The sequence below is a fragment of the Corvus kubaryi genome, unplaced genomic scaffold, assembly GCF_017639235.1.
Source record: "Corvus kubaryi isolate FWS band 111438036 unplaced genomic scaffold, C.kubaryi_AGA036_p1.0 78, whole genome shotgun sequence".
NCBI classification, from domain to species: domain Eukaryota; kingdom Metazoa; phylum Chordata; class Aves; order Passeriformes; family Corvidae; genus Corvus; species Corvus kubaryi.
Genome location: NW_024582065.1, coordinates 2,614,951 through 2,759,129, shown reverse-complemented (window position 1 = coordinate 2,759,129; position 144,179 = coordinate 2,614,951).

Here is a 144,179-nt window from a genome sequence, read left to right as displayed (position 1 = left end):
ATTAATGAGATATTCCCTTTACCTCTCAACAAGCTCCTTGCTGCCCTCCCCCAAACCAATGCTAAAAATCCTCCTGTGAAAAGGAGCATTTTGTTTTCAAGGCCCTGTAAACGCCCAACTCCTCCTTTTCTTCCACTCCCCAGCACAACATTTTCCAAGAGCTGAATTCAAACCCACCAAAGCTCCTCCAGGGAGGAGCAGAGCTGGAGCCAACCTTGGCACAAGCAAAGGGATTGCCACACATGCACCTTCCATGCCCAAATTCTGGCTTTCTAGAAAAAAAACCCCACGAAATAATTAAGAGCTGGAACCGTGGTGGAAGTCTGGGGAACGCCTGACACCAGCCCGGATCCTAAATCCACACAAGGAATTTGCCAGCGTGGCCATCAACGTCAACTCCATTGAGGAACAGGGGCAGCTTTTGTGGTGTTTGTTAGTAAAAGCTCTTCCAATGCAGCCCTAGAAGAGCAAATTTATCAGCACTTCTCACGCACTGGATGGTTATCAAGTAACATCAGCAAAAGCAGTTTGTGTCAGTATAAATTATGGTTATTCCATGAGGACCCTGGAAGCACAGGTGTTTTAGAGGAACAGGTGTAAAACAGGTCTGGAGCTCCTGCACTGAGAGGTAATTCCAGTGTTTTCAAAGGAGCAGTTGCAAAAGGGTTCTGTGCAACACAAGTGCTGCAGGAGATGGAGACTTGACTGAAATACTTGAAAAGAGATGGGCTCCCAACAGATATTCAGCTCCAAGAAAGGCTTCCACCCCATTTACCAAGATTTGGGGTCTCTGTTAGATCCAAACCTCACAATATTGCACTTGGCTTTTAGAAAAAAAAAAGTTTAGAGAAATAACTTGTCTTGTGGCTTCTAGTTTTCTTTACTTTTGATTAAATAAAAGCATCTCCCATATGTACTTCATGGCATGTTAAAACTTATTCCTGTGCTTGCCATGGAGTATCTGCAATCATTTACAGTGTTTTGGTGTGGTCATTCCTTCAAAATTATCAATAATCTCACACTACTTGACTGTATCCCTGAAGTCTGAGCTGCTGACACCTTCTGATTGAAACCAGAATTCCCTGATAAAGAAAAAAGGCTGTCCCTGGTTTGAGAGAGGGAAGTCAGAAAGTATTAGGTTGCTGAAAGATTAGAAGGAAAGGCAAAGAACTCCAAGTATGTTCTATATTTCAATATCACAGGGAATATGGTGCTTGGCTGTAAAGTTTTAACATATCACTGATAATAACGGGACACGTAAGAGCTAAGCCCAAGTCAGAAAGCATCAGGGCCTAGAAGATGATTAGAAATTCAGAGTTCAACTTAGCTTTGTGTTTTAAACATAAATCCAAACCAACTCTATTCCACGTAGATTTGCCTGAAGAATTTTAACGGAGATACTGTCAACACCGGAAAATTTCACTCAGGACATGGCCTCCCATGACATGACCCCTCTCCAGCTCTTCCAGAGGTTCTCCTGTGCCTGTGAGTTGGGGAGAACATGCTCAGATCTCACCTGGGACAGAGTTAATTTTTGTGTGGGGCAGAACTGCAGCTTTGGTTATTCAGGGTAGAGAGACCAACACTGTCACAGCACTGCAGAGGCCAAGTGCCACATGAACGAGGGGCTTGCATTCATTAAATCCCTTTTTAAATCAGTGTGAGATGAGTGTTGTCCTACAATGTCTCAGGAAGAAGGGTCTGGTGCTGGTAAAGAACGGTGCTGAACTGGGACCACTTCTCAATGCCATCATAGCACCTTTCTCCAGCTGCTCTCGTACCCCTTCTGCTCCTTTTTCAGTCCAACCTGGGCCCCAGGGCAGAACGTTTGCCCTTTTCTGTAATATCAGGTTGTCAGTTTCACAGGAACAAAGAGCTGGAGTTCAGCCCCAGAAAGGCAAGGTCTCGTGCATCCTGGTAAAGTGTCCTGCACCCATGCTACAGACTTCTCAACGTGTAATCAGAGACTAAATCCTACAGACTCCCACCTTAATAAATGAACACAGCAGCTGCAAGTCAGCAGAGGCAGAAAAAATGTTTGTGATGCTTCGCTTTGGGAACATTAAGACAGCAGCTGGCAGCCTTTTCGTTTTAACATACTACTGAGATGCCCCAGTTATTCAATGGAAAACTACACAGAAAAGCAAAATATTTCTTTACTTGCCAAAGTGCAAAGAGGGAAACCAGACATGATTGAAATGAGCAATTTTACCCTGACAGTGTTATCAAATCTTTCCTAATGGAACCACATGCAAGATAAAAGTGATCTATTGTCAGGACAAGTGTTCTGCTTGATTTCAAATCAAGCTAATTCCAAAACCAAAGCGCAACTGGTGGAGCCCTTGTTTATGTGTGGCAAGAATTAAATCCAGAACAACTCTCCATTGAAAACTCCATACTTACTCTTGCCATCAACATTTTTTTGGGCTTTCCCTGCTTTAATCTTTCTGGGTTTTAATAGGGACTGGGTTCTCTGGTAAAGGGGGACTTAAACACTGCTGTGCCAGAAGAGCTGACACGAGGGTGGACTCAACACCCACAGTCCCGGTGAGACAAAAATGAGCTTTTTTGGGTAAGTTCAAAGGTCCAAGCCCATCATCCCTGGTGCCCATGTGCCCAAGAATCCAGCACACAACCCCACTGCCTGTCCCATTTCCCTGTGCCCCTCCACCATCCCCCTTTGGGGCAGAGAATTGTCACCCCATCCACTGCTCTGTGTCCCTCATCCTTACAGGGACACCACCTCTGTGTAGGGACGTGGTTTAGTGCTGGGCTGGCAGTGTCAGGTTTAGGGTTGGGTTGATGATCTTAGAGGCCTTTCCCAACCTAAATGATTCTGTGACAGAGATGAGGAGACAGCAAGGGGGACAAGCTGCAGGAAGGCCAGGGTGGATGGAGCTCTGAGCAACCTGGTCCAGTGGAAAATGTTCCTGTCCATGGGAGAGGAGAGGGAACGAGATGGTTTTTAAGGTCCCTTCCAACCCAAACCATTCTGTGATAGTAGAAACAAAGAGGTACATGAGGAATAAAGAGTTTTGAATTAGGCCGTGTTTATGCAAACCAAATGAAGCAAGAACAGCTACAACTATTTAACAGCCAAGAAAAACCTGCCCATTAAGAGATATTTGCATTTTGAAAGGGCCCAAAGAGACCTATTTTTCTATTTTATTTTTTCAAACATCTTTTTTGAGGGAAAGGGTAATTTAGCTCAAATTTTCCTTAGGTTTGTCTTTACTGAACACAGTCTGGCTTTTATTGGGAAGAGAATCATCTTTTCAGGGAAGTTATTAAAGAAAGCAAGCCATATATGCTCTATTAAAATTTTAAATAAGATATGAATTCATTTGCAAAATGTGAAGCGCTAATAACCTCGGCATATTTTAGTCAGATGCACTTTAAGAACAATTCTTTCTCTCCACAAAAGGATTTTCTATGAACAACTTAAATCAGCTCTATTAGCAGTTTTAGAAACAGCAATGTGGCTAGGAAGACAATTCCAGACAGAAAAGAGCAGACATTTGTTGGGGGAAAATTAAGGGAATGTAAATCATTTTCCAATAAATATTCCATACAGAATATTCTGCTCTGTGATATACAATACTGTCTTTTTCCAGAGATATTGCATTCCCTCCCCGTGGATGCTGAAAGGGATTGCAGTATTAGGTTTCAATTGATTGTTAACAAAACCCTGAGCCTGTTCCTACTTTTGATTCAATCCACTTAGAATGGCAGGCTGAGCTCTTCTAATCTCATTTTAATTTTCCATGGGGGACTAAGTGTCCAAAATCCTGGTGAGGGGGCTGGAAATTTCATCTGTAGGATGCAACAACCTGATTCAAAGTCAACGGAGAAAGGCACTTGTTTGGATTAGGTCCCTGATGGCCTTGGAATGCTCTGGAAAATGCCCTGAATTACCATTTTCTCCTAAAGCAGGATATCATTTCGCCCATATCAGGCCTCCAAATACAGTTAACGCTCAGCCTTTGGAAGGAAAAGGACGCCAGTGGAATAGTCCCAGTTACAGCTCCCTGGACTGGTTTTCCTCAGTTTGCCATTCCTGATGCCAGTTTGGATCCCCCAGTGCCACGTCACCTTTCCAGACTTTGGATATCTAATAAGCACCTGAACCCTACCCCGTGCTTCCTGTGCATGCAAAGACTGCAGGGAAAACACAACAATCACTCCCCAAAATTGTATTCTTGGCCTGCCCTGCTCTACCTGTGTCTTCCCATTCTTCTTCCCCTTTCAATCCCCCTCCATAACTCCCGGGCAAGGTTACAGGGAGTTTCCTGTCTGGGCAGATTCTCTCTCCTTTCACTGACTTTCACCTTCAACAAAAGCAAACAAAACCAAAAACAACCACGAAAGCAAAGCAAATAAGAAAACAAGTCATCCCAAACACTTTAGTTTCTCAAGTCCATCTACTCAGGCCTATCCCTGTAAATCTCATCCTGGCTATTTCACACAATCTCTCCCACCAATCTCAAAAGTGCCAGGCTGGTGCTGGAGGAGAGGTTTCACACTTAGCAGACATCTGGGGACAGCCTCGAAAGTCTTGTTTCAATAACCCACATCCTCCATTAAAAATCAACCCCTTAACCTGAAATTTCACGCTCCTGCCCTACCTTATCTCCCTCCCTCTCTGCATTTTCAATATTAATGCCATAAATCCAGGAAGTTCCTGCTGTGTGTTCAGATGAAGAGGTTTCACAGTAATGGTTCTGACCATCCTATCAAACTAAAGATAAATATATTTTACAGGTCAGTGCTTGACCCTGTACCCACCAAGACACACAACAACCCCAAAGTCAGTCAACAACTCCAGAACTAGTTCCAGAAGCCCAGTCCCAAACCCACCCCCAAGCCCTGCTCAGTCCCTCTCCTCAGCAGCTTTATTCTTCAGACTTAATGAGACAGATGCAAACAGCAGGCACTTATTCTCTAATTAACCAATTTGGCTGCCACTTTATGATCATTAACCCAATGTTGCTGGGTCAAGATTGCACACAAAGCATTCCTTCCTTCTCTCCCTTTCATTCCTCATCTATGCCAGGCTTGGAAATCAGCCCCTTCCCTCCATTCCCCAATTGAAGTACAAACCATCTTTGCTCACTCACTGCAGCACCTTACAAGATGCATTCCTGAGATCTAAAAATAAGCTTGTTAGATTATTTGACAGTCAAAAATTAAATAAAATTGGAAGTAGTAATTATTTTCTTGATTATTTAATGTGGGCCAGACTTTTATCAAAATATTTTGACATGAGAAGATTTGTGAAAATAAATAGGCAATCAGCAAGTCATTGCTAACGGAAAAGGCGCTTTTTTTTTCCAGGGAAAGAAGTATATATTACCTGTCAGTGCCATGGGAGAGTCTCATGCTTTAAAAGATGATGTGTTAACAGCACTTTTTCTAGAAGACAGCCTAACAGACAGCTCAACATCACCAGGTGACAGATTCATGCAGTGCCACACTGAACATGGCAGAAACACTGCACTGCTCAAATATCAGGGAAATATAAGTGTTTAGGAGCTCCTGGGAGGCAGAGACTGCAATATGGGTCTCAGTTCAGCTTGGTGAGAACCCGAATCATCAGTGTAAAAACACTGAAAAAAAGTAATAAAATCACCATCATCCGTCCACCTCCTTTCTTATCCTAAAAGCTCTCCACCGAGGAGCCACAGAAGTGTTTGTGTCAAACACGAAGGAGGGAGCTTTGCCAGCCTTGTGCCATCCACCAGGTCAGTCCTTTGCCTAAATTTGTGGAGTTTCATCTCCTGGCCTGATGCCTTAGGTTTTAACTTTTATATTTTTCAAATCCTGCACTGCCTGGTGTGTCACTCTGGAGTTTCTTGGAGCCTGTTCACTTCTGCTCTCTCGTGCTGGGCAGACATAACAAAGCCTCTCTGGCCCTGCTCTCCAAGGACACCCAGACCATCCCAGGCCCAAAAGTATAAACCAAAGAGCCTCTAAGGGGGGCAAGCTGAGGGGAATTACATCATTAACTGAAGCTTTAATTGGAGAATTAACCCTGCTATGCCAATGAACCAAACCTATAAAAGTGTGAAGAACTCGTGACCTGTTGTCCATCTTGGGCTCCATCTTGGCAGTGGCCTCTGGCTCCCCAGGGGTACCTTTGAAGGCCTTTCAAATAAATACCTCCCTTTATTCCCTTACTCCTGTCTAGTCTCTGTTTCTAGGCCACTTCAGGCATCAGGCCCTCTCCAAGATGGGACATCTCCTGCCCAAGCCAGGTCTGTGTCATAGCTGGTTATGCTCATCTTGACTTGCCCTTTGTACTCCAAGTTAGTGAGTGCCAATGTTAGTGGAGCATTTCTTGTTTCCTATCCAGGCAAACCTGACTTTGGAGATGATCTGGGAGTCCTGGGATCTGCAACAGCTCTGCTGTTCAGTGTTAATCAGGAATACACAGCGCCAGTTTTTATAGCACAAACAGCTGCTAGAATTATTCGCTTCTCCTTTCTTAAAAAGAAGAGTAATAACATATGAAATGGATTTTATCTGCTTTAGGGATAGAATTAATATCATTTTCCTATGCCTGTCTCTTTTTTGGAACTGCTTTATGCAACATTTCCTAGAAACACTCTCCATGTGCACACCCAGCTCTCCACACCAGCGAGACGTTTCAACTGGAGCGACTGGGATGCAGGGGGAGGAGGGACCCATCGCCACGCATTTGTTAACTCCAACACACACCAGGACAGGCTGTGGCTGGGCCAGGTGAATTGTTCCAAAACAGCAGGACAGCTCCCATCAGACCTCCACAAAGCGGGTCTGGAGAGATTACGTTCAGCACACAAAACACACACACCTCAGTTTGGAAAGGCCTCATTTAGCATCTGGTGTGGTGTGTCAGATTCCATTTGAGATACTGGGCTCCAGAGAGCAGTGGGAGAAAACAACACACTCCAGAGTCCATGTGTAACATGAGGAGTTAATCCCACACAGGCATTCATCTTTTCAAAGCATATATTCCTGACAGTTTTGGAAAGCACGCTTACAATTTCCATAATGTTTGAAAACATACAGACACTTTCTCTCAGTGTCACAACGTCTTGAACTTCTGAGACCCTTTTCGTGACACCATAAACTTCTCCTTGGAAGCACAGTATGATGTCAGAGGATGTAACAGTACAAGAGGTGAAGAGGAAAGCTGTGGGAGCATTCAAATAACTTTTTCTGGCCTAAAAAAGAAATAAAATAAAAACTGGAGTTTGATCCAAGAACATTTTGTTCATTTGCTATACAGGGGTGCCTTTTGTATGAGCACAGACTGTTTTGTGGACTCTGGTCCTCTGTAGTCACCATGAAACAGAAAATACACAATGAAGCTAGTGATGTGTTATCATCTGAGATTTCTATGAATGCTATTTCTGTCTTATGTTCACAGAGAACTGCTGGTCAAATGTTCATCCACTACAACTTGATAAAAACAGGGGTTTAAAGAATTATCACAGATATTTATAGCTTATTTTCTTTTCTCTCTTTTATCTAATCTGCACTGTTGGCACAATAACGCTCATTAGTGTTCAGGTTTAAGTGAATCATCCAAAATAGCTGTTGTTTTTTTTTTTGTTTTTAAGCTGCTTGTTTCTCACACATTCATCAGGGTTAAAAATATCCATATTTTTAATAAATATGTACCCTTTGATATCATCCAGGTGAGCCAAACAAGTTTTACGCAAGCACAACTGAGCTGCTGTATCTGTCACCTTCAGGTTTGACTTGTGCCATGGTTCCATCAGAGATTTAATGAACAAGTCAAATTTGATGCAAACTTTCAGAAGTTTCACAGCCCTAATCAGCAAAATAAAAGCGTGCTAGATAATTACTGAGTGTTAAGCTGATATTTCTCTCTGTAATCCCCCAGATGAAAGGAGCAGATTTCACAAGAACACTCTTTATTTTTAATACCACATGCAAAAATAGACATTCTAGCTACTGATGTTAATGAACGCTGGACTGTTCACACCTCCAGCCCTGCTCACCCCTGTGAAATGCTTCTCTCGCATGACCACGGTGGCTGTCACCAGGATCAGGCTCAGGGCTAACAATGTTCACATCTTCCTCTCCCCCCCCTCCTTCAGAACTCCTCTTTCCCCCCCCTTCCATTTATCTATTCCACACCTGTCAGCCTCCATCCTCTGTTTCATCACAGCCTTTCCTGCTGGAAATCGTTCAGTTTAGTGAGCAAAAACTCACAAATTGCACGTTCCTGCACCTCTGGAAAAGGCCTGCTGCCCACTCAGGGCACAAAGATAGAAAATCGTGCCCATCACTGGGAGTAGCCTCCATTGAATTAAATTGGAAGAAGAAATAGTGTAGGGCTGGGGTTGACTTCAGACCTGCTCTGGTGAGGCTGAGGCTGTGAATGTTTGCACGTTGGCAGGATGGAGCCTGTGACCAGGTGTCAGAGCGTTTTTGCTGCAGCCCCCGAAGTTAAAAACATAATTTTAAATAGGAGCAAAACACTTCTCTCTGTCCACACAACAAATAGAATAGCTGCTGCAAGACTGCTGAAAAATATCCTCCAAATGACTGCCACTTCAGTACATTTATTGGCCTCCAAACACAAGTAACAATATTGAACAACTTTAAAAGGAGCTGATGCTATTTTTTTACTCAGTTTAACGTTGCATTTTTTCAAAGACTCACCAAAAACAAAGCCCCAGAGGCAGTGAAAACATTTTGGACACTTCAGCCTGAGGTCTTCAAAAAAGACTGAGCACAGCTGTTGAGCACATCAGCTCCACCAACCATCTTCCATTGTAATCACTACATTGATATTCACACCTACACAGCCACACAAACGCTGGTGATTAAAAAATTAAGTATAACTGAAACAAAAACAAACATCTCAGGGGGAATACGTGGACTTCAGCATTAAAAAAAATGCCTCCATATGCCCAGGGAAGAAAAGGAGAGAACAGATGTCTTTCTTGCTTTGTCTTCATGCTGCTTTCATACAACTTCATGCTTTGGGTTAATATTTTAATCCAAACTCGGTGATTAACAATAGAGACAGACGGAGGATTGTGTTTCACTCTATAATTAGGCAGACACAATGAGGTGACTTCTCAGCAAGGTACAGAGGGATATAAAGTGCCTGTAGCTCCATTAGTGATATTCCCAATGCACAAGGGAATAACTTTTATTCCACTACAGGCAACAGAGATGAGATTTTAAAAACCCTCAGACAGACAGAACCCAGGGTTTGCAGTGTTATTAGTGAAACAAAATACCACAAGGCCTCCTTTCAAGACAAGACTTAACTCTTCCCTAACTTCAAGCATGAGCTGGGCACATGGAACAGAGCCCACCACTTGTGTCAGGAGAGGCAGTGACTGACTCATAGGGAATCCCACATGGAAAACCAGCGAAACAGCTCTGGGAAGGGCACAAGGATCGGCCAACAGGGCACAACACAGGGGCTGATCTGCTGAGATTCCCAGGCTGTGCACAGCTGGTCTGGCTACCAACACAGCAAGAGCATTTTGTTTCTATGGGCTTACTCGTGACTGAGGTGCTGTCAGATGAGTGGGTCAAAAAAGACCAATTTCTGGCAAAACACTTGAGACCAAATACATACCCGGGGGGGAAAAAAAAAGCCCATTTGCCACAGTAATGAAGATATTTGTGGTTTCAGACCTGAAGGTAAAGCCCACGCACTTGCATGATCTAGCTTAAAAGACCTGATAAACACAAAGGATGTGCAGGAGTGACCACCCCAGTCACCTGAACTCAATTTAAAAACTGATGTGTAGCCAGGATATAGAAAAACCACCTTTGAAAGGGTCTACAAGACTCTGGTCCCATCAGAGTGCCCCCACTGATGCTGGGGCAGTGTCTTGGTAAGCCGGGCATGCATCTCATCTGCTTCCCATGACAGCTTTGCTCTTTAACAGCTCGTGTTTATGAATGACAGGAAAATGATGGGAAGTTTATTACTGCTAAGACAAGAAAAACACAAAGGAGGTGCCAAAAATAACACAAGATATGTTGTGTGCAGTGGAAGTAGCAGGAGCCCACAGCCCGGACAGGGCGGATTCAAGGAGCAGGACAAGATCTGATGATTCAACTCTTCCAACAAACTCACTCTGCTCTATTTACAGCAGGAGCATGGCAGAAGTACAATAACCTCTCTCGTCCCTTCCTCTCCCCTCCTGGAAGCTCAGGGATTGCCATGGTGACTGACTGGTGGCCTAACATGTTTAATAAGCTGCTGTCAGCAGGCGCTGGGGCTCAGTGCTACAGAGGCCAAGCACAGCAGCTCTGCAGCAGCTCCAGAACAGACAGTCCAGAAGGAAAGGTTCCCTCCAATCCTCTCCATTCGGGATTGGCTTATGGCTTCAGGAGCAGCAGGCTCAGAGCCTGCCCAAGGAAGTGTTTGAAGACAAACACAGTGTTAAACGTGAGCTTTACAGGCACGTGCTCAAATCTGAGAGACTTCAGAGAACAGAACATTTCCCTGCACAGAGCCACGGTCCTGAACCACAGCTCAGGGGCTCAAGGCATGAAGGCTTGGTCTCTCCCTGCCAGAAACACAACTCTTGTGTGAAGAACACCAGTTCCCAGCCCGTAAAGATAACACAGATGCAAAGACAACTCTTGATCTGACTCAGACACACAAATCTGCTCTGGAGAGATCCACAGACTGCCTAGGAGCTGCCCAGTGCAGGAACTGGACATCCCTGCACATACACTCCTTGCAGGAGGAGGTAACCCACAAAAAGATATTTAAACTGGAGTGGTCTGGGGGTAGAATTTGATGTGGTTATCCCTGGCTTTAGCCAGAGTCGAGGGCTCAGTCTGTGCCCCCCCAACTGAGGCATGTTTTCCATAGGATTCAATACCCATCACCACCAGAAATCTGATCTGGAAACCTGGAATTGCCTCTCCACACCACCAAAGTGACAAACAGCACTGGCCCAGGCAGACACAAGAGGTACCCAACTCTTACAAAACTATTCTGGACCAAGACTCCTTTTCCAGTTGTGATGGAGAGCTCTCTAAGTCAAATAAAGCAGCATATGGAAAACCCCCAGCACTGCATGTTCTCATAATTTTTGGAACACTGTAAATATTTGAGTCAGTAGATCTTAATCCATAAACACAGCTGGACTCAAGAAACAATGATGGTAACTTATTATAATTTAAACAATTGTGTAACAAAACAAACCAATGATAATCACTTTGGTTTCCCAAGGACAATAGGCACAACCTTTGCACAAAGTTAACGCGATGGTACATATAATTACATAAAAAATAAACTTACATATGCTAAGATAAATTATTCTCAGCTTTTAAGGAGCACTGTGGAGGAATGACAGTGGAAGAGCAAAGCTGTGTGGTGCAAAGCCAGCATTTCATATAAAGTACAGAGCTGGGATGGTAACTGCCAAAGGACATCCCCCTTCCCTTCTGTCCTCTTCCAGGACACATTAGTTTAATCGCTTTATGACCAGGAACATCGTTCCCCCAAGTTCACCCTCAATGTAAGCCCTGGTGCACAGAGTTTACACACAAAGCGCTGGTGGCTGATCTCTGCTGTGATTAAGGAGAGGAACATTTATCCAAAATGCATCAGAACAGAGCTGGGCACTCATCTCATGTTTTATATAAGTTAAACGGGGCTTAAGTTCTTTCCTGAAAGTTCAAATAAGTTCACTTCCTTCTTATTTCTGCTTTGCATTTTCACGAGTGTTTGCATTCAGCAATAAAACCTAGAGACAGAAGTAAACACAATATGGTTCAAATCCATTTCAGAATTGTTCTAGGCAGGGTGCTGTTCTCAAGTTTTTACTAGACATGTAAAGTGGATTTGTCTACCACCAAAACACGTAGTCAAGACAAAAAGTACTCAAAAACAAAATAGGATTTAAAAGCACCCACGTTTTATAAGCAAAATCCTGATCATGGCCATAAACTCTTTATTACTTGGCTACATCAACACACACCAAAAAAATCCAGCTTTCATATTTTACACCCCATAATCAAGAGATAAGATTCCTGCCCAAACCTTTAACATCCAGGGTTCAAGTGAAAACTTCAAGTAAGGCTGAAGTTCTTTAGTCAAGCGTGATAAAAACTTGATATTCTACAACAGCAGCAGCCACACCAGAATTTGGCCCTCTCAGAAACTGGCTAAGCCACTACACCAGCAATATAGAAATACTCTGAGCCCCAACTTCCAGCTTTTGAAGTCGCCAGGGCCATGTAAAATGAGAAAGCTGACATCTGAATTAATTCCTTATACCAGGAAAATCCCTACTTCTGAAATTGCCAGTTCCAAAAATGATCACATGAACAACACAGAGCTCCTTCCCTTGCAAAGAGACAGATGAGCCATATTAACTGCAGCTTACCAAAGAAAAGAATCAAGGATGGAAAACGTCAGCTCCACGGAACAAGTCTGGCAAAGTTATAATCAACTAAAGTCAGGTTCTTATAATAGGAACTGACAGGGAAATTCTAGCTACTTGTGCTGCTTAGAAAGCTTAACATTGTCTGGCAAAGGGATGAAGCTGTAAAGCTGAGATCGAGCTCTGGGCTACAACTTCCCCAACTTTTCAGGGAATTTTGACAAAGGAGGTCCATTTAGTCAAGGTGAAAGTGTACATAAGCCTTAGACAAATAAATAATTAAAATATCTAAAACTAGAAATACTGCCTGTGCTCCACTTGATTATAGAAGAACATTCCTTTAAAAAAGGGAATAATAAATCCAGAGCGATGACCACATGCATGCAGAGCCTGTTTGACAAGGGCTGCCAAACAACCACTAACAGGCATTTGTGCAAGTTCCTAAATAGAAAACCCTTCACTGGTGATGCCACCCTTCAAATGATGGAACATTTCTTGCTTTTTGTGGCTTTGCTATCCGATTTCTGCAAGGCTGCCAGGCAGGTAAACAGAATTCCACCTCAACTGTCTGCAGCTTAAAAAGTAAACCAAAAATGACCTACAGCTTGTCCATTGAGGGCAGAGACTTAAAGATGAGGGTTTAACATTAGACAACTAAATCCCAATTTAGGAACTGTAATATGGAACCTGGTTTTTAAAAGTCTTTAAATGAGTATTTTATGCTCCAGAGTGTTCTCCTATTCCATGGTGTTCTTCAGTACGGCACTCGAGGGGAGGGCAGAGAAAGGGGACGTGGGGCTGTGGAAATTTATTGTCTCCCAGGATTCGGCCACTTGCATGGCAGCAGGACGGGCTAGAGAACAACTCTGCTCCCCTAAATCCTCCAGGATTTTGACATTTATCTTCACATCACTGGTGCAGTACCAGGGGAACTGTTCTACAAGGGATGTAGGGGGAGGTGAGAGTGACTGCCATGGTTGAGAACAGAGACTTCAGTCTGCTTTAATCAGACCAGGAATTGTCCCTTACCCCTCTTCCCAGGCCTACAACTGCCACAGAGCTGCCCCAAACCTGAGGAAGCCCCTCCTGGTGAGTATTTCAGGAAAACTTACTACTCCAACTGGCTAAATGCTTTCCAAAAGCAGGAGTCTTCAAGCAGTAAATGATGCTTTAATTAAAGCATTCTTGGCCATCTCTGTTTAAGGACACAAGCAGATTTCCCAGTTGGTAAGTTCACAGATGCAAGGTGGGACCTGTCAGGAAGCCAGCACAGCTCCAGCACTGCCACCACCACCAAGAACTTGGATGCAGCAACATTTTCTCATCATTTTCTTCACAGCAGATCCGTGGTGAGGGCTCCAGGGAAAAGAACGGAAATTGCTTGAATGTTGAGAGTGGGAATGTCAGAAGTGCTCACCCTACGCCCACTGGGGTCAGAGGCAGGAGAGTGGGCCAAAACTTGCAAAAAATGTTTGCCTTATATGTATCAATTTCTGCAGTCAAGAGACTGGGGAATGATCAAAGGATGTCTCCTCCCCAGGCAAATATGGCTCTGATGGAAATCCCTTCCCTGGATGGCTCCAGACCATCCTTCAGCTTCTGACCACCTCAGCACAGGTCTGCATTCTCCCTGCTTAAGCCATGCGCCACCTTATACCCCTTCATTGCTCGGTGTAGGGGCAAAACTTCTTCCCAAAGGATCTTTCCCAGGGTCAGGATGTGCACACCTACCTACGCCTCTTACATCTCCCAGGACACCAAGGCCACTGGCACCCAGCATCAGTGAAATGCCAAAAACTAAACTAATGCAGATATGGAAGTAATTCCTCCCTGTGCCACACCAAAAATAAACATTTTTCTGGGTCTATACAATCAACCCTGGCCCAGTTTTAAGTGTCTGGGTTTAAAGCAATGGGGATGTTGCTACTGTCTTCAGCAAGATCATATTTAGGCCAAGACTAAAATTCAAACAAGAGTTAATCGGGCTACATTAGGTTCAAAGTACTCTCAAGCCAGTTGTTCATCACACTGTGGTTTAAATGTTTAGTTGCCTAAACCCATAGACATTGCAAATTGCAAACACTGCCAGCTGACCCTAACTTTTGGCTTCTTCCTTTTCACGTCTTGTACTTCTCCTTATTTAGTCTTCCCTCATTATTATTTCTGTAAATTATTCACATCAGGAGTAGCGAGCCACAAAAATAATACTTAAATAGCTGCTTATGTTGCAGGCCAGAATCCCTCAGTATTTTCAAATCTGTTAAATGACTGATTGCTGGGCCTCTTATTTGTTATTTCCAGAGAGCACTCACACAGCAGCCCAGGCAAACCAAGTTTGGGAAGTGGGAGGGCATTAGTTTTTATTGAAAATAATGCAAAGCAAAACTTCACAAAAAGAAACATTCAAATTTGAAAATCTGTAATTGTGTATTGTCTCAAGTCAGTCAGATAAGCAGATGCCATTAAGAAATTAAGAGAGAAGGAAACAATGCAGGTAAATCTGAAAATCCCAGGCTGAGTGCCTGAGAAGAAGCACATTTCCAACTCACACTCAGCAGCATGTGTGCAGCAATTTTTCCATATTTCTGTGTTTAAATGAATCAGTACAAAAGAACGAGGAGCCTGGTGATCTGTAACTTTGGAACCCCAAAATCCTGCTTTGGGATTTCACCTCTGCTTAGCTGAGCTTTGATCTCATGTGCAGCTTTTGTTTGCAGCAAATCTTAACAAGCCTCAAGTTGACCATGGATTTAGGAATTCATTTGTATTTTATGCTCTGAATTCCTACAGAGTGTTTTGATGCTGATTTTTACAAGAGCAGATTTGGGAAAGCTGCTGTTCCGACAGGATGGTCCAACATGAGGAGGGTACAACTGAGATCCCAAATGGGAACTTTATCTCCTGCTTCTCTAGGGGCCACATTGACCTGACAAAGTCAGTCTGGCCCCTCTAAGGCTAAAGTGGCATCAGCTGCCAGGATGTGGGCACCATATCAGCCACCCATCCTTCCCATTTAATTCTGAGGATAATTCATGGGGTAGCACTCCTAAGCTAAAGGATGGGATCATCAGAGGGATGCCCAGTCCCCCAGAGGCAATGATGGCATGTGATGGCATCACAGTGCAGTGGAAGCCTCCAATACCCACCAGGATTGTGCTCTGACTTTGAAGGGCTCCCTCTCCCCTTTAATGCTTATTCCAAAATGATTTGCAGATTTTTATGGAAGTGCAGTGGAGAGGAAAACTAAGCATTACCAAAGGAGGGGAAAAAAAAAAAAAAGAGTGAAAATACATTTTCAGTTAAATTTTGAAAAGTCAATGAGACAACAAAATATGGGAAAGTTGTTCCAGATGGCAAGAACATACTTGAGGAATTTCATTTAATCACATTCATGCAAGATGTTTTGATTTGGATGACATATATCAATTGCATACTTAAATTAACAGCCCTTCCTACTGCAACAAATGGAAAGCTCCCAGGAGCAGAAAAGGGTCTCAGTGCTTTCAGCTCAAGTGCAAGCACAGCCTGGATGGGGCTGAGAGGTTTTTTGTTGTTTTCTTGAGGAAAAGTCAGTGGTTCCTCACGACACAGCAAGAAAGTGTCTGCTCAGAGCAGCCTCGGGGTCAGCTGGGTCAGCGGTTCTTGGTCCACCAAGCTGCACCAAGACAATTCCCACCTCCCAGAGAGGTGGGATGGCCAGGTCCCAATGCCTTGGAAAGAACGTGATGGGCTCAGAGCAAGAAGGAATCCTAGGTAAGTATGGAAGTTTCATCTCCTATAATCTGATTCACCTTGAACAAGCCCCCAGTGCTCCATCCCAGAGGAATTCTCCAGAGGTGTCACCAGGGCAGCCCAAGCCACCAGCTCTCCTCAGACAGGCAGGGTGTACAAGGCCTCTTTGAATCTCTTGGAAAGCTCAAACAAAACACCAAGGTTCCACTTGGAAGGGAAATATTCTCCATGTAAGTTTTCCTCATCCTGCTGTTATTTAACCCATTTTCCAGAAAAAAACTGATGGTCCCAAGGTGACCATTTCAATACACACACACACACATATATGAATATATATATGAAACATATATATATATACACACACACTGGTGAGGTTCCAAAGGTCCTACTTGCCTTATTAATTTAATTCATATAAGGCAAGGAAGGAACACAGGTAAGACAACCTAACATATGAACAGAATCAAAACTCATGCACAGGTTTTTTACAGCTATTAAAAAAATAAAATTTAAAGAAACCAATCTGTCTTTGAGGCCACAGTACCCCTCAAACAGAACGTTAAACACAGATTCATTATTTACCGGGGATTTTTCATTAGGAGTTGAAATTCAGTTTACACCTCAAGTGCACATCAAAGTTTTCTGGGATGTGGAGAATTTCAGTCCCATCCCAAACACTGTGAACACAAAACTGTCTTTTTTTTTGCACAGCTTCTTCCTGCAGCTGTGCTCTGGAGGGAGCCATACATACACATACAGGTATGTATATTAGTTATTGCTAAAATAACTGCACTAAGGCCCTTTGTTTGGCGACTGTCTCCTTCTGAGGAGTGAAACATGAGGAGCTGGAGCTTGCCAGCTGCACATTTCACTTTCTCATCTCCCCAAACAGAGATTGAAAATAGCCTGTTTATCAGATGTGTATCTAAGTCCTATTCCACTGTGAGGTCTAAAAAGGAATTTCCATCCTTACAAATGTGCCCCTGGTGGGGCGTTACCGTCTGTTCTGATCACTGCAAAGGGTCCCTCTCCCCCTCCAGTCCCAAACCCACTGAGGCATCTCTTCAATGACTATAAAACAAAAGGCAAGAGGCTTTCTTGCCTTAATTTATACACAAATGCATTACCAATTAAAAGGTAAGTGTGAAAAATAAAGCTGATAATTGAAAGCCCTCTGCAACCTGAACTGTGGCATTGCTAGCATGACATTACAATAATTAGTTAATCTAGCCTTTAATTTGTCTCAATTTGCATTGGCAGGCTGGAAGCTGCTGTCTGCATGATTCCTCATTGAAAACTGTGGTAGAAAAGAAAAGAAGGGGGGGGTTTCTTCCCACGACCCACCCACTCTGTGCATAATTTTTTCCCTCTTCTCTCCAGCACCACTGTAAATCTGGAATCCATCTCCATTAAGACAAGTGGAATTATACTCCAGATCCACTAGGAGAGGAGAATTTGGCTTAATAGCCCCTGAAATACACCAAACTCATGCACTTCAAAATGCCTTGTCATTGCCCCAGCCTGCTGCCCATGGTCCTGTTCCACTGCCAGGTTTGGCACAGGGAAATTGCAGAGAACTCCTTCACTTCTACATCTCCATCCCCACTTGCAAAGGGTTAGATCAGTCCATAAATTCCCTGATTATTCCTCTTGCCACTCAAAGCAGCAGAGGCAGATCCCCCCTTCTCACCTCAGCTGCTCAGCTGGATGGAACATCTGGGAACATCTGTGCATCCCAAACACGGGGGGGGTAAAGAGGAGTTCAAGGCAGGATTCCACACTTTGGGAATTTTCCTCTGACTTCCACGTACATCTCCTTCCACCAGGAGTCAACTGCTCTGCTCCCACACCTGTGCAGCCAGATGTTGGACTCCAGCAATTCAAGCCATTAGAAAGACATTTTAAAAATCTCTTTCCTTAAAAAAGATGCAGGAAGACAAAAATTGGTAAAGATAATCCTTTCCAGCTACATCAAGACTTTGACAAAATACATCTTGCCTTTCCAGGAATTATATTTACTTATCTGCACAAGACTTGCAATACCCCCTATTTTTCAAATCAAGCTCCATTTTGCTCTCTTCCACAAGATGAAACCCACCATTATGTAAAAAAACAAGGACAAATTATACAACTCACAGCAAGCATTTGCCAAAATGCTAGCCCTCAGCACTTCTTTTTAAACAAACATAAGGAAATAAGATGACCTTTAAATTGCTTCTTGACATGTACTAAATCTACAGAAATTAGGGAGATTCTCTGGAAAGAGCTGCATAATTTTAGTACTCAGTGTATTTTTAGCTAAGAATATTTTGTATACAAAAGAATTCTGCATGCAGCAAGACTTGAGGGATTTTAGGGAGCTTTGAAAGGCTGGAGTTTAGGTGAAAGGGCAGTAGAAGTAGTAGGTGGATGGCCTGAAGAAAGCAGAAAACAACCACCATGAGCTGATCCAAACTTGCATCACCTGATCAATACATTTTTATTGCCACCATCCTCTCATCCTTTAAAAGCAGAGCAGAGTAAATAAATTCCTTCTTTCACCCACCCCCTTCTGCTCCTAAGGCACAGAGAGGACAGGGCAGGTGAGCAGAGTCTGAGCTGCAGCTGCACAGGTAGACTGGAGAGGGCAGCTGGATCTGAGCCCTAAACTAGGATGAGCTCAGTCATCCTTTTTTCCAGTGAGATGAATTCTGTCACCAAAGGGAGGTGAGTTGCAGAAGAACAAGAGTCCCAGGAACTGGGCATGCTGAAAGGAAGGAAAACAGGCCATGGATCTGCTGCCTGGTGAGATAACTGAGAGACCCTGGGCAGGGACAGGGTGCTCAGGCTGAGGTACCCACACACACAGCTGGATTTGCTGAGACCTTTGCGGTTTGTCTCTGATTTATTTCCTTGGGAACGGAAGGATTGCAGCTCAGTCTGAGTGCTTGGAGCACTCGTTTTCCATCTGTATCCCTGGTGGAGTGTGATGTTTGCTCCCAGCCAAGCTCCACAGAGCTTCACCCTCCCTGAAGCGGGTCACAGCACCTCTGAGCTCTCTGAGAGAGGTGTAAAGGGGAATCTTTTACCAGAACCCAGCACACGATGGCGTAAAAACATCCTGGAATTCCCCACAAAAGACAGATGGGACCCAGATCCAGCACGTTCTTCGAGTCACCCATATTCACTTCCCATCCCAAAAGTGCCAGCTCAGACTAAACTAGACAGGCCTTAACATCACCCTTAAATCAGAGACAGAGCACTGCAAGCCTGAAGGAAGAGAGGCAAGGACAAAGTAGAGCACAAGGAGAATTTGAAAGCAGTCACATCTCCCAGACCATGACAACAATTCTGGAGAACTAAGGGGCACAACAAGCAACTTTCCAGCTCATTTCACTCAAGCCCAGCACCGTGAAGACTGAGGCAAAGGCAGAAAAAGAGTTAGACACCATTCATTGAATATATAATCCTTAATAGTGAGGAATTAAGGACTGCCAACACATTTCTCCCCATTTCTCGCTCACACGTGCGTGCGTTCCCTGCAAAACTCACACAAAGCTCACAGAGTTTGGAGAGATGGGCTGGGCTGCCATTTGCTCTTTACTAACACCAGGAATTGCTCTGCTCAGTTTACCAAGAGCAGAAGAGATGACACCCAGGTTTAGTAATGCCCAATTCAGCCTGTGGCAGCTACAAGTTCAGCGTCTATTTTCCTGCCTCTCCTCGGTGCAACTCCTATTAAGAAACAGCAGCAGCTCCCAGCTACTCCCTGCAAGGGTTTCTGTGCATCCTCCTATGGAATACCTCTCTCCTGTGCACCACACATGAGAATTTCACTTCATAGCAGATGTTTTAGTAGGGTTACTGCAGTGGGCAAGCGGTACAGGCAAAAACACCAGGAAAAATAAACAGGAAAGCAAGGACTTCAATTCACCTGCCCCAAACTCCCAGCCCTGCAGTGTGCAAAGTCTCATTAAGTAAGTAAATTCTTCAGGAACAATGACAGAAGTGTCATATTGCTGGTTTTGCCCTGCAGCATGACAAATCCCACCCCAAGGACCCACCTCAATCCCCCATTTCAGAGCAGAGCCAGCTCTCAGAGCAAGCAGTGCCCATTCAAGAGGCATCGAGGATGAACACAGGGGTGAAGTTAAGGCAGGGAATGTTTTGCTTGTTAGTTTAGGATGCTCTGAGAGCCCTGTGGTGCCCCAGCTGGTCATTCCTGCTCTTGTTTGTCCGAGCAGCAGAACATGCCCAGCTCCAGTGGTTATGAGTAAGCAAGAACAGAGCACTGCTGGTGACAGGAGCTTCCCAGAAATGATCCCAGAACCCCCCAGTACACACAAGGTCTTTAGAGCTTCCCAAATATGTATACACATCTATAAATCCCCTTTCCAGGCTTTCATCTGAAATGAGATTTGTTTTCCTGGGCCTTTTGATAGCCTCCTGTAGATAGGAGATGCACAGAAGCTGCTGTTGAACACAAGGTGTGCTTACTGCGCGTATTTAAGGGTTGCAAATAAGTGTTCCTCAGCCAAATATTTCCACCCATGAGGTGATGTGTTTACACACCCTGTGGTACAGGACCAGCAGTTGCTTGGGATACACTGTGCCTCTCATGTTTGGAACCTCACAAGCCACATGCTGGGAATCAGGTAGCCTCAAACTGTTTGACTTCACTCACAAACACTGCTCCAGATGGGAAAGAACATCATCATCCCTTTTTAGAGATGAATTCCCCCATGATTCCCTTTTTCCCCTACGAAGAAATCTGAAAACTCAAGTTAGCAGAGGCACACAGTCGGGAAATAGAAGAAATTATACAGCTTGCACAATATGGAACACGTTCAAATAAATCAGGAAAAAAGCCACCAAAATAACTACAAAACTTTCAGTTCTCTGGAAAGAAAAGGGCTCATTTTTCAGCACATAGGGGTGAACCAACACATTCCCGTGCACAGAGATGCCCAGAGAAAGAGGGGTATAAATTTGATTTTGCCATCCCAACCCCTGTATTTCTATGTCTTTGGTGAGACAGAGCAAGAGGCCTTCAGCTGGCAGATACTATGGTATATCCAGAAGGAATTTTGGGAAGAAGACTCTTGTACTATGCAGCCACTTGTTTCCACAGCAAGGTGCTGTTCCTTTCCATCCACTGCACCAAAGCACTTCCTCAGGGAAGGGGTGACCAGCTTTGGATGCAGGAAACTCTGCAGATACTCAGATCCTAGGTAAAGCACTTACCCAGAGCATTTAACCACGCTTCAGTTCCAAGATAAAACTGACACTCACCCCAAATGACTTGTCTGACCCTACAGAGTCCATCTCCACCACGCTTCCACCTGTCCTCTTTTCCTGCCACAGCACACTTTTGGGGAGGCCACCACAGTTCTGCCACATCAGCCATGCTGGTGTGTGAACATGAGTGTAAGAAAAATTCCCTCTCCAACCATCCAGGAGCTGCTCAGTCTTTTAAAGTCAGACAGACACCAGCTTCTGAAACCCCAGAGTTCAGCCACCAGTGGGTCCTTATCAACCTCACTCGGAGTCCCAAAAAAACCCAACATTTCTGACTCTGTTTTCTGACGTTATTCTCATACAGATCTTGACACCCAGTGCTTCTTAAATAGTGCTGCTTTGGAGACTTGCAGAAATGTCCTATGACTTAAAAATCAGTGACTACCTAAAAACTGGAGCATGGTGTCCATCACACACCTTAATTGCTTAGAAAGGCCAGTGTTACCAGCCAAAAGAGCTAGGAATAGGCACAAGAAAGGATCCTGAGAAAGAAACTTGATTCCTCAAGGAAGGCAGGAGCCTGGAGCACCCCTTGTAGTTGTGGCTGAACATTGAGGGCTCCTTCAGAGTGGGCTCAGTGCTTGTGGTGCCGAGGGATGCACAGCTCACACCAGCCAGAGGGGAGTCCCTGCTGCTCCTCTAAAGGACACGAGTGGCAGTAACAGATCAAGCTCAGCTCCTGAACTCCTGTAGCAAACACAGAGCATGCCAGGAGGAGCTGCTGGCAAGCCCAGAAACACGAGAATGAGCTCGTGACCCCATCTGCAGGCATCCCAACATGGCTTGCCCAAACTTCCCGAGCAGGGGGATGGCCCAGGTAATGGATGGGAGCCCAGCTGCCCCCAGATGAGGGAGTTTCCTTTGTGCACGAGGCCCTGAGTTATTCCAGCAGCGTCTGGCAGTGATGCTCTTGTTAAGGCTGCTATTTATAAAGTCTGATTGTTCCTTCAGGGACAGCTCTTGGCACAGGAGGCCTCAGGAGAGCTGCAGTGATCTGGTTAACAAAACATCCAGCAAGCTGGGAAATCAAGTCTGCTTTTGATTTATAACACAGCAAACTAAAATTACGATTTGCCAGGCTCGTTTTGGCACTCTCATAATTCAACTATAGTTCTGATTATTTTTTAAAAATAATAATTAAAAACCCCACGGAGTTTAATTATCATAATTATGGGAATACTCAGAGTGAATAGGACATGAAAATAATGAGGCAAACTTGCACAGCTCCAACTCCACCAATTAACAGAGGATGTTAAGTTTGTGAGACAAGTCTTAGCAGGGAAAAAACTTCATGTCTGGCACTATTGCAGCAGAAGGGACAAACACACCTCATGTCGAGGTTTTATCACAAACCTATTGCACCCTCTTGTGCCACAGCGTCAGAATTACTTTGGCTTGGCTGGAAACGAATTGCTCTGCAGCACTTGACCTTCAAATCTGCTCTCCTGCAGCAGAACGGTGGAAAGACGTGCAGTGGTGGAGCAGCGACACATTAAAGGCTGTTAGTGATGAGCTGATTTTCTGTGCAGGAATGAATATGAATATTCCAGGCTTTTGGGGATTCCCTGGGTGTCTATTTTGCATATGTCACCTCAGGATTGTGTTGGGCATTGGCCAGCTGGAGCTGAGTCAGCAGTGCCCTGGAGCCAGGAGGGACATCCCTGTCCTGGGGGCATCAGGGACAGCAGCACTGGCCAGGCCAGGGAGGGATTGTCCCGCTCTGCTCTGGGCTGGGGTGGCCTCACCCCGAGTGCTGGGGGAGTTTTGGGTGTCTCAATACCAGAAAAAGATCTAAAGCTGTGAGGGAGTGCCCAGAGGAGGGACACGGGGATGGGGAAGGGTCTGGAGGGGCCCGTGAGGAGCAGCTGAGGGCACTGGGATTGTTCAGCTGGAGCAGACTGAGGGCAGAGCTCCCCGGGGGCTGCAGCTCCTCCCGAGGGGCAGCTCCGATCTCTGCTCCTGGGCCAGGGACAGCACCCAGGGAGCGGCTGGAGCTGGGCCAGGGCAGGCTCAGGCTGAGAGCAGGGAAAGGTTCTTCCCCCAGAGGGTGCTGGGCACTGCCCAGGCTCCCCAGGGAATGGGCACGGCCCCGAGGCTGCCAGAGCTCCAGGAGCGTTTGGACAGCGCTGCCAGGGATGCCCAGGGTGGGGCTGTTGGGTGGGCTGTGCAGGGACAGGGGTTGGACTCAATGATCCCTGTGGGTTTCTTCCAACTCAGAGTGTGCTATGGTATCAGAAATGTTGTAGAATCCCTTGCTAGATCCAGCATCCCATAAATCTGCCTGTCCAGAGCTCAACTGGCCCTTTCCTGGGTTTTCTAGGAGAAGAAAGAGCTAAAAACCTACAAATTAATATTTCTTTGCCTCAAGGTGCCATGTTCAGTGTTTGTGCTGCATTTTAAGCAAAGCAAGGAACAGGAGCAAGTCTGAATAAGAATAAGATGTATAGAAAACACTGACAGTCAAGGCAGAACCATCAGGGACTGTCCTGCCAAGGAAAGATCAACGAGTTCCCCTCAGCCCTCAACAAGGCAAGAGGGAACAAAACCCATTTTCTCTCTCTGCTCCTGGTTGATAGGACAAGGAATAACAAGGCTAATTTGATCCATGGGAGATTAGTGTGAAATATTAGGATGAGAAAAAAATTTTCTCAATCAGTCTCTTGAAGTAGTCCCTCACTGCAAATTAAAAGCAGCTTGGGCAGGTATGTCAGGGATAACAGGGCTAGAACAGATCCTCCAAGCAGCAGAGTGAATTACATGACTTCTTGAGGTTCTTTTCCAGGCTTGTTGCTGTTGTGCTCAGCTCTGGAATTGTTCCTCTCTGATTAACACCGAGGTTTGTTTTTCAGGGGATCAGGCACGAGCTTGTCCAACAGCTAAATAACAAAGTTGTTCCCTGGCAATCACATCCCCAGCCCCAGCGCTGCCTCTCTCCTGCTGGGAGCACCGGGTAACGCTGATTTGCAGCTCCTGATCACTGTGAAAACAAAACATTTCTAAACATTTCGCTGCCTTAACTGCAAATTTTAGCCCGAGCTAAAGCTGCTTCTGCTACAGCATGGAAAAATATTTCAGGTACAGGAAAGTGTCTAAATCCACAGATTAAATAGCAAGCAGGATCCTCAGGTGCTGCTGTCAGCACAGAGCCAGAGCTACCCTCAAAGCAGCTTTGGCCCCTTCCTTGCTGAGGATGAAATCTGAAGAAAATATACTAAATAACAAAGCTCAAAAAACAAAACAAAAAAACAAAACAGAAAATGGGAATAGAAAATCACCACAATGCCTTGGTTTAACAGGGATAACCTTCCCCATATCTTTTCCTCCTGAAGGCACATGGCTGCAGCAGGAGTGGGGGATCTGCTTGGATTTGCCAAGTGCTGATAGGGAAGTCTCCAAAGCCTGGCTCAGGGGCTGTAGGACAGGCCTGGAACAATTGGAACTAAATTACATTGTGATCCATGAATCAAAGCACTGGCAATTACCATCTCAAGGCAGGTGAACAATAACAAATAATGAACAAAGAGATGTTTCAAGCCCTTGCTGATGCACTCCCTGTGCTTGCTGCTCACTGGACACATTTTACCCAGAGACAAGGTGAGCCTGTGATAGCTGTTAATCACAGCTGAGAAAATGAGGGTGTAATCTCCTAGACTGGAAAGCAGCATTTCAAACCTCCTCCAGCATGCACCCAATAAAGGCTTTTATAGTCTCTGCTTAGATTTAAAATGGGGGAACAGAAAATAGGTATGAATTGCACCAAATTGCACATTGGCTGAGAGGCAGCACAGCCTCTGAAACTCCTTGGCAGGGGTTAAAAACACTCCTAGGCAGCAGCAAAACATCCACATCTCATTTTATGTGGGTTTTTTGTACACAAGATGAAGCTCTCTGCATTGAAGACGTGACATTTTTGACAAGATTTATATAAAAATTCATATTACAGACCTGAATTATTAAAGTGGGGTTTTGTATTATTATTATTATTATTCGAGTTCCTCAAGCACAGGTTTCTCCCTCACAAGGCAGATCTCTGCACACTGGTGACAGGTTCTTCTAAAAATCTCTTAGCAACTCCTAAGAAGTGGCCACAAACCACAGGTTGAAAACCAGAGGTTTCAGTTATTTCCTGGCCTGCTTTCCTTTGTCTCTCAATCCATCTAACCTCTGGCCACAGCCCATCCCTCACAAATCAGCCACCTTTAACACTCCAACTTCCTCTTCGCAGCTCAAAAGAGACACAGCTGGGAAGAAAAAAAAGTGAAAAAAAAGTGTTACCTACAAACAGCACCATAGGATCATGGAATCATTAAGGCTGGAAAAGACCTCCAAGACCAGAGCCCAACCTTTGACCAAAAACCCCCATGCCCACAAAACCCTATCCCAAAGTGCCACATCCACTCATTTTTTGAGCATTTCCAGGGATGGTGACTCCACCACTTCCCTGGGCAGCCCCTTCCAAAGTTTAACCACTCTTTCAGTGAGTATTTTCCTGATATCTAACCCAAACCTCCTTGGCACAACTTGAGGCCATTTCCCCTCATCCTATCATTAGTTCCCTGGGAAAAGGAGCCTTTCAATATTAACAAACCTTCAAACTAGGATCTGAATTCACCAGCAGGGTGACAGAGGAGAGGCTGCAGTGCCCAGCTCCCTGGCAGCTGGCATTGCTGCCCTCAGACACAGAAAGGAACTGAAGCACAAAAGGATAGAGGAAAAAATGAGCCTTAAACTAAACTGGGAAGAAGGTTCCAAGATATGAGTGGAGCTATTGAGGGCTTTCAGCTGCCAAAATTTATCCCTATTTTTACTTCCAGGTGCATTGCAAGGGTGGCTGCTTGCACCGCTGAGCTACTGATGCTGCCTGACCTCACAGAGCAACTCCTATTAAGCAGTGCAGGGTGTTCTGCAGGGATGGAGATTTGTCCAAGCTCTGTGTTTGTTGTTGGGCTGGACAGAAACAGCCCCCAGAGTGGGCTTTTGGCAGGACAGGTACAGAAACCCAGGGAGTGTTACCCAAGGCAGCTCAGCCTGCTGTTAACACACGTGCTGAATTCCCCATCAACAGCACTGGAAGCCATGCAGGTAAACTGGAAACAAAGCTGGCCCTTGCAGAGGAGCTGATGGAATAGGAGTGCCTGCAGGAGAAAAGGGAAACCAGCCAAGCCTCAGGCTCCAGGGAACCCACGGCTGGACGGTTTCTGGGCACCTATCCTGCTCTTGTTCTCCTGGAGTCCTGGGCCTTAAGTTCACATCCATGGAGAGCTCAGGCTGCTCTGGAGCTGGTGACAGTGACTCCCCTCTGGCAGGGAGGGAGTGGGGGGTCAGGACCTGGTGATGCCCCTCTGCAGCCCTCACTCTGCTCTTTGCTGCAGGCAGCAGCTGAGCTCAGCAAGTTGCATTTCCAGCACCACTGCAGCCCCGGTTCTGCACTGGCAACATCACTCCTGCTCCTAATGCAACTTTCTCCTCCATTCCCTGAGCCCAGGGGGAGGAAAATGGGGGAAAAGGAGGAGCAGAGAGAAAGGGAAGCTGATTCTCACCACAGCTGCAAGCTCCAGCTCTAAACTGCTAACCCCTCTGCTCCTTGGAAAGCTGACTCCCAAATCCCTAGGTGTTTCATTATCTCTTCCACTCCCTCCCTGAGTTTCTCTCAGGTAATTGTTCCCACCATAGCATCTGCTTCAATTTGAGCCTGTTTCCTCCCTCACTCCAAGGTTTTTCAGCACAAGTGAGGTGATGGCTTTGCCTCAGCTCCCTTGTTCCCTGCATAAGCAGTAAAAGGTCTGAGAGGCAAATAAACAAGTTTGTGCAGGGACAGAACTCCTGCCCAGGTGAGAGTGGGAACCACCAGCCCCTGGGGAAGCAATAACAGGAACAGGCTAAGCACAGAATCAGAAATAACCTTCTCCCAACCAGATAACCTGAGCAGACACTCATGGACTTGGCCTTTCGACCCATCCTGCTCTCACACACAGATTCCTCCAGCTCCAGGAGGAACAAAGGAATTGTCATTCCCACATCACTGCTGATAAAGTGCTGGTTTTCAGACAAGTCACTATTCCTGCTATGAGCAGCAGTCAAAAGATGCTGCAAAAACTTGTATCTTCAGTCCTGGTTAGGTCATCATAACCCTCACAAGAGAAGTGAGGAATCATGAGCTCATCCTTTGGCAGGAAGGGATTGACTGTAGTTTGCAATATTCTGACTAATTTGTGTAATTTAATGCAGAGGTGAAGTTCTCAGCCAGGGTAAATCAGAGCAATGTCAATTTTGCACTATTGAAGCAGCTGGGTCAGCCTTTTAACAAAAAAACTTCACTCTTTAAAAAATATTTCTTCTGTTCACCTTGAAGAAGCCTCCTTTAAAGCCATATACTGTTTTGAGGTTGCGGTAACTGTCAGCTAATTGAGACCTGGTCACTGCTGTAACAGCCAAAGAGTTTCCATCATGGCTTTGACTGAACCTGGGTAGATGGAAAAAAAACAGATAAAGTGCAGTGCAAAGGTATTTTAATTAGGAGGCACATGGATAATCACGACTCCCATCAGGTAACTAATTACAAAACTGATTCAATAACTGGCTTTTTAAAGTGTAACAAAGTTCACTGGGACAAATTCAATACTGCTGCAGATTCCTGGAAGCACCTCAGTGGTGGAGGAGAGATGGTCTGGCATCTCCAGCTTTTCCCACAAACAGAGACTTAAGAGCAGGCAGGAATAACTTACCCTTGGTTTCTGTATTAAGGAAGGACTATTGCTGGAGAGCCCAGAACAGACCAGGACACAGACACTGCATTCAAAACTGCAGAGACATGAAGGAGAACCTGCTGCTTTGTGCTGGGACACAGCTGGTGTTCCTCACAGCAGCTGGCACGGGGCTGTTTGGATTTGTGCTGGGAACAGTGTTGGTAACTCAGGGATGTTTTGTTTCTGCTCAGAAGGGCTTACACGGAGTCAGGGACTTTTCTGCCTCTCACCCTAGCAGGGCAGAGGCTGAAGGAACACAAGGAGTTGGGGGACACAGCTGATCCAAGGGATATCCCACACCAGGGGGCTTCATGCACAGCATACAGAGCTGGGGAAGGAGGAAGAGGAGGACATGCAGAGTGATGGGATTTGTCTTCCCAAGCCACCTCTGCTCGTGATGGAGCTCGACTGTCCTGGGATGGCTGAGTTCCTGCCCGTGGGGACTGAGGAAAGAATTCCTTGGTTTTCTTTGCTTGCCTGCATAGCTTTTGCTTTACCTACCAAACAGTCTCTAGCTCAACCCACGAGTTCTCATTTTCGCTCCTCTGACGCTCTCCTCTGTCCCACTGAGGGAGGCTGAGCGACTGTGCAGGGCTGAGCTGCCAGCTGGGGTGAAGCCATGGCAGAGCCTGAGCAATGCAGCATGTGCTGGGCCATGAACAAATCCTCCCTTTTGGCCATTCAGGCAGCATTGCTCCTGCTACAAGGCAACAAATCAAGCTCTGCTCGTGGGTGTGTACAAGCCCATGATGTTCCCCGAGTCTGGGCGCACATCACTGAATTTGGACTTCAGTCCCAATTGTTTCCTTCCCCACCTCCCTGCTCAGACAGGCTCCTGTGGAAGCCAGAAGCGTTGTTTCCTGATTTGCAGACATGAGGAAAGCTCTGTTTCCTCCCGGACTAGATTATGGGAAGACCATATTCTGGGCCAGCTCTCTTGGAGCAGCTTTAGGATCACCTCCCAGTGACATGATTCCTCCCACCCTGCCATCAATCCAACACCAGCAGCACTCCCACCATGGCAAAATCGCCTCCATTTCCACACAAAAGGCTCAGCTCCAAAGGTTTTACACCAAGCCCAGGCCCTACAGCCATGACCTACAGCCACCACCGTGCCTGGGAGCAATTTGCTTTGGTAGAAGCGGGATCTGCTTTTAAACCGAAGTCCAGCAGCCAAGTAGGTGGTCACTTAATATCTCCGGGTACTTTCAGGGAAGATTAGGTGAAAGTCCAAATCCAGGTTGACATTCCCTCTCTCGGAGAAACAGGCCTGCAATAAATAAGGCTGCGTGCAAGTTGTTGTTCCTGCTAAACTGCTCCACTCAGCCACTTACAGCCAATGTGTTCCTCATTAGCACTCAGGGAAGCTGCGAGGGCTCAGGGCTCTCTGTGCAGCCCCGTTCCCATTCTCCTCTCAAACACATGGAAACACTTTAAAAGTAAGAGCCCTGGGACCTGTGCAAGGGCGACAAGTGACGAGATGAGGAGAGGAGACCAGAGCCAGCCCCTGACAAATTTGAACCATCCAGGCTTTAATCCACAGCAACCCCCAAAAAACTGATGCTAAACAAACCTTGCCTTTTCCAGAGAGGAGATTACACGTGTAATGGAAAAATTATGGGTATGGGGAGTCTGGCCTACAAAAATTGGTTAATATTAAGAGCCTTCAGTTTTGTTTTCCATGATTAATGGAACTTCCCCTACATGTAACTCAGTCAACATTTCCATCCCCCTCAGAGCCTATTGAGAGCCCTCAATTTTTTTTCATTTAAGGAAAATGGAATTTTAAGACTTCGTAGCATTTCCATAACTTGCTGGGAGCAGGTGATGGGCCATTTCCCCATTCAAACACCATCCCCCTCACGAGGCAGAGCAGGGCAACAGAGGGGTATTGCCTTCACATCTCCTACCTGGGACAGCATTTAGGGTTTTTCACTAAAGGATTCCACAATTCCCCCCATTGTAGCAAAGGGCAGGAACAATCCACAAAGCCAAGCAGAGCTGAACTGGCTCTCAGAGGAGAAGGGGCCATCCCAGTATCCTGGATCTGGTGGATCATGGGGATGCCCAGTTCTCCTCCAGAAATGAAGAGGCATCACACAAATGTCTAATGAAACCGTTGAGCCCCAGCACTAGACAAAGCAGAAATAGGCCATCAATGCCAAACCCACAGGACTTTAAAAGTTAAAGCTGTTGGAAGAAATGTTTGTGCATGTTGCTTTCATGCCAGTGGAAACATGAGAAAAAGCTGAAACTCTCTGCACTGGCACAGCAGGTTCAGCTTTGATCTCTCAGGAGGTTCATTTCCTTCATTAGGCTTTTCTTAAAATCCACTTTTATGAACCCTTTTAATTTCCCCCCTGCATCTCACCCCCATAAAAGCGTTTTTAGATTCATTTGACAACAGGGCAGGGTGGGGGAGGAGAATCTCATTTAATTGCCACTAAACATTACCTGAAGACGCTGGTTCTGTACAGGGATGCTGGAGCTGTTATTTTGAGAGTCGCAGGTACTGAAGGAGGGGAATAATAGATCATTAGAAGGAACACAGGGAGGAGAAAGAGGGGCAAATCCTCAAAGCACCAACACAAGGAAAGGTACAGGACAGGGAACAGCAGGGAGACGTCCAGCAGAACATGGCCAGTCACTGCTGCAAAACATCCCCCACCATCCCTCTGTTTCACCTCTGCATCCCTGGTCAAGCCAGAACCTGGCCACAGTTCTGGTGTCAACTCTGCAAACACAGCCCAATGGCACAGCCTCCTCCTCACAGTGGGGCTGAAGGCTTAAAAAATCCACATTAAAGGAGTTTCAAGGGGGTTCAACATCCCACTACCCAAATTCCAGCACCAAGCTGATCACTGAACATTTGAGCAGGTGATTTAGGACTGCTCTTCCTATAAGGAGAAGCACGGGATCAGAGGGGCAGCTTTTGAAATGCCTGCAGTGGGGAGAATTTGAACTCTGCATTTATTTCTGATGGAATCTTTGCAAAAAAAACCAAACAAACAAACAAACGTGTTCACATTCCATCCACCCTATCTGCAAGCCACAGGTAACAGTGTTGAGTTCACTTCTCCAAAGGGAAATCTGGAATCTCCAAAGGGAATCTTCTCAGCATCAGGTCACCTTGGTCACCTTACACCACAGAAGCTTTTAATAGCAAGGGCTGGACAGGCGCTGCCCAGGTTGCTGAATGCAGTCCCCCACTTATGCACTGGACTGGGCTGTGTCATTCTGTCCAGGAGGAGCAGCTTCATTTTCACAGTAATTTGTGGTTTTTACTCCCACTACTCCTATTAGGAGTTAACTTAGGAGCAGCCCGTTACTTGGAGTAAATAAAACAATGAATCGACCAGAGCAAATTGTAACCAGCTCGTCTGTGTAGATGAACTTGCTCAAGTCCTTGGAAGCAGATACTGCTCTTAATGAGAAAACTGTGTCCAGATCCCTGCTCAGGCTGCACTGAACCCTCAGGGGTTGTGTCCTCTGACAGGAGAGAACAATCCCCACTTCGCACTCTCAGCCTGCTCCTGCTAGAGAAAGTTGTCATTTCCAGACAATTTCTAAGGGACAGATTCTGACCTCACGTAAAACACGAATCCACGCAAGGAAAGCTGTTCAGTTGTTCTGGTTTTAAGCCTGGCATAGCACAGACGAGGTTCTGGCCTGCCTTTTCCTTTCTGATGTTCACTTAATTCACCGTAACAGGAACACAACTGGATTTAACAGGACTCAACAACTGCAATAGCTCGCAGTATTTCTTTAGTCCTGGAAGCACAGGCCACTGCTTTTCTGCTACATCAACCCCAGGCCTCCCCCAGCCCAAACTCAATTTCAATTACATTTAACAAAGCTAGGTGGATGGACAGCATGAAGTCAGATGAAGTTCAGTGCGGACAAATGCCAGGTAATGCACTTAGGAAAGGATAATTTGAACTACAAGGGGAAAAAAAATAACAATGCTTTTGCAAGATAATCATCTGCTGTGCACAGAGAGGCAGCGAACTGAAAAGACTTAAATGGGAAGGGATGGCAAGTCCTTCCTTGGGAAGCTGCTCATCCCAGCTCACAGCAATCTGAGCTCAACCCCAACTCCTGCAGCAGCAGCAAAGCTCAGAGATCACAGAGACTCTTCCATACAAGTAAAGCTTGAATGGAGTTGGAGTCTGGTGAGTGCAAGAAAGGATCCAGGAATGAGCAGCGCTTTGTGCACCTCTGAGTCAGAACGTGCAGAGGTTCTGGGGACCCAGCTGCAAACAGCAGGGCAGAGGAACTTCTCCCCTAAAACCACCTTGAGCTTTAATCCAGGCATTACAAAGCTCTCTACAGACACATCCACCACTGGTGGACTGGAGCCATGAAGTGCCAACAGTCATTTCACAGGATGAGATCCTGGGCCTAACGGATTCCCCAATGAGAACCTCTGCACCTGCACTGCCTTTGCACTTCAGCTCCCATGGAATCCCAGGCTGGTCTGGGCAGGAAGGGACCTTAAAGCTCATCGCATTCCTCCCCCTGGCATGGGCAGGGACAGCTTCTACCAGGCCAGGATGCTCCAAGCTCCATCCAACCCGGCCTCGGACTTGCAGGGATGGGGCAGCCACAACCCTAACCCTCTCCTTACACAACAGCCCAGCTCTGAGACTCAAACCTCTGTGTGCTCGGTAGATCAGCCAGGGTGGACCAGGGAACCCAGAGCAACTCCCTCCAGCCTGCACTGAGCAAAACAAAACCTAACCTCAACCCCGAGCTCTATAATCCCCATATAGGATCCAGATTTGCTGGAGAGAAGCAACTACAGCACGGCCTCTCCCAGGGAGCTCTGCTGCTCCCCACCGCTGCCTGCCCATGTCCCTGCTCCAGGGGAGAAGCTCCATCACTGGCTGTTGGGGGGTCTGTGCAGGGCCAGGGGTTGGACTCTGAGCCGCGTGGGTCCCTTCCAGCTGAGGATACTCCGTGATTCTATGAGGGAGAGCAAGCCCAACTCCTCACTCCCCATCTGGTGGCTTAAGCACCAGGATCTTCCCTTCTATGCACCTTTGGAGGACAAGAAGAGCCAGCACTCCTGCTCTGGGCTTTGCCAGCCTTTCCTGAGTATCTGCAGGCTGCCAGAGCTCAAACAAGGGATTGCAGACCCCGCGGAGCATCTCCCAGGCCGGACCCGGGGCCGGGAGCACATTCCGTGAAGTGTGGGGCCATCTGATGGCAGGAGCAGGCAGCGCCAGGCGCAGCATCCCAAAGGCTGCTCTGCTTTGCTCCATTCATCTCCGGTAATTGAATGAATGCCCTGGGGGGGAGCGCCGCGCAGGGCGAAGGAGGGGGGAACAGTATTTATATTTGTCTTCCCAGATTTAGTCTGTCTTTATTTCGAGCTATTTTGAATGTCATGGGGAGTTAATGAAGACATGTTGTGCATCTGCAACGCATGGAGCAACTTCTCTCCTGTCTCAGCATATTAAATTCTTCCTTACTTACATTAGGAATTACAGGGAAAGAACAGACACAGACAAAAAGGGAGGAAAGATAAAAGGAAAGTAGAAAGAGATAAGAGTGGAAGAAAAGAAGGAGGAAGGGTTTTGTTTTGTTTTTTTTAAATTCAGCTCTTAAAGTTGCATCACAAGACATTTTTCCAACTCCTTCACCATGACTGTCTCAACTAGAGATGTCAGCCCTGGAAGAATTGTTCTGGTACATTTGGGATGACACAGGAACAGCCTCTTAAACACCCCCTTCAATATCACCCTGCCCCACAGTCCAGTGCCCAGGAAAAATGCAAGGTGAGGGGACACAGCGGCGATGTCCATCCTGAGCTGGAGCAGCCTCCCCAGGGGCCAGTGGCACATCCCCAAGCCCTGCAGTAACCTACCTGCAGCCCCCAGAAAGGGCATCCCACACAGCAAGGCCTCAGGGCCCCCACCACAGGCACAGACACTGCTCTGCTGCTGGGTATTTTTAGTTGCTTTTCCTTCACTACAGACAGGAAACTGAGGCAGACATAAAATACAGGCTCAGATCTACAAAGGCTTTTGGCCTCCAACCTCTGTCTTGAGACAATCCCTGGCTTAGATCTCACCAGTCCTTTCCAAGAGGAGAAACAAGGCAGTGGCAGAGAAAAGCCCTTTCCCCAGGATATCCCTTCCTCAGCTCTCCTCTCTCTCTCCTGGGAGAGGCAAGAATACAGAATTCCCTCAATCATAGGGCTGTTCTCTTAGAAATTAAGATCTTCACTTTCCTGGCACTTCCATCCTCTCTCTTTCCCTGAGGCAAGATCTGGCACACCTTAGATGTTCTGGTTTGGCCTGGAGTTTTATTTAGACTGCTCCTTGCTTAGGGGATTCTCTGTTTATATCATTGGAGGGTGTTAATAAGGGCAGAATGGTTTCCAGACCCACACCAGCTGACTGGATTTCCTGAACCCACACCATCTGTAAAAACAGAAATGTTCCCTTCTCCTTGTACACACAGATAAATGCATTAATGCTAAACCTCCCGGGGCAGGAGTGCAGGAGAGGCTGGGACTTCTGGCCAACTGGAAACCCAGCAAGTTCTGGATCAAGGCACACAACTACCATTTTTATGATGAGGGCTCAGCTGAAGACATGAAAGATCTCATCAAGACAGAAGAGTCTGACATTTTAAAAGAGCACACTGAGGAGTTTCTGGCACCTCTCTCAGACACATCTGGCACTGGCCACCCTCAGAGACACCAGAATGTGCAAACTGAGGCCTGGCTGGTATTACAGCACTTGCATGTGCCTATCAGTCAGCTCTTCCATCTCAGGGCAAGCCTCTCTGGAGCTCACAGAGCACCGATCCAGATCCTTCCCAATGCAGAGGGGCAGCACAGGGAGAGGGGCTTGGCAGATGGGACACATGGGGACCAACGCCTGGGGTCTGTCAGCCAGAAGGGTTTGGTGTCCTGTCAGCCTGACACCAGTTTGACAACAAATTCCCAGTTTGGACTGAGCTGCGCACACCAAACTGAACTGGAAATTCCATGGCTCAGCCGAGCCTCTCTCACCAGGTTCACACAGGGACTGTGGCATTATCTAAGCACTGCTGTGCAGAGCTGAGCACATGGCTGAGTCAGCTCCACGTTCCCACTGTCTGTTCTCCCCACCTAGCATTGCTAAATAAATGCTGCACTCTTTAGAAAGAAGTGGCAGCTGCCAGTACAGCCAAAAAATTCATCATTCTACAGCATGAAAATCATCCTCACGTGAAAACAGGCTCAGGCATCAAAGGGTTGGTCTGGCTGAAGCAGCAGCAACAAGCAGCCGTGAAATACCCACCAAGAGAAAAACCAAGGGGTCAAGGAATGAAATCCCTCGTCCAGGGACACCCAGGACCAGTATGTCTATCCCAAGAGGGATAATTTTGTTTGTTCAACAAATGGAAAACCCCAAAAAGTTACAATTCACATCCCTACACACCTGATGAGCTTTCAAGGAAGGGGAGGGGGAGATTTTACAACCAGGAGCAAGAGCAGAGCTACACACCTACTCTCTGCCTGCAGCAATGCGTCCTTCAGGCTCAGCCACTCCATGTCCCTTCCTCACCCCAAGCTGCTCCTGTGATAAAACTCTCCCTGTCTCAAGAAGGGATGAGGATGCAACAGCTAAACTAGGATAGGAGTGAGCAGCCAAGGAATTTTGGGAGTGCTGCAGGCCACAGGGACTCCTCACTGACAGGAGCACAGATCCACCTCCTCTGCACCTGCCCACAGGACCAGGACACTTCCCTTTCCTCTTCCTGTGCCAGCTGTGCTCATGTCTGAAATACGATTTGGGGATGGGACTGGCCTTCACTGCCCATCCCAAGGTCACCTCGCAGGTCAGGAAGCACCACACACCTGGGAGGGGTCGTTTCGTCCCCTGGTGCCATCTGCTCCATGAACAAGCAGAAGGTCTGACCACACCACATCTGCCTAAACCTTTTAGCTCCCTGACAGGTTTGACAGCTCAGACCATTTAATGTCAAGCCTCTTATCTAATGGCAGTGGAAATGAGGCTGTTCCCCTTTGGAAGCTCCCTCCCTGCCCCAGCCCACTGGAACCCAAACACCTGGTTATTGTTTTCTCTCCTGTGACTAAAAATGCTTCCTACAACACCCACCTCACACAGCTACAAGACTGCAAAGGGCACAAGGCGTTAACAGCCCGATTCAGTCAGGTTTTCACTGTCATAACATTGAACTCAGGGCATGAGAGCTGGCTCTTGGCTTGGCTTCTGAACACAAGAACCTGTGTGTGTTCACAGCAAATCCAGCCACCAACATGGTGCTTCTGAGCAATTCTGCTTTGTGCTGTCAGAAATGCTGCAAAACTGAGGTTTTCCAAGGTTTTTAATGCTTGCTTGATGTGTTCAGAACTGCAATTTGACCCCCAAAATAGAACGATACAGCTCACATTATGCCAATGTGACAACTATTTACCTCAATTAAAAGAGCAATTTTCTACACATTATTATTAAAGTCACCAAGCTCCAGGAGAGCAGCCCTGCAAATACTGGCCAGAATCCAAAAGCATTCTGCTATAAACCTTCTTATAACAGACCCACACTAATGCATATACATGAGGATTCAAGACATAAATCCATATTTTTTTTTTGCCTCCATCCCATCAAATTAGGCAGAGTTGACAAACGTAATTATTTCAGGTTCAAATGCAATACATGATCTTCATTATATCTGTTACCTTCAGTTACAGAACCCCTGACCTCCCAGTTTGATCTTAAGAACTCTGAGATTCATGACATTCCAAAAGCCACTCATTTTTTGATAACTCAGTTTGCAGCTCCCCATTGTGCGTTCATCATAAAGGGCCTGGAAGATTGTACTTATCAAAGCACATTCAACAGTAATGGACCATCTAATCCTAAAATCCTCTCTCGAACAAAAGCCAAGAACAAGCATTCCCATTTTCAACTTCTTTGTACTTCAATCAGCCTCCCAAAAGTCACTTTATATGGTTCATGGTTTAATAGGAGTTTAAGCAGCATTCCCTTCTGGGGGTTTTGTTTAAAAAATTACCAAGTTTATTGCCTGTGTCAGAAGCTTTCCTTACCCTGTTTTTATTATCTACAGCAGTGTTATGATTTCATCTCTGCCTCAGTTCTCCTGATGCACAACACACTCAGGTGATGCCTGAGTAACTGCTGTGGTGGCAGAACCAGCAATCTCCGTTCTGGCCATTAAAGCACCTCATTGTTTCACACCGCGGGTTTGTTCTCCGGAGTAATTAGGAGCATGAAAGACAGGAATGAGCCTCATTAGCTCCCACAAGCTCAGGCATCCTCCAGCTCCTCCATGAACCTTTCCAAGGTGCAACAACTCGCTGTAGGTACCCACGGGCGCGTCGGGCTGAGCAGGGAATGCAGCTTTCAGCTTTTCTCAAGCTCTCTGACGGATGCCTCACAGGCAGCACCAAGCACAACAGCCCTGACCGCTGAACTAAGCTCACTTGATGATATCCTAACAAAATTCCCACGTTCCAGCCTGTACAGATCGGAGAGATTGTGAGGGAAATGAGCTGAGAGCTACGCAGAGCCATCAGCTGCAGCTTCTCTCCCTTTCCCCTAAAGCCCATTGACAGTCTCTCAGAACAAAGCAAGCCATTCGCTGGATCTCCCTTATCTTATTGTACATCAATTTGCTGAAACATTCATGGGATCACTACTCATTTCGTTTACCCTTAAGGCCAACCCCTCTGCTTATTAAATTAAGAAGATGAATGAGAGATTTGCTCTCTTGCTAGCAGCCCAGGGGATTCATTAGTCAAGTAAATGATTGCACTTGCCTCAAGTTATGCTACTGCAATGTTTGTAATGTGTCTTCTGATCTCGGTTCCCCATGCACTATTTGGAAACAAGGCTGGCTTTCAGACAGGTCACATTTAATTCCAGTCATTCGGCTTCAGCAAATGGAATAAAATAAGGCCTCAAATTCACTATCCTACATTCCCTCCCTTCGCTCAGCCCTCCGAACATTTCACAGAGCAGACACACGAGGGGAATCAGGAGCTCCATGTAAGCCACCAATATTTGTCCCATTTATGTCGGTATCAGGCACAGTCACCACTTTAACACTGGCCAAAAGCACAGATTTGGGGACAGTGACAGAGCTGCTCTGGGCAGGAGGGAGCAGTTCCCCCACCACGCTGGATCATTAATTAAGCACAAAGGTAGCTGTTAACAAGCTCCTTTTTGCCTTCCAGAAAGGAGCTGGCTCTCTGTAACTGCAGCCAGAGGACAGCAGCATTTCTGAGAGCAATAGCAGGAAAGCAGGAAGGAAATGGCATTTCAGAAAAAGGTTAAAATCCACATCCCAATTAAACTGCACCACGGCGCGGATGGAATGGAGACTGAACACAAATGAACTCCGGGGAACAGCTGTCCCCAATTCCACAGGGCTGCTCCATGAAAAGCAGAACCTGGATGAACAAGCCCCACCAGCACGGCTGGGTGAGCACTTCAGAAGTGGAATGAGCAGCACAGAAGAGATTCCCTCTGGCGAGCTGCGGATTGCACACCTTGGAAGTGACTTCCAAGTGGTGTTGTCATATCTGTGGACTCAGCAGGACACAAGCTGCCACCTTTAACATCAGGAAAACATCACAGCAAAAGCAGTTGCCATGTAATGGAGCCGCGGTGAAGCACATGCCATCCTTTAGGAATGGCAACAGCAGGAACCATGGTACCTGTGTCACCCACTACAACCCCTGGAGATGCCCAGCTGACTTCACACTCTGCTACAAAGCTACACAGATGAGTCTGAAACATCAGGCATGAGGAATCTGCCTAGTTCCTGAAGGCTTCCCAGCAAACCTGGAACCAATCAGAAATGAAGGATGCTGCTCTCTTTCCCAGCATTGCACCTGAGCGGAGCAGCACAGCAGGCAAGCGCTCAGGAATGCTTCCTCCCCTGAAATGTATCACAGCTGCAGCAGCAAACGAGAGCACCTGAGCTGCAAACCAGCAAGGAAAACGGAGAGCCAACTCTAAAGGCAACAGCTGTGAGAAGAGAATTAAGATGTCTGAGCCAACACAACTGTCCTCCCTCTGCTTGCCCGCGAACCAAGTGCTGATTTTCCTCCCAGCTTTGCCACAACTTTCTCACCTGACCTTCATCGTGTCGTTTATACCTGTCTATAAATAGCATAACACGACAATTCTGCTGCCTCCACAGAAGAAAGGGTTTAGCCAGCACTGATTTCACACAGTGAACGGGGCCAGGGTTCACACAGCACAAGGCACACGTGGAGCTGCTCTGCCCTGGAGCAGTACCAGGACACACGCCAGGACAAAGAGCCCCTCCAGCGAAGGGTGGGAGGCAAGGCTGACAAATTTGCATGTATAAGTGCTCCCATTTACCAAGCAGCCGTAATCAGGACAAAGTTAACCTTGGAGCAGCCTGTTACACAGCAAAGGATTTTAAGATAGCCACAGACAGCTGCAAAATTCCCTCTCCTACTCCTGAATGCTTGCTTCAAAAGAATTCATCAATCCTAGAATGGTTTGGGTTGGAAGGGACCTTAAAGCTCATCCAGTGCCACCCCTGCCATGGGCAAGGATACCTCCCACTGTCCCAGGTTGCTCCAAGCCCCAATGTCCAGCCTGGCCTTGGGCACTGCCAGGGATCCAGGGGCAGCCACAGCTGCTCTGGGCACCCTGTGCCAGGGCCTGCCCACCCTCACAGGGAAGGATTTCCTCTTAATACCCAATCTAACCCTGCCCTCTGTCAGTGTGAAGCCATTCCCCCTTGTCTCATCATTCCGTGTCCTTGTCAAAAACCCCTCTCCAGCTCCCCTGAAGCCTCTTTCGGTACTGAAAACCCTCTTGGTCGAATTAGCAGCTAACAGGCCCTCCCACAAAAGGGTTCTTAGTTCTAAGTGGCGAATCTGCGTGACAAAAGGCGAGGGATAGGAACCACCTCAGCCTAAGTAGGTTTGGGATGGAACAACATTCCTTGCCCTGAACAGGTGGGATTTAATTACACTACCACAAATCTGGAATTAGCACTCAAATTTACTTCCTACTCGGGCTAGAGCTATCAGTGATAGCCCAAAGATTAATGTTGACTACAGCAGAAATCACAGAGCAGCAGCCGGGGCTGCTGGAACATCTTGGCTGCGAGCTGAGAACTCAGGGCTGCTGCAGCTCTGCAGCCCCCTGGCCTTTCCAGGTAGGAACCACACATACACACAATATTAATACACCTTTTGCTCCTTTCTCAAGAGCTTTGAGCTCAAGAAAGCTGCACAGCAGCACCGCGGGGAGCACACATAACCCAGACCAGACCCCCCCCCAGTAAAGCCCAGCTGGAGGAGCGGGGAATGTTCAGAGCGCTCAGAGGCAGCTCTGCAGTGTTTGTTTGAGAAAACGCATATTCCAGGTCTCCAGCTCGTGGAAGGACCCCTCTAGGAGCTGTTTTTAGCCGCACGGACACCGCGGGCAAGGGCTGCCCCAAGGAGCAGCCTCGGGATGCGGGAACCCCCGGGAGCCGCAGTGCTCAGCTCCTACCACAGCTTCCGCGTGGGAAGCCTCATCCTCCCCTTTTTCCACGCCAAACGCACAAATTTAAGGAGCTGCCGCCATCTAGTGGGTCTGACAGACCCCAATGCGGTGCTAAACCTACCGCGGGTCCTGGCGCTGCTCCCCTCCAGCCTCATCCCAAGCCACAATCCTTTCTAGGGGTGAAAGATGGGGTGAAGGGGGAGATTTACCCCGCCGGGTTTTTCAGCCCCTGCAGCCTCACAGGTGTGACCCATCACAGCCCCACGCCCACCATTAAAGCCGAAGTGGGTTCAGCTGGGCTGGGCTGGGATCTCCTACACCTGCTCCTTGAAGGAGCAAATGCCCCACTTCTGGTGGTAAGGAATTTAGGGGGTGTGGGGGGTCAGCGTGACCAAGGTAAGGGGTTGGTGGCAATAGTGAGAAAGCAATGGAGAAAGCATTTCCTGTAATGGCTGAGGAGGGTGGTGGGTGCTCCTCTTCCCTGTTTCAGGATTAGGTTCTAGATATGATCTCAGGCTGGTGGCCTGAGGGGAAGGTGCAAGAGGAAAAATTTCATCTAAAAAAAAAAAAAAAAAAGGCCACAGGAGGTAATTGTATTGCTTCTAAAACGTGGGATAATACAGGATCCCTTCCGGTACCTGAGGGAGCCAACAGGAAAGATGGAGAGAGACAATTTACAAGGGCCTGGAGTGACAGGACACAGGAAGTGGCTTCCTACTGCCAGAGGGCAGGGATAGATGAGATTTTAGGAAGGAATTTTTCCCTGGGAGGGTGGGAAGGCCCTGGCACAGGATGCCCAGAGAAGCTGTGGCTGCCCCTGGATTCCTGGCAGTGTCCAAGGCCAGGCTGGATGGGGCAGCCTGGGACAGTGGAAGGCGTCCCTGCCATGGCAGGGGGTGGGATGAGATGAGCTTTAAAGTCCCTTCCAACCAAAGCCATTCTATGAATCTTTGGTCCCCAAAATGGACTGGTGTCACCAGAGGAACCCAAACTCCAGGGCTCTGTGGCTGAGGCCAGGTTTGTGTCTGATTGCCCTGGCTAAGGGGAGAGGCAGAGTGTAAAAGGAGGAGTCAAGTCTACCTGTGGAATTTTAAATGAAAGGCAGGTGCCGTGAGAAAAATGGATGTAATTAAGAGACTGTGCTTGGTAGTAGGATTTTGGAGAGAGCTTTATGGAGAGGATGTCAAAGATAAAAGATAAATGTGCAAGAATTATACAGTGTAAATATGTTATTTCTGCTGCAAAAGCGCATTTTATTTCAGGCAACAACCTGGCTCTGCAGCTTTGTACCGAGTACATCTGCAAGGGCTCTTGTGTGAGCCTGAAACCTGCACAGCACGGACTTATTCAAAGGGCTTTGGAGATTTGGGAATAAGGAAGGGATTCGTTCCAGGTGCAGAGCTTTAGCTGCAAGCCACAAAATTCAGTCGCTGGTATTGGTGGGACAAAGTATTTCTAACAGGGTTAATGTTGGTAATTTTAGCGTGTCTTCTGAAGAGAGGCATAAAAGGAACTACAAGGATTTAGACTGAAGCCTCCTCTGCAGCAAGTGGAAAATTCCAACAAATCTTCAGTTGTGTTGAGTTCGGTGAAAGCCTTGAGCAGGCCGGACATCACCGAGGCCTGAGTGGCCAGTCAGGCACTCCCAGCTGTACTGGGACACAGGTGCTGCCCTTTCAGGCCATGAACTAATTAGGGAACAGCTGCAAACGCTGAGGTTGCTCTGCCATGGTCTCGCACAGATTCCCAGGCCTGTCCTGGGGTTTTGCTGCAGATATCTCCGCAATATTGCAGGGCAAGGTGGTGCTTGTGCCATGGGGTCACCTGTGTGATGAGGCTTCAGCAGCAGTGCCAGCAGGTTTAGAGTGGTCCTGAGTTTGAGAGGTGTGAAGCTGGCTTCAGGTTCGTGTTGTGGTGGCCTGACAAGCCAAAGGGACTCCTTGATGCCACTGCAGACACTGAAAATGAGTCAAAGGGCTGATGTTGCTCCAGAGGGTTACACTGCTGTATTTGCATGGGTTATTTCCTGAGACTGAAACTTATTTTGTGGAAGAAAACCCAAAAGCTGCCAGTCTTTTGGCTAGGATTGATTGCATCTGGCTTCCCGTGCCCTGCTAAAAGGTGAGTGATAACAGGAACTGCCTGTGCTGACAGCAGACAACAGTTTGGTGATCACTGAGAACAGCACTGCGAGACAGATATTCAATTCCTGGCCACTTCAAAAGGGAAAACAGCCTAGACCTGATGTAGCAGTGTCCATAACAGCAGCTGCATTCTTCTCCCTGAGTCAGGGTGCCTGTGAGCCTTCGATGGGTTATAACCAGCTCACACAAGCCTTTACCGCAGCTGCTCTCAGAGCTGTGCAGGGCGGAAAGGACCTCCAAAAATCCCAGTTCCAGTCGCTGTGCCATGGGCAGGGATGGTGCCAGGGGTTACTGGGAATCCCCAGCCAGGAGGGGATGCTCAAATCACCACCTGGCCTGGGGCTCAATTTTTGGAGTCCCCTCACACCTTCACATCACCCTCAGGGTTCCCTCTCTCCACAGCTCTCTGGGTTCTGCCCGATGTGCCCTCAAGCTTTCTGTGGCTCTGGAAGGCAAAGAGGTTGATGGCACCGCTGTAATTAGGATGATGCCGGCCTAGATTAAATGACTTCCCTCATTTGCATGCCTGGTGCAATCACCATCTTTGCCTCTGCCTGCTGCTGAGCTGTGCTGGGAGGGAGGGGAAGTCCTGATCCTCCTGAGGGGGGATGGTGGCAGTTCATGCAGTGTCCCAGCTTGCTGACACCAACAACGGCTGCTGCAGCTTCAGGCAGCACTGAAAGGCCTCCAAAAGGCACGGGAGATTGAAGCTTTTTCTGAATCCCAGAGGTGATGCAGGGTTGCACATCCCTGAGGACCCAAAATAGGTCTGTTTGTGTGAAAGCTGTCTTTAATTTCTCAAATACAAATTTGTGGCTGCTGTTTGTTTTCCCTGCACGCACCAAAACGTGGCTCTTCCATGTGCAAAGTCAGGAGCAAAGCAACAGGAGAGGGACGAAATGACCTTCTGCTCCTTAGGACAAATGTACCACCCCTGGATCTGAGGGATCTGAGGGCAATTTCTGCCACTCCCCCAGGTGGGGAGGGTGAACTGAGTTAATCTGAGATGCCTGATCTGAGTTTCAGGTGAATCAGGTTTAAAAGGGCCAGAAAATAAATGACTTTTAATGTTCAGAGGAATTAAATCACATTGTATTAGGGATGAGGTTGAGTCCTGTATGGTGCCTGTACATGTTTTTTAAATTAATGTCTGGGTATCAATATTTGGGGAGATGCTGGATGCAGATTCCAGCTGCAGCAAGAAAGTAAAAGCAGTATTTGTTAGCAAAAACACAACAACCTCCTTGGCTTGTCAGCTGCTTTCCACTTCCATTGTCATCTTCTGTAGGATTTGAATGCTTTTTAAAGCTTGCAAGTGTGTGTTACTGACCTTATTTTGGAATAAACCCCGTGTTTATCGCTCCTGTCAGAAAGAAGAGCAGAGATTTCCTCTCCAGTGATCCACTGACCTTTAAACTGAGCCTGGGGCTTCTCGAGGTGTATCTGAGAGCAGTGTCCCTGTGGTGGCCCTGTCACTGCTCCCCAGCCTGTGAGCATCCAGTGCACGTCCACGGTGTGTCACTGATACCTGGCTGAGCTACAGGAGCAAAGTCTGCCCACTGCAGGCCTGGTTCCTGTGCTGAGAGTTGAGTTACTGGTGAATGGGGTGAAATTCCAATTTCACAGAGCAGGACTGGGGACCTGGACTGATTTTGGGGATTTTGAGAGCTGTTGTCATACAGACCAGCAAAGCTGTGCTGAGTCTGCATGAATGGCTGTTCAGACATCCATCACAAATGATGGACTCATCTGAAAAAAACAGATAAAATAAAGAAAAGGACAAATATTTTACTTTGTGTGTTGTTTTGCTTTAATTTCAGGTAAAAACCCAGGCAGGTTCCCATCATCTCAGCAATGTTATTCACTGTCAGGAGAAGGATTTGTTCATGCCATGTGCTAATCCAGAGGAAAAGCTCCGAGTAGCAGGGACCCTGCTCTAGCACACGAGCCTGGGAGGCCTCAAGCGCCTATGGTTAAGTCCCTTGTTGAATTCCCATAATTACAGCTTATTATTATTATTACCACGGGATTTTGGTTTCCTCTTCCTACTTATAGATATTTATATGAACACAGATTTATTAAAAATCTATAACAAAATCTAAAAATTTACAGCACCCCTAGTTCTCAGTCTGGGTTTACCAGGTGCATTTTCCCCCAGGTATGAAATCCATGGCTGGGAATTGTGCAGTGGGAGGGGACAGGGTGCCAGCACTGTGTAGGTGGAGCTGAGAAAATAGAGGATGGATGGATGGACGGATGGAGGGATGCTGCCATTATTTGCACGTGCTGCACCACGATTTTCACAAGCTCAGCACCACACACGAATGTAAAGGGATAAATTGAGCAGCGCAGCCTCGGTGAGGCTGGGGCACTCTGCAGCTCCTATCCCTTCTCCATCCCTCTTTTTTCCTTTTTTATCCGTGAAGTTCGTACCCGGGCACTTCCGTACCCGCTGGATTTCCCTCTCCCGGAGGCAGGCACGGCACCCGCAGTGTCCAGGAGGTGGCAAGCTTTCAATTCACATCGCTCTCTGCTTCCACTCCTCTCCCCAAAGCCTAGGATTTGCGGGAAGCAAAGGACCACGGAGTCCTGTTTGTTCCCGGGGTGGAATCCTGTGCCCAGGTGTGTGTGTGAGTGAGACGGAGGGGCAGAATCCCCCTCCCCTGCTGCCCACGCTGGGGCTCAGCCCAGGGCAGGGGGTTCAGGGCTGGGGCAGGTCCAGCTCTCCCCCACAGCACCCCCAGGTCCTTCTCCCAGGGCTGCTCCAGCTGCTCATCCCAGCCTGGATTGATTCCAGGAGTTGTCTTGACCCAGGTGCAGAACCTTTAGCTTGGTCTTGTTAAACCTCAAGAGACTGATAAGGACCTCATGGAGTGTGGCTCAGGTTGCCTCAATCACAGATTCAAGAAAAACACCATGCCAAAAATCCCTTTCACACATTCCTGCCCCCTACATCATCCAAGGTGATGAAGAAAATGCCATTTCCCTTCTTTTCCTGCCCCTAACCCACTGCAAGCTGCTGGTGACATCACCAAACATGGAAGAAGAGGTGGAGACACTTGAAAATATTAATATAGCCTTTATGAGCACTTGGGCGTGCATAATTGCATCTATTGCATGGTCAGTAAAGCCTACAGCCCAGGCCACTCTTCTTCCCTTCCTGCAGCCACAGCATTTATTTTCCTTAGATCCTCATCCTTTCCCAGGTGGAAAATGTACTTAAAAACACTATTTGAAGAGATAAGCAGGGCAGACCAAAAGCAGCAGCTGATAACAGGCACGGAATCACCCTGAAACGATTTGGGGGGCAACTTTCACCGGAGCTGCTCCAACAATCCTAGCCTGAGAGCTGGGATCACTCGTGGCAGCAAGACCCTGGCTGTGTTAATGGCGTGAGACACTCGGAGCAGCCCTGGCAGCCCTCCAGCCGCTCACACATTCCCTGCTCTGTCTGGAGGGCTCCGTGCTCCGGTCTCTTATCGCACACGGGTGTGTGAGCCAGAGGAAACGGCATCAGCCAGGGGCTCAGAGTGCCACGGGCCCTCCTCTGCCCCAGGATTCCCGAGCAGAAGGTGGGAAGGAAAAGCTCATCCCCTGAGCAGTCCCTCCGCTGACGCTCACTGAGTTGCTCCCTGCTTTTCTGTCTAAATTACCCATAGGGGCAGTTAACCCAGAGCTTGAGAGATGAAGCCCAAGCGCGGCGTGGGGGATGGACCTGAAAGAGCTGTAAGATGAACCCTCCTCAGGTGACTCTGACTCTCCTCAGGAGTCAGGGGAGAGACACAAAGTCGAGCTTCTCACAGCCCTGGTCACATTCACTCGCCCCTGAGAGACTGGAAACAAGACAAGAAAAAGCCATGGCTCCAGAGCTCCTGGCATGTGCATTTGCTAGGCTGCGAATTTCAAGTTTTAGCTACAAAGGGAGTAAAGATTTTCAAAAAGTTTTTCCGTCACTTTGGCCCTCAGTAGTTTCGAATTCAGATTTCAGATGAATTCAGATGCTGCCCATGAAACGTTACAGATGGAGCTGCTGGGGACTGCCTGCCTGGCCTAGGCTTGAACCTCTGTTAAAAATCTGCTCTTCCCTGTTAGTCAGCAGAGAATTAAACACATCAGCTGTCCTTCTCCATCTGCATTCCAAGGTAAAGCTCGGCAGCAGGGCTGGAGTTCATCTGACAGCTGGCACGGAAGGCAGGGTGCTGAATGTGCCTTTTCCCTGCAAAGAACTGAATTTGGGATGGATCTGAGGGAGTGGGGCTGGTGAGACTGTACCCTGGTGTCCCTTGAGTGTCTGCACCTCCATCTGTCCTTAGGTCTGGCTCTGTGCCTGGGGGGAAATGAACTCGGAGCTTTTTCCTGACAGACAAGGAACAGATCCAAGTACCAGCATGGGCTACTGACAGACCCATCAGGGATATCAGCAAATGTGTTGCCCTCAGAATTGATTGTCCTCCGTGAACCAGTCCAGCCAGACTGTCCAAAGGAAGCCAGTGCTGCCTACTTATAGCAAATAAAGAATTTAGGCAGACCCAGATGGGGAATTTTGAATGTGTGGCTTAGATGCAGCAGCTGAAAGGTTACCCTGGGTCTGGGAAAGCCCACATACAAACCCTTCCTCTGCCTCAGCATCGGCCCAGGCACAGGGGCACTGGCTGGCCCCAGGATTTCTCCATAACTCACAGCTCAGGCAGGGCAGTCTGAGATCAGCCTGGGAGTATCTGGAAATCCTGGAGAAATGCCCCCAGAGTCCCCTCAGAGGAGCCCTGGTGTTTGTGCCAGGGGAGATCCCTGCCCCCTGCTCACTGTACTCAGGTCAGTTTGTCTGGAGACCCCAACAGGAATTATTTGGTGTCCTCACTGCCTCTTTCCTTCAGCAGTGGAGATCCAGACACAGACCTCTGCTTCCCACCCTTCAGCCAAGTGGCAACTGGGAACTTCCCTGTTCAGCAAACAAGAAGATTTATTTAAAATTCCAAGGACACTTTTCCACAGGCAGGGATTGCTGTCAGCATCTCCCTGCACATGGCTGGGCCCAGAGCCACAGCAATACAGGGAATGAGGAGCCAGATCCTGACATCTGTCACTGCTTGGGGCGAAAGACACACCGCAAGCCTCTGGAGGGGATTTCTGACAGCTGTGACACAAAACCATGGAGTTCTCTTTGAAGTGGGCCCAGATCACTTCTATTTGCCAGCCTAAAAGTAGTGTCCAGGAACTGAAACCAACTCCTGCAGTGCTCTGAATTTTACAGACTAAACCCATGATGACTTCATGGTAAAGCAGCATTTGATACCTGCATGAAATGTTACAGGATGACATTTTTGTCATTTCCGCCTCACTTGATCATGATAACACAGTCCCTGAGGCACTGGGGAGGCAGAGGAAGTGTGCCAAGTGCAGGAGATGGAAATGGGAGAGTCGCCAGTAAAACAGAACATCGTTAAGGAAACAGAATTTGAGAGAGATTGTTGTGTGATAAGGAAGGGTTTGTCTTATTCTTCATCGATCACTTGGAGTGGGAAGTGATAATATTTTTTTTAAAGCTTGGAAGCAATTTTGGGGACTGCTTTGAACCAGCTTCTAAGCTCACCCTGGAAACCCCTTCCAAAGGGGTTTCTAAATGAAGTTCTAAATGAAACAGCAACAATAATAAAAAATATATATAGACCTTCACCTATCCTTGACCACTCAAAATGCAGTAAGAACAGAAAACACGAAAATGCCAATGGGGTTTAAATATTCTTCTGCCAACAGCAAAGCATGAGAAGGGATCCTGCCCTCACCTCTGCCCTGACCTGCTCCAGGACTGATCCTGGTGTTGATTTAGTCCTTTGCAATGAGGCTGCTCCAAGCAGGGGGAGGGAGAGGAGCCAAGCTCAGAGCCCAGGGACACAGCAGTGCCAGAAGGACTGCAGTGTTTTACCCCAGCTGTTTGCAGGGATTATGGGCTCTGGTAATTACAGGTGGTTAAGAAGATGCAAACTTCTTGTCCATGAGGAAGTTTATTCACGGTTTAACACCTTTCCCAGAAGAGAAGGAGCACTCAGAGTGCCTGGAGTCACATTTAATACACATTTAATGCACAGGCTTTTCTGAGCAGCTGACTGCAAACACACCTGAGGCTGCTGCAGTGTTGTTTCTGCAGAACCATTTATATCAACAAGAGCAGGAGCTGGGAAAACAGAGATGTGGTGGCATTTCCTGGGGCTGGGAATAGAGTGGAAGGTGTCCCTGCCCATGGCATCGGGGTTGGAACAGGATCATCTTTAAGGTCCCTCCCAACCCAGGCCATTCTGGGATTCCATGATCTCAGAAAATCTCCAGGTCACCATGAGATGCATCCAAACCTCAGTTTGAGAAAAAAAATACCCTTGCAAGTGCAGCTTTAGCTTGGAGCACGATGCTCAGCCCTAGTTTATTCCAGTTTCAAAAGTCAATCATCCTGTGGAGTGCAGTCTCCCACAGGAAAAGCACAGAGGGTGTTCTCCTGCTTTTTGCAGCAGATTCCCACTTCCCAAATGCCCAAAGGCCTGGGTTTGAGAGGAGCTAAAGCATGGAGCAGCTCCAGCTTGATCCTCAGGAAAGCTCCAAGGTTTAGCCCCAGTGCTGGCAAAGAACCCGTGAGGATTTAGGAGCAGTGGCAGTGTGAGTTTGTGTGCTTTGCCCTTCCTTCCCCTCAGGCTGGTGCATTTCTCTGTGTTATTTCCCACTCTGGGAGCAGAGAGGTACCTCTGTGGAATGCCACAGGTTGGAGTTGGCCTGGCTCAATGGCTGGTGTGAAAAACCTGCCAGGGATGAGCACACAGCCAAGGCTCAGCCTATTCTGAAATTATTAATAAACTCTTCTAATTAATCTGCCTTTGCCATTGCCATGATTCAGGCCTGGGTGACCCTGGGGAGCTCAGAGGGTGAATCACAAGATTATGCCTTGTTTTCTGTATTGCTGCTCTTCCAGGGAGTCCTCCTGAGGAGGTGGCAGCTCCTTCATCCCTGACAGGGCTCATTCCTGCTCCTGTGGATGGCAGAGGAACTTTACCAGGGTGGTAAACACATTTAACTGTATGTGTTTTCAAATACTTCTTCGGCTCTGGGACTTTATCACCTCTGGTGGATTCAGAGAGGGTTCTGGGCTGGAGACCAAGCTCGTATCAAATAAAGAAGCCATGACTGTCTGAACAGGCCTTGGCTCTTCCCCAGCCTGTGTCTGCCTCGGTGATAATCCCTGGGAATGCCAACAAATGCCTGTGGCCTCCCAGAACGTGCAGCAGCTGCCCCAAGCAGCTCAGAGCCAGGCACCAGACGTGGCATTAGGAGCGGGGAAGGACATTGTGTTTTACAGCCAGGGGAAGCCAAGGCTATTCCAGATACACAGAAAGTGCCTCCAGTGTGGAGAAGGCATCAACTCCCAGCCTTTGGCAAATCCACTGAATAACAGAGGTGTTTTCATAGAATCATAGACTGGTTTGGGTTGGGAGGGACCTTCAAGCTCATCCCATTCCCACCCCTGCCATGGGCAGGGACACCTCCCACTGTCCCAGGCTGCTCCGAGCCCCATCCAACCTGGCCTGGAACATTGCCAGAGATCCAGGGGCAGCCCCAGCTGCTCTGGGCACCCTGTGCCAGGGCCTGCCCACCCTCCCAGGGAACAATTCCTTCCTAAGATCCAATCTAGCCCTGCCCTCTGGCAGTGGGAAGCCATTCCCTGTGTCCTGTCCCTCCAGGCCCTTGTAAACAGCCTCTCTCCACCTTTCTTGTCAGCCCCTTGAGGTACAGTGCAGGTGGGGTCTCACCTGGTCAGGGCAGAGTGCCTACCCTGTACATCACATTAAAGGCCTGAAGAAACAAAATGCTAAATAATCGCATCCTTTTCCTCTTTTAAGTGCCTGATAAAGTGCATGAGGAGAAGGGGAAGGAGGAGCTTCACATCCAACTGCAGCTCAGGGATGACACAGGGCAGAGAACAGAGAACTTCAGACTCCTTCTTGCCTGGATCATCCCCATCCTTCGGGGTGCTATTCAAAAAGGGATTTATGGTGAGCTTTAGTGAAGCGTGTTAGAAATCTGGCATTGCCTCCTTGGGCTCTGGCTGCTCCTGCTTTGCTCCTAATGCAGCAACTTTTATAGGAAATCAGGAACTCATTTAGCAGCTTTAGGTTGGTGTTTTAGAAGGAGAACTGGAACTGCTGGGTTCAGTTGCTGCTTTATGGGCAGAAGTTACGGGATCTGGGATACTGGTGTTGAGGGACTTGGCTCCAATCCCCCTCCACGAGCAGGGTGGTTTATAGGGACCCCGTGCAAACTTTACAGGAAGGGACTGGCTGGGGAGCTGGGATGGAGGAGGGCAGTTCCTCCAGCACAGCTTCCCACAGTAATCCGGGATTGACTTGGAGGTCGTCCATGAGAAAGCAAAACGTGGTGAGATCACAGCCCCAGCTGAGCCGATAGAGGAGAGGGAATCCTTCCCCAGCTGGAGGCTGATCTATACATGTAAATATGTGAAGTCACAGCTTCCATTAAAGCGTCTCCATCGCCAGCATCTTGGCACGGGATAACCGCTCCCAGTCCGAGTGATTCATAGGAACAAGCCGGATTTCAACAGCCAGGGAGAATTTGCAAGATCTTACCTCGGCCACTGGCAGCACCAAAAGTTCAGCAGAGGGATGGAAATTATGGACCAAGCAGAGAAAAATGTGGGGGAGGATGTGTGCACAAAACAGCTTGGGAGTTTAGGAAAATATCCAGCCTCCCACAGAGTTGCTGTGGGATAATTAATGAAATGCCTCATTCTCTCCATTTTTGCTTCCAGTCTTCTCCTCCCCAGGGCCGTGAGCTATCACCAAAGAACATTTTGGTCTGGCATGGTGGGTTAATAGTGATGGATGGCTGAGAAGGAGCAGGTTTGGAACCCAGCTCACCTCCCTCTGTAGGAAATGAATCACAGCACAGGTGGCCAAAATGCAGGTACAGAGGGACACAAGGCTCCCTGGGGCTGTGGGTGTCACTTGGCACACAGGGGCATGGCACAGGGACACTCACAGGAGCCAGGAGCGATGGCATGCAGGCATCAGCCCCTATCTGATATCTCCTGATTGCTGTGTGGGAGCTGATGGATCACTGCTCACACCACTGCAGCTGGCAGAACTCCTCAGCTGGAAGCAGCACACATCAAAAAAGATGGAAAATCAGCTGGAAGAGCTCCAAAGCAGAGAGGAGTGATCTGAGCTCTGGAGAACGTGACCTGTGATGAAAGATGGAAGAGACTCGGTCCATTTAAGCCTGGAGAAGGCAAAGGGGAAGATGTGATAACAGTGCTCAAATATGTGGAAGGGAATTGCAGAAGGGAAAGGAATAAAGCGTTTCCTGAATAATTCAGGGAAGCTGTAGATTTGCCAAGGTTGCAGTTTCTGAGCAGGTTGGGCTGTTACCAGAGAACAGTTTAGATATAGCAAATCCAGCCCTGGGCATGGGGCTGGTTAAAGTATTCCTTAAGGTACCTTTCAGATTTTTCTCTGATCTGTAATTAAAAAAATATTTTTTCTGTTGCTCCAAGTGAAGAACACAGAAGAAACAAATGCAGTTACCATGGACAAAACAACCAGATACTCAGAGATGAAGGATAGCAATACCCAAAAGATCTTCATAAAATCACATTTTTTTTAATGGAACCTGCAACTTGAACCATCAGATCAGAACATATAAAGGGTTATTTGTGGGGTGACTTGAGGCTGGGGCTAAGGGGAAATTAATGTTCCACTCATTCATTTTAGAAATATCCTCATTAGTAATTGCCCCATTTATAATCAGAAGAAAACAGTACACTCAAATTCCTGGCAGCAAAACACTTCCCTTGCTCTAGATAAATATTGATATTGGCCTTAAGTCAGTTTACAAAAAGAAATGGAAAGAAAACAACAGCTCTGGTGATGCCTGTCAGCCTTTGAAGCATCTTTTGAGAAACTGTTTGGTGAATATCGTTGTGCAGGACACGAAGTCCAAACTATTCACTATTAATAGTCGGAACTGAGGCATTCAGGAGAGGGACCCTGTGGAGCTGGGATGCAGCTGGCACTGCTCAGCCCCTGGCCCAGCACGGGCAGCAAAAGTCCCACAAAAAGATCAATCTTCAGCCCAGTGCACCAGGACTGTGTTCCATGAGTGCTTCCCATTTCCAGAATTGAAGCCTGGCCTTTGGTTGGGAATTTGTGGAGATTGAGAGGGGGAATATGGAGCAAAGCAGAGGGATTCTTCCCTGTGAGGGTGGGCAGGCCCTGGCACAGGGTGCCCAGAGCAGCTGTGGCTGCCCCTGGATCCCTGGCAATGTTCCAGGCCAGGTTGGATGGGGCTCGGAACAGCCTGGGACAGTGGGAGGTGTCCCTGCCCATGGCAGGGGTGGGAATGGGATGAGCTTGAAGGTCCCTCCCAACCCAAACCATTCTGTGATTCTGTTCCATAGTTCTATGGGCTGTGACTTCACAGACACTGGTCCTTTAGAAAGCTGAAATACATAAAATTTCAAGCATCAATTGACTTCAGAACAAGAAAAAGAAAAGTGCCTTTCTGCCAAACAGGAAAGAAGGATTAATGCTGAAGTGGTTATTTACCACATACTGTTTGGTACTGGCACTTCATTTGTCAGGTGTACCTGGCAGCTTTCATTGGTGAGGTATGGGAAATGCCTGCAAAGAAAATAGAAATGGCTTAAGTCATCCACAAACTAGCTGCAAACTAATCCCAGGTCCTCAGTCATGGTGTCTTGTAAAAGTCTGACTCTTCTGTTCTCAGCTCCATTCTTTCTTTTACAGAATGAACTCACCACAGAATGGACGAGGTTGGAAAAGACCTTTGAGATCATCAAGTCCAACCTTTCTGCTGGGGAGGTCCCAGATTTCCTGTCAGGATCAGAAGTTAGAAGATATTACAGACAGGCTATGTGAAGGGAGTTGCTGTGTGCAGATCTGCTGGGGACCTGCTGTAACATCTCTGTAAAGTCGAACGTTGTCCTGTGCCTCAGTTTCCCCACTGGCTGTGTGTGAATAAACACTCACAGGTGCCTCTGTGAGCACCACGTGTTGCTCTGACCCATTTTCTGTCACAGCCAGGGGCAGCCCAAGTCCTGTGAGGGTCACTGGGGGCTGCCAGGGGTGCAGATCTGCCCCCCTGACCGGCAGGATCTCAGCTGACCTCCCAGCCACCGACACACACGTGATGTGATGATCAGCTCAATACTCAGGATTTCCCACTGGTTGTAAGGATAGGATGGCAGCCCCATAGCTCAGAAAATCCTTAAGTGAGCAGGAAACCACCTCAGACCATCTGGCTGATCTGATCCCCTTGACTGCCTCTCGTTTTCCAGTGTGCCAGCAGGTGTGTGGAGGAGAAGACACGGTTTGGAAAGCCAGGCCAGCACCCAGGGGAGTCAGGGAAGGAGTAGACAGAGGTTTTGCTTTCCTCCTGCACTGTGTGACCTCAGGCAACCACTCGGCCTCTGCCCCCACTCCCACTCTGGCTGCACAGCTCTCTGTGCTGTGGGCAGCCACAAAGCCCTGGTGACCAGGGGGATCACTGGATCACCTACTCCCACACTTCACGGGGGCCAGGCACTACATTTCACCTGATTATTCTGAATAAAACAATTCGTGCTCGCCTCAAAGTCTCTTCCAGGAAGGCTTTGCATGAAAACATCCAGCAGCACAGAATTTCTCACACAAATTGATTCAGCTCCAGATCTCTCTGCTCTGTCTTGCTTTGCTGGATAACTGAGGAGCTCCACATAGCCCAGAATTTTTTTTCCCTCCAGTAATACACTTACATATTTACTTCACCTCTCAATATTTTATTTTACTAATTAAATATTTTAACCAATTTATGTTCTTCTTCTGAAGCATTTTCTCAGCCTTCATGTAACTTCTGTCCCTTTTTTACAAGTTTTTGCACTTCCTGCTGTGCCAGAATGATGTCACAGTGGCACAGCTTCGGAGATGTGATGACACAAGACATCACAGAGGCAGATTTTGTGGGGAGAAGTCATGTCATTAATTAGATCAGCTGGAGTTAGAAGGAAAAGTTTTCATAAACATGACTTTTTTAGGTTTTCAAGTCCCCCACCAGTGCCATACAGAGGAACTGAATCATCCTGTTAGTCCTGCTGTGGCTCCACTTGTGCACAACCTCCAGGATGAACTCTGTCTCACTGGAGACACTGACAGATCCTCTGGCTGCCTTATCTGCTCTGCCTGTCACTACTGGTACAACAAAAGCCAAGGGCACGGTGTCCTGGGTGACGTGGAAATCAATCACAGTAACTGAGCAACGGGAGAAAGGCTCCTTCAAAACTCCCTCTGCTTCTCAAAGGGAGAAAGTTTGTCTTGGCAGCAAAGTGAAATCTGTGTGAAGGACTTTAAAATGTGTGCTGAAGAGTTTTGACAGCTGCTTTTTGCCAGAAAGGTTGTTTGAAATTCTGCTATCCATAGCTGTCATGTCTTATGTGCTTCTTAAGCTCTTCTGGAGCTCCCTCTGATCTCTGGCATGTCCAGTATTCCCTGGAGTTATTCTCTGAGCATCATTTTTCTCCTTCTGATTCAGCTCTTGGACTCATCTTCCAGCTGAGGCTAAAAATGGCTGTAGAATGGATGAGCTCTGTGCAAGGCTGAGCAAGCCCCAGGGGCTGGGCTGAAATATCCAAACAAGCAGAGGAGCAAACAGAGATTTTGGAAGCACTCACAGGAGCAGAGAGGCATCCACCAGCCCTGGCCAAAGCCTTCTGTGCTCGTCTGATAGAATCTTGGAAGAGTTTGGGTGAGAAGGGACCTTAGGGGTCACCTCCTTCCAGCCCTGCCATGGGCAGGGACACCTTCCACTCACACTCCCAGGGTATTTGTTTAAGGAGAGGTTTCCCCAGTTGAGAACCACAGAATGATATTAAGGAACTCTCCACTTCATTAACATTTTGGATCCCATTATTGGTTTGGTTTCTTTCTAAATTCAGCCACTGCCAGGAGGCCGTAACTGTTACAAAATGGGGATAAATGGATATAACTGTGCCCTTGAGGTGTGGATGGGCAGCACAGCACCAGGGTCAAGCTGTCAAACTGACCCAAAACTCTGAGCCCTAAGGAGACTCAGAGAAATGATTGGCAGCTGAAAATCTACAGAACCTCCAAAGGATCATCCCAGAGGCATCCAGCACTTTGACAATATCTGATTGGACAGGGAAGTGGGGTTTTTTTACAGAGAGCATAAAAAGCTGTGGGGACAGAAAAATAAAGTCAGTGTGGGATTTTGTCAGTTTTGTTTTGTTGTGCTCTCAATCTGGGGGTAATTTTTTGCTCTATCTAAACTGATTTATTCCTAATCTGAAGATGAAATAAAATATGTTCTCTCTTTCCTAGGCTTGGTCTGGGTTCTTCCCCGACACTTGCCATGCTCTGTGCGATTGCCACATCAACACACGCCTGCAAATCCAGCTACTCCAAACTTTGTCCCAGGCACTGGAAAACTACTGCAGGCTCCGAAGTGCAGCCTAATAGGATCCATCTGCTCTGGAGACGTCCTTAATTCCCGTGATCTATTCGTTAATTTTCTCCTCTCTAATTGCACACAAACGGCAGCGCGCGGGCACTGGGAAAAGGGGAAGAGGGAAGGAGAAGGATCCAGCTGGGAGGGAAGGAGTGCATTTCATGGAGCAGGCACTAGCCGGCGTGGTCCCCACAGCCATCACAACTTGTCCTGGTCCCCAGCTCTGCCTCAGCTGGGAAACGAGGAGGATTTTTCAAGGGGAATAACAAAAGGGAGGATGCTGATGGTTGAGGGAATTGTGTGTGAAGAGAAGACCCAGAGGTGCTATCAAAGGGTGGATGGGCTGTTATTAAAAGGCTCTGAATTGTAGAATCACAGAATGGTTTGTGTTGGAAGGGACCTCGAAGATCCTTTAGTTCTACCCCTGCCATGGGCAGGGACACCTTCCACTGTCCCAGGTTGCTCCAACCCCGTCCAACCTGGCCTTGGACCCTGCCAGGGATGGGGCAGCTCCTGGCTGCCTCTGGCACAGACAATCACAAGACTTCAGGACAATTTTCTCAGTGATTCAGCAAAGCAGGGCCTGTTTCAGACAGATCTGAGCCCCGCCTGTGATGCAAGAAGGACACAAACTGTCTCTAAACCTGAAATTATCTATTCCCCACCTGATCTACCTCTGTGCCTCTGTCCTGCAGCATCTCACCTTCGCCCACTACACCTGAGGCATCTCTCTGGCTTCTTTCCAGTCTGAGCTGTGCTGCCCCAAAAATGACAAGCAAACCTCCCCCACGGCCTGGTTGACCCCACACTCCCTTTCTGCCCCTCTGAGCTCTGCATTTGGTTATTCCTTGGATTTACCTACCCTGGCTGCACCAGTGAGGAACCGCCCAGCCCCGCCCAAAAGATCTGGGGTCCCCCACAGCCACTGCCTCCCCAAGGGGCTGTTTGAAAGCAGGAATTTGGGAAAAGCTGAACTACCCAAAGCTGAGCCTTTCCAGGAGTTGTGGCTGACCCCTGAGGGCATCACTCACTTTTATAAACCTTTACCAACACAGCTCAGAACAAGATGTCAGAGGAAAACAGCAAGCATAAATCACTTATCTTCTCATCATACAAAGGAGTTATTCATCTGTCTCCAGAAGGTGCTAGGCAGACCTGATGATCTTTAGAAAAATACTAATTATGAACAAGGAAAGCTTTTCTCTCCAGGTGAACACGTGGGCCCACCTTTTAGCACCAAGTCACACAAAATAAATCACACACACACCCCCTTTGGTGCTGCATTACTGGCACTTGCTACATATTCCTCTATTTCTTTAGTGTAGGTCAAACCTGTGAACACAGATGTGCTCATCTTAATTCTGAGGAAACAATAGGAAATCTTCATTTTGCCAGTAGGAAACAGAGAAATAACCAATCTAAAGGCTCAGACACATCAAGAAATTGCTGTGTTGACTGATCTGATTGTGGAAGGTGACCCACAAGGGTTTCCTCAGCCACTCTCATGTTACAGCACACGAGGCCAGGCATCATCCTGTGATTTGCTCCCTTGCAAGGAATTTAAGCACCTCATTCCCATGGAAACGCACCACTGCTCAGCACTGAAATACTGTCCGAGCATCACCTAAATCTCCAGTTAAATCTAGAATTGAACAAGCTCTGTCCAAGCACCGTGACCAGTGAAACAGCCTCCCTCACCTGCCAGCTCTGGAAAAGAAAGGGAACAACCAAAGCGTGTTTGTGGGATTTTAGGTTACTGATCAAAATACCTGATAAATTAAGTGGAGGTCATAAGCCAAGTGTTTACATGAGACAGCCATTAAAAGAGGTTGCTAAAAAGAGGGAAATAGAAAATTTTACGTATTTTTTTCTTGTTTTTGTCTTGTTTTGTTCACCTTTAAAATGTTGGGGTTTTTTTCAGTATTTCATTGGAATTTTAAAAATCCCTTCATCACCAAAACCAGGTTGGATGACAGAGAGTGCACCTCTGCAAGCCTCATCCCAACTGTCCTGCAACCCAGAATCTGAGGAATCCCTGTCATATCCTTACACTGGATTTTTAACTCACTCCCCATGGTGCAGGTGTGAACTCAGAAGGTGTTTAAGGCAGCCAGGTTTATGGGGCTGTGATTAATCAGCCAGGCAATGCTGCGGGATCCAGGAATGCTCCTGGCTCTGAGTGTGAGCCCTGGCAAAGCTCCCACTCTGTGAGGGACCGAGCCTCGACCCTGCTCAGCACTTCCAGCTTCAGTTTCCATGAGGAGAAACCCAAGCCTGAGGCTGGGAATGCTCCGGGCTGTGCCTTACAGGCTCCCGAGGGGGACAAGAAATGCAGTTTATTGCCGGGCACCAAACGGAGGCAGCCGCACTGTGACATAATCGGGATGTGAGTGACATTAACACCATTTCCTCGGGGCTGCCTTTCAACACTTCCATCTGGAGCTGGGAACAAAGGCAGGGGGGTTGTCCAGGGAAATCTGGGAGAGGGGAGGGAGAGCAGGATGTCTAGACACACATTAGCACACGCTCAGGGCTCGCCTGGTGGCAGGGACCTGCGTGTTGATTCCTACAGGTGCAGAAATCGGCTCCAAGGCAGGCAGCCCAGTCAGCTGCTGGTCTCTCGGGTGGAATTTGTCACCCAAACCAGCCAGGATCTCTGTGCAGGCCACAACAGCAGTACGAGCTCTGGGGACATCAATGGCTCCCATTTGTTGGTGACAACAGATGCCAGCAAGGAGTTCCTGCCCAGTACCCTCCACCTGCAGCATTCCCTGGTTGCTGGGTGAGCAAAAGCCAAACCTTTCCCTTCCTCTTTCACAGAAATCTCTTGCTCAGCGTCTCCTACATTTTCTATAATAGGTACTGAAAACATTTTGGCTCTACCTCCTTTAGCAGCCAATGTGTTTTCAATCCTGCACGAGGGGGAAGGGACTTATTTTTTACAAGTCTTGTTAATAGCGGGTCATTTTTAGCACAGACAATCTCCTGGAGTTTAACACACAGGGGTTTTTCACCCCACTTTGCTCTTCCCATGTGCAAAGTAATTTGGCTCTGTAGAGTCCCTGCCATGAATTTTTATGTATTCTGGACTTGTCATTCTTCCCCATCTCTCTCCAGTCACAGCTGGGTTTGTCATGGGAGCATCTCCAGGCAGAAAATAAAACACTCCAAAGAAAAGACACCATTATGTTGTTCCTCCTCCTCCTGTGGGTGCTCCCTAGGTGGACTCTGAATTCTGCACAGCTCTTGACAAAGACCCAGATCAGCAGGAAAGTAAAAACCCCACTGGCTTCACACGTAGCCCATCTGTGTGAGTTGCTTTTCAGGGTTATATTTGCTCTTTTTATTTCCATCCTCCTGTTTGTGCCAGGAGAATTTGGCCTCAGAAGAGGATCTGGAACCTGTGCTACCTGTAGCTGATGCAGGACATTCAGCATTTTCTGGTTGCTGAGCACATCCAAACCCCACATCCACAGAATGGGATCACAGGAAGCATTCCTGGCACACAGATCCCTGCCCTGATAGCTGACGTGACGGGACAATAATCATTGTCCCAGTCCAAGCACTCCTCAAATCTTAAGGCGTCAGGACAAAGTGTGTGCCAGACACTTTGGGTGGGTACAGTGCCTGAAACAACAGAACTGCAATTTCTGAGGGGATTTTTAAGTGTTACCACGCTATAAATAATAAAGAGCAACAACAGAGACATTTAGAGCAATATATAACCATACTTCACTTCCTCTTACATTATTTATTCATTGTGATCCGGCAGTGAACTCAGCAATGAAAAACACAATTACACACACCCTGTGTTTTGCCAAAAATATCAAAGTGCACTGAATTTCTTCGTGTATTTCACTGCTGTCCCTACTGAATTAAATTACTCAACTGATATGTTTTCATCATGTCTTACAGGCAAGGCAAGTGCTTTCAGTCTCTGAGTAGCACTTGATTTTAAGAGCTGGAAGACTCAAATCATGTTTCTGTCATTAGGTATTAACTGTCCATCTGTGGTTGGGAGCCTGTGAGTTGAAGCAACAGAATTCCTTCTGGGCTTGAGTGAAATATCTGTGAGTGCCACAGTCTGAGTGATCTCAGAAAGTTCTATTTTCTAGAGAAGAGAGAGAACAACATCGTCCCCACACCTGCCACAGGTAACACAGCGCTGAAAGACAAACACTGCTCACCCGGAGCATAGGCTGTGGTTTTCCTGCTTTTTTGCATTATTTGACAGAATGAACACGGTCCCCACAAAACCGGGAGAGGATTATATTCCACTCACAGCTCAGAAGTGGCAGAATGGCGAGCTCTCCCCTGCTGCCCAGTGCTGGGAGGCTGTAGTGAAAACAAGCTCAAGTCAGTGAGTCAGTTGCTGGAATTTCTTTGTTCACCCACTCATGGGGATGCCCCAATGTAGCTGCTTCTCCTCCCAGACTTTCCCTGTTGAAGCTTGCCTTCCCTGCAGAGCTTGCCTTCCACGGTGGTGATGGTGTAGATGCAAGTGTGAATCACAGGAGGGTTTGGGTTGGAAGCATCCATAAATATCACCCCCTTCCAACCCCAGCCGTGGGCAGGGAGGCCCCTCACCAGAGCAGGTTGCTCAGGGCCCCATCCAGCCCAGCCTTGGACACTTTTGGGGCTGGGGCATCCATAACCTGTCTGGGTAAGATGAAGATGGGATAATTCTGTGTTTCACAGTGTCCTCCAACCACAGGACACACCCTGCAGCATCAGGTGCCTCTAACGCTTTGGAGCCCTGAGACACCAGGACATTAGTGCTGTACATCCCCGTTTTGGAGATGAGGTTTTCTTTTAAAACTTGGTTATAATCCTCCAGCCTCAGGAGAGGATGCAGAGCCTATCCTGTGGATGTTTATGCTCAAACTCCCCCTTGGCTGCTTTGCTGATATCCTTTGGAGGCCCTGAACTCTCCCCTGCACCACGTTGGGAGGTGCAGGGAGCTCCCTGTCTGCAGCCAAGTGTTTGTGGTGCCATAAAGCCCAACGCCAGTAAGGGGGTGGTGACATGAGGGATGCAGTATCTGCAGGGGTCCCAGGCTCTGCCTCTGCTCAGCCCATCCATCACCACAGCCTCCCTCACAGGGCTCTCTCCCAACTCTCCGGGAGGAAATCCTCGGCAATCGTTGCATTAATGAGAAAGCAAATATCAGCTTAGAGATGGAGGTGCTAATTGTGGCCCATGAGCAGCCAGAAGAAACAATTCCTTCGGGATCACACCCATTAATCTCCCGTGGCTGCTGGTCAGAGGGAGAGGCATTCCCTTAGTGGTGCTGACAGCTGCTAGTAAGACTTCGAAACACTCCAAGCCTGACCATTAATGCTGCCAGCCGAGGAGCTGGGCATTCCCATCTCTGCCAGAGCTGGGTCTGCAACATTTGTTTGGTGGATAAGCAGGAGGGGAGACACTGGAGTGCCTTGCAGGCAGGAAAAGGGATAAAATGGCATTCCGTGCACTAATTCCTGGTGAGAGTGATGCCTTAGGTTTTAACTTTTATATTTTTCAAATCCTGCACTGCCTGGTGTGTCACTCTGAAGTTTCTTGGAGCCTGTTCACTTCTGCTCTCTCGTGCTGGGCAGACATAACAAAGCCTCTCCAGCCCTGCTCTCCAAGGACACCCAGACTGTCCTAGGCCCAAAAACTGTAAACCAAAAGCCTTTGAGAGGGGGGCAAGCTGAGGGGAATTACATCATTAACTGAAGCTTTAATTGGAGAATTAACCCTGCTATGCCAATGAACCAAACCTATAAAAGTGTGAAGAACTCGTGACCTGGGGTCCATCTTGGGGTCCATCCTGGCAGTGGCCTCTGGCTCCCCAGGGGTACCTTTGAAGGCCTTTCAGATAAATACCTGCCTTTATTCTCTTACTCCTGTCTAGTCTCTGTTTTTGGGTGGCCTCTCAAGGCATCAAGAGGAAGGCTTGGAGGAGCAGCACAGCTCTGTGTGGGTCACACCCTCTTGCCCAGAGCTACCTGGAGGTTTATGGACAGTGCTGTTGAAGATCACAGATAAGGAATAGCCATCACCCTTGTTATGATCAGGTTGTTGGAGCAGGGATGCCCCTCTTGGGTACCTCAGTCCTGATACTCAGCTTTCAGGGAAAGAGCTCTGCCTCCTGATGTTTGCACCCTGGCCTGGCCAGCTGCCACTGACCATCACAGGAGTGGTGGCTGGAAAGGATTTGTGAAGGCTCCTAACCCAACCTCCCATTCAGCTCTTGGACCATTGCCAGAACTAGATCAGGGCAGCCAGGGCTGAGAGCCCTGGGGACAGCGATGGCCCAGCCTCTGTGACCTGCTCAGTGCTGCAGCATCTTCTCAGGGAGGGTCTTCCCCCCATGCCTGACACAAACACCCCACACCACAGCTTACACACTCACACAGGAGTAACCAAAGAAAGCACGTTTGGTCCCCTGACTGTGCACATTTATTTGAACTTAAGACCTCAGACCCAGTTCCCAGGTGCTCCTCCCAGCACCTCTGGTGCTTTCCCACTCACAGCAGTCACCGCAAAATAGAGGTAAACTGGGGATTGCACAATGCCAGAAATGTGTGCCTTGCAGAACAGCCCTTTCCAATTCCACCCAAATGTCATGAACTTTTCTAGGGACAAATACCTCCCCTCCTCCACAGCCCCGGGCCTGTTATTGTTCCTCAAACTCCTGACAATGTCCGGGGCTATGGAAGTGCTTTTCCAAGCTTGACCAGCAAAACCGAAACCGTGGCTAATCTCTTCCTTTGCAAAACTTCCACTCGGGGATATTCTGTCACAAGGAGCTGGTGTTAAGTAAGGGAAAAGCCCAGACTGCAATGTCAGGTGCTGGGGCACATTGTGGATGCAGCAGCAGTTCAGGCACAGAGTGCACAAACACAGCTCCACGTCTGGCTGGAAGCAGAACACATTCCTGCCTTGAGCTGGCAGCTTCCCTCCGTCTCCTCCTGCAAGACCCTGACTGACCCCAACCCCATCCCATCTCATCTCCCTCCTTGGCTTCATCCAGCTATTATTTTGAGACACAAATAAGCTGTCTTGTGAGTTGGAGGTTCCAAAAAGAAGAGAGAAACTTGCTGCATCAGTCAAATTCCTGCACTCCTCTTTCTCTTAAGTCGTAGCTGGGCAAGCATCCATAGAGTCCAGGAGCGAGACAGCAAAAAGGAGCAGGGAAGGAAGGAAGGGGCCAGGGGAGGACACTTAAAGGTATAAACTAAAATTATGAAATGGAGAGGAAAGGGTAAAGTTTGGTGAGGGAGGAAAGGGAATAGGAAAAAAGAGGGAAGACAAGGAGAAACTCTGAGAAAAGTGGCACATGGTGTTGGCCTGGAGAGTTAGCACAGATTTAGATTTCACTGTTAGAGGAGGGAATCAATGGCTGGCCCCACGCCTCATGCTGGCAGCCTCTGCTGTTCTGATCTCAGGACCAGCATCTGTCAGCAATTTTCAAGAGGAACCATTAGAAATCACAATGTTTAACAGTTTGTCTTGGCCCCCTGGAATTTTACCACCCCCATCAGCTACCGAAAAAAAAAGCAGGGGGTTGGAAGGAGGGTGGAAGAGAAGGAGGAAGGGAAAACAAAATGGTACTTGTGAGACTTAACGTGGGCCTCCCCCTTTTTCACCCTGCTTATTTGCCACATCCGCAGAGGTGATCTATGGATGGTGGGGTTGGCCTCATTCCTGGCCGCTCCAACGGGTGCTGGATTCGAGGAGAGCTGGCTGGAAACTCCCTGTGAGCAGGATCCAGGCGTCTCTGCTGGGGAGCCTTCCTGGAAGCACAACAGACCCCGAGATTTACAGCGCTCTGCAAAGCAAATTGCTCCTGACACCAGAGTGACTCCTGGGCATCTCACACACAAACCCGGCAGAGAAAACGCAGCGTTTCCCAGAAGTGGTTCAGTCACTTGGCTACCAGCAGACGATTTATTCCATCTGTTCTTCCCTCCAGATCTCTAAACAGCGAGTCACAAAAGGCAGTGTGGGGAGTGAGGGAAGGGAAGAGCATTTTCTCAGAGGGTTTTGGCAAGGCTGGCCCCGTGTGGTGCTGCGTGGGCAGCTCTGGAGGGGACACCCAACGCTCACAATCCAAAGGTTCTTAAAGGAAGTCTTCAAAGGGCTGGTCCTGCTTGGCACTGATAAAACTGGTGAAAACAAAACTGAATGATGGAAAACAAATCATTGTGGTGAGGTTTGAATGCGTTTTCTGCAGTGCCAGTGGCGTGAATCGAAGCCACTGTGCTGCAGGAGAGGCTGACGTGGCAGCTGAAGGATGGGCTGTCCCAGCACTGAGGGACTCTGTGCCCAGTGACTTACAGGGACCAGAATCAGGCAACTGGGCCATTTTTCATCAAGTGCTGCCTAAATCCAGCCCCAGAGCACCTGGTGCCGCAGGGATTTCAAAGTACAACCAAGGCTGAGTGGGATTTCAGGTCCAGGCCTGAACTTTGATGCTGCCTCAGCCTCTACATGAGCTCAGGGTAAGTTGTATAATTCCAGGGAGATGAGATCTGTTTGTGACCAGCTGGATTTGCAGTATGAACCTCACATTTCTGTTCTTCCACAGTCATAACTACAGTCTGGTTATGACTATTGGTCTTTAAGTATGTGATTTGTATGGCTTTGGGAGATAATTTGTGGTTTATACAGACTCTCCAGTTTATAGAGGCTCCATGAGGCCTTGCCAGTCCTGTGCCTTACCAGGAGAGAGTAGAGTAGGAGTTAGGATGAGCCTCACCAGCTGGACTTGTTGCTTTTAAAGGTCCTTTCCAACCTAAGTGATTCTGTGATACAACATCAGCTGTGAGCAGTGGAGGAGAATCTGGATTTTGACTCACCCTCCTCAGAGAAAAGGAAACCGTACCTTGAGTTCCACTCTACACCAAAACGCATTTCCTCACAGAACCACTGACTTTTCAGCGATAATTTGCTAGAAAAGACCTTAGATTAAATACAGAGATTTGGGAAGTTACTCCTGGGCAGAAGGCCACGTTATCAGTGTAATTTGATTCACTCTTAGTGCACTGAGTCCTACTACAGGTTTCAGAGCAACCCCAGGACCCCTGTCCAGCTCCTCTCTCCACCTTCAGCAGCCAGGTGGGGAGGCTGAGCAAGGAGTGACAGAGAGAACCAGGGCAGAGATGTCCCTCGGCCTCTGCTCTGTTCATGGTGACTTAAAACCCTTCCAAACACAAAAGCCAAAGGAGTTTTGAAACCTTCCAAGCAGAAAAGAGAGAAATGTGTTTTTCAGATCCCCTGGACACTCGAAGTGTGTGCAAACACAATGTGACCTGCAGCATTTCAGAGCCTGAATTCCAGCACCACCACAACAAAATGCAGGTTGTGTAATGTCATCCACGCCGGGGACAGGGTGACAGACGAGTAACACAGACAGAGAAGCTTAATCAGGCTAACACTGAGCAGTTGGCATGGTCTTGGCTGTCAGATCTTGATTTGCCTGCACATGGCATTTGCAGTCTAGCCAAGTTTTTAAAAATATCTATAATGAGCTAAAGCAAGCTTGGCTACCTTTGACATTGGACTAGATTAACACAGAGAGGAGATTGGAAGTTGTAGGGTTTAGATTACTGAAAAGATAAGCCCCTCTTTCATACATTTGGTTCATATTTGAAAGATTGCATCAAGTATTTGTTACTCAGTTCTATCGCTATTTTCACAGTCAATCAGCTAAAATGTTGTCTTTTTTTTTTTTTTTAAACTCCTTTTCTGTGGAAGAAAAAATGTTTCCTGGTTAAAATGACATGATTCAGGATTTTAGAAAGGAGCAGAGGAATCTTAGCATCTGTTTTCACATTGCCTTGACAAGGACAGGCCTGAATTAAGGATCTTATTAAAAGTGTCTCCTCCTGCACTATATCAAATCCCGGTGCTTTTGCTGAAAGTCGAAAATGTGCACACATGGCAACCACAGATTCAGAGTCCAAAGGTGATGGAGCTGTCAGGAAAGTAAGGAATACATGCTGGATTAGCTGCAAAGGAGATGGATCATGGAAACTAAAAGAGACTGTGGCAGCTTGGCCAGTGCCTAGGAACACTTTGGGTCCAAGTCTATTGGAGTGTTTACTGGGGGAAGTACAAAATATTCTCCAAATCCCAGCCAGTGACTTTTAAATTAATCTGTTGCTTTTTCCATGTTTAATTTGCCTTAACTGCCTCGCTTGATTGATCATGGCTTTTTTAGTTCACTTGTGGGTATCTCTGATATTCCAAGTGCTTCCCACTGCTGCAGCTAGAAAAGTTTCGGGTACCTTTGAGAATCAATCAGCTTATTGGGGCACATGGGAAGTCCAAGAATTAAAAAAGTAAATAACAATAGTTTAAAAGAAAATAAAATTTGGGTTTTCCAGCTTTGTCACCTCAAAAAGGTATGGAAACACTTGCAGAAGGTTTATATGAACAGAGAGCTGGATTATCTATCCCAGATTCCTGTACCTGGTCTGTTCACCCCTTGCCCTTGGAGCAGCCCCTTGAACCCTGAGCCATCAGGAAGCAATTGCAGCAAAACAACCCTGCTTTACACCAGGAAAAACCTTGGCCCATCACATCCTTCCTGCACAAACTCCTTGTTTAAATCCTTAATCCCCCATAAACGCCAGCCCTCGGTGTCAAGGGTGTGCAGTGCCTACAGTTCTCACCCTGCACAAACCTCTCTATCCCTGTGGAGCTGTAAATGTTTGATCCCTTCCAGCAGCTCATCCCTGGGCCCAGCTCAGAGAACATTTCTGCATAATGTCGTCATCTTTCCTGAAGCAAAACAAGTCGTTCAGAGCAGCAGATAAATGAATTCTCTTTGGAAGTTTTATGTAAGCCCTGGTTTGGAGGCAGCAGAGCTCACCAGTGCGAGCCCAGGGACGAAGTGGCTGCGTCCAGCATTCCCTGCTGGGAACAGCCAAGCGATTTCTTTGGGGTTTCTTCAACTTCCCCTCCTCAGAACCACTTAATGAAAGTTTTGTTGTGAAGCAGGTCTTTCTCTGGGTCTGTAAGTTTGAGAGAGAGGCCTCAAAGAGCAGAGACAAACCTGCAGCAGAAGTCAGCAGATGGAAGATGTAATTTCCCATAAGTACCAAGGCCCTGGGAGGAGTCCAGGAAAAGCAGGTGTATCTCGTTTCAGGAGCATTCAAGTAAATAACAATCCCACTCTGGAACAAAAAAAGGGCTCCACAGAGCTGCAGCTGATGCCTGCAGAGTGTCAGGAGCTGATTTTTTTGCCTTCCTGGATCACTAAGATTTATTTAACAATAATCAAACATTTATTTGAGTGTAGGGGAATTAAGTTCCAGAATATCGCTGGAAATCGGGGATGCTGGTTAAGTTTTCTATCCCTTTTAAACTTCTATGAACTCCTGGCTGTGTAGGATAATTTGATCATTGCTTCAATCTGTGTATACTGCTGAAAGGTTTCAAGGAGGACATTCCACCTTCCACTGCAGAGATGAGTGAATTGCAGTGGGAAAATCCTGTCCTTTCACATCTCGGGCTGAGGAGGATGAAAAGAGCAGGACAAAGACCAGCACCACGTGACCTCTAAGTATATTCCAGAACTATTTTTTAATCAAACAAAATGTCAGTCTTTTCAATATTTTGACACTCTTTTCATCTGTACAGACACATCTACGTTGTGTGGTTAGTGTCAGTGAGCAGCACCAAGGTTAATTAAGCTTTGGTAAAGAGTCACCCTGACAAGCAGCTTGTGCACTCCCATGGGTGTGTTCCTGGGATAGCTGGAGGCATTTCCCGGAGCTCTCCACCCCACAGCCAGTGGGTGCTGCCATGTAGATACAACTAAATGCCACAGTGAGCCTCAAATCTCTCCAAGCCCCAGCCAATCACTGCACTGCATCCAGGATTAGAGTAGGAAAAAAATCACTTCACCAGAAGGAGTGTCCAGCTCTGGAAGAGGCTGCCCAGGGAAGTGCTTGAGTCACCGTCCCTGGAGGTGCTTGAAAGCCATGGAGATGTTGCTCCTGGGGACATGGATTAGTGGAGGACTTGGCAGTGCTGGGGGAATGGTTGGATTTGATGCTCTCGAAGGTCTTTTCCAACCTAAACAATTCTATGGCTCTACGACATTTGAAAAATATGTTTTTGAGATCACAAGGCTTTGCTGTGCCCTCCTCTCGCTTCTCTTTCATGGGTTCAACTGCAAGCGTGTTGAATCACCAAGTGACATCCTAAAACAACTTTATAAAGTGCCCAGAACATTCGGTGAAAGGAAAGAAAGCATCATGGCAGTGTGAACCACAGTTTAAGTTATTCCTTTTCCCTGGAAATTACGGGTCAGATTCTGTCTCCCAGACAGGAATTGTGCTGTTGCTGTCCTGCTCTTCCCAAAACCACAGCGTGGTCTCCATTCAGAGGAGACTTGGATGGGTATGAAAGCAGGAGGCAGGAGGAGACTGAAAAAAAAGAACATCAGTTTTGAGGGTAAACTGCACTGATTACTGATTCCCAAACCATGATCAAAACTGAACAAATCTCTTCTTTTATTGGGAGAAAAACCGAAGTACGGCTGGACAGGATGTGCTTAAACTCCTCTCTGGTTGTGACTTTTGTGCCCTCCATTTCTCCACAATCCCTCCGTGCCCATCACCCACACAAACCTTTGCTGCATTGTGGTGTCTAAAAAATACAGAGATGAATTTTCAGATTCTTATTGTTTAAATGGAGATCACGATTTCCTTGTTGTGGTCACAGATATAAGCATCTCTAAGGAAACATTTAAAGCTCCGGCTGAGGTTTGGGTCTGAAATGAAGGAACTGGAAGTGCAGAGAGGTCCTGGCCAAAGTCAGCCAAGACCAGAGGGAGTAAAGGAATGTAAAAGAGTCTGGAAAAGTTGAGTTGCATGGAGCTTAGAGTCCAGAAAGTGCTGGGGATGCCGACTGGAATCCTTTATACATCAGAAAGTTGAGTCAAAGCTTCAGTTCTATCCTTTAAACCCTTTTTGCCCATTTCATGACAAACATCAGCACTAAAGAAGTCTAAATGAAAGCTTTTGGAGCTGCCCTAAGGAGTGCGACCCCCACCAGTGCCCAGACTTGGAGTAGTTTGATTTCTGAGAAGTGCCCACCATAATTTGAGCCACAGTGGCTCAGAGGAAGGAGAGACACTGCCTTGTCAGCTCTGGGACACTGCCAGCACTTGCACACAGCATTTCTTGGAAAGGGAAAACACCACAGCACAACTGCGTGTACCCAAAATTGTCATGAAAGAAATCCACCCTGCTCGCAGCCAAGAACACCAACCCAAAATCACAGGCTTGACTTGGAGTCAGGGTGTTTTGATAAAGCATGAAAACCAACTGATTTCTGCACAGGGGGAAGCTAAAGATAGATCTGACTAAATTGACAACATCAGCAGCACTCGGGGTTGGACAGCCTGGCTGGAAAGCTCCCTCCAAGGAGAGACGGGAGTGGCTGTGTGGGAGCTCAGTTCCTTCAGGTCTACCTCTCCCACAGGCCCCACATTCCAAAAACCTCTAAGAAAAGCTGTCTGTGGAATGCTTTGCCCTTTGGTGCTGAAGGATCTCACAGCAGCACTGCTTCCAGACAGACTGGCTTCTGAGAGTCCTTCTGAGAGGCAGTTCCAGCAGCAGCTCCTTCCCAGGGAAGACGTGGAAGAGGGCAGTGGAAAAAGTTGCCTATAGAAGGACCAAAATTGGACTGCCTTAGGAAGAGCCTTACTGTAAAAGAGAAGGGAAAGGAAAATCTGCAAGTCAATGAGAGAATTCACAGGGAGAAACAGAAAAAGGCAGATGTCAATGAGTCACTGCTCAGAGAAATCAGCCTTTTGCCTTTTCTTTGAGTCAGTGGCACATCCTGAAGCAGCAGCAGCAGCGACATCTTGACATGAACCATTTTTAACAATTCATTACTCATATGATCCTCCAGCCCTTTAAAAGCTCCGTGAAGGATTGGGATACATGACATCACCCCTTTTGCACGCTATTCCCTACCTGGAACACTGGCTGGGGGTCAGCCCTTGGGTATGAGGGAGCCTGTCAGAGGGCAGGATTGGGGTTCACAAGGAGTCCCATACCTGCAGTCCTTGGTGGGTGCTGTGGTACTGACCCTGCAGCATTCAGGAGTCACCAGGAAAAAAATTGCCTGGGCTAAAAACACCTCCAAAAAAATCATGAAGTTCTTGTCAGCTCCACCCTAAAATACCAACTGCTCACTTTCAGTCCACTGCAGGAGTTCTTAATAAAGCTGTGAAAAATGTGTTTCTCAGTGGGGACACAAAGAGGCATCCAGAGGTGCTCTGGGGTCCAGATGTGAAGCTATAGGGATGACAAAAAGGGAAGAGAAAGGCACACTACATGAAACGTCACAAAATGCTTCCCAGCTTCCAGGCAAGGTGGTCTGGCCTCACAGCTTGGTGCTAAGCCCTTAATCTACAGACTGCAGTTTTACATCTGTAAGTGTTTTTGGGGGGCTCATTTTCCCTTGCAGGATTATTTCAGGCTGCAGGAGAAATGATGTAGAGCACGTGGAGCTGTGTATGCAGCGCTGAATCAGGAGGCATGTAAAGAATGCAGCCAGGAGAAGGAACTTATTGGAATCACATGGAATTTTTAGATTGCATGTTTCCAGGCCAGCTTCCATCAGCTCCACTCCCTTATTTTTCAGTCTGGTTATCACAAACCATCTCAAGGTTCCTCTGTCTGCCAGATCTGTGCGTGACTGTTCCCCTCCACATCTTGCTACAAGGGACAGTCAGTCCCAGGGCATCTTTGGACTACAAATGGATTTAACCTCAAACCAATGTAATTTTTTTTTTCCCAGGGCTTCTTTCCTACCCTGCAATCATGCTTAGCTTCTTTCCCAGGACCATGACATGGGGATGTCAGAGAAAGGAGCAATTTTCTGATTCAGCAGGGCAGGCAGTGGTACCCACCAGCTCTCACACTGCCACCATTCCAGACCTCAGGAAAGAGGCACTAAAAATGAAGTCAGGATGAAATCCTGAATGCAGATCCTCAATTTAGAACTGTTTCCTTTCCAGAAGTCACGCTAAAGCTTGTGAGAAATGAGCAGGGGGTGTCATAGGGAATTAGGATAGGAGAGAGAATTGTTCTGTTATTGATTTGATATTGATTTCAAGAATGAAGAGCCATAAGAGAGAAACAAAAGATGTTTTGCTGCTCATATGTGAGCTGGACCCGTGCTTTCCAAAGGAGAGGGCTTCAGCCTCAGCTGAAATGAGGCATTGCTGGCATGAATTTATCAATGTTGCTTTGCACAGAGAAGCAGTAACAGCTCCTTCCTGTTACAGAGCAAGCTCTGCTCATGGAGAAGAAATGTCGACACGGAGAAAAGGTGATTTTAAAAAGTGACATGGAAAGGTGAATAGAATAAAAGTTGTTCCCTACACACTTTCAGCCTGTCTAACCATCCAAACCCAGCCATGGCTGTCAAACACATCACCTGAATGGCTTCTAAAATGAAGGGGTGATGACAAACTCCTTTGAAACCCAGTTCTAAACTCAGGAATGCTGCTGTGTGCCCGGCAAGGGGGTCATTTGGGAGGCATCCTGGGCAAAGATATTATTTGGACACTTCTCACAGAATGCAGGGTTACAGTTGCTATTTCAGAAAAGGGCGTATCCAAGGTTCAGTGAAAATTTACAGGGAAGAGCTGGATCCTCTCTGAAAGACTCTGAGAGAAGAAAACATGAGGCAGAAGTTGGGCAAAACAGCTTCTTTCCATCTCAGAACTGCACCCAAACTCCTTCTGGCGCTAATACTGAGTGAGCGATTAACCCAGAGAAAAGGGTCTGCTCCCAACTGAGCCTTCCAGGCAGAGCAAGGGAATTGTTTTTAGGGTTAGCACTTAGTTACTGCCTCCTACAAACTGACAAACATCAGCCCAGACTTGTAATTGCTTTCAAACTTCAGCTGGCTGCCATGGGGAAGAGGTTGGAAGACCATAAATATTGGCTGACAAAACCCTGGAACGGATCCAAGCTCCTACGCAAAGGAACATGTTGGGAAAGAGCTCCCTGTGACTTGGTTCTGACTAGAATTGAATTTTATCCTGGTTTTTCAAGCTCTTCACGTCCTTGGGTACTGGAGAAAATAGAATAGGTTGGAAATCTTGCAAGTAGTCAAGCGTGTCCCATCAGCCACATTTTGCCAGTCAGATTACTCAGGATTTATGGACTCAGCCTTCGCACTCTGCAGCTGAGTGGGCAGGAGCTTTAGTCAAGTCTTCACACTGTGTCTCCATTCTCAAGTAGGACAATTTTGCATGGAAAGATGGAAATGAAACTAAAACAAAGCCTTGTCTAAGTTGTGGGTGTTATCAGCCTCACTAAGACGAAAGCAGAAATCACTCTCCCAGACCACACCATTGTCTACTCTGAACCAGCACCTAGACGTTCCACCACAGGTCAAACCACTTGTGAAGTTGGATATTTTGAAGACCAAAATACAAACATAAGCGAACTAGGAAGGTTTTGTGTTTAAGTAGGATTGAATACCTGGTTAGAAGAGCAGCTGTACAAACATCACGGCTGTGATTCGGAAATCGGTCTGTGCTTGTTAAAGCACTCTCTGGAGACAAGGATCTCCATGGCAGGATTATCCCCAACAAATCCATGTTGTTTGTGGAAGGAATGGTGACACTGACCATGCCACAATCAAATCTCTCCTGATGGGAGAGAGTTTTAAAGTCCTTGCCAGGAGTTCCAGAGACAAATGGGACTCAGCCTTCGCTGCTTCTAGATAGTTGTTTATTAAGTCTTATCAGAGAAAAAGAGTCACTAGCATGATCCAGACATAGCACAAAGCAGGGAATGCAGGAGAAAGCCGAATTATCAAGATTACACAGCCTTTTTAAAGGTAAATCAACCAACGGTTACTAAAAACATACATTATTTTTACTCGTCTACCAATTATTTAGTAACACAGCCAGGAACTGTGGAACTCTTTGTCCAATCATCCCAAACTACTTTTGCTGCAGAATATGGAGTAGTAGTAGAAGAAGAAGAAGGTTTGGAGAACAACAACAATCCTCCATTCTGATGTTTTTTGCTTTTATCTATTTACTACATTAACAAACCCAAAACCTCTAAATTTTTCACCCTGTGACAATTTTACATAGTAGTCTATCACCTAATTCACACTAGTTTAGTTTCTAGTTCTTTTCTAATAGTAGGCAGTTTTTTCCACGGACAGAGGTCAAAAGCTGTGTTGTTCAGGGGGGTGAAACCCCTCAAAACAGGTAGAGAAATATTCTCTGCATTCTGGGTTCCCACAGAATGGATTGCAGGAGAGGCAGGTAGTAGGATGCAACTTTCACTTCTAAGTAACTGCACAGACTGTTCGTTAGAAAACAGTGGATTTGCTAAACAGGAACGAGCCAAAGGTCTTCTCATGCTGTTTGGGGGAAAATGCTCACATCAGCTCAAAGGCCTCACTGACAGTCTCAGAATATTTTTTATGAATCAGTGAAGAGGTTACCTCTAGGCCGGCATGGAATGAGCCTCTGGGGGTAAGCAATATTTTATTAGTACCCAGTGATTTACCCCTCCTGCAAACAGGTAGAGCTTTGGATCTTCAGGACTAGCCTGACATCTTTGATCTTACACGAGTGCAAAGCCAACAAAAACCCCTCCTGGATTTGGAGTTGCTGCCTTTGAACAAGGGAGTGGCATACTGAACCACAGCTGAAAGCACTCATTGTCATCCCTCCTCTGCCCACAATTTAATTGCTATTTTACTTAAAGCAGATTAATAGTAAACTTGAGTTTGATTTAAGGTTTTCAGTGAAAAAAATCAACTACAATCAGTGGTAATTTATGAAACAGATTAATTGCTTCATTGCTAGGACACTGCACAACATACTCAATTCAGTCTTGCCTAATTGTGGCTCCTATTGACTGGTGGTTTTAAACCAAAGCAAACACAGGTTCTCTGAAGAGCTCTTCAGGCTCTGCACTCCCACCTTTCCCGTGTTTTCATTCACTCTGTTTCCATGGCCACCGCTATCTCTTAAAATCATTTTGACTCATCAGTGTTTTCCCAGACAGGAGTCAAAACTCCAGGAGACAAACACTAAAGAAGTGGGTTAGTCATGGGTTTAAAGGCTTAGGAATAAAAAAACCCAAAGAGCAGCAGCAAAGTTATCCCAGAGGTGAACAGGGACTGGCATTAGAGATACAGAACCAGACATTCCAAGGCACGGAACCACAGGCAGGATTTTTACCTTTCTGCCCTATTTGATTTGTTTCGGTGTCCAAACTGAATACTGGCGTGACTCACAGTGCCCCTTGCTGGTTAAAAGAAGGACAGAAAATTCAAAGCAGCTTATTCGTGTGCCACTTGAAAGCAGACACTTTAACGAGTATTTGCTCAAACTTCTGAGAGTATTCTTGAAGTGAGTGACCAACACAACCCCCTCAGTACCTCCCGTCCTTCCTCAGACTCACTTTGTGCTACTGACATCGTTGCAGAAGAAGGAATATTTGGGATACTTTAGTAATACCTGAAGAAAGCCTGCAGAGCTGATTTCTTACAACAGCTCTAGCTGAGCCTGGTGATTAGGAGGAGTCTTTTTAAGCCATCTTAAACAAAAGGAGCCTTCTCAGCTCATGTCTGTATCATTGCCATGTCCTACGCTTAGTTCAAAAGATTAAACCATGAGAAAATAAACACCAGGCCAAGGCAGTGAAGAGAAATTTTATAGGGACCTTTCTTATCCACAGTCCTTTTCATAGAAAGGAATTTGCCTCCCCTCAGTTCCACACCTTCTGCCTGGCTGTCCATGGATCTCTCCATCCTTTCTAGAGCAAAATCAGTTCAAAACGCCTACAGATGGAATGAGCAAAACAGCTCTTCTGAGAAAGTTTCTGGACTTGAACAACTGGGACGCATTGTGAATTTTCTCAGTGTCACTGAAAGCATCGCTGTCCTCAGTGTCCCTGTCCTCAGTGAAACATTTCCATGTCTTTCACATCAGCATTTGGTGGTGGGAACCACACAGCCAGGAAAATAGGGAATTGCAAGAGCTGGTGTGTGCTGGCCTTGACTTTTCTGTGTCTGGGAAGATGATTATGGTTCTAGTGAGTGTTCCAGAGCCTCCAACTCTGAGCCTTTCCCGAAAAATCCCTCAGGAAGAAAACAGATCAGGAAGAAGGAATATATTTCTACCAAAGGTGTGCTAGAGGAAACCCAACATTAACCAGGCAGAGATCATAGAATATCCTGAGTTGGAAGGCACCCACAAGAGATGAGTTAAAGACATTTTTCCTTCCTTCCTCATGGCAAATCCTACCAAAAAATGCATCGATCCAGTTCCTGTTCTTAACCAGGTTCTCTTCTTGAAAGCTGCTGAGTTCCATCTCACTCTGCCATGATCACACCCCATTCCCAAAATATTTCATTTGGCTTAAAAAAAACCCCAAATGTCCTGCACTGAATTAGTGCTGCACGACAATAGAAACTTTTAGGCTCCTACTTCATTTCTAGGAAGACCCACATGCTACATGAGGAAGGATTTCCTGGAAAAGAAAAGATGATCTCATAGCTCTGGCTATTGGATGCAGACTCAGGCTGGAATCAGCTTCTGTCACCACCAAGCTGAGCTCAGTTATTTCAGCCAGGTGGCCACGTTTTGTGTGCTCCTGGTGTGACCTGGCCCCCAGGAGCCTGATGTGCCCCAGCTGAACTCAGTGGGAGCTGGGAATTAATAAATGCTCCAGATTGCTGAGTGGTGGGAAAAAAAACAGCCCTTGGGGATCTCTCAAAAAGCAGCCAAAAATTAGAGGTTTTTCCATCCTATGTCCCTGTTTCCCCACCGGTCTCATTGTACCCAACAATAAGGGAAAGGAATATAGGAGGGGTTTGTATTTGTTAAAATGTTGTGATGGGCACAGTAGGGAAATAAGAAACAGAAAAACTCAGAATAGACTGAATATTATAAATAGATCACGTGACTTATCTAAGGTATAAGTTAGATAAGATCTAAGAAAGATAGAAAGACCAAATTCAGGTTACTTAGGAACTAATTCCCACTTCTGCCAACTTCTGAAAGATTGGCCTTGCAACTTTTAATGCACTTACATAAAAATAGCTCAAAAAATACATGTGCTGGCAGAGTACTTTGATGGTAATAGCTTGGTGTAGCTAAATCTCTTAGAGAAATCCTAAAGCTTCAGGCTTTAGCACTTTAGGAAAACAAGGAAAGGCTTCTCAACTGTCTTTTGTAGATTTTACAATAAAGATTTTCTTTAAAAAAATATTTCCTCAGGCACAGTGGACAGAAGAGGAAGATGCTGACTGGGGAGTGGGGGCAGCTAAGAGCATTTTAAGCCAGGAGTGTGGTTTGATTCTCTATGGCATCACAGGTTTCACATGCAGCCTTCTGAAAGCCAGAATATCAAAGGCAAGAAAGGGATTCAAATGACAAAGTTCGAGGCACACCCAGGCTCTGCAGCAGAGCTCTGTAACCCCAGAACCCTCCTGCTCGGGCCATGGATCAGTGCTGTCACCAGTTCCCCCCCTGAGGCTTCAGGATGGTAACTGTCTTTGGAAATCCATCCACATCCAGGACAATCCAAGGCAGGGAACCCTGTGATGGATGTTTTTGAAGCACAGAGTGTGAGGCAGTTCCTGGTCAATGGTCAGAGGGCTCCAGGCTGTCCAAGAGCTCAGTGCTGTGCCTGGAGAGTGTCAAGCCCCCCTTTCCCATCGCTCTGCAGAGCCTCAGGGCACACAGGAGCTCAATAAACAGTCCCATTTAAAAAGGTTTTCTTTCTCTCCTTCCTCTCTGGAAGCAGGACTGACATCTTGCCACACAGTCTATAAAGACCTGAATCAAATTTGAGGAGCTCTAAAGCTTTTCAGTGTCCAAAATATGAATCTGTAGTAAAACTGAGAACCAGTCCAATCCCCACACCCACACAGTGCTTGTGCTCCTGGCCTGCCTTCACAACGCATTTATAAACCATTTTCTGTTTAATAAACTCTTCTTGACAAATCACTTGACTTAAATTCCAACATCTGAAATAACCATCAGGAAGAGATAAGGCAATGGCCTGAAGACAAGGATATTAATTCTAATTATTTCTGATAACAGCCTCATTTGAAATAGATGTTAATACTTAGCCAGCTGTCGTTAGTTTCCCAAAAGCAGAATTTCAAAACACTTCCTTACCCAAATCAGCCCCTCTGGCCTCAGATCTCTGCATCCCCAGACAGCTTCCAGGATGTCAGTCCAAGCAAATCTTCCTAAGTGCACCTCAGGGAGCAATTCCTGGATTGGTACTTTCCATTTGAAGCACTCTGGGTTCTCTCTAAGGGTCTTGGGGAAACACATCTTTGCTTTCCCTCTCTCAGGGTTAAGAAAGCTCAATGAAATATTCGATGAAACCCAAGAAGCCTGTTGTTCACATCGCTTGCCAGTTTGTTAGGGGGTTGTTTTCTTTCTTTTAATTATTTTTAATTTGTTGCTTTGTGTGCAGCAATCTAACAAAGTCTAAAACCCCAACTACAAACATTTTCTATGCTGGCAGAGCTGTTTTCTCATGCTTGTGACAGCTGAGTGACCTACTTTTGTTTGCTCGTGTGGCAGCCTCTGTGGTAGGAAGCCCAGCTGGGATATCAGCAGGGTTTAGAGGAGTTTGGCTGAGTGCCTAAACCTGGGTCACCTGGGACCAGCTGGGATTTAGAAGCCAACAGCCCAAGATACGAGACAGGTGACAGAGCAGAGCCTGGGCTCAGAGGGTGGATCTGGGAAGGCAACGATGCCACTTGGACCAGATGTGGATCATCCTCCTTGATTATCTGTGGTGGTTAATTTTAAAAACTCCTCTTAAAGAAGAGCTGCAGCTTTACCACAGCAAGAATCAGCTCTTCACAGGTTGCCAGTGCAATCTTTTACTTACTGGTTCCAGAGGCTGCCCCTTTTTAGCTTGAGAGAGTGAAGAATAAAGCTTTCAACCACAGCCAACACTGCTTTGGAGGCACCTTAAGAAAGCCCAGCTTAACCTCCACATTTCTGCCCTCCCACACCTTTGCAGAATCCCTGCAGGCCTTGTGCATGCCTCAAATTACCCCAAATCCTAAACTTTGAATAGAACACTTTGAAGAATTGCCACAACCATGAAAAAAACATCTTCCCACCCTTCAGAGAAATACACTGCACCATATAAATATTAACTGAGAAGGAGCCAGTGAAGATACAGAAAGACAATAGGATTAATAATATGGCAGAAAGTGCTAACAAAGAAACAGGGAGTAAAAAGTTGGGCAAATCTGCCCAGTGAACTCTCTCCATAGTGGTCACATCCCGATCTCTCTCACACACTCTCCTACTTGCAAACAATTTTCTCTCAGTGATTTCCAAAGGGACCATTTTCTTTGTTGACAACATCATTTCACTGACTTCCATGGATTTATGAAGGCATGGCTTGGAATCACTCTGTGGAAAGCACACTGCTTCCTCTGGGTACATATTATCAGAATGGTTGGGAGGAAGGAATGCCTCCTGAAAGGAAACGTGGCACATCCAGGCAGAGGATTTTAAACTTGGCAAAATAACCTACAGGAAGCTCTTACTTGTGCCAAACTTTATGCTATTGATTCAGTAACTCAAACAAATGTTAGTTGGGTTTGTTTTTCTCACATCTTTAATTTCCACTCAGGAAGACCAGTATGTCCAACATGAAAGTGAAACAAGCTATGTCCTACTTGCCTTGTTCCAGGAAAAATTCCAGGGCTAGGAAATGTTCAGAGGCCACAGCTGAAGGTTCCTCTACAGAGGAGATTGTCTCCATGCCCATTGATGTCACTGGGAATGCTGCTGCCAACAGAGATCAGTATTTGGCTCTTGGTAATAATTGCCAATCCCTCAGCCTTTACTGCAGGCTGGGCTATTCCTGGTTTATGCCAATTATCCAGACCAGAAAAGATCGTCCTTACAAGGGTGGAATCAAGGGGTGCACTGGTCAGGACCCACAATACACTGAAACATTTCCAAAGGAGTCCTTCGTAATCCTACTTTCTGCTGTTCTTCAAAGCCACCTTCCACATGTCTGCCTCTCCTCTGGTGTGAGTGAATTTGTAAGGAATCTTCCTGCATCCCAGTTTTGGGAATGAACACACAGCCCAGCTTCAGCTGTGCCCTAAGCAATTGGATTTGGATGAAATCAAAGCCCTTCCTCATATCAATTATTACTGCTAAATAATTTGCAAAATGCCAAAGATCCGAGGTTCTCTGAGTCCTCTTGAAATACAAACCACCACACTTTGGCAGTAGTTCTTTGCTGCCTGTTGAGTTTGGGTTCACAGCTTTGTGACATCACAGCTTTTCCAAGGTATTAAATAAAACAAAGAACCTTAAAGACTCCATGGCAGCCTGTGGGAGCTAAACCCCCCAGATGGGAGCCCCGGGATGCAGCACAGCACAGAGTGGTTTGTGGTTTGATTGCATCCTCAAATCCCTTCAGTCCCACTGCATCTGCAATGCCCATGGAACACTGTGGGAGAGGGAAGGGACACTTGATTTGCTCAGTTACTGTGATTGCTACAAGCACCTGGAAAATACGACAGGCTCAGATTTCCAGATCACTACAAAATTGCACCAATATCATTTCAGTGACCTTCAGCACCCCCAAAGGCAGAAAGACAGAAGCTTATTCAGTAGTTTAGTCTATGATAAAAGAAAAATGAGTAGGTACGGCTCAGATAGAAGTACTGCAGCTCTGAAATCCTTTTACACATATTTTGGGATAAGGGGTGAAAGCTGCAGCCATTCAGGTGAAGAATGAATAGGCTGCCAAAATTTATCTTGTAGCATAATCCACTGCTGGACAAAGAGGAGATGTTTTTCTTCATATCTGTATATCCTTTCCCCATTTTTCTTGAGAGCAGGGAATTCTGCAGGAGCAAGACTTTAAAGAGAGACTTTAATCTCCTTCAGAAAGTTTCAACTCGTTTGTTAATATATGACTGAAAAGCCTTTATATTAAGTTTTTATAATTTGTCCTGGCTACTCCTGTGATGAAGGATTTTAAGATTCTTCCCACTTCACCCTTGAAGCAATCAGCACAGCACTAGAGAGCTGCTTAGGGAATTAGATAGGGCCACACATCTGCACTGGGGAGCCAACAGTTAACATGGATATTTCTCTGCTTCTGTTGATCACTCACTAAGTTTTTCATTCTGCTTGATGAGTTTCAGTTCCTGGTGCAGTGAAAAAATGCCATTTCACTGTGCAGGGTGGCTTACAATTGTTCAGTAGAGAAATAAGATAATTTTAAAAAAGAATTTCATCTGCTTTCATCTTGAGGAGTATTCGTTTAAAAATGTGAGCTCGTAAGAATTTCTGGCTAAATATATGAATATTTTGACAGGCTGCAGCTGAAAAAACCCTCTTTAGATCACAGAATCATGGAATGGTTTGGGTTGGAAGGGATCTTAAAGAGCATCAAGTTCCAAGCCCCTGTCCATGGGCAGGGACACCTCCCACTGTCCCAGGCTGCTCCAAGCCCCAGTGTCCAGCCTGGCCTTGGGCACTGCCAGGGATCCAGGGGCAGCCCCAGCTGCTCTGGGCACCCTGTGCCAGGGCCTGCCCACCCTCCCAGGGAACAATTCCTTCCCAATATCCAATCTAGTCCTGCCCTCTGTCAGCTTAAAGCCATTCCCCCTTGTCCTGTTGCTCCAAACCCTTTGAAATTGTCTCTCTCCATCTTTCCTGTTGGCCCTTCCAGGCACTGTAAGGTTACTTCTCTCCAGGCTGAACAATCCCAGCTCTCCCAGCCTTTCCTCCCAGCAGAGCTGCTCCATCCCTCTGATCCCCCTGGTGCCTCCTCTGGACTCTCTCCAGCAGGTGGGTATTTCCATCCCTTGCTGATGTGTCTTCCTCAGAGGAAAACATTTCCTCTGGAACAGTCAGTTTTACCTGAAAATCCATCCCTTTTCCTGCTCACTGATTGGGCCTCATCCCTTGTTATAAAGGAAGACTTTGGTGAAACAATGACTTTGTTAGTTGCTTAACAACTCTGGATTCACATCCTCTCCCATGGAAGACTCTTTCCCAGCTGGCTCTTGGCAGGCAAGGAATGTCCCTCAACGGTCACACACATCATCCTAGACCCCATCAGCACTGAAATTTTCAGTTGTGTGTTATTCCTCCCACACATCTTTCCCCCTTTCCCGTTTCTTTTTCCATTTTGTAACCCGGCTCTGACAAGGACATCCTTGTTTGAGGAAAACCACCGGCCACTGAACTGCCTTCAGGCAAAGGAATTCCTTGCCCTATAAACTCGTTTCCTCATGCTTTATTAATTTTTCCAAACCATGATAATGATTTGCTGACCTGAGTGACAAAGGGGCCTCTCTTGTGCACAAACAGACACTCCCAGGCTCCTCCAGCACAGAATTCTCAGTGGAAGAGCCGTGTTTATCCACACGGGCTCGGCTTCCGGAGGAACGCGCTGACTTTATTTCTCTTCTGTCTGGAGTCAAGAGAGGCACGTTCCAGTTGAAGTCAAAATAATCCCAAGAAAATCCCTGAAACTTCAGACTTTCTGGAAGAGTTTTGGAACACCCCCAAAGGCAAATGGAGGGATTTTATGAAGCATTCCAATACTCATATGAAAATGATTGTGGGGAAATACACACAAAGCAGATCGCTCTGGGGATTAGGAGCCTTCCAGCAAAGAATTCCTTCAGCTTTGCATTTCTTGGATAAAAGTATTTATAAAAACAGCAGAGCATTATAATCTCATTTTCAGGTGATTTGTTCTGACTGATGGGAGGTTTGATGCAGTGGCAGGTGAGGTGACTGCGCTGTGGTCTGATCGCGAGTATTTAAGGGAGTATCAGCTCTCTAAGCCTATTTTCCTGCCTTTTTCTCCCCCTCCACATGTCTCTGCTTAACCAAACGTCACCCATCTTGATTCTCTGCTCAGAAAGAGTGGGATAATTCAGGAATAATCCTTGTGAAATGACTAACTTAAGTCACCCTAAGTAGAGAATCAGGTCTCAAAATCCAGCAGTGAGTTGTGAAGCTGCCTTTTCTGTCACAAAGTAAGAAGGGCAAGTGAGACACTCCTGGATCAGCGGGAAAGTCTCTTTTCATTATAAGTGATTAACAAGCAGAAAAAAACAGACCCCGGATTTTTCACTGTGAAAAAAAAAAGATGAATATCTCAATTTGGCCTTTTATTAATCTTTTTGTCCAACTCCAGAGCTTTGTAAACACATTAAAGGAGAAGTATTAACAGAATAAGGCACGTTCTCAGTGAATTTATTCTAGGAAAACAACACATGAACATTGAAATGAGCCAACAATGCTTTGGTGGCCCATTTGAACTGCTGGTTTCACTCTGTTTTCTCAGTAGATAAAATATGCACATTAATTATGCGCAAAATACTCGTGCAGAAATGGGTGTAGGCCCATAATTCTAGGATTTTTCTTTTTATTTTGGTTATGATTCTGAAGCCCAGTCCAGTTTGGCAAAAACAATCCATTCTGTGTAAAAATCTGCTTAGCAGAAGTGGATTTCTTGCACAGAGAATCCTGTGACTCTCCCACAGGCCAGCAGTGTGTCACAAAGTGACCTTCAGCACTGGTCTTTAGTCCTCATTTACCAGGAGGTTCATATTTTAAAATAGTATTTGGGACATAACTGTGGCTAAATAATGACATAGTTCCTGGATTAGGTCATGCATGGCCTTTCTGCCAAGCACCTTATCTAAAATAATTATTCTTCTTGGGGGGAAGACACCACCACGTTTTTTCATTTCTAGTCTATTGTTTGCCTCCTTCCTTCCTGCACACTAAATAATGAAGACTTGAGGAATTCTGTAGTGAAAGGAGAACACTTAGTGGCTTGAATCTCACTTTTATTCCCAAATTTCATTTATCTTTATTTTTCATGTCACTTTAGCAGTCTGAACACCAGAGTTCTCCCTCCTTAGGGCAGTGCCTGAAACACGAGGCTGCTCCACAGTGGAGAGGCAAGGAATTTTCACTTTCCTTCTGCTGGAAGGTGTTTCCACTTTGCAGATGACATTTCCAGTGCTTTGATTACACAAATGAGGGGATGAGGCTGAGCTGTTGCCTTGTGGCTGGAGAAGGAAATCAGATTTCTATTGCAATGTCTAATCTGAGGACACTTTAAGAAGAGAATAATAATTTAAAAATAAATAATAATAATAATAATAATAAAAAAACCCAGCCCATTTTCTCTGGAAAGGACCTTCTTTCAAGATATTGAAGGGAATGAGATGTGAGGCACAGCCTGTCCCCAGTGTTCCCTGGCTTGTTGGAGGGGATAACTCCCTGCTCAGAGCTTTTCTCCCCCTCTCTCAGCTGTGAAGCATCAAAGCCTTTCCATGCAGTGAACATACAGAACAGCAGCCCTTAATTCTGCATTCCCAGTCCCTGCTGCAACTTGGAGCACAGGACCTACGGACAGAAATGACTTTGGAGGACAGAGCTGGCAGGAACAACGAGCAGGAGGCAGAGGTGAGCTGCTTGCAAGTGAAATTTGAGTTGTTATGATGTCACAGAAAGTCTGCTCTGGCTCCCGAAAGTCGTGAAAACACTTCATCCCCCGGTGCTGAGACGTGACACACGTTATCCAAAGCCTCGTTTAATCAGCTTAGCAACCTGAATGAGGCTAACAGCAAAACCAGCTCCTGCCAATCCCCTCGCCCGAGTTTTTGCTTTCTAAGCAAGCCAGAGGAGTTATTCCCAAAAACCCCATAATCTCACCAGGAAGAATTTGTCGAGCACACACTCTTAAAGGGGTACTTCTCAATAGAGTCAGTGCCCTCGTTTCACTGGGCATTTCTTTAGAATATTCCAGGTGATTCAGAATTGGCCTTCAGTGCGTCTGCATTCTCTGCATATGAATTTTACCGGCATCCAGCTGGGAAGGATCCCCTGGGATATCAAGTCTGGTTCCCTGCTACTGCAAACAAACCTTTCCATGTGTCCACAAGGTCATGGACATGCTGGCATAGGTATCCAGTGTTTTGTAGCCCTCTCGGAGGTGCCAGCTGCTCCCAAAGGGATGAGGAGGAGGAGCAGTCCTGAGGCTGGGAGAGCAGGAACCTCCCCATTCCTGAGCAAGGGGAGCAGGACAGGCCAGGGGTGGTGGCCAGGTTCTACCAGGAGTCCCCATCACCACAAATCCATGGTGAGGGATCAGGTGTGAGGCCAAGGCAGGAGCAGGTCCAAGCCAGCAGGGCAGCATTAGGGTCAGTGGTGGGGAACAGGGTCTCCCCCAGCCCAGGGAGCACAGACGGGGCCACAGTGACGATGCAGACTCGATGCACCACTAAAGGTGACTTTAGTGACATGCCAGGAGAAGGAAAATGAAGATATCACCATTACAATCACTGTGTTATGACAAGTTTCTGAGGAACCACTTGCTCAGAGTTGCACAAGGATGAGAAGTTTCCAGTGTTGTCAGACAATGTGGGTTTTTCTGGATAGTTTAGGAAGGTCTTGTGCTCTCCCCAGCCTGCTCCCTGCTGCTGCCTCCATCCCATTCCCATTCCCTGTGTGGCTGTGCAACGCCTTCTGAAACCACCCTGACCTGGCTAAAAGCTGAAACTTATTTTTAGGCAAGATCACTTCAGCATTCTCCTTCAAAACCATGTGCACAATTTTCTCAGCGTTACTGACAGCAGGCAAACTGCAGCATGAATTTGAATTCTCCTCAATGAGCTTTGCTGCCGGAGAAGATTTGTCTGATTATTTTTCCCTTTCCAGAAATGAATGAGAAATTTGGTCTTTCCACCCTGATCTCTCCTTGCTGCTCATTCAAAACATTAAATGAATTTCATGCTCTCCCTATTGAAAATTAGAAAGAAAAGTACAAATCCTAATTAATTTTTGGAACTTGTAGTCTGAAAAGCCCCACTGTGACATCTTAACAAAACTGTCAGTCAGTTTTGTTAAGATGTCAGGCTCTGTGCTGGATTCATTTAATGTGTTTCAAAACCAAGAAAAGAGGATTATAAAACCTACAGGGAAGTACTGTGCTTAAACTTTAAAAATTTTGGGGGGTGGGGTGGTTTTCTGCATTTTCAAAGCTGATTTTTGCTGTCCACAAACGCCACCCAAATTTATTCTGCAGTACCTGATAACATGATAGGTTTTAAGCAGTACTACCACAGGCCAGTTGTGTTATTATGACTCAAGTCCCAGCCAGACTTCAATGCCTTCAAAAGCAAATTTAATTAACCCAGTTAACCCATTTTTGGGGGACATGAAGGCACTTTCAGCGCTTTTCAACGTTTGGCTCTGTGTTAATTTGACCTTTTTTGACAGAAAGACTCCGCATCAGATGACGGATGATCCACAGGCCTGGTCAAACCTTCTGCATCACTCACAGCCCATTATTTCTGAAGTGCCATTAGCAAGGAAACTCAAACAATCCTTTTCCCAGGCTGTCCTTTCACCCATGGCCTTGGCAAGCTCTGAGTGCAGAGCGATCCCAAAGCCTCTCCAGTTAAAGTGACACGTTCCAAATGGAGATCCAATTGTTTATGGTAGGGTGATGATTGCCTTCTCTCGGATCTTATTTGGATCTTCTGGTAGAATTTGTGGTGCCCAGCTGGTTTCTAAATTGAAAAGGACTCTCTCCTGCTCTGTCTGCCTTTATTTCTCCCCTCCTGTTGAACTCCTGGGGGACTGAGATAGTGCAAAGAGCCAGCAAAGAGGAGATGGCATCTCCTGGATGGAAGGAGCTGGAGCCAAGGCACCCAGTTTGCTCCTCCTGGGAGACTGCTCTGTGCAGCCAGACACCACGAGGGTGCCAAGCAATGAAGTCAGCAGCTGTACAGATGCCTTGGGTTTGGGGCCATGCTCAACATATCAACTCCAACACGAGGTGTTTGGAAGGTTCCTCAGAAGCGAGGCCAAACGGTTCTTGCTGTGCTGAGTACAGGCAAACCCTGCTCTGTCTCTTTGGCCAAACTGGCACAGTGCCAGTCACTTAGGGGACTGCTGCCATTGTTACAGCAAAATTATTCCTTTCCACAATGAGCTTTACTGGTTTTTGTGGTTATCTTCAATAAATAACAGTTATTTTACCCCAGAATTACAGGAGCAAAAGATGGTCCACCTAGCCCTGGACTACTACATTTCTCTTCCCAAAGAACGTTTGTCAGGGAGAAACTTGAATGGTGAAGAGAATTATAGAGTCACAGAATATCCCGAGCAGGAAGGGACCCACAGGGATCAACAATCCAACCCCTGGCCCTGCACAGACCCCCCAACAGCCCCACCCTGGGCATCCCTGGCAGCGCTGTCCAAACGCTCCTGGAGCTCTGGCAGCCTCGGGGCCGTGCCCATTCCCTGGGGAGCCTGGGCAGTGCCCAGCAGCCTCTGGGGGAAGAACCTTTCCCTGCTCTCAGCCTGAGCCTGCCCTGGCCCAGCTCCAGCCGCTCCCTGGGTGCTGTCCCTGGCCCAGGAGCAGAGATCGGAGCTGCCCCTCGGGAGGAGCTGCAGCCCCCGGGGAGCTCTGCCCTCAGTCTCTTCTCCAGACTGAGAAATCAAGTGACTTCAATGGTATAATAATAATAATAATAATAATAATAATAATAGTAGTAGTCACAAAGGCTATTTGTGTTGAGAAGCTGCTCAGCCAGAGCTGCACAAGAAGTCACTGTCTGCACCATGAATCCAGCTGTGCTCCTGGGTGGCAGTGCAGCTCCCATCCACTTCAGCTGTCCTTTGTTCTGATGACATGGACTATTTCCTACTCATTTCTAAGAAGTTCAGTCTTAGGGATTAAAAGAAATGACATTTGACCTTTTCATTATCCCCGTTAAGGCAGCCTGACTGACCACTGGAACTTCTGAGAGCTGTGCTGGCAAAGTTGCCTTTTCTAATGATGTGAAGCAAACTTGTCAGAAGGATGAGGCCTCCTTAGCTGCACAAGATCAAGGGATATTTTTAAAGGTAGGACTATCTGCAGCCCCACCCTGAGGATAAACTATCAGAAGCAGACCCCTTGCAGCTTGGATTTACAGCATCAAGTCAAGCACAAAGAAATCTGCCTCCTCCAGCTTTTTTCTGAAGGGTTAAATTTGATTGAGAGTCATGGGAACTACTCTTTCACAAGCTGGATTTTAAAGGAAACTTTGATACTTACAGATCAGAGTTCCAGTTCAGTTCAGTTCCCATTACATCAGTAGATCTCCACTTTATTACCATGTAAGAAAGACTCTCTTCCCAAACACTTATTTGGCACTTCACTGTCAGAAACAGCCACTGTTTTTTTACAGAGCTGCTCCTTTCCCTAATGCTGATACAAACTAAAACATGAGAAGAAATTCACACGATTTTGCTAAATGAAGGCTTGGTTTGCTTCTCATAATTTTCACGGAGACAGGGAATTACATCTTAATCTTTCAGGCTGCTGCTGCTTCCCTGTAGGAGCCTGGGAGGGAATGTGACCTGTGCAGGCTCCTGACCTCTCACATAGCTTTGGTGCCCCTCTTTCTGCTAAAAACCAGGGATGCTCCATTTCTGGCTGTTTCCATCTGGCCAGAGTAGAGCAGCTGTGAAGTTTAGTACCACGTCTTTACTATTTGTTCTAACATATTGGCTGTAGTCTCAATCCCGTGGCCAGGATTGTCAGGTTTAGGACAGGAACATGATTTTCCATGAAGGTACCAACCTTGAATGTCCTATTAGAGGATAATAAACCACTGAGAACATTCTTCCATTTCTCTGGCCAATTCAACTTGAATCATTAAATGTTATTGGCAAACACAAAGAGACAGGCAAGGTAAATAGCATAGTTTATACTTGGGTTAATTAACTGCCTGAAGTACCACCCATGAAGCAGATAAATCAGACTGTTCTTCCGAGCCCTCACTCAAACAAGGTTAAAGGAATTATTTCACCATCACCATAATCTAATATGTGACCAAATGTACAGATGCTGCATTCAAGAGAGCAGAAACAAAATAACTGCACTGCTGAGGGGAGACTGACTCGATAAACACCAGCATGTTCACTGCCCTGAAAACAGAAGACAAGAAAACACACATATCAAGTTAAACTAAAGATTTATGTATCCCAAAGGCAGGTACCAGGAGAATGAACCCCTGGAAGGCACAAAAAATGAACACACTGCCTGTAAGAGAAGTGTTTATTTCTCCTTCTAGTAGGAGGCTATTTCCTAACAGAGAACATGAGGATTTGATATTCCTCACAGCATTTTGAGAGGATCACTGGTGCTCCCCAGGGGACTGTCTGTCTGCAAGGAAGCTGCTCAGTGAGGGCAGCAGGTGCTCCCAAAGACAGCTTCGTTTGTCAGTGGGTGGGCTGGGAGCAGAGATCACGGCTGGTAAACTTGAGAGAAAATGGTGCCTGGAAGCATGTGCTGGAAAGCAGAGCAGTCCAGGGAAAAATATGGCTGGAGAGAGATGGGAATAAGGTGACTCAGTAGAGAGAGGTCGTGGCAAAGTACACAAGAGAAGTTTTCAGAAACTACAGAAGAGAGAAAGAATTTAGCAGAGCCCTGACCAGCAAGTGTTGTTTTACGGTACAATACAGTGCATCTTTCCCAAGGAAAACACACTGGCTGGCTTGCACAGCTGGGTCAGCCCTGGGGAAGGGAAGGAAAGTGGGATGATGGATTAGCTTGGCAACCTCCTCCTGAGCTCAGGGTAAGGTCTCTGCAGTGCCACTGCCCTGTGCCATCAGCCAGAGTCTGTCTTTAGCTCACAAACCTGATGTGCACCCCAAAGCACAACGTAACTCCAGCCTCAGGGAATGCCCCTCTAGGATCACAGAATCATCAAGGTTGGAAAAGATCTCCAAGATCATCAAGTCCAACCTGGAGCCAAAACCCAGGAGGTTGCACTCATACAGGCTGTACCCTGAACCCACAGTCTGGTAGTACAGCAAGGTTTTCAGGACCTCAAATCCATTAGACAGGATTCTGTTCTGGTGTCCAGTGCCTCTGTCACCATCCCATGGTCCTGCCTAGACCAGCTTGTTCTGACAGTGTTCTAATCATAGAAGAAAATAGAGCCTCAGGCAATTTTCAGCTGTGACTGTGTGAGTTTAAAGACAGCAAGGTCATGGACTATTCTCACCCCATCCCTAATTTCTTCCTTCATTTAAACAACTGCTCAGAAGGACAAACCCTGCCCACCAGCAAGTTCCTTGCCTGGAATGGTTTTGCAAGGAATGGTTTCTGTACCTCTGTTTCACATCAGCCTGGAATCCAACCTTATATTTCCACTGATGGCTGTGCTCATGCCTAAAGCTGCACTCAGGATATCCACCAGCCTATAGCTGTCAGCAGAGCCCTTAATAGAGACATATGACAGCCCTGAGTAGGCACATCCCAGACTCACATGACAGCCTGAAATCCCATTAGGAGCATCTCCATGTGCTGACATAACCACAGGGAAAGCCATGTCCTTTACACATGTAAGAAATCCCAGAAACCAGCAAGGATGTGGGATGAAAGGAGGAGAGGGGAATAAAAGAGCTCTTTGAATAGACATGAAGCTGCTATTTATAGTAGAATGAGTTCACAGGAAAGGATACTCATGATATCAGAAACCACCAGGACATCTGCTTATTTTAATAGTAAAGAAGATCTTCCCGAGGGGACATCTGAGTGTGCTTCAAGGACTCCCAGGCCAGCGTGAGCCAGAAAGGCAGGCGGCAGCAGGATCCCGTTCCTCCCCCACGGATTGCCTGCAGACAGTGAATCAGATCCTGCAGGATCCCCACTCGGCAGTCCATGGATGTCATTCACACTCCAGCCCTGCAGGTGGGAAACCCTCAGGGTCTCCCCAGACCGGGAATGTCTGGGCTGTGACCCAGACATGGAGCCAGGCACATGAATTAACACCAGAGTGATTGTTGGGGGTTTTTAATGAGGACAAAAGGATGATAACTGTGGATTATTCTGCTGTAGGCTGGCCTGTGGGGATGAATTGTTACTGATGCCCACATAGATCCATGCTGGAGGGTAGCCTGGAGTACTGAGGGACATTTAGGGTGATCAGAAGAGTTCTGTCAGGGCGTAAAGTCCCACATGACACCAACATCCACATTTCCCCGCCAGAAGTCAAAACCAAGACAGTTTATTCCTTTACCAAAACAATCCATGGACTTTGGGAAAGCAACCTCATATTTCCAGGATGGCAGTGCAAAGAAGTAATCCCACTCACCTCCAAAAAAAAAATCCCAGTGGGACATGTTTTACTTTAAACTGGGATACTTAAGGGAGAATTGAAAGAACTCTGCACAGGACTGAGAGTGCTCAGTGTGTTTCTCTCTCATGAAAGATGCAGTAACATATTTATTTGCTGAAATAAGCTGGGAGATCAAACCCCTCAGTAAATCCAGAGACCTGTGATGGATGAGCTGCCAGGAGAGCGCTGAACTGTCTGATACTGAAAGGCTCACAAGCAGCACATCATTAACATTCAGAGGAAGCAGTTGTGGAGCGTATCAATCCATGGAATTGGATCAACATCCTGAGAAAGAGCTACTCATAGTTTTAGAATCGAGAGTCACCTGGAATAAAGGTGTGTATTCCAAAAAGCAGTCAGACGTGGGATTGTGCCCCAGCATTCTATTGAAGGCCCATCAATGTGTTGATGTTTTCATTGTCCTCATTTCCATTGATTAAAAATGTCAAGTGCTTTATGAAGGCTAAAAAGCTTCGAGCTGCAAGGCCAAAAGTCATGGTAACTGGAATGAAGGCTTGGGAATGAAGGCTGCTTTGCACTTACTGGGAAAAGAGTCAAAAGAGAAAAATAGTCGATAAAGTGTTGGATAAGAAATGGCATGAGAAGGAGGCAGCTGAGGGGGGAAAAAACCTGTAAGGAAATATCTTACATCAACTTTATAGAGGGCTTTAACCAGCAGAGAATGTGACTTCGGTGCTCTCAAGCCTAAATGAGACTGACTTCAGGGAGCTCCTGACATACCTGTGTTCAAAAAATTAAAACAAGGTGAAAATACTTGAAATCCTTGCTCCACCCACATCAACAGAATATTTAACATTGCCTTTTCCTTGGAAATTTACTTGCAAATTAAATGGATTTGCAATCACCAACAGAAAGCAGCAGAATGAATGATCTGAGCGATATAAATCATCCACTTCCTTCCCAGCTCTGACAGACTGGTGCATTCCCTTGGAGAGGACATGTTGGAACAGAGGTAAATTAATGAGGACAAGACTTTGGTCATCATTTAGGAAGTTAACAAATCCTTCAGGACTTGAAGATGTTGCCATGTAGAGCACCTTCAGAGGCTCTGCAAGGTGCTGCTCTGAAAAGAAGCCCAGGTTATCCTAAGGGGTGTGTGTGCACAGTGTGAAAAGAGCTCACACTCTAAATAAAACTCACCATGAAAGAGATTTCAGTTCTGAAAATACACCTGGGGTTCCAGGCAGGATGTTGTGGCTGTTGCAGTTACAGCTTCTTAGAATCACAGAATGGTTGGGGTCAGAAAAGACCTTAAAGCCCATCCAGTGTCACTCCCTGCCATGGGCAGGGACACCTCCCACTATCCCAGTTGCTCCAAGCCCCAGTGTCCAGCCTGGCCTTGGGCACTGCCAGGGATCCAGGGGCAGCCCCAGCTGCTCTGGGCACCCTGTGCCAGGGCCTGCCCACCGTCCCAATATCCCATCCATCCCTGCCCCTTGGAAGTGGGAAGCCATTCCCTGTGTCCTGTCACTCCAAACCCTTGGAAATTGTCTCTCTCCATCTTTCCTGTCAGCTCCTTCAGGCCCTGCAAGGCCACAGTGAGGTCACCCCAAAGCTTCTCCTCTCCAGGCTGAACAATCCCAGCTCTCCCAGCCTTTCCTCCCAGCAGAGCTGCTCCATCCCTCTGATCCCCCTGGAGCCTCCTCTGGCCTCTCTCCAGCAGCTCCAGGTCCTTCCTGTGCTGGGCCCCGGGGCTGGGGCAGCTCTGCAGGTGGGGTCTCACCTGAGCACAGGGGCACAGGGGCACAGTCCCCCTCCCCTGCTGCCCACACTGCTTTGGATGCAGATTTCCTTTTCCATTGAAAATGGGCTCATTACAACAGCAACTGAAAGAGGAAAAGAGCTGAACAAGAGCAGAGGAAACAAGCAGGAGCACACCGAGGGTTTGCCACAGCAATCTGAGCACCACTGAGCGGGCCCTGAGCTGGGCTCACCCCCAGGGTCTGGAACACAAAGCTATGGGAGCACAAAGAGCAGAAAATCAGGGTGATTTCCTACAGACAGTGAGGAAACACTGCCTTTCATGTGGCTGCCAGCTTGAGTAACTTCCCAAAGGCTCCTCTTTGCTAGCCTGGCTTGATCAAATGTTTCCCGGCATAAACCAGTGCCTCTCTAAACAGATGGATCATCCAAGACCTCATGCACAAAATGAGGATAATATCTCCCAGAACTACCACAAGACTAAAAGCATTAATGATTGTTTGTAATACTGAAGTGAAAGGGAATGCAAAGGAAAAGATCCGTGGGCAGCTCTCCCAGTTTCCAGTCCTGGTGAGTTTTCTGACACGTACCCTGTGTCTCAGTCACCTCAGAGTGCTTTGCTGTGCAGGTTCTTATCAAAAACATCTCTGCAGAGGCTGTTCAGGACGCTGCCCTGGAAAGCAGAGATGTGGGATCCTGTCTGGCTCAGCAGGGCTGCTGCAGTGGCCACTAGATCAGATTTAATTAAAAACTCCAGGCCAGCACACAAAGCAGTGATGTGGAGTGCTCCCAACTGCACACGCCAAGCTCAGCAAGTCGAGCTTTGTTACCAAACCTTTTCATCTTTCCAGGCTGGTAAACAGCTTCATTTCCAACCTTTTTCAGGAATCACTGCAAAGAATTCAAAGGAGGGAATGGGGAGATGGGGTAAGAAAAGAGGGTGAAAAGGAGTTTTCTGTTAAATAAGAGTGTGTTTTGAATTGATATCTTGAGTGCAAAAACAAATGGCCTTCAGATGTGGCTTTACAAATTACAGTATCAGTAGGAAAAAAAGTCTCTTAAATGTTAAGTTTTCCCTCAAGATCCAAGTGAGTATTCATGCTGGCTGCTTCACTTCATTCCTTCCCCTCACTTCCAAGCTAAAATGTCAGCTCAAACTCTATTTACAGCCCCTACTTTAGACTTTCCTATGGCACTGTCAAAGTAACATTTGAATTTCCATTTCATCAACTGAAATAAAAACAACCCCAAACTTTGGATGGAGTGGATGCAGGGATTAGAGCTGTGTACTGCTTACATGTCTCCTGTTGTTTTGTCTAAACGGAGGGGTTTGTGCAGGATGCTGACGAGTGTGCAATATCTGAGCCATAAACTAATGCTAATGGGACTAGGGCACGCTGAGGAAGTTAATTAAGGGTGTTTTTCTGTAGAATATTTAGCTGCAGTCATGGCCTTAAATGCTCTACTCCTTTCTGATTACGGTGTAAATCATATTAAGGCTAAAGCACCAAAAGAAACATTTTGTACCTTCTTTGCAGTCGTGTTCAAGGTCATGTGTTCTCTAAAGCAAATTAATGAAATTATCTGGGTTTAGGAGAATTTTAGTAGCTTCTATTTAAAGTCTCATCACTTCCCTGATCCACCCCAGAGAGCTTCTCCCACATCTGAGAGGTGGCAAGCTCTGAACTCCAGAGTTTGTGTTGATCCACCCCTGTGTGTCTGAGGAAGTTATAAAAACAAGCACAGAGGGTTCTGAGGAACTCTGTTTCCTTCAGAGAGCAAATTGCGACAAATAAATCCCAAATCACTCCTGGGATGCCTCTGTTTGGATGCAGGGCAGTCCAGCTCTATTCCAGGGGCTGTGTTTATCCTGCTGGATAGGAAGCACCAGGAAGCCAGTATCAGATTCGCTCCCTGGCTCATGCCCACCCTGTCGACAGCCAGGCCTCTGTAGGGCAGGCTTATCTCAGAGCTTGATGAAGTGCTCCACAAGACATCCCCAAGGAGACTTAACGAGGAGTCCTTGCTTGCTTGGCCTCCTCCTTTCCTGGACCTCCTTTAACTGAGCTGTAGGTTTGTACCAACAAAGTATTCTGTGCACTGAGACCTTTTCAGATCTGTTACTGAGGGGTCAGCAGCAGCTCTTCTTGCAGAACAGCTCTGCTGGAAGGTTTGACTGGGATTGATTTGACTGGGATCATGTCAAATCACATCGCTAACACCAACCCTCTCAGCCCTAGCCTTGTTACTGCCGAGTCTAAAACCTGTTCTCTGCAACTATTTCAGAACGGGGAAAATTCAAGTATTACTTCCAAAATCGTCCGGATTTAAAGTCTTTTCCTATTTTCTTTCTCTGCTGAGTTCAGACTCCTTTTGCGGCGTTTGCTTGCCCCATAGACGGAATGATCAGATGTCAGGCCTTGATCCTTGTAGCTGGTTTTTCCATAATTCACTCTCATTTTGCGTCAAGTGGAAGCAGAGAGAGAAGGGAAATAAGGGACGCTAGAAGGATGATTTCCTTACATCACTTGCATTGTCTCTGCTAGCACACGGCTAAATTCCCCCCAGGGAAGAGTTAGGGACCCTCTGGGGATGTGTGAGGAGCTCTGCAGAGCTGGGAAGGAGGTGCCATCCCAACCCAGCTGTGTCACAGCAAGGAAAACCTTTAGCAGAGAAAGCTTCCAGGGTTGTGCCTGGCCGTGTTTCCTCTGCTCTGTCAGGATACAGAACTCCAAACCCTGTGGAAGTCAGGACAAACCCCTCAATGCTATTTCAGGTCAGCTCAAACAGCCATCAAAGAGCAGCTCCTCGTTGCAGACACACAGGACTGGTGCTTGACCAAAAATAAAAGATGTTTTTTTCCACCCCCTGCTGTTTCCTTTCTCTGCCTTTACATCTGTGGCCTTATCTGGAACGTGCACTTGCACCATGCTGTGATAAAAGGTTAATAAAAGCAGAAGCTGGCAAACCCACCTCACTGGCAACATCCACCAGTGAGTCACTCCTGCTACAGGAGCCATTTCCTTTAAAGTGGAAAAAAAGAGAATATAACACAGAAATAAGGAACCAGTCAGTGAATTTTCCATAAATAATGTTTCCTCCTCATGTTCTTTCACCAATTGACTTCATTTTTGCTCTCTCCCTTTGCTGCCCCAGTTCCTAGCTCCTGGTTCTGGTCATTTGTCAATGAACTGCAGAAGGAGCAGAGTGATTCATACCAAACCCAGACAACCAGCTCTATGGGGAACCTCCCCCCACTCCAGAGGGGAAGATTTGATTCCCTGGCTTTAAAAAACTCAGCTCAATTAGAAGGGAAAAGGGGAAAAAAGCTGTTCCAAACATGATGTCACTGTTTCCACTGCTTCATAAGGAAAGCATGTCCCCTTCTTATTTTAAAGATGACATATTGGTGCTTATTTTCCTGTCAGTCCTCTGTGTGTGAGGAAGGGGGAGGCAGAAGGAATAAGGATTTTTCTGGCTTCTTTTACCTAACTCTGTAATTATTGAGAGCCTGCATCAGCTAAGAAGTGGGAAGCAACTGAAATATATCTGGAGAGAACAGAGCAGCCAAGCAAGCTCCATGATGGAAAGCTCCTGCACTGAGGAAATCCTGAGGTGGTTGAAGCCCACAGTACTCAGGGAGCCCTTCAAAATACCCAAAGTGTGACAAGAAATGGGGCTGTGTTCAGAGGTTAGTCAAGGCTTAGACGAAAATCACATCTGCATGGAATAACTATCAGTACAGACCGTGCCACATTAAAATTATGGCTCTTTTCCATGCCCCTAAGCCTGGTAAAAATTGCTGTCAAGGGTGTGCTTAGGGTGCAGGTGATAAACCTGCACCAGTCCAGTCTGAACACCCTGTTTGGTGTAATTCAAGGTGCAATAATAAATAGAGCTCTCCCGTATTTGCTCCCCAGTATAGGTGTACGATGTAATGGAGTACTTGGCACAAATCTGTTCATGAAGGATCTGTTCATGTCTGACAATGCTGTCAGACACCAACATTTGTGGAGCAGGGTGCTTCTAAATAACCAGGTACCCCAAACCACTGCAGCATCTTCAGTCCCCCCTGGCTGGTAACACTATGGGGGACTCCAGAAGTCAAGGCTGATGGAAAAGAGGATCCAACAGGTCCAGAAACATTAACAAAACCAAATTTTTGCCTTCTCTTGAGTGTGAGGATTATTTGCACTTTTATTCCCAGGGCCATCACTCTCTCTGTCAAGAGCAATTGGTTGGACAAATCTGAAATGTTTTCTGAGTTCCAGATCTGTAATTGACCAAATCACAGAATCACAGAGTGGTCGGTGTTGGAAGGGACTTTAGATCATCCCATGCCACCCCTGCCATGGCCAGGGACACCTTCCACTATCCCAGGTTGCTCCAAGCCCCATCCAACCTGGCCTTGGACACTTCCAGGGATCCAGGGGAAGCCACAACTTATCTGGGACACATATTCCCCTCCCTGTCACCACTGCCTTCAGCCACACGCTGCTCTTCCCACCCTGGCTCTCATCCTGTGCCTCCAGAGCATCTGGCTGTGTCCACAGGAAAGCACATCCATGGATAATCCCCTCCGTGGTGCTTCAAACCAAGTGCAAAAGTGCCAGTACTCAGCAGTTACACAGTGCCCAGGCAGAGGCAGAAGTGCCTGCAAGCAGCATCACCTCTGTCAACATTTTCCTTCCCTTTTTCTCTAAAAAGAGTGTAATCCTGAAATTCCTGTCCCCACCTCCTCCCTCTCATCCTACAGAGTTCAGCAAGAAATGTGGTTTTGTTTATAGATGTAAGGAATTAAATCCATGTCTCGGCTTGACCCTGTCTGCCCCATTCCATTAAATACCATTCCTCAGACTTTAGAGACAAAGAATGAAAGGATAAAGCCTCTCCCAAGCACATACACCAAAAGGCAATTTGTGTTTAGTGTTTTTGCACTCTTAGATTGCTCTTCTGTGTTGATAGTGACTCTGCTTCTTTCCACATAAGCAGTGCTTAATAATCCTCTGGGGTTTTTTCCAAATGGTTTTTGAAACCAGAGGTGCTGCCCTTCTTCCCAAGGCAGGGGCTGGGCTGTCGTGCCCACTTCAAGGAGTGACTGCAACATATGATTTTCACTTTATTATACTGCAAGTGATGAGGTCATGGAAGGCTGTCAGAGAACGAGACGCGTGTCTCGCAGTGGAATCCTGCCCCCACAGCCATCCCCACGGACACTGCTACAGGAAAAGGCTTGAGAAGAGGGGGAAAATGCCTTTCCCACCAGCAGCTGGATTCAGACACTACCTGTGGCTCAATCCACAGCTGATTCAGCTTTCTCTTGTGGTTACAGTGAGGTAACTCTGGCTAAGATAGTGCACAGGGGACATTCAGACATTTGCTCAGAAAATTTAATCAGCCACAATACGACCCATTGTTCTCTGCTTGCTTTGTGTTAGGGAAAATCCAAACCAGCTCACAGCAGAGGTTAAAGAACAGATATTTTGCTCATTCCCACAGCCATCACCATCGCCCAACAGAACGAAACAGCCGTGTGGAGAATGGCACAGAAATGTTGGAAAATGATTGAAGTTTTAGTCTTGTAGTGAATGGAAGGATGAGTTTGTGGGAGATGGCACTTCCACCCTGCTGAGATGTCACAGCCTCTCCAGGAGAACCCAGTCTCTAGAAACAGAGCCAAGCTCAGCACTTTCCAGCTCTTCAAGTGAGGAACCACATCTTCCAGGAGACAAAGCCTGTGCTGGGAGATCACCTCTATTCTCATTTTCTATCAGCAGACAGCCCAGGGAAACCCCTGCAGTGCCCCAGTCAGGCTAGGACAGTTTTCTGTACACATTTATCTCTCCTCAAACAGTTCTGAAGAGAAAACCAATCTGAAATATGTTCTAGCAGAGATCAGCCAGAAAGGGCACTGAAGCACAAGACTGAGCTAAAAAACCCAAGTGGATTTTCTGGCATTTGAGTTGGGGTGTGGGCAAGGGAGCACTCGGGCCGTGGGGAATGCAGTGGGAGAACTGAAAAAAAGAGGATGATGAAGAAACAATAAAGAAAGAAGAGGATCTTAGAGCCAAGAGAGAAAGAAAAATGAGGCGCAGGGTACATAATGGAAATAGTTATGAATTCCAAACACTGAAACCCCTCATGCTTTCCCCGTTCCAACAAGTGAGGCAGAAATCATGTATTTCATTAACCTTTTTGTGTTTGCTGCCACTCTCAATTTGTCTCTCAAACAATGGTTTTTACTACAGCTACAAAGAGTCATCAGATGGAACATTACAGGAAATAAACCATTTCTTATCCAGGACAGATGAGATGTTCTCCTGTTCTTGTCTTTCCAGGAGCTGCACTTTGGAAGAACAGCTTGTAGGAGCTAGCATGGCACAGAACATGGGAATTACATGCTGCAGGGCCTGAATGCTGAACCATGCGCTCAGTTAAAACCCTTTGGTGCTGGAGTGGGAGCTGTTGAATTCCCAATTCCTCAGGAACATCATTCAGATTTCTTTTCTCCAGGAAATCCATTTTGTGCCATGGACATACATGTGTTTGCTTGCAAATGCTGCCTCTGCTCATCCATCCTTCCCATCCTCTGAGCTGCATCCACGTTGTCCCGAGAGCTCTCCAAGTCCCTGGAGCTCGTTAGGAGCTGGACTCTGCAAACGGATCTGTGGGAAGCTGTCTGTGCACGAGGGCAAGCAGCTCCCTAGGAAAACTCCTGCTGAACCATTAATGCCAGAGCAGCCCCTGCAGAAGTGTGTAATTATCCAGATAACTTGTCCTGGAAGCTCTTTCCTGGCAGTCTGGGAGGTTTGGGAAGCCATAACAAAGTTATAAAGCATGGAAAATCCCAGGATGAACCACTGCTTCAAATTACCCAGCTCCCTCTCCTCAAGGGTGCGGACAAGAGAGTGGCAACCCAGCAAGAAAGCAGAACCAGCTGAGCTGGACCAAACCCCAAATCATGTGACTTTTCACCTCACATTGGTGATTACATAACTGCTGGGCTCTTATATAAGCAGGCAGACGAGTTTGCCTGCAAATAATCAAGTTAAAATCGTGAAGGTCCAGAACTGTAAACATCCTCCCCACTGGGAGCCCGAGGAGCCTTTTGTAAGAAGCATGGATCTCATTATACCAAAAATATCCAACGTGATTAGATTTTGTCATGGGTAACTTCTTTGCTGAATCTCCTTTATAAACCTTATTTTGATTTTAATGGTAAACAAAATCCCCAAAAAGCCAGTCTGGTACGTATTACTGCTTTAGAAGAGTGGGCATTCTGGTGAAAGCCTCTTTTTCCTGAATTAGGACAATTTAATTTGTCATTTAAAATTGCTGGAGACTTTCAGTTATTTTATCTTTTTTCCCTACAAAATGAACAAACGTCCTGTCCAGCTTCATCTGAGCCTTGTAAAAAGCAGCATGAAAGAAGGTAGATAAAGTTCAGTAGTCATAAGAAAATGGTGTTTTCCTCTCCTTTGCTGTAGCCCAGAAAGTTGCTCTGAGAACCAAACGCTGCTGATCTCTACCCAGGGCAGGTCAGTGCAGCCTTTCCATAGAGTGACCTCAGTGCATTCATGTTCAAATGAACCTGGAGAGAGCTCAGAAACAAAAAAAAACCCTCGACAGACATCAAAAGGAGCAGTACTTTGATTTCCTAGATGAAACATCAGGATTCTGCATATCACTGATATTCAAATAAAAGAAAAAATTCTCCCTGTAACAGCTGGTCTTAATTCAGATGTTTTTCCTTCAGAACAATGTAAAAAGCCTGAAATGGTCCTACTGAGAAAGAAGCACCTCACAGCCCTTCACACCCCTCTGGTAGGATCCACCATCCCACTGGGAGCCAAGCTGAAGCTGACAGGTGAGACCTCATTAGGGTTGGAGTTCCCTCAGCCTCATTCCTACACCTTATCCCACCTCAGAGCTTTCTTGAGCAGCTGGAATTTTGTCTCTGTGCAAACGAGAATAATGCAGCACCTCTGCAGGATGATCCCAGCTGGCTGAGCAGCCACATAATAATGGAATCATTATCCTGGAGTCATCACTGCTGTCAGCTCAGGAAGCACAGAGCACCATCCCCAGGTTTTCCTTACCTCTGATTAAAATCAACAGCCTCTGGATACCTAAGAGCCTGTGGAAGTTATACATCCAGCTGGAAATCAAAGCAAGGGGTCTTTACAGCAGCATTCCCATTCCTCAATATTCCCACTTCCCTAAACTGAGGAAAGTCAAAATTAATTTCCAACCCAGGCCAGCTCTCCACAGATCTTTGTCCAGAGTTTGCCAGGCTCTCACTGATCAGGTCAGTGATCCCAGGTTTGCTGCTAGAGGTCGATTTCAGGTTTTTGAGATTCAGGCTGATCCATTTGCAGTTCCCCTAAATATACCCATAAACAGAGCTTTCAAAAAGCTGCAATAAACTCATATGAAGGGTAAAGCTCAAACGGACATAAAGCTCAGCAAATGTGTCTGGTTCGGATGAGCCTGAACTTGAACTCTGAGCCAAATCTGTTTAATCTGGAAGTGATGCTGGAAATCTCATAAAGTCAGGCTTTCTAGAAAGATTTGTACTACTTCCTTATTTTCATGTGGCCAGAAGTTACTATAAGAAAAGATGTCTTTTCATGCTATTTCAGTATTTCAGCTTTATGTTTGGGCCAAAATCAAAGCTGCTTTAATTTCATTTTCAGTAACTTCTAAACAGTCTATAAAAAGAGGGCTGCAATTAGATTTTGGGATGAGATGTCAAGACTTGTTCTGCATTTCTGAATCCAATATTGATATGCTTTTTTGAGTTTTTTCTTATTAATCAAACAATGATTCCATTTTACCAGCAAAGTTTTTAGCTGGTATGGCCAAGGGGGTGCTCTTTTGTCAGGATAAAATCCACATACAAATTCTAGAGTCCCAATTTAGCAGGGGACTCTTCCCATATTCTCCCCTTTATGTGCCACCCTGGGACTTCCTGAATCCCACAGAGCTCCAAAGCAGTTCCCACAGAGGGAACCTCATCCAGCAGCACAAGTGCCTTGTGTTTTTAAAGGAAATCATTTCAAATGCACCTCTCTGGTGCCCATGGACCCCCTTCCATCTGCCCCAGATGAGAAGAGGTTTCTGCCAAGTCCAAAACCCCAGTGGCTCTTGCCAATGCCGGATCTAACTCGAGGAAAGCTGTGTTTTCCAACCCCACCATAAGAAATTCTTGTCACATTATTCACACCAGTGGTGTCTCACCCTCTGAGGAGCCAGGCTGGGCAAGGGAAAAGCCAAGCTTAATATTTGCACAAAGCAAGGCAGGCCAGAGCCAGGACAAGGGGACAGTGTGTCCTTGGATCTCAGCACAGCAATCAGACAGCACCACCCGGCAGAGCAGGGGCTCCCCAGGACCACGGCTGGGGAGAATCCAGGGATATTTTGAACCCCAAATCACAGTATCCTGGTTCACAGGCTGTTTGCCAGCAGTGGCACAAGGATCTGCTGGGATGCAGGCTGGATCCACACCAGGATGGATCCTGGCTGGATGCCACATCCAACAATTGAGCGCCAGGAACACTCCAGCATCATAAATATGTCTGGTACTCCACCAGCAGGTCCTGCTGTCCCTCTGTGGCCTGATCCTGATGGATATTCCCTCTTTGCCACGGCACTGGGGTGAGGGGATGGGAAGAGACTCTTCTCCCACATTCCCTCTCCAAGGAACTCGCCCTCTGCAGCTTCACAAGGAGGTGGCTGGTGTGGGATGGAGAAGCTTCTTCTACAACGTGGTGCAGTAAAATAGAGCAGGAGCCTCCCAGCTCTGGCTGCCATTCCACCAGGAGAAGCTGCATCTGGATTCTTCCTCTGCAAATGCAAAGTGTGGCCAAAATCCAAAGGGATCTTCCGCCATGGAGAAGCGTCCTGGTGTTTGCAGTTTGTCCTTGTTAATGAGAAGTCTTTGGGAATAAAGGCTCACATCAGAAGCACGTTGCCCACTGTAACATGAATGATCAAATATGGGAGGGAATACTTTGAAGAAAAACTGATAAAATGCATTAAAAACAGCATTTAAAAAAAAAAAAAAAAATCAACAAAAGAAGACACTTTATCCAGAGAAGCTACAGGATATCCATAGGATATTCTGGGAATTACAAATAAGATTTGAAACTCTGGCCTAGAGGAAAGTAAACCACTCCAGCTTGATTTAACAGTGGCAAAGGACTCTGGAGGTAAATCCATGACACTGAAAAATCCAGAATTTCCCAAGATGCTGGCAGCAAACAACACAAAATCCTACCTTTGGAGCCAAAGGAATATTCCAGTTAATGAAACACACAGCTTGGAAGGATCTGCTAGAATTTGTAAAAGATGCCTTGAAAAAATTCATCCCTTCTAGCAAAATTTCCAATTAAAAAAAAAAAATTACTGAGCAGGAGCTCATTTTACATTGGAAAGGAATTTCTCCATCCCAGAGGAGTCCTGGAGATGAGCTGAGGAAAGGGGGCAAACAAGTGACTCAGAACCAGGGGGAGTTGGGTCTGGCCAAGCCAGAGCCAAAGGAATGTGATAGGGATGCTTCATATCCCAGAAAGGATGGCCTGGAACAGACCACAAACAGCTGAGGAAAACATGGATAAAACAAATGAGGAAAAGAAAACGAGAAATTTTTGGAGAGGGTTAAAAAACTGATTTAGATGGGAAGGCAGAGGGAAGGGGGTTGATGTCCCATTAATCCAGTTCTCTGGCATGAAATGCCATTTGGCAGTGGAAACTTGGTGGCAATAATATTTGGAGTGGCATTTATGAGTATAAATGTCAGGAAGGGAGAGAGCCAGGTAAAAAAAAAAGGCTTTTGGCACAATAACTTAATCTTGATTAAATGAAGTTTGGGAGCCTTGCTCGAAGCCTTCATTAATGCATGGCCATAAGTGGGCAACACCAGTAAACTGGAGATAAGGAGGGTTTTAACCATTACAGGTAAGATTTTGAAGTAACAATCTCACAGCAGCAGTGGAACTCAGCCTGGATTTGAAAATCTTGATGTATTTATGAATGCCATGATGATATCGATGCCTGACAGAGACTGGGCAGGACAAGGAGGGACCTTTCCAGAGCTTTTTCCTCGTTCCTCCAGCAGCATCCTATCAGCCACTGTCTGTGTTCACTCCAGCACTGTGTTCTTCCCAGCTCCCCACACTGAAGCAATTCCATGTCCACCAGCTGAGTAAAAAGCAAAATCATCCTTACAGGAAATGCACCAGCCCTTCTTTCATGTTTGGATGCAAGACCTAAAGGCCTCATGTCCAGCAGCCAGAGCGGCTTTGCTTGAAATCTTCCATAAAACCAACTTTAGCAACGCTTTGGAAAGGTTTCCCCAGCAGGAAGGGCCGAGTTTCAGATGTTGCACACTTTCCACAGCTTCATTTCAATGGCTCTTTCTGCAAAGGTCACAACTGTTTGCTTTCATAGCCTTGCTCTGCCCATCCAGAATTGAGGATGATTTGTAAAGTTTGGATGTGCACGCCCCTGTGGGCTCCAGCATTCCCAGAAGGACTCCAGTGGAAGTTAAGTGCCTCATCAAGACCATGCACAAACAAACTTTGCTGTTCTGGAGTGTCCTTACCACAATCAGACAGAGAACTTTTCTCTCACTTGGGTAAATTCAAGATATATTTGATGTATTTTCACCTCTGCTAACACATCAAAGGGTTAATGAAGAGCACCAGATTTCAGCTCTGAGCAGGGCCTTGCAGCTTATCCTTCATGCCACAGACACTGCTCAGACATGTATCATTTATTTACACTGGGGCTCAGTCAGGAGCCAGGCTTTCTAACATGGTGGCATGCAACAAATGAAATGAAATTAAATTAAATTAAATTAAATGATAATAAAATAAAAGAAAATAAAATTATAATAAAATAAAATAATATAAAATGAAGTTAAATGATATTAAATGATAATAAAAGAAAATAATAAAATAAAATAACAAAATAAAATAATAAAATAAAATGAAATAAATTAAAATAAAATAAAATAAAATAAAATAAAATAAAATAAAATAAAATGCATCTGGGCTTTCCTGGATCTATGGGAGCAGACAGGAGCTATCACAGATCCTGTCAGCTGCTCACCAACCTTCCCCTTGATGGAAGAAAATTCCTTCTTTGCTGAGCTGCTGTCCAGAGCAAGCACAAACAACACACTAGGCCCAAAACCGATGTGGGGTGTACCCAAAACAGGCTTAAAGACAAGGATTTGGCAACAGCATCTTCATCAGAGCGAGCATTAAACACTGAAGGAAGATGGAGCTTTGGGTTGGTGGGGTTGGCCAAAGCCAGTTATGTTTGGAGGAAGGAAAAGGAGTTTTTTCCTTTTCTCTTGGTCCTTGACAGCTTCAGATCACCCCAAGCCAATGGATATTTGGTGGAACTCTGTCAGTAGCTCATCCTGCAAGATCAAGACGTCAGCCTTTGGAGCAGGATCCATAACCCAAGTCCCCTTAGGTCCAAGGCTGGGTTTGCTGGGTGAAGGTGACCAGCACGTCACAGAAAAAGCTCTGCTTTGTATCTCTTCAGTCAAACACTGATTGTTATGCACCAGCAGGAAAGAACACACAGGACTTGTTTAGATACCGGTGCCGTTCTTTCATGAAAAGAACTGGAAAGAAAGTACTCGTGCTTCCCTTTGGGATATAAACCCAACATCTATTTCAGGGACAAGAAAAAAGTGATTCCATTTTCACCAAAAGCTGAAGAACACACAAAACACCATCTTTGTGAAACTTGGGATAACATATGACAATATTTTAAAGGGCTTTGTGCCATTCAAAAGTTTTTATTCTAGCAAATTCTTCCGCTTAGCATGGGGAGACTGAAAAGGAAAACCACACAAGGATGTTCTTCATAATATCCCACTGATTTGAAAGGGTCAGATTTTCTCCCCTAGAGATTTGCTACTGGAGTTAATTAACCTCATTTCCAAAAAGTGTTGGAGTCTTCTGTTCTTAAAAGCCTGCAGTGACAGCAGTGCCACCCACCCCATGGCAATTCAGCACCTCAGTCTCCTCAGAACATTCTGTAACAGCATTTCCTTTGCTGTGATTTAAAACTTTCACTACTGTTCTTATTTACACTGCACATGGAGAACATCTTCATATTTTGCTGCTAACTTTTAAGTATTTTAAGAACATTATGTGTCTCTCGCTGCTCCTCTCCACATTTCATAAACCCCATTCATCCAAAGGTCACGGTTGTTTTTAAACCTTTGATCATTCCTGTTTTCCTCTTCCAGGGTGCCTCCAACTGCTCTTCATCTTCTCTCAAGTGCATCCATGAACTCCTGCCCAGCAGGAAGGAAGGAGCCCAGGAGATGGGAGATCTGAATGCAGGGAGCAACAGGACAAATAAAACCTCAGAACAAAACTGTGCCACCAGGAGGGTGTTTGCTCACAGCACTTCTTGTTCTAGTACAACATCATTCCTCAGGACTATGAAGGAAAAGCTCAGGGTTCTTATCTTATCGGAATGTTTGCACATTTTTAGCAGTGAGTTGAAGCTTCTTTAACCAGAGTCCAGCTCTATGAGTTTAAATTCTTTAAAGTCAACAGTAGATAGGTCTGGCTAAGTCAATCTTTTACTTTTGGAACAAAGTCTGTCCCATTATCGCTTCCCTTCCTCTACCCTTTTGCTGGTTTAACCACACTATTCATCTTTCCTGAATTCTCTTTCCTTACAAAAGCAGAACAGAAGACCAGGTTTCACTGATTTTCTTTGCTATAATGGGGGGAGTGGGTGTGGAGAGGCAAAAAATAAAGCACGAAGTAGCATCAGGATTTATAAACAAGGTGGATGAGAGCGAGTGACAAAGAGAGAGATGCAAATAGAAATAAACAATAAACCAAGTGTAAGTGAGGTGATCATCTGGGTTTTATTCATTTTTATGAGATTTAAGCAATGCAGAAAACCTGCAAGGCCAAACCCCACTATGTACACCTAAAGCAAATATCAGCACATTTCAGAGAAGAAACAATTCAGAGAAGAAACAAAGTGTGGAGGCCACTGACCACGGAATGGGATTCTCCTCATGATTTCCTATTTGTTCCTCTTCTGAAAATAAAACCATTCTTCCTCCCAGGAGACAAAGATTAGACAATGTAAAAAGAAACCTTGTTTAGGAGTGAGGAAATTGTGGGCATCATTTCCCAGCAGAGATTTATCCATTTACATGAGAAAAATTGGTCAGATTGGATGACATGAGCCCGTGGCTGCTCTCCTGCTCCACAGGCACGTCGGGGAGCAAGCCCTGGTACATTCACCATCAAATCAATCCCACTGAGCTTGCACCAGGAAAGAGAAGGAAGACAGACACAAAAATACACTTTTCACATCAAATTCAGCTTTTGTTCTGCTAAAGACACTCACAGAGGCACCACATGCAGGCTTAGAACCACTTTTGTTGGGCTTTTTCACATGGCAGCCTTTACCATGACTCTGCCTGTTCAGCGCAGTTCCGTGTGCGCCCACGCCGCTGCAGGAATGTTTCCTGCAGGGAGGGTTAATGCAAACAGCTCTGCTGGTGCAGCCATTCACCATAACTCGCCAGGCAGCCTGAACACATCCATCGCCACCAGCCTCAGTCCTCTGACCTTCCTCTGCACCGCTCCTCATTTCTGAGTTTCCATTCCCTGTTTCCAAAACATTGATATATTGACTAAACTGCAAGAACTGTTTTTAGTTCTCTTTCTGAGTCAGAGCAAAGCTTGCCTCCAAACTCACTGGTTGAGTCACCATTTTTATCTCTTCTCTGTGCCTGCACCCTGACCACTGCAGTCCTCTCCAAGATTTTTTCCTACACCTCTCAATGCCAGTTCTGCTGAGCTCCTGTTCACAACCTCCAGCCAGGGCTAGGTCACTCACAGTGCTTTGCTTTTTCTCCTGGGCCTCTGTTTGCTTAAGCTCCTGAAAAAGGCCAGCTTAGCTTAGTACCAGGCTTGGAGTTTTTTATCCCTCCAGCTTCTCAAAGTGATATGTGGCGTTTCAGGTTTTTCTGACCTATATATGAGGGATTTGTATTTTATATTTATGAAATAGTTTGGCTTTGGAAGGGACTTTAAGCTCATCTCATCCCACCCCTTGCCATGGGCAGGGACACCTTCCACTATCCCAGGTTGCTCCAAACCCCATCCAACCTGGCCTTGGACACTTCCAGGGATCCAGGGGCAGCCACAGCTTCTCTGGGCACCCTGTTAAAGACAGTGAATATACAACTATATTATGCAAGGAGCAATTAGATCCATTTGCATTTAGACCCTCAAATTAGATCTTAGATGCTTCCACACTGATGTGGTAAATTCTCACATCCATTTGCACTTTCTGTTGCATAGGAAAAAGTAAATGGTGCCAGGCAGCAGAAAATGAAGCCACTTACGTGTTATTTCTATGAATATTTATAAAAAATGCATTAGAATTATTTAATTGTCATTGATGAGATGCTGAGCAATCACAGTAATAAAGAGGACTGGCTATTATGAAATATTTGATGGAAATACAAGGGGATTCAACAGTTCCAAAAGAGAATGTCACTGGCACAGAAATGAAAGCAGCAGGAATTCCCACTGGGAACTAAGAGCTCTCACCTCCTCCTTTCTCTTCAGTACCATCGTTAGCATTTATTACTTTGAGCTGTTCCTCACGGATACAGAGGGAGCTCCCTTAAATGCCGTGGTGAGAGCCTGAGTCAGGATCCAGCTGATTCCACTAAAGGGATCCTTTTCATGTATGGATAATAACATGATGTGAACCTGGAGGCCAGGGAAAGACTTAGGGATAAGAGTTTACCCAAGTCATCCTCACAGCTTGGAGTAGCTGGGAAAGGGATTTTGGAAGAGGCAGGAGGAAAGACACCATCCAGGCACACATGGGGAAGAAAGGGCCACTTGGCTTCATCTCTTAAGGTGCTGTGAGACGTGGAATCAAACAGAGCCTGTGAGGTACCTGCACCCCGAGCGCTGCGTCCAGTCCTGGCCCTTCCCTGCAAAGACCCTGAGGGGCTGGAGCGTGTCCAGGGAACGAAGCTGGGAAGGGGCTGGAGCCCCAGGAGAGGCTGAGGGAGCTGGGAAAGGGGCTCAGGCTGGAGCAAAGGAGGCTCAGGGGGGACCTTGTGGCTCTGCACAACTCCCTGACAGGAGGGGGCAGCCGGGGGGGTCGGGCTCTGCTCCCAGGGAACAGGGACAGGAGGAGAGGGAACGGCCTCAGGCCGGGCCAGGGGAGGCTCAGGGTGGACATCAGCAGGAATTTCCTCATGGAAAGGGTGGTCAAGCATTGGAAGGGGCTGCCCAGGGCAGTGATGAAGTCACAGTCCCTGGAGGTGCCCAAGGAAGGGCTGGAAGTGGCACTCAGTGCTCTGGGCTGGTGACAAGGTGGAGATCAGGCACAGATTGGACCCAATGGCCTTGGAAGTCTTTTCCAACCCAAATGATTCTGTGGTTTTACAATTTTATGTGGGTGCTGAGGTGGAAGCTCTAAGGAGAGCACGCTTCGTGAAGGCACCCTGCTGTACTTTCTTCCACTCTACTCCTGTTTTTTGCCTTTCAACTTCCACTATACAACAATTGGAGGACTCTCTTTGTTTCCCCATTTCACAGCCAAGAAATGCACCTCCAGAAATCAGAGACTTCATCATAGTTAACATTTCCTTGGGGAACTCCCAAGTATTTCGTTCCGAGCCTTTAGTGCAGCCAACAGGACCTGGAATGAGTTTTGACTGCACAGAGGTCTCGGTTATTGCTCAGATTTTGTTTTCCTCCCTCTCCCCTGCCTGGTGGATGCTCCTTCTCTACAAACTGCAGCTCCCTTGAAAATGTTCTACATTAGGAGCACTCTCTATTTTAAAAATAGCTTTACTTATGATTTACACAGAATGTAATTAAACCAAAAGTGGGACTCTTCAGAGAAATTCAAGCCAAAAAGCTGTTGCTATGAGCATGCTGTGGGATTTCTGCCTGCATGTCTGGAGCCAAGCTGCTTTATTTGCACACTGGGATCCTTAAACCCAGATGTACCCTTAAAATGCACATCCAACGATAGGGTGTACTCTGGATCCCTGGGGGATCAAAGTGATCCTTGAAGAGGGGTTTATATTTATCTGTACATTTGGAAATTAAACCACTGTGACATTATTTCTTAGTGCTGGATAATCTGTGGCAGAAAACTGCTTTTTATTCACTCCTCTTTAATGAAGAAATGTGAATTCCGTGGAGCAGTTCATTCTTTAAATGTACTTTTTTCTTCACTGGCTGGAATACAAACCAGACATTCCACTTGGGCTTAATACCTGACTTCTAGACAACAAACTGAGCTTAATCCCATCTCGTGCCCCAAAAATCTGCAGGTCAGGGCTGCAGCATTTGTAGAGATCCTATTTTGGGCTGAGGGAGGATGCACAGCTTGTGCGAGATACACAGCAAGTGTAAACCAAATGAACATGCAAAGGCACAAATGAGCAAAGCTAGAAAAAATTCCAAAGATATCTCTGAGTTTTGCAAAAATATCCATGAACATGTTGTGGAGAACTAAAATATTGTGGAGATGCAATGATTTTTTTAATGATTAAAGTGGCTGTGCTTATCTTAGTTTGTCTGCCTTTCTGGATGGGGAAGGATTGAGCTTACACCTTGTTCTGGCCTGGAAGAGAACAAAGAGAAGCATTTGGACCATGGAGATACATTGGGACAACCCATTTTACAGCTTCTCCTCCTGATCTTTCCCAGACACCCCTGAGGACTGCTGGGATTTAAGAACAGGGACAGATGAGGTGGAATAAGATGAGACAGGAACAACTTTAGGCTTCATCTTTTAAAGATCAACCACTGGTGTTTTACCCTTGGTCCTAGCATTGAAAATTCTGCCAAATGTTACCAGTCCACAAGGCCAGAACAGTGAATTCCACACAGAGGCAGCTTTGTGATGAAAACCTGACACCCCCTATTTCCACAGGCTACCCCTGGAACACCCCAGGGAGCTCCAGCCACAGCTGAAGGTGCAGAAAGATTCCACTAATAAACTTTATTTTGGTTGTGAATTGCTCTTGGTTTTTTTCCTGCCCGCAGTTGGTTTCGCTCACTTATTTTGGGGAATTTGTAGGAAAATCCTTTCACCCATTTTTCAATTAGGAGCAATGCAATTATTGCCACATCCTTCCCCCACACAAATACCTCGTAAACAGCTGGAACTTTTAAGCACAAATCTTGGCCAGTCGTGTCAGGGCTGCTTGGGGATATTTGACATGGCTACAGTGAGTCACTGTTGCTTTGCCCAAGCATTAAAACAAGTTAATCACAAGACTGCTTTAATCACTAGATTTTTTTTCTTTTAGCTTCTGAAATTTTAGGATTCCCATGTTCGAGACTTTTCCCTACAGCTTCAATGCCTAAAATCAGGGAAGAAATGTTCAAATACTCCAACAGTTGGGGCTGGAAGGCAGAAGTCAAACAGGCAATGTGGGATAGATTATGGGAGCTGGGAACTTAGATAAATTCAGGGAAAATAACTTAAATTCTGAACTTTAGAACGCTGTTCTTGCCACAGTTCCAGAAGTTTGCCTGCTTATGTAGTGATTTAGTAATAACCTGTCACACCCATTCTGCCACACAGCCCATCCTTCAAACCCGTGAAGGACAGAGGGAAGAGTTACAGGAAATCCTTCTGCAAGGAAAATAGCTCAGGGTTTAGATCTGGCTGGGACAAGGACACTTGGCAACACCTTCAAGGGTCCCCCAACCAAGGGAAAAATGCTGTAATAATTATGTTGACCCAGCTTCAGCATGAGAGGCTTCCAGTACAAATGACATTTTCATCATCTCCCTGATAAATGCTTTTGCAGATAACAACAAAACTTTTATTTGCTATCTTTTGCTGGTCATAAATTCAATAGTTCTTGTTTTTCACCATCTTCCCTTCTAATCAGTGATTTAGGAGGAAAAGGCTTTGAGGGGTTTTAAAATTTCCATTTGCAGCAGTTGAGCTGGAATAAGGATCTGGCTTTGACACTGGTTAAGTGAGGGGACCAATATTAAAGAAGAAAAGGATTTTCAGGGGATGCTGAAGCTCTTTGCCAATGCACTTTGAATTTGACAGGTAGTTTGAGCCAGGGTAGGTTGGGAAAGACCTTTGAAAAGATAAAAATGCTGTCAAGTGATGTTTTCACCCTGATTTGTTCTCCTTTGTTTTCTAAATAGCATTTTCTGTATTTTCGGGTTTGAAAATAGATACATATTGACTCAAAAAGAAATCCTTTAAGTCACTGTTGGGGTTTTGCGGTTTTTTTGCATTCAAAAGTTGAAAAAGCTAAAAGAAACAGATTCAGGTCTGAGAGAGGTATTGTAGATTGATGCAAAGTGAATTTTCTTGAACTGGTTGGAAAACACAAAAGACATTTTTTTGTCTTTCTCACCTTTCCCCCTGTCCTTGCCTCCTTGGTGCCCCATGGACAGTTGGTCACCTCCTGGCAGGACCCTCACCTGTGAGTCCATGGTTTCTCTCCTCTCCTGGCTCCATGCCCTGGAAGCCCTTGGTGCCTGTGCTGTATCCTCGTTTCCAGACCCATCTCTGACCCTCTTCCTTTTGCTCCTGGCTGTGCTTCACGGGGTGACTGACCCTGGCTGCCCCCTGGCACGAGGGGGAGAGGTTGGCCTTCTTGGTGAATTCAGGGCCTCTCTTAGGATGATATTTTGAAGACTTACAGTGGCCATCAGGGCGATGTGATGCTGTCTTTAACGTGGCTGCTGCTTATGCAAAACAACTCTGAAGGCATTTCATTTTTCCTCTCTGGGGACTCCAGGGAGCTGTTTTTATGGGCTGCTCCTTTCTGCCTGTATTCTTTTTCATTCCTTCCACATTACATGAGACAGTAGGTGGGAATATGTGGCCAGATAATGGTAATTTATTACTGATCTGTCGGAGTTGTTCAAGAGTCTTTCCAGCTAGGACTATAAATTCAGCATTTCTGTCCTTGCCTTGCCTTTAGTGATCTGAGAACCCTTTTGGGGGAAGGCAATGCCACGTCTAAATTTCTTGCAAATATTTAAGCAGCGTATCCTGGAAGATGGCATGTGGAGAAGTGTTTTTGTCTTATAAGATGGGATTAATTAACTATGTTCGGGTGTTAATTATCAGTGCATTTTGTCTCCCCCAAAGCAGGTTTCTTCTCTCCTTTATGTCAGGACTTTTTGTGATCCTTCTTCCTCCTCCTCTGGGAATTATACAGTAGAAATTTTTCTTCTCCTTAATTTTGTTTTCTCTGCCTGCTGCTTCCTATGTTTGTCTTGAATAAAATGAGTTGTGAGCATTAATTAGGTGCTAAACCTCCTAGAATTGAAATTCTGATAAATTCTCATTCTGGTACTTTCCCAGGTGGATCAGGGTGTTATTTACAACCAAGCTGGGATGACAGCTATTCTGCTTATTCTTAATTAGTTTTGCCAGAATTGGTTGTGCCAAATCATATTTCAGCAGGTCTGGGGTTCGATTTCTGTTGTTGGCGTGTGTAAAATTAAGTAAAATAGTGCATTAGTGCATCTGAATGTGGCTCAGAGCTGAGTGTCTTACCCAAAGCCATGGCACTGTTACTAATAAATAAAACAAGAAACTATCAGTGAGCTTTTTTCTTTCAAAGAACTTCCTTCTCCAGTCTGTTTGACTCTTTCTGCTGACATTAAACATCAAGGGCTAACCCAGCAGGCAAAGTGACCATGAATTTGCAGCTGCTTTCAGAGTAGTTCATCACCTTTCAACTGCAGCACTTTGAGGGGCTGAGCACTCCCTTGGGTTGGTGTCTAAACTCTCTTTCAAAGTATTTGATTACATTTCACCTTTTGGAGCATTCTGAGGGGATGGCAGAAGGCACAGCAGACTGACTGCTTTCCTTGGGTAGTCTATCATCCAGTCTGTTCAGGTTGTACTTGTTCTCAGGAATTATCACCTAAGGTCACCTCTTCAATCAGGAATTTCCAAGAAATCCTTGTGCTGTTGGAAACGTTCCCGGCTGTAGCAGGAGCAGAGAGAGCCTTGGATTCCATATTTCTACTGTTTCATGTTCGATAAAATTCATTCTCTGTCTGGCATCACTTCAAGGTATAAACACATTAATTAAGGTACAATGCTCATTCTCATACTGAACTTGAGGTATCCCAACACCAGAGCTGAGCAGCAACTTCCAGAAGTCACTCTGCTGCATGTAGAGCTTTCATTTTCACTGTAAACCCTTGAGCGTTGCAGGAAAACTTCAATATTCTGTAGGCCATCGAGCATCTGTGAGCCGCCTGCTCCCTCCCATCCCTTCCCAGTGCTATTTTACCAGGCAGCTCCGTGTAAAGCAGCTTTGTGTTTTATGTCCAGAATGTGTCCTGAGCCCTGGCCTGGGTGACTCCTGTGCTGATTTATTCTCACAAGGTGTAGCCAGCACTGAATCCAGGCAGGAACAGAGGAGCTGTGTGCTGCCTGCCTGCCTGCCTGGGTTCATTCTTCTACTCTGTTTATCTGACAGGACGTGGGGGATTTGTGTGCTCTGCTCCAGTCTCAATGGGGCACAGCCTGAAATTGTGCTTCTCCCCAAAGCATAAACATCTCCTTTCTGGAGTTTTTATTAGACCTAAACCTTCAGAGCCCCAGCAGTTGCCAATCAGTCTTTCCCATTCGTGTGGTGATGACTCTTCAGCTCTGAATGATGTTTGTTTTCAGTTAAGAGAGTGATGCTCACTGCTGTGAGCATTGTTCAGTGCTGAAAATTGTAATGGGAGTGTTTCAGGGGAGAGCAGGATCCTCATCAACTTTATAACACTATAAAGAAAGGATGAAGTAGATGTAAAACGTTCTGGCTGGTAGCATTCCGTGCGAGAGTTAAATGACAGCACGGATTCAAGGTGACAGACTGCAGCATCTGTGCTGGAAATGCACTGAAGTTCAATGTTCTCCTGCATTATCACAGTCACTCTGACCACAACGAGTGTAATTAATATTCCTGGCTGAGCAGAGTTCTGCAAATAGACTTACCCACAAAAGAAATTGTTCCATCACCCTGGGCGTTGAACAGTAATAGAGCCCAGGCAATGGCCAATCTGTCTTCAAAAGAGAGCTCTGGCTTTGCACGTTCCTTTGACCTCGTGCTGGGCCTTGGACCCAAGCAAGAGCAATGAAAACTGGGAATACTGAAAAAAAATACAAGCAAACAACAAAAAATCCACGAAAAAGAGAGGAAATTGATGTCAGTGATCCAATTTGGTTTGGGCAGGACAAACCAGAGAATGCATCTTTGATAACCCCCTGGCTGTGGCCTCTGTGTGTGACTTGAGCAGCAAGGAATGGGGTTTCAAACTTGTGCCCTCAGAGTTTTTGCTGCACATTACATTTCTAAAGCTCTGGTAGCACTTGCTCCACTAAATTAAATGAGCCTGAGAGAACCAGCTGTATCTAAGGAGGCCTAAAACGCCTTCTTTTTTGTTTGTATTCCTAGAAATCAGTGTCTTCCTTCTAAAACTTCAGGGAACTTGTCTACCTTATTTTCAGCAGACTGCTTCTCTGTTGTCACAAAATGACATTGACAGAGAAAAGGCCTTGTCTCTGGTTGGTTGTCTGGGGTTTTTGTTTGGCTTGGTTTGTTTTTAAAGCAGCTCCTGATGAGCTTTTGTTGCCTTGTCAGAGTTCAGAGGAGATAACCCCGATGTTTGTGAAGCTGTTCTTCATTCACACACTGCTGACTGTAACAAGCAGTGCCTGCTTCTTACACAGCTGGAAAAACTCCTGGAGTCTGGCATTTCTTACTGCTACCTATTAGTTTTCTCTGTTTCTGTATTTTGAGTTCTTCTACTCAGAGTTTGAATTAAGATGCAGGAGATTGAGGATTCTTGTTCAGACTTAGTTGTTTATTATATCTGATCAGTAATACAGCTGCACAGTGTGCCTCTTAGTTGGCAGGGTGGAAAATGGCTGTGAGTTTTAACTTTCAAGGCTTTTTAAAGTCTAAATTAACCAATTATGAAATACCAAATAATATGGTTTTACTTACAACCCAATTACTAACGTGTGGGACTTTTGACCCAATGACAGAGCACTCAGATTTGTGGAGAAGAAGGAGAAAAGATGAAGAACAAATGCACACCCCAAATCCTCCATATTGTAACCTATTATTACCTATATCCCCTAAACCTAATTTTCTACATCTCTACATATTCCAGCCAGTTAATTGCACAGCAACAAGTTCAGTGTTATCACACAATTTAGGAAGCTTTTCCCAGGGTTTTGGGTCGAATACAGTGTACTTCTGAGGATCACTGCCTCTCAGCACTGAAGGGCTGAAATTCTCAGAACCCAGGGTTCCAACACTACCCTTCCTGACTGGGTAGTTTGTACTACTCTGAGTGATATTTCCACAATGCCCAATATCTAAAAATCTTTTTTTTTTAACTATCATTGTCCTTCAGATTACTTTGTTTAAGTTTGATAATGCAAGGCTGGTTTTGTGTGCCTGCTTTTGCTTATTTTGATAGAGAGATTTGAACTATCAGAGTTGATAAACCTGCTGGAGATGGTTTTTATTTTGTTGCAGTGAGTAGATAGAGAGGTTTTCTTGCTCTGTGGTGTAATGGCAGAGTCACAGCAAGAGCAAAGGTCCTTCAACCTGGCAGCAGTGGCAGAAACCACAACTTGGATACATTCATTTAAAGTTAACTTATCAAGCAGAATATGATACAGAGTAGAACCACAGGTGTGATAAGAAGCAAGACAGGGCTGTAAGATCTCACACAAAATATTGTGCACAGCTCACTTGTGTGCATTGGAAACTCCTGATCCGTATTTCAAGAGCTGCATGTGTGGTATTTTATAACTTTCCAGGAGGAGCACAGAGTGTTCTTTTGGGACCTGCATTACTGAGGCCGTGTGTTGGAGGCCCTTCAGTTTTAATGATATTTACTTGGTTTCTTTCATTATGTTGGTGGCAGTTTTGGCTCAACAAAACCCACCCAAAACTGATTTTTTTATTTATATATACAAACATGAGAAGGTGGAAATGATTGTTTTTCAGGTTGTGGTTTCTTGTGCTCATCCAAGGACAGTGCTGGCCCTTGGAAGAACACTCCGGGATGCTCAGTGCTGCTGGCTGGAATGCAGGAGGGGTCAGCCACATGTGAGAAGTGCTGGGGATAGCTTTGCTACCACCTCTGCCTTTTGAGAGGTTCCTGCTGCTGCAGAATTAGGGATCTGTGTATGGCACAGACATTCCAGGCAAGGCGCTTTGCATATGTACATGAGACAAGGAAAAGCCTAAACTGCTCCTCCAGGTGAAAGTCTCTGGTTCGAGGCTTTTTTATTGATTTAATGGCAGCTGAAAGACTGATGGTGACAGCAGATCCACTCAGCTCTTTCTGGGCATGCTCACAACAAGCTGCTTCCACTGAAACTAAAAGCCAAACTCCCGGGAGGCAGCAGTCACTGGACTTAAAAGAAGTCCTGCAAACGTTCATGTGAGAGGAACTTCCATCAGCTGCCTGCCCAGAGGACCTGCAGAAACTTCTCAAGTTCAGAGAATCTTTTAAGGCTTATTCCATTAAAGAAACCCAAAATACTGTCTATTCACTGACACCTTTAATTTTTTCTTCCTCCTCTTTTTCTCCTGCCCCCATGGCACATCCAGACCTTCCCACATCCAGACCCTCCCACATCCACGGGTACAAGTGCCTGTGAAGCTGTGAGTTGGAATCCCTTCTGCCTGGGATTTACAGCTCACTCAGGAGGAGCTCTTGGGCTCAGGGAGAATTTGTCAGCACTGTCAGGAACTCACCCTCATCTTTTAACGAGCAAATCACCTCACCCAAGGTGACCTGGTGGAGATATGAGGGATAAGTGCAGTACTTCAGACAATTATTTGCAGGTTATTTATGTTTTCCAGTGCATTATTTGTGAGGGGTTTGTGTAGAATTCTGCCATGGCACAGCTAGGGAGGATTTTCAAATAACATTGACCCAGAATCAATACAAGCTGGCCTAACTTGATTATGCAACTGTTTTGTAACTAATTGTTTTTGGGTAGTTAAGATCTGCAACTTTAATATAAATAACTATGAAAGTGGACTGAAGATGCCTCGATCTCAATAGCTTATCATTTGCAAGTAGAAAGTTGATTATGTTTAATCAGTTCTATCATCAGGTCTCAATCAATTCCATTTTTCCAGCCAAAATGTCTGATGCAACTGAATGATCACATTTTCCAGTGATCTGTGCTTGGGAGCTTTGTGGTGATGTTCTTTGGGTTGTTTTGTTGTGGGGGGGTTTTTTTTGGGGGGGGGCTGAGGGAGGACAGGGCTGGTTTGCTGGTTTTTTGTTTGTTTTCTGGGGTTTGTTTTGTTTCATTTGGATGCGTTTTTTCTGTCTGCTGCAGTCAAGAAGCTCCATGTAATTGCCAGTTAACTACTTGAAGTACTTTCCTTTCCATCCTTCTTGTGGTCTGTGAGGATTCCTGTGTTACTTTGTCCCTCTTGAGTACTGATTGAGATCTTGCTTTTGGAATTGGGTCTGGCCTACAAGGCCCTGTTCTAGACTGCAAACACTGTGACTTGCTAAACTCTGTCTTAAGAGGTTCAATTTCTGTTTGTTTCCAGGCTCTAATTATTTATAGTGCAGAAACCAAGAAGATCTTATGTCAATACTTAGAAAACTCAAGTGTTTTGCTGTCATGTGAGGTTAAAACTCTGTAAGTGACCTCAGTGGCCTCACTGGGATTCTCTCTGAAGTGGAGGTCATGTTTTGTGTCATGCAGAGGTTCCCCCACCACCAGGTCAGCTCCTGACAGAGCATTCACCAGGGGAAGCTGTGGATATCTGGTGAGATTGTGCAGAGGGTAAATACGGCTTGAGAAAAAGGAGTGTCAGGAGTTGGCATGTGCTGAGGGAGGGCTGCTCTCCCTCCTTGCCATGTGCTCTTGGCCAGCACAGCATTGAGGATGTGAACTCACATTTCCCTGTGGAAGGGTTGGTGCTGCTTCTCTTTGATAAATTTGGGGTTTGGGACTAATTTGAAGTCATTTAATTTGGTGTTCACATTACTTTTCACCTCCCAGCTGGGCTGCAGCCCTACAGCACCTGTGGAATATCACAGACACCTGGGGCTCCCCTTGACTCGGTTTTTAAGTCCACAGAATTCACGTGTGCTCTCCCTGCTTTTCTAAAAGGTGATCTTAGTGCAGCAATGAAACACCTGGTGTTGAAACATGTCCAGTGCTCTGTATTCCTCGTTTTTTGCTGGCATGGAGGAGGTGATTCCATCTGGTTTGATCCTTGCACTGATGTGCCCACGGCTGCTGCTCCCACAGCCCCGTGTTCAGCCACGGCAGCGATGGAAAGGACAAGGGCAAAGGCTGCTCAGCAGGAAGGACTCGCTGGGCTCCACCCATGGCAAGGAATCAGAGGTGGTTAGTGGAAAAAAAGAAAAGGTTTGAACTATAAACTCTGGATTAGTGAGTGTTGAAAGACTTGTTTTTTCCATGTATCTAACCTGGCAGGGTTTGCACATGGATAGCAATCACAAGACGTGAGAGTTCCTGGATGCGGCAAGGCAGGCCACACTTTAGAAAGGCAGAATCTCTGTTTTCTCTACTCAGATGAGGCTTTTTACCCTCCTTGAGATGGAGAAACTGTCCTTCAGTGAAGGTGGTGTCTGCCCTTGTGACCATCTAGGGCATTGTGACCTTCTGGGACCTTAAGGGAGCTATAAAAAGGAGGGAGTGGGACTTCTTTATAAGGACAGATAATGACAGGACAAGGGGGAATGGCTCCAAACTGACAGGGGGCACGGTTAGATGGGATATTGGGAAGAAATCATTTATTCAGAGGGTGGGCAGGCCCTGGCACAGGGTGCCCAGAGAAGCTGTGGCTGCCCCTGGATCCCTGGAAGTGTCCAAGGCCAGGCTGGACGGGGCTCTGAGCAAACCTGATGTAGTGAGAGGTGGGGAATCAGTGACTCCAAGTTTGTTGGAATCACCACAGAGGCTTCAAGAGCTGCTTATTGGGCTTCTGCTGTGGGTGACAGTTCAGCTGTAAAGTTCAGTCAGGTGGTAAAGAAAACTGAGGAAGAAGGGGAAACTCAGACTGTCCTTGAGAATTTCAAGTCAAAATCAGAAGCAACAAATTTTAAATGAAAACTGTGACCTTGAGAACACCTGAGAATGTGGAGTTTGGGTTCAAGTTTCATGTTCGATATAGCCATGTTGGGAAGTTGAGTTCTGCTGGAAGTGTATCTGCTTGAAACTTGAGGTTCTTGAGGTCTCCTTTAGTGGAAAATCTTAAATAAGAGGAAAATGTAGCAATAAATTGACTTCAGATCAGCTACTGGAGCAGGCTGTGCCAGTATGGGCTCCTTGCTGGATTCAGGGGCTTCTTCGTTTGTTTTGATTCTTTTGCATGGATAAATTCAAATAAATACGAATAAAAATTCAAATTAATACGGATCTATAAAAGTAGGATTGAAAAACCTTTTGGACCAGAGATTTGTTGTGAGGGGTTTGGAAGGACAGGTTTTTCAGGCAGCCTGGTTTTCCATTCTGTTGCATCAGCTGTGGTTCAGGTGAGCTTCACAGAGAAATGGGCTTTTGGTGGTTCCTGGAATCGATGGAGGGCATGCAAGAGGAGAACTGCCTGGATATTTTCAGGTGAAGGCTCACGTCAGGTATTTCATACAAATCAGTGGAGGTAACCATAATAACAATAAGCTTCTCCTCCAGCCAGTGGAATAATACCCAAAGCAATATTTTATAGATATGATTCCAGGCCAGGGGGAGGCATCACTCTGCTTGAGACACCAGACTCCGTATTTTGTTATTGGTTTTTCTCACCCATGTTTCCTTAGGAAGTAACAAAACCACAAGTTGATCAATGCTTAATTTATTGCCTCAGCAGTAGCACTGGAGATCTGGCACTGAATCAGAAGTGAGGGAAGGGACAGTGGTTTAGAGCTTAACACGAGGGAAACTGTCCTTACAATATGAGTATGAAACAACAGGGAGAGGAGGGCTGGAGATTCCATCAGCCAACCTGCTGATGTTTTTAAGAATCTGTGTCTGGCAGATCCATTAGCAGCTGTTGGAGCTTTCAGGAACTCTTAGGAGGACTGCTGAAACATCCCAGTGCTCTGACCCCAGAGCACACAGCATCAGGAATCAGAGTTCCTTTGCTGCAGAGAATAATTCATCCCCATCCCCTTGCTGAGGGGAAAGTGGGAATAGCTCTAACAGCATGAAAGGATGCCTGGAGCTCTGTGTTCCTCTCCCTCCTGAATTTTAGACAGGGTATTGTGTAAATGGGATTGGCTGGGAACTGGTCACATCCTCAGCACGTGTCCCAAATTTCAGTTTCCCAAGGACACGGCCACTGGTGACTCAGACAAATGGGAGTAGGACGCCTGTAATTATATTATAATAACTTACAAGCTGATTAAAGTGTTTCTGTGTGTCTCACGCTTCTGGAAAATCATCCCTGGATTCTTCACAGCTAATTCCTTTTTTTTTTTAAGAGTGAGACCATCTGTCACTACAGAAATACCTTAGCAGCAGCATCTGAATCCGAGGACAGCTGGCATAGCTCAGGTGGGTGCTGGCAGAAATGGAGAAGAGGTTTGCATCCCTCCTGTTCCCATCTGCAGCTGCACATTAGGAAGTGCTGCAATGCAAATTTCTGATGGGTCTAAGGCAGCCAAGCCAGTAAATCAGTTTGGGATGTGGCCCTGGGATATTCCAAGTGAGCAGTTGTGTCAAAGGAGTGTATTTCCATGGAAGCTGATTTTAGGAAAACTTAAAGTCATGTAAACTATTGTACTAAACACCAGGTGTGGGTCCAAAACCAAGCTCTACATTTGAGTTGCTGGCAGTTCTAAGCATTGAAGAGCTCTGTTCTGATATAAGCTGTACATGTTCAGCCTCTCCGCCTCCCACTTGGATCAAGATTTACTCATTACTTCATGGATATGACGTACTTCACGTGGAAACCTCAATATGACCATTTTTTACCAAATCAGTGAAGAATTAAGGGCTTGATTTATAACTCTCAGGTAGGAATCATCTGTGGATGGTATGAACACAATGGGCAGCGTGTGCTTGAAGTGTGCAGATGAAAACAGGGAAAAGGGAGTGCATTGTTTCAAGCTGAAGCTGAGGAGACACTTGTGGTTTTTGCATCTCTGATTGAAAACTGGGGAGTTCCAGAACAATTTGCCTTTGACATCTGTAACAAAAATAAGAAAAGAGAGTTTAGTGGGTAACTTCAACACCAAGGAAAACAATGATCACTTCTGAACTGGAGATGAGCACACTGGGTAGGTGGCTGCTGTCTGAAGAGGCAGAATTGGTGCTTCAGAACTATTTTATCACTCATTTGCCAGACGGCATCACTGCTGCTGTGACCCAAATGCCCCAGGCTAGTTCACACTTTCTAGATGAATCCTTAATAAAAATTCAGCCTCTGTGTGTGTGTGTTTTTGGGCAAAATGAAGTTAGTCATAAAACGTCTGGTTAAGATTACCAGATAGAGCTCCAAGGTCTCAGCTGACAGAGTCCCAGACTAAAGAACACGGCTGTGGAGGGAGGAGGTGGCTGAAGTTATTCCCAACAGCCCTGAGAAAGGGAGATGTGGCTCCCCATCCATAGCATAGGATCAGGGAGAGAAGATGCATTCAGATAAGCTAGGCTTCTTTTAAGTCTTCAGAATATTTTCAAGGTGATAAATTAATTTTGAGAGAGGAGAGAGTGTAATTTTTTTCTGCTCATGGCATTTGCATTGGCTATGAGAAGAGTGCCAGTTCTTAGGGATGTTTTCCTGCTTTTCCTTGAGCTGTTATCACTTTTTTGGGGGGGGAAGAGTGGGGGCTGTGCAAAGAATTACTGCATTATCTTGTGGGTTTCCTTACTGCCCTTAAATCTTGTGCCAGCTGTTAAACTTGCAGGTTACTGACATATTTCATTAAATCTGGTTTATTTGGCATAGGGAAGGGTAACTCATCCCTGTAGTGAAGTCATTCAGAAAGCTGATCCTTAGAGCTCAAAGGACCTGGCCTGTCTCAGTGTAGGTACACCTAGAAATGGCATTTCTGTGCCTGCTAACTGTGGTTGGTGATGCCTGGGCAGGGAAAGAACAGGGAACCATCCTCTGTGTAAGCAGAACATTTCTAGGCTGTGAGAGAAACAGCACCAGATCTGAAGAACCACATCTCTTGCTCTCAGTGAAGGCTGTGGAAAGCAGGAACAGCTGCTTCTTATCTCACAGTCAAACATTTTGAAGCCCTGGAGGCGAAATATTTATGCTACTGGACACTTTGTTTATTCAATGGGCCTTTTTTGATTTCTCTTTTCTTACCAGAGAACTGAAAATGAGTGACGTGTGTGTGCCTCAGTGTAAATAAGAGACTTGTGACTCCTCATGTCAGAATTAGAAATCCTCCACGCTGCTCTGAGGGGCTGAAGGAAATACTGATGTGTGTGAACCAACAGAAAGTAAACATCGATTAAAGGGAAAAACAAGCTGCTTAATCTTAGTTCAGTTTTAGACAGAAAACTTCAAGAAAAGAAGACTCTAAAGTGTGCAACTTCTGGGAATAACCTCCAAAGGAAGGGTAGGCCTGCATGCAAACACACACACCTTCCCTGGATTCTGAGAAGCTGCAGAGTGAGATGAAAAACAATTCTGTGGAAATCAAAAGGTTTATAAACATTATTCTCCTTGTAAACAGCCTGTTTCCAGAACAGAAGCCAGAATAATTCAGCAGCAGGGTGAGGCAGCTTGGGTAGGTTTGGGGTACAGAAAGCAGCCTGTGCATCTGGCTCACAAAACAGCCAACAGCATCAAAGCTGGGGAATTCCTGAGGGAGAAAACAGTTTGGATTTTGGATAATATTGGGGAGAAATGCTATAAGCACTTGCCTTTTTCCTTAAGAGCTCGTGGCCTCACTTGTGAACATGGTGGAGATGTTTTTATCCAACCTTTCAATTTTACTTGCCCGGGTTCCCTTCTGTGGGACCCCTCTTTACCTGACTGAGACAATATTTCCTCAGCCCCAGCAGTCCCTAATCAGTCATGTCTGGCAAACTCTCTCTTCTTGAAAAATGCTTCTCTTCTGAACACACCCGGGTGTTAAATTCAAGAAGCCCTCACCAAATCCAATATTTTCAAGAGTTGAAATCCAGTGGCTGACTCATCACTTTGCACAAAGAAGATGTTGCTTCCAGTTACTTTGTTTGGGCTGACTGCAGGTTTTTCAAACATAGCAAGTCTTTTCTGGAAAACCCTGTAAAACTTTGTGCCAGAGCAGTGGAGAAGTTATCCAAAAGGCCAACACCCAGGTTAGTCTGAGAGACTGAACTACTGGGAAGCCCTGGGTATTTCTTGTGTCAGTCCTTTCAGGGCCTGGGGCATTCTGGAAGTGCTGGATTGATCCCAACCAGCTCCCGGACACCTCTAACCTTCCTGCTCTCCTTGCACCTGGCTTGGGGTGTATAAAAACTTGATAGGCTTTTCCTTCTCCTGCCCAGCTCCTTCATTTAATTTCCTTTTTAAGTTTGGAATCTTCAGATGGGATCCTGGCAAAAGAATCCCTGAATACCTCCACAGGATGTTGCATTCCAGTGAAGAGCTTCCAGGGTGGTACTGTTTTCCCTCTGCCTGGATGAGCCTTTGGTCTGAAGCAGTGTGAAAGGTTTTGAAGAGCAAGGGAATTAAAGATAGGAGTGAACAGTGTGAAGGTCAGACTTTTACCTTTTGTAGAGTTATCTTGGAACAAACTACATGCTTGAATAGTTGTTCCCAGTATTTTTGGGCAGCGCTGGCTTGTAAAACTCAGATGTAAGAACTCCCAAAGGTGGCTGCTTCTGTTGGGCAGCTGCTGCTATGACAACTGTACAAGAGGACTGATACTTGGGAGTAAGGAAATCGAGATGAAGTGGTAAATGCATGTCTGTCCTGCCAGCAAATCCTGTTTTCCTTGGAATCAGGGATCAGAAGGTGGCGTTGCAGGCAGGTTTGTGAGCAGAGTGCACTCAGGAAGGGCAGCAGGGCACCAGGGTTGCCCACATGGATTTTCAGTGATGTTTGCCTGAGGACCAATGGCTCATTAAAGGTTACCATGGCTAACACAGTCGAGGAGATATCAGATCTTTCACTTTTTATAAACTTGCCTTTATTTGTGCTCTGCCTGTTGAGCTGAAACAGAGCCCGTTGCTTCAAAGGGGTGCTGGGTGCAGGAGGGGATGCCTGAATTAATTTGAGATCTGATAGAGCTGATAGTGTTGGATGGACCATTGCTTCACTTCAGAAATGGCCCAAAGCTCTGACGGAGTTCTCCGTGTTGAAATCATGCATCTGGCTCCTTTTCCTGTTACTAAAACCTATAAATACTAAGACCAGCTTTAGAAGCTTTTCTTAAGAAGAAAATCTTCCTTGTTAAAAGCCTTTTAAAAGTGGCTGAAACTCTGCTCCAGGTCCTAAATTTAATTCAGTTGCTGGTGCATTTAGGTTGCTTCTACGCTGTAAAATGAAACTGATCAGTGAAGAGAAAGCAGTGAGATAAAATCTAGGAACGTCTGTGTTTCATTACATGGCCAGTCCCTAATGCTTTCAGAAAAAACAGGAGTGTTTAATATTCATCACTTTGCGATGAGTGCTGGTGACTCTTCTGCACGGCCTGGGCAGTTAAATCATTGCTCTCATCTGAGCCTCTCTTGCCATTGTAGGGGTGGTCGGTGCTGATGGTTTGAGGCTTAGGGATCCCCAGCTCAGTAACTTGGCCAGGGATGGCCCTGCCCAGGACCCCCCAACAGCCCCACCCTGGGCATCCCTGGCAGCGCTGTCCAAACGCTCCTGGAGCTCTGGCAGCCTCGGGGCCGTGCCCATTCCCTGGGGAGCCTGGGCAGTGCCCAGCACCCTCTGGGGGGAGAGCCTTTCCCTCATCTCCAGCCTGACCCTCCCTGACCAGCTCCAGCCGTTCCCTCAGGCGTGATCTTCCTCCTTCACACATCCAGTTCTCAGCTTTAGATATTTAGTCTCTTCTGAGATTGACTGAGAGACTTTATCATCTTTTGAGATTCTACTTGATTGGTCACCAGTGTGAGGGCAAAGAGTTGTTGCCCAGAGCAGCTGTGGCTGCCCCTGGATCCCTGGAAGTGTCCAAGGCCAGGCTGGACAGGGCTTGGAACAGCCTGGGATAGTGGAAGATGTCCCTGCCCACAGCAGGGGTGGGAATGGGATGGTATTTGAGGTCATTCCCAACCCAAACCATTCCATAATTCTATGCTTCCAGTGTTCTTTCTCCCCCATGCTTTGCAATGCTGCCATTCTTTCACATCCAACATTAATGTCAGACATTGCAAGTAGTGTAAGTCCTCTGCTGTGCTTTACCCACACTGATATAATCTAGAAGGAAAATTAAGCTCAGAACAAGCTTTTTCCAGTTTCTCTTAAAAGCAAATTATTTCACTAATCTTTGGTCATAATGTGAATTTTGAACCTTTTCACACAAAAAGAGATCTGAGCTTTGGGGAGCCAAGAGCATCCGACATGTAGCACTCATCTCCTCATTCTTCTGTAGGTGAGCTTTGCTTACCAGTTCCAAGTCCTTGAGACTTTCACACCACCTCTCTTCTGTGCTCTCAGGGACATGTGAGCCCCTTGCATGCTCTTGCAGAAATAAGCAGAGTTTTATGAATAAAAGACAGGGTTTGACAATGCTAAAGGAGACAAAGCAAAGAGAAACTCTTGATCAAAGAGGTCTCGCACAGTTTCAAGGACAAATACAAATTGTGGTTTTGTTCCAAAATAAGAAAAGAAAAATCCCCCAGCTTTACAGGAAGAGCTCTGTTCATTTCCCCACCTTCTCAAGCAGTTTTGGATCTGTCAGTGCTGAAGACACCAAACACTTTCTTTTTCCATCAGGATCCCAGGAGCCTTCCCTGACCACGCTGCCCTTGCTCCTGAATGGTTTATCTTTCTCTCCCTCTGCTTGCAGAGCATCTTTAAAACAACTCTGCCTTGTTCAGAATGTTGAAGTTGGCTGTCTAAACTGCAGCTAAATCAAAAACATAGCTGACGATTTGGACAGATACAGGCTGGGTGGGATTCATGCCAACGCTGTATTCGCTTTTGTCTTCATAAAGAGCAGTCCTGGGAGATGTGCACTGCAACCAGGAGGAGTCTGACAAACGCATGTGCCTTTATAAAGGGCTTTTTTAGAAAACTTATTTTTCGACTCAGCCAGCTGTGTGAGTTATTTCAGGCCATGGTGTGTTGATCAGATGCAGAGTGTAATAATGTCTTGAAAGAAAATGCCTGATTTCTGGCCCCTGCTGATATTTTGTAATTGGGTGCAAGGGTTAAAAATGTGCAGTGCCCACCCCGGGCAATCCTGCCTGAGGCAGATGTGGTGGAGGTGATGCCCACGCTGGGAGCAGCCTGTGGATTTCTCCTGATCCTGATATGGGAATGGTGAGGCTGTCAGCAGGAAAGGTTGCCCGGTGCCTGATTGACAGGAGTTTGTACATTTTTCACTGCTGTTTAAGAAAATGAAAAGTATGAAATATTTTGGGATGTCTCTTACCCCCAACTTTGAGCATGTGGCCCCTGAGCACTCTGAAAGGGCTCGCTATGGTCACCTGTGAGCTTGGAGAAAGTGTGGCTGTTGCGTGGGACTTAAATTACTTAAAGTCATTATTTTTTTATGTATTTTCAATGGGATTGTGGGTTTCCACCTTATTGTCGAGCTCATTTTCTGCTGGTGAAATTGGTATGAGCATTTAGTAGTTGCAACACATCCAATACTGTGGTTTGCAAGTCCTCCATTAACAAGGACTGTGTAAAAAATTAACAGAAATGGAACTGGGGGTAATCCCTGTGGTTTGGGGCCAAATTTGGTTTGATTCTAGTAATAAGAAAGTGAAGATGATATGGGAGATGCAATTCGCTGAGGCAGAGGAATGGCTGGACTATTAATGACCTTGCAGAGAGATCAATGCACATGTTGTGGGCACAACTTTGTAGTTTTCAGGGCTCTCCCATGAAAAGGAAGCCAAACCAAACAACCATAGACAAGGAATTCAAGGAAGATTTTCTTTAAAACAATGTAAGAATAAAGCATGAGGTAAATAGGAAAGGAAAAGAGGTGCATTCACCAGCAGCCTGTCTTAGCACTTGTCCTTAGGTAGTGAAGTTCTTTCTCTATATGGATAGAATTTGGGGGGGGTTGTCTCCTGAGTGCCAAACTCGTGTAAAATCAGCCTCACCACCAGTTCTCTCCTCAGTACCTTGTTACCCATGCTGTTCCTAGGCTCCCCATACAGACAGTTCAGAACCTTCTGAGTGCAATTAATCTGGTGCATTTAACAGCTGTTTTCTCCTGCTTTCCTTTACCTTACAAGGCAAACATTCCTGAGCAGTATTGGGAAGAAACATTTTTATGGACAGATGGACTATAAACTGAGGGCCAGCTCAAACATCCCAGAAGACTGATGTTAAAATTTCATACTCAGTAAGACTCGGGAGTTTTTTGACAATGTCTGCTTTTATTTAATCCTTCACTCTGCCTGCAGTGGTCTTGCTGTTCCCAGGATTTTGGTTTTACTTTCATCACCTCCATGAGGTATCTGGCCTGTTCTGCTCACCTGGTACCTTAGACTTGGAGCAAAGGAGGCTCAGGGGGGACCTTGTGGCTCTGCACAACTCCCTGACAGGAGGGGGCATCCGGGGAGGGTCGGGCTCTGTTCCCAGGGAACAGGGACAGGAGGAGAGGGAAAGGCCTCAGGCCGGGCCAGGGGAGGCTCAGGGTGGACACCAGGAGGAATTTCCCCATGGAAAGTCCAGTCAGGCATGGGAAGAGGCCGTGCAGGGATGTGGTGGATTCCCCATGCCTGGAGGTCCTTAAGGACACTCAGTGCTCTGGGCTGGTGACAAGGTGGGATCTGTCACACGTTGAACTCGATTATCTTGGAGGTCTTTTCCAACCTCAGTGGTTCTGTGATTCTAAGATAAGAATTCGCCTTTGTATCATAGATCAGGCAGTGGCAGAGTAGATAGAGGGGAGACTGAGGTCCTCCCCTGTGTTTCTACTCTTCTTTCATCAATGCTAAACTGGTGGTGACCCTGCTGCCTGCCAGCTAAACATCTCTGCTGGACTGCCCCTGGCAGCAAACAGGTCTGGGAGCTGTAGGATGGAGCCCCAGCCAATCACCCTGCTCAGCTGTGCTGCCCTGGGCTCTCCTCTGAGCTTCACCTGCAGAGCTGCTTTGCCCTTCACTGGAGCTAAACAGCCAGGGGAGGCTTTTTCTCAGCTGTGTCATTTTTTGTCTTAAACCATTCTAAAGCCCCACTCTTGTTTTTGACAGCTCCAATCTGCCTGCAGTGCTGTAATATTGCACTTCTGGTGAAGCTGCAATGAGGCTTTACAGCAGTCCTGCATTATTCCCCCAGTTGCTTCCCCATCCCAACCACCAGATCAAGTGTAAGTCTGGTGCCAGTGCTCCTGGCTATGATTTACCCTACTTCTACCTCCTCCCTCTTTCACTTCCTCCTTTTTTTTTTTAAGACCAGCAATATTTGGATGGTAATTCTAGCCCCAAGGCTTGTATAAATTCATTAAAGGCCCTGCCTTTTGAAGTGGAATTAGTACTTTGTTAAAGCTGTTTGTGTTCTGGGTCATGAACCATCTGATGGGAGGCCTGGGTCCATCTGGGCTGCGCTAATTAGAGCTGCCTGCCCTGGAGCACTGGGGCTGAGGCTGCAGCTCAGCACAGGGAGCAGCTCCAAGGATCCGAGCTGCAGAACCACCTCTGGCTTCCGTGCTGGAAGCTGACTGCCATCGGACAAACCTCCGGAGTGGGAGCTTGTGTCTGCTTGTGTAGTAATTTCCTATACCCCAGATCCTCACTGGGAAACCTCTGGAGGCTTTTTACCTCAAGAGTTTTTCTCTTAAGAGGTAAATTCCTTGCCAGAAGCCTGTTATAATAAATCCCCCATCTAGAGATGGAAATTAAGCATCTTCCAGTCCTGTAGATCTTTGCCAATTCCTTAAATGCTCTATCCCTGGCTCCTGACTGCATCCAGGGGCTATGACAGGGGATATAGTAGGGGATACCTTGGGATTTCAGCTTCTTAAGCACAAGCTTCTGCTGTCCAAGCTTAACTTTCTTATTAACACAAACATACAGCTGAAATTGGAATTGCTGGTCTGGAACTCTGGCTCTGGGTTTTTCTGCTGAACCATGGTGAGAAGTGAAGTGGTAACAATACAACTGAAAATGCTGGAGTGGCTAAAGGCGCATCAGTTTGTTGTTTCCAATGTTGACATTTGCTCTCAAGCTCTTTGAAATCTAAGCAGCTCCAATGTTAAGTTGGACACCCTAAAAGGTTTGGCTTCTTAGACAGTTTTGCATGAAGCACTTCGGTGTGCAGACAGGACATATCTCAATTATTAGGCAAAGATCTTTTTTTTTTGCTGCCAGCTCACGATTTGCTCACTTTGGATAAAACTGGTTGTACTGCAACACAATAAACAGGCAATAGGAGTAACACTGGTTAGAGCACACTTCAGTCACTTGTGCTCACCTGAGCTACCCACACACTTCAAAGGAAAATTCGTCTGAATTTTTAAGTCTGAACCTCACAAAATATAATTATAGAGCTTTATGGCAAGATCTTCCCAGACAAGATACAACTGAGATGCTCCCCAGCTGTGACTCCCAGCTCTGCAGTGGCCTTTTATGTAGGAAAAGCATTTGGCATTTCAGCACTGTCCATATTTCCCCTTGAAACAGCCTGATTAATCCGTTCTTTTAGGCAAATGAAGTTTATAAATCATTCTCGTGGTAGCTGAGCTTACGCAAGGCAGCAGATGTCTCTCAGTCCCCAAAGGCCACGACAAGTCCCTCTGAGCTTTGTCTGTGCAGCACAGTTGTTCACATCTCACAAACAGCTGAACTTTCAGCTCTCTGAGGTTCAAAATAACCCGACTCTGGTGAGAAATGCAGAAATTCTGGAGAGAATAGAGGCTACTCGAGGAACATGATGTCTTTCAGGGCTGTTGCTCAGACATGAGAGAGGTGAAGGAGCTGTGTGCTTGGGCAATCTGCTTCCCTGGTTCTTGATGTCTTGGTGAAGTATTTGAGTTGTACAAATTGCTTAATTACTTTACAGCTTATTCCTCAACTGAAATGAAAATCCTTTGGGATCAAACTGCTCTTGATAAACATCTCAGGCTTTTAAGAAATGCTTCTGGGTTGATTGCCCTTTAAATTTCAGGCACCCTGACATTAGTGTGCTGTCTTGTTTGGCTTCAGCTCTCAAACCACAGAACAGATTGACATTCTGAATTAAAAATAGAATTGTCCACCGCTACTCCCACAGCTTGGCACTAATCTGATTCTGGTTGGCCTTGGGCTCCTTTTCTTTTTGCATGGAAAAAAACCAATCCAAGTTTGGTTATCAACAGCAAAGTCTACTGTTCAAAACACAGAGGCATCTGAAGTCCCTGCATGGTGTGAGGCTTGGCAGAAGCTGACTTTGATTAAATACAAATCAACCAGGAGGGTTTTTTCCCCTTTCTCAGCATCTCTTTTGGCAGAGCCTCCATCTGTGGTTGGGGTTGGAGAGCCCGGCTGCTGTTCCAGGCTGAAAAGAATGCCCAGGGTGGGATCTGGTGAATAGCTCTATTCATAAGTCATCCTGCCCTCCCTCCTTCTCCTTCCAGCTTGAAGCCTCCAGGACACTTGTGCAACCTTGGGCATGACATGCTGAGTGGAGAAGAGTGGGAACAGCCCGTCCTGAGGGTGGGAGCAGCACACAGAGCCTGCTCATGAGGAGAATCAGAAAAGGAGTCCCTACAACTCCTGCACTTCCTTCTTGAGCACAGCCCTGCCAGTCACCTTCTCCAAGGGCTGATTCTCCCCACTTGAGCAGCCTGGCTCAGTTTCCTGCCCTGCCAGGCTGCTGGATGTGCATGGAAAAGCCTCATTCCCCTCTGGAGCTGATGATAAGGGAAGCTGAAGGAAGAGCCTGCTGTGTGCCTCTTGTTACCTTGCTTGGCACAATAAGGGCTGCTGATCCCAGGCTTGGAAAGCTTCCCCAAGGGGTTTTAGGTTGAAAAAGATTCTCTTTCATTTTGGACTGTCATGGAACTTGAGTGTTGGAAAGCTTGGCAAAGTCACAAGCTGCTCTGTCTTTTCTTGTTTATTTTATTAGCAGAGAAGAAAATACGAGACTTAGGAGGGAAAACAAACTGAAGATGGGAGGGAAGAGGATGTACAGGAGTAGAAACAAATTCGAAGAGGTAAAATGGAGACTTCCTGAAAAGAACTTTCACAGAATGATGTAAATAAATATAGACTCTGAAAACAATGACGTCCATGGCTTGGCCAGAAAATGAAACTTTTTCACTGGTGGAACAGCATTGTTTGGCCATGATGGAGGCCTTGTCTCAGCTTTGTCTCTCCATCCAAAATGTTCTCCTGCTTCTTGTCCTGATTCACCAAAGCCAAAAGTCTTCTCTAGGTAATTATCCACCGCTCATGACCAGTTGGGTAAGGTGACAGAACCTTTTCATGAGTTTAATGAGTCAAACCTCTCAAAGTGGGATGTATTTTGCTGTGTGACCACTGCATACATTTGCAGGCAATCTTTTCCTTTAGGAATTAACCTGACTTGTCCACACCTGAGTTCTGTCTCCAGGTGAGATGTCTGGATTGCACCAGCCAACAGCAGAGCCCAGCATTAACAGGTGCAGACTCAAGGATCTATTGCTCGATTTTGGGGAGTGCTGCAGGCTGTTCTTAAGTCAGCTCAGCTGCTCTGAATTCTTCACTTGCAGCTCATGGGTTTATTTGTGTGTTTTTCTGGGCACACAAGCCCCTGTCACAATGTTATTAGAAGACTTAAGTGGTACTTAAGTGGAAGTGGCAGGTCTCTGTGCTGCACAAGTTGTGTTTTGAGAGAAAATTGATCCAGACAAGTCCCCAGATAGAAGTAGTAATTCACTACTAGTGCTACTTCTTTCTAGGACAGTGGAATTAGTGACTAAACTAAAGTTAGATTAGTTTTGTTCTCTAAAAGCAGCCCTGAGAAGGCTCTTAGAGAACACTAGTAACACTTCCTCAGTGAGAAAAGCTCAGAGCTCCTGTTGTTAACCGAAATGCTGGTTTTTATTGATATCTTAGATAGAATCTAAATGTGAAGAAACCCTTTGATATTTTGTCATAGAGACCTAATCCACTGAGTGATAGCAACCCTCGGAGAATAACAGTAGGCTTTTCAATTGTATCTTCTGAACTGTTTCATAGTTTAAATCTGAGTTGTTTCCTAGATTAAATCCATCACTGATTGCATTTACAAACCAGGAATTATTCCTCTCCCTTTTGTCTTCCACTTTTCCCAACTACAAGAGGAGTTGTAAGTGCTAAGCATCTCTGAAAGCCCAGTTTTGTGATGCAGACCACAGTCCAGAGGGTGCTGGGCACTGCCCAGGCTCCCCAGGGAATGGGCACGGCCCCGAGGCTGCCAGAGCTCCAGGAGCGTTTGGACAGCGCTGCCAGGGATGCCCAGGGTGGGGCTGTTGGGGCGTCTGTGCAGGGCCAGGGGTTGGACTGGATGATCCTTGTGGGTCCCTCTCAGCTCAGGACTTTTTGGGATTCTAAGAGACTATGGCTGTGGTTTTTTGGCTGATTATGGGGTTTTGTGGCCAGCAGACGGCTGGACATGAACACAGAAATCCTGAAATAAGAGCAAAACCTGGGAGCTGCATAACTCTAAACCTGGAGAAAAACAAAATCAGCCATGAGGAAGATCAGTGTGGACCAGAGGAGAGGCTGGGCAGTGGGTGAGCTGTAAGGCAAGGCTGGGATGAGTTCCCGTGGCCAGAGCTGGTGGAAGCAGTTGGGTACTGTTGAAATAAATGGTGTTTTGTAGTGTGAGCTTCCTAAGCTGGAAGTCACTAAGGAAATAGGAAACCTCGGCTCCTTCGCACTGGGGAAGGCAGAATGTGAGAGCGCCTTTGTTCAGGGCCAATTTGTTTTCACTTGAGTTAATGCTTCATCAGTGCTGTCCTTGAAACCTTGGCCTTTATCCAAGGAAAAAAAAAAGCTAAAAGAGATGGGGGGAAGAGAGCCCCTCCAAAAAGCTTTGAAATCAAGCTCTTGGATAGTTTAATGTTATCACAGAGGCAGCAGGTTAGAATAAGCAATTTTCAAGTGTGTCTGAGCTGTTGCATGTTTGGGCCTCTTTTGTGTGGATTTCTGAGCTTGCTTTGGGAAGTCTCAAATCTTGAGTGTGTGGTGTGGTCCTTCTGGGCTGCTTTAGGAGTGGAATGGTTCTAAGCATGTTTATGGCCAGTTATAAATCCTAGTGATTGTTGCTCCTCCTGGAGCCCTGGAGAGAGAACAGAGATAAATGACTGCCTTTCCACAAAAGATCTCTGTCAAAGTTCTTGCTGTCTGCCCAGTCACCCTCTCATTTTGGAAAAATTATTTATCTGCATTGCAGGAGCTTTCCAAATATAGAGCTGCTCTTCAGCCCTGCTCTGTTACAAATCTATTCAATAGTTCTGATTTAGCTTAATACATGTGGGAGTTAAAAATTTGCTCCTTAAAACAGAGGGAGATTGTCAAGGTGGGGGTCGGGCTCTTGTCCCAGGCAACCAGACCTGGGACAGAAGGAAAAGGCCTCAAGCTGTGCCAGGGGAGGCTCAGGTTGGACACCAGGAGGAATTTCCCCATGGAAAGGGTGGTGAGGCCTTGGAAGGCCCAGGGAGGCTTGGAGTCCCCTTCCCTGGAGGTGTCCAAGGAAGGCCTGGAGGTGGCCTCAGTGCTCTGGGCTGGGGACAAGGTGGGGATTGGGCACAGGTCAGACTTGATGGCCTTGTAGGTCTTTTCCAACCTCAGTGATTCTGTGATTCTGCAAGTGTAGGTTTGGGCCACTTGGCTATCCAGGTTAGGGCCCAATCCAATGTAAACTGGGTGCAGAAAGTCACACTTCAATTTATTTTAACTGGAGTTGAATCACTTCTCTGCTGCTTAGAGACATTTTTTCTAAGTAGGTCTTGGAAAGAACAGGCTCAGTAGGAGCTTCAGATGAGAGCTGAATTTTGTGTTTCCTTTCATGATTTGACTTCTCAAAGAGCTGCATTTGTGCTGAACAGGGGGAATGTTCAAATCCATCTTAATCTTCAGGTGGTTGAACATCCTTTTCCTGAGCTGGAGTCGGTTACTCTTTCCATCCAGCCTCAAGGTTCGTGGTCTGAAGGTGAAACACCATCTCCCCTGAAGGTCGAGTCAGCTCCAGTTGGTTTCACTGGCAGCAGGACTTGAGGTTCAGTCACTCATACCTGACTTTCTGTTAGATTCTGCAGGTATTTGTTCTTGAAATCACAACTTCTGTGCTACAGTTGCCTCCCTGCTGTGCTCTGGGTCTAAAATGTTTCACTACAATTCTTGAACAAAAATCTCTCTTGTCAACGGCAGTAAAAAAAAAAAAAAAAAAAGGTTGTTCTTAAAAGCTACCCCCAATCTAAGATTTCTTTCATGTGTCAGCAGGACTGATCCTGTCAGAGCTCAATGCTCTTGCTGATATGGTTTAGTTTAGATATTCCTGTGAGGAGCAGGAATTTGGACTGGGATCTTTATGGGTCTTTTCCAGCTTTAAATATCCTATGATTCTATTCTAGGTTAATGTCTCCCCTGAGCTGAAAGAGGTGTTTGCATCTATCAATAATGAAAGGTCTAAGGCAGAAGTTTGTAGCAATTCCATGAATTCTGTGAAGCTCTGCCTGTCCATGGTGACTTTGTCCCACAGGAAGACATGAGCTGCCCTTATCTCATGCAGGCAGGAGTGATGTGAGAATTTGGGATGGTTTCAAGTTTGAAGTTGTCTCAGCAGCTTTGCTTTGTTTGCAATATATGTTCAGGCCACAGAGGGTAGCCCTTGTCTCTGAGCAGAAAACTGGAATTCTGTGTATTCTTGGAGCAGGTACAGCACAAGTGGCCAGGTGCTGTTCTGAGAGGGAAAAGCAGTGAGTTTTGAGAAGAGAAAGCAAAGTCCATTGCCCTCCTGGAGTGAATGAAAACAGGATCTTGTCTATGAGCTGAAAGTGATAATGGACAAAAGGAAGGGAAAAAATTCATCAAGCAGGTGAATGCTAATAGCAAACTAATTAGTAAATGCACATGGAACAATTGCAACCACAGTGGTCTGGCTGCACTGGGTTCAGGTGTGGCACCTCCTGTTCTGAAGCAGATGGAACATGGAACAACTTGACTTGTATTGACAAGTTCTGCCTGTTGTAAATGGTGACAAAACCTGGATTAACTGAGCTGCAAGAGGCAAGGCCAGGTGTCCTGAACTAACTCTGTCAGTGTGGAGTGAGCAGCGCTTACAGGATCTGTGCAGGTGTTTGTCATGAGGTGCAAAACACGGATCTGTGTCTCAGGTGCCTTTTGTGGGGCTCTGGGGTGGGTGACAATCACGTTCCACCAGCACTGTGACGTAGCAGAGCTGTGCTGTGCTCCTGGGTGCTTGGAGGGTACAGCCAGTGTTCCTTTGTTACCTTGGGCACTCAGAACAGCTCGAGGTCACTGCATCATCTGAAGCCACCTTTAGGCAGCCATATCTACACAGTGTCTCAATTCGGCTCCAGAAAATTTTCCTTTTTTCTTTTTTTTTTCATTAGGAGCTTTTAGGAGGCCAGACCAAAGAGCTCTGAAGAAACAAACAAACTGCACTATTGTAATTCACCTTCATTGCTGCTCTCCCGCTTGGGAGCTGAGGTGAACAGCCTTCCTGCCCTCCTGGTTTCTCTGGGAATGTGCTTTCCAGCTGCGGGCACAACGGAAATGTGTGGGCACGGAGCTCTGAGCCCAGCTGACGTGCAGGATGTGTACAGGACTGGCCAGCTGGGAGCCTGGCCAGCGAGGCAGACACAGGAATTGCTGACTGTGGCTGAAATGGAAATGCCAACGAGAAGGTTGTCATTTAGCCGTGGCTGGCAGGGGACATGGCACCAGACAACTGGGTGGCTTTGGGAGCTGCCCATGCACAGGATAGGGATGATTAAGAAATGTAATTTGGCTGGCAAAGCCTGAGGAGGTGGACTGATGCATAGTGTGGCCTTCCAAAGCTGAGCAAATCCTCAGGAAAACCATAATTGCTGCTGCAAACCAGGGACTAGTCCTTGGCTTGGCCAGACTTGTGTTTGTTCAGTTCATGACTCTACACTGTTCAGGCTTTTCTTTCCAGAGTAAATGCCTGAGCTGGGGAGGAAGTCAGCAGAAAGATGGAAGACAGCAGGAAGGCTTCAGCTCCAGGGAGCTGCTGCAAGAGCTCAGAGATGGTGCATGGTGCAGGCCAGGCATTTCCCTGCTCCTCCTGTATGGAATCTTCTCACCTCTTTTCTTAAAGCACTTTTTTCTGAAGGCACCTCATCTCTAAAATTTTTTTTTTGAAGCGTTCAAGGGATGGAACTTGGAGCAGCCTGGTCTAGTGGAAGGTGGCCCATGGTGGGCGGTTGGAATGAGATGATCTTTAAGGTCCCTTCCAACCTAAACCATTTTGGGATTCTGTATCAAGGGAGAGGTGCTGCCCTCACCCCTGGAGTGCTGGGGCAGTGATCCTGACACTTGTTTGCATGTGATGTTCTGAAATTCATCCACCACCTCTGCTAAGAAATCGTGTTGTCTTTTATTAAACATTTCTCTTTTTTTGTGGTTTAATATTTAACTCTCATTTCTTGTAGTAGATTAAAGCCATTTAACACCTGGCAGCTTTTGCATAAAGGCACTGGCACTCAGGAATTAGAAGGACCCCGGTGCAGAGTCAGTGCTTTTGCAGAACAGGTTTAGTCCAGAGGGAGGGTCTGAGGAAGAATCCAGCTGGATTCAGTTCACAGGTTTTAATTTGGAGCATGTCCAGGCTTGGGAGGGACAGGCGATGACAAGAAGGTATCTGTGCTGGATTTCTTTGCAAAGCTGAGTGGAATAGGCGAAGAATTTTTCCCGAGGAGATTCGATATTTCCTACTCCTCTGAATTGTTGTGAAAAAATACCTAGGGCTGTGAAACAGCTGCTGCCCTGACAACGGGGAACAGAGAGCTTGGGCTGTGTTCAAACTGTATCATGTAGTGGCTTCAAGGGACGTGGCTCAGTGCTTGTCCTGATGTACCCCTGCTACTTTCCACTTGTTACTGCTTTTACATAACAGGTTATTGCTGCTTTGACCCTGTTTTTCCAAGTGTTTTACTGTCATAACTTTGTTTTAGCAATAGTACTTGAAATTGCGAACTTTTTATGGAAGCAGGATGCAAGGATTTGCCTCTCAATGCTGTACTTTGCTTCCCAGTTGTGAGTCCACAAAAGCAGAGGTGCTTTGGCCTTGGTGGTTTTGCTGAGGATGTGAATATTCAAGTTATTCCAATTAAGCAATGTGCTCGCACCAGGAAAACGCTGATCTCCAAAGACAATTGGTGTTTATTGCTACCAGTGCATGCTGCTAAAGCTGAAGGGAGGGCTGGCTGGTAAAAATAATGTGAGAAAGTGCTGCAACAGCACTGCAAAGGCACAGGAGAGGCTAAGTGGCCTTGTGGATTTGACCCACTTTGCAGTTTTCTTGCCTCAGGCTGCTCAGTGCCACTCACAGAACCCCAACAAATCATCTGGGTACCTCTTCCCTTCTTGTGCTTTTTTTACTGAGCTCCTATAAGTTGTAATAATCATTGGGTCATTCTCCTGCTGGTCTGAGCTGATCACACCTGCAATAATTAATTTGCATTATTTTTTAACACACAGTTGCCTTTTTCAGGGAAATTTTCTTCTGTAAAGCATTGGTGCAGGTTGTCCAGGGAAGTGGTGGATTCCATCCCTGGAATCATTGAGAAAACACAGATGTGGCACTTGAGGACAGGGTTTAGCGGTGAACACGGGGGTGGTGGTTGGACTTGATGATCTTTAAGGTCTTTTCCAGCCTCAGTGATCCTTTGATTTTTGCTCTCTGTTCCTCTCACTTTCCTTTCTTGCTGCAACTCTATTTTTAAAGGTGGCTCACCATGCCCTGCACTGCCTGGAGGTGAGCTGGACTCAAGTTAGGCCTATGAAGCCACTTTAAGGATGTTATGGGAAATATTTCCAAATATAATGAATCAAGGGAAAGAAAAGACTGGATTTTGTGTGTGTGTATGGAATTTCTGGGCCCAAATTTGCCTTAAAACAGTTTTAATAACTCAGTTTACAATTGTGGATGGGATTATATGATGAGAGTGGGGAATAGCACCAACCTGGGTTTGCTGTTATCTGTTGGAAATTCTTGTGTGGGTCAATTCCAGAAACTTTCCACCACCATTCCCCTCCTGTAACTTGCTCTGACTCTGGTGGCATCAAACATGTAGCACTGAGATCCCTTTTTCCTGCGTTGCCATCCTTTCAGCCCCAGACACTTTGTCCTAAGAAGAGCTCTGGCAGACAGAGCTTCACTTCCACCTGTTTGGAACAGGCCAATATTTGGCATCAACTCCCAGTAATGGAATTTTCAAGGGCCAGAACTCTAAGAAACTTCTCTTTGGGAATTCCCCCACTCTGAATTGTTGTGGTGGTTAAGTCCACAATGGGATTGACCGAGGAGCCACAAGGCCCCAAAGCAGTGGGAGCCCACTGGTGGGCTGCCTCAGCAGTCTGAGGCTACCCTTAGGTTATGGTGAGATCCCACAACCCCTGGCTTCCTCATGTAAACCTCCCGCAGGTGGTTGACCCCTTGGCGTACCACCCCCTTTACCCCTTATAAGTCTTTGGATCTGGAAAAGTTCCCCCTTCCTCAACACCCCAAGGCTTCCAGGTTCCCTTGTTCCACCCTTCGCCCTCCCCACTGGTCGCTGTTCTGTCACCCCATGTTCTCTCCACCCCTTGGCCCCCAGATGATCGGTCTCTGATGTTCAGCCCTCCCCCGGTACCGCCCCACATAAAACCCCAGACCCCCCAGCGTTCTGCGTTCTTTGTGCCCGGATCCCTCTGAGTGTGGATCCCAATAAACCCCTTGGAACTCCATGCAAAGGACCCCTCCTGCCTCTTTCCCTCCGGTGACGCTGCAGCAGCTGTCCGGCTCTGTGTGTGTGAGTGGCTGCGTGTGTCCCCCACCTCGGCTGTGTCACACTATGTCCGAGCGCGTTTGCTGCTCCGACAAGGCACGCTTTCGGGAAGGACACGGCACCCTTTCCACCATCTACCCCTCACCACATCACTGAATTCCATGTGTCTTGTTCTACACACTGCTGAAGAACAGATTCCGACTGTCCCTGTCACTGAGCTCTGGGTGCAACAAGAACCAATGCTGTGACAATTCGCCACCACCCTCCCGTTGCTCACAGCCAGCTGTCTGCTTAGATGCACACCTTGGACCCCAGCCTGCCTTTATTTTGCACTTTTTTTTCCTTTTGGGGTGAAAAATGAAGAAGAGGGACCTTGTTTAGGGACAGCATGTTCTCTAAAGCAAGTCCAACAGCTTCTTTCTGGTGCACTTTCACTCCTGCAGTGCTTAGGCAGTGTCACTGCATTACATGACAAATGACTCTGAGAGGGTTTGCTCTTTCATCCTCTCCCCAGTGGCAGCACTCTGTGCACTCTGGAGTGTGGATTTTGGGAGTGTTTTCTGCTCTGTTTGCATGATTTAAGTATAAATATGGTGCTACAAAAAGAAGACTACACAAGGAGGTTTTTTTTCTTGTTTTCTAAGGGTGTACAAAAGGCTCAGGCTGCTCCTGGGACTGCAATGTTGACTGTATGGAGTAGTTTTAATCTTTTAGCAAAACTTCAGGTTAAACCTTTGTCATGTGCACCCACTTCACAACAGCAGCTCTATTATTACACCTAAAGCTTCACCTTTTTGTTCTTTTCTCTGTCTTGACCCATACTGATGGTAAATCAAAAATTACTTCTGAAGTTAGTGGGGTGATGCCACAGCCCTCCCCTTTTCTTTATTCTTCCTACAAAGGGACATGAAATTGGAATTTGCTTTGTAAATTTCTGTGTATTCAGTCTTCCCAACCAAGGTTCTTCTGGTCATTACTTGTGTGAGAAATCTGGCATCATTCTGTCACTGTTTCTTAATTTATGACTAAAAGCCTGAGACTTGAAACAGAATCAGAGAAACACAGAATCAAACAGGTTGGAAAAGATCTTTGAGATCGAGTTCAACCTATTGTGGACATGTGCAGCTCCCCTGAGCCTTGGCCATTTCAACATAGATTTATCTGTGGGTTAGCATGTCTCAGAACTATTCTGAGGGCAAGAGTCCCCTAATTAGGGGCTGGTGCAGGAATATTTATCAGCTGGAGCTCAGGAGTGGCTGCATAAAAGCCCCAACTGGATAAAAATAATCACCTTTTGCAGTGACCCTTTTGCACTGTAAAACTCTTGTATTTCAGAGGGGAAATGAGGTTTTTTTGTTTTTTCTTTTCCTTTAGGCAAACTCAGAGGTCTGATCCCAAACATGTCATCAAAGGACAACACCTGCATATGGCAGTGACATGGGGGCAGGAGACAGAATGAGCAGGAGCAGTGTTCAAACAGTGTTAACTTCATTTCAGACAAGGAAACAACCCATGGAACATGCAAAAGCAATGAGCTTTAATAGCTTTTAATATGTTTTTAAACATTTCCATCACCCCCTCTACATTTTCAGACACAGCCTGGCAATAAATCAAAGTAAAAGCAAACACTCATCTGAGCTGGTCATTAGGGAGAAGCAGGAATTAAACACTGAGAGGGGGGGAAAGTACAGAGTTTACATCAGTGAGGTTAAGGAGCAGACAGACAAACACTCGGGAGCAGCAGGGAATGCATCCTGCTTTCATTTGGGCCTGACCAGAAGCCAGCACTAGAACTGGGAATGTGTTGGCTGTGGGAGGCTGCTGCAGGCACAGGAACTGCAGGGCTTGGCTGGTTTGCTCCGTGGTGGGGCAAGTGATGGTGCTTAGGCTCAGATTTTGAAGTCAGCCCTCTCAAAGCTCCTGCAGAAGCCTTTTGCTGCCTGAGATTTGCTTCCACCCCTGTTTGAGGGAGCAGGGTCAGGGCATCTCTTCTTTGCTCTTCCTGCATTTGCTCTGCTGGTCCTCCACGGGTGTTACTCAGACCTTAGTGCTACTGGGGTCTTGTATCTCTTGCTTTGCTTCAGAGGAGGATTTTAGGCCTGCACGTGTCCCCTGTTTTAGTTCAGTGTGGAAGATCAGTTCTATGTGGCTCCTTAGATTCAGCAAGATGGAGAAACCACGGTAATTTAAGTTAGGGGGTGTTTTCAGAAGGTTGAAGTGTCACTCACCGTTAACTTTCTGGGCACTGTCCTTGTCCTGACAGCCTAATTTGTCTTTGACAGCCCATCCTCTTGATTTCATTTAATAGCTTCTGGGGCTTCAGTAACCTAATGGTCCTTTCTGTTCCTTGGAAGCTCTTTCCCAACAGATCCATGAATCAGTCAGATGCATTTACAGAAGCTGATAAGAGGTAGTGAGGAGGAGCAGCCCAATCATTTACACTTCTGATTCTTCTTGTTTTCAACCCCATGTGATAGTCTCCACCTTTGGAAGGATTTTTGAGAATGGGTAACGAGAGAGTCCTGTGAGAGAAAATGTGTTTAGGGCCTAGACAGGATGGGCAGAATGTACCAGAGACTTGAGTCTCCTACTAAAGGCAACTCAGGAGATTTAAATTGACCTAAGCCAGGTCAGCAGAGCTCCTGCTCGTTATGATTCTCAAGAATAAATGCTGTTAATTCATCTGCCTTTATTTATTCTTGCAGCACTGGCAGGCTGGGCTCTGCTGGGTTCACCAACGTTATTTTGCTCGTGCGTTGTCCAGTGTAATCCCTTATCCAAGGAAATGTCTTCCCTTCCAAGGACAGAGGATTGGGATGTCTCTGCTGTCCCAATGGAGCAGCATCTTCGTGTCACACTGTCCTCAGCAAGCTTAGAAACTCTCCAGGTTCCTACCAAAGCTGTGGATCTCCTTCCAGTGTTCCATCCAGAGGTGCCTGTGCTGACCCTTCCCTGCTCAGCACCACCTGGACCACTGTGGGAATGTCAAGTGCAAGGCACTCCCTGGCTTTATTAGAGCTGCATTTCTGACTGATGAAAGCTTTATTTCCCAGATTGGAAAATATAAAACCCCTGGGGTTTCCAGCCACAGCCGGTGCTATATTTAGAAACTTTTAAATCACTGCAAGCTCTAGGTTCGAAGGGGTTGTTATAGAACGTGTGTGTGTATTTATATGTGTGTGTGTTTGGGTTTTATTGTGGAAGATCAGTCAACAGGGATTTTGTGGGTCTTCTTGGCAATGATGGAGTAATTAAAGTGCATTTTGAGGAATGGTGGGGGGAAAAAGTGCTGAGAGCCAAGAGGAGAAGAAATGGAGGAGGTTAGGGAGTTACTGAGAATGACTTCACTAATCCCTCTTCCCTTGCTGCTCTTGCAAACCTCAGTCTTTACCTCACAAAGGTGGAAAGCTGCCAAGGGAAAGAATCTCATTAAGATTACACCAAGCCCTCCAGTCTTTGCTGGAATACATTAAAAGCCAGAAGAGCACCCAGACCGCCCTGGAAGGTTCTAAGCAGTGCCTGCAGTGACTCGTCCAGGAAGATTCCCCCATTTTCCCATGTTTTCCAGCCTGCCAGACAAGTGAGGGTTTTGCAGGATCTAAGTGTGTGTACCTACACGTGTGTGTGCCCTAGCAACAGGATCCGTCCTGCTTTCAGGGTTTCCATGTCAGCCAACTGCAGTAAGTGCAGTCATCAGCAGTGACAAGAAATCCCAGAGATATTCCCAGCACTGCCAGCTGAAATCCTCTGTTTTAAGTCCCCTAATTTTGGAAACTTGCCTTCCTTCTCTGAAGTTTTGAATCCAGCTTCCCATAATTAGGTGAGATGGTGAGAATCTATTTTTCTTTCCAGGCTTATGATTTTTCAGCCAGGTTCCCTCCTTTGGGGAGGGAGCTTCCCAAAGTGACTTCCCCTTCTGCCAAGTGCAGATATTTGAGAGTGTACAATCCCAAATTAGCATATGCTTGTGTTTGTGTGTGTATTTGGTCTGTCTGGTCGTGTCCACTGGAGGTAGACACAGAACTCCTCCACATCTGTGAGCAGCGTCCCTTGCAGGCCCTGCCAAGGGCGCAGTGGAACATCAGGACACTCGGGAAGAACATGTGCTGCTGTGGAAAGCTGCAGTTACTGGACATGCTGGAACAGCACGTAGGTGTGTGGGGAAATACAGTTTTCCAGCAGTAGGGAGGCTTGTGGGAAAAAGAGTGGAGTTCAAACTTCAGCTTGGATCTGACTCTGCTGGGATGTGATTCATTTACTACAAAGTCACTGCTAGAGGTAGAGAGAATGGATGAATTCCGTACCAAGCTGTTCCATTTTCATTTCCATCACGGAACTGGTTTGATTTTTAGCTTCATCTCTTTGCTTTGAGATACCAACCCAGAGCCAGCTCAGGAGAGCCGCTTTGGAGGATCTCCTGTCAGCAGAACCTGAGCACTGCAGGTGCTGCTGTGGGTACAGAAGCTCTGAAGAGAATTTGCAGAGTCCTCCCTGCACAGCTTCAGCTGTGAGCACACTGCAGGGAATATCATAACTCATGGAATGGCTTGGATTGGAAGGGACCCTAAAGGTCTTCTCATTGCCATGGGCAGGGACACCTTCTGCTTCAAGCCCATCCAGCCTGGCCTTGGACACTGCCAGGGATCCAGGGGCAGCCACAGCTGCTCTGGGCACCCTGTGCCAGGGCCTGCCCACCCTCATAGGGAAGGATTCCTTCCCAATATCCCATCTAAGCCTACTCCATGTCAGTTTGAAGCCATTCCCTCTAGTCCTGGCACTCCAGGCCCTCATCAATATTCTCTCTCCATCTTCCCTCTAGGCCTCT